At 41.6% G+C, this 114,496-nt stretch overlaps 2 protein-coding genes across 2 annotated transcripts; one reads left to right on the forward strand and one right to left on the reverse strand.

Moving 5' to 3' along the window:
• Positions 1–9,735: 9,735 nt before the first annotated feature.
• Positions 9,736–71,846, reverse strand: KIF3C (kinesin family member 3C). The gene is made up of 8 exons (XM_069072011.1): positions 70,307–71,846; positions 38,544–38,645; positions 36,390–36,512; positions 34,394–34,512; positions 33,700–33,816; positions 13,925–14,033; positions 12,505–12,677; positions 9,736–12,316 (listed from the first exon to the last, which is right to left on the reverse strand). Exons 1-8 carry the CDS (start codon positions 71,816–71,818, stop codon positions 12,223–12,225), a joined length of 2,349 nt encoding a protein of 782 aa, XP_068928112.1. The 5' UTR covers positions 71,819–71,846; the 3' UTR covers positions 9,736–12,222.
• Positions 71,847–80,891: 9,045 nt separating this feature from the next.
• LOC138149252 (small nuclear ribonucleoprotein G) lies at positions 80,892–81,337 on the forward strand. The gene has a single exon (XM_069072281.1). The coding sequence runs from the start codon at positions 80,958–80,960 to the stop codon at positions 81,186–81,188; it is 231 nt and encodes a 76-aa protein (XP_068928382.1). The 5' UTR covers positions 80,892–80,957; the 3' UTR covers positions 81,189–81,337.
• Positions 81,338–114,496: the final 33,159 nt, after the last annotated feature.

Here is a 114,496-nt window from a genome sequence, read left to right on the forward strand (position 1 = left end):
GATAGATAGATAGATAGATAGATAGATAGATAGATAGATAGATAGATTGATTGATTTAGGAGTCATTTGCATAGAGACAATAGTGTAATCTTTGGGAGTTGATGAGGGAGAGAATATAGAGAAAAATGAGAAGGTGGCACAGGATAGTCTTAGTCAACGCCCACATTCAGTGGTTAGGAGAAGGGTGATAATTCTGCAAAGGAGAATGAGAAAGAATGCTCAGAGGGGCAGGAGGACAACCAGAAAAGAGTACTGTCATAGAGCAGAATATCCAGGATGGAAGGGTGTTCAACAGTGTCAAAAGCTACAGAGAGGATGAATAAAATGGGGGGGGGGGGGTATGGCAGGGAGCCATTGGATTTATTAAGACATTGTTAGTAACCTTGCAAAAAGCAATTGCAGTCATGTGGATTCTGGATTCAGAACCCAGATTGCAAGGGCTTACGAAGTGAAAAGGGAGGGAGAGAATGGAGCAGTGAGTGAAAATAGACATTTCTCAGAATTTTTTTTCTCTAAAAGGGAGAAGAGCTATAAGATGATAACTTGAGAGAATAACAGGTTCAAAATTTTTTAAGAACACAAGAGACCTGGGCATGTATGTAGTTGGTGGGGAAAGGGAAAATGGATAAAAAAAATGCTGAACAAGAGAGACAGAGAAGGAATGATACATGGGATAAGCTCCTGGAGGAGAGAAGCACAAGTGGACAGGTTGCCCTAGGCAAGGAGAAGGGACATCTCTTCCACAGAGACTGGAAAAAGAAAGAGAGAATGAGAAATGATGAAGAGGGATTTTGAGATATAGAATATGGGAGATGAGCCCACAGTATATGGCCTCTATTTTCTAAGAAAAATAGGTGATGATTTCCTCCACAAAGAGGGAAGGGAATTTGAGGAGAAAGTTTAGAATAGCCACTGTGGAGAATATAATAAGAGTACCACAGGAGGGAAGGAAAAGAGGATTGCTGTCCAATGGTGAGAGCCCAGGTAAGATTTTTTTTTTTACCAGACCAGTGATTTCAACTGAACTCCCCATGGGGAAACTCACCCTACCAAAGCATATCTGTGTCTGCTCTACAACTCTTAGAATTAGTGAGTCACCTGGTGATCTTGTCCTGAGAATTTAAATCACTTACTCAGGGTCACATAGACAGTATATAGCAGAGAAAGGTTTTGAACACTTCTTTTTTTCTCAGAGGCCAGAAATTATGGCATGCTGCCTCTTGAGCAGCTGAAATTAGATGACAAATTTACAGTGAACTCAGTCATGTAGTTGCCTGACTTTCTATAGCAGCCTGTGAGTAGGAGTGGAGAAGGAGAATGGTGGGGGTAACCCAAGGATGGGGTTTGTCAAGGCACGCCCAGGGGCAAGAGATTCAAGGAAAACTGATAATATATGTGTTGAATGGTTAACAATAAGATCAAAACTATCAAATGAGGGAAATAAAGCCAGAAATGGGGTAATGGATTCAAGGAGAGGAAAAGAGGGAGGAAAAAGGGGAGGAACTGGAGGTCATATCAAGGACAAAGAATTGGTTTAGTAGGAGTGAGGCAGAAGGAAAGATTGAAGAGTAGGAGGTTGTTTTGTTCTGTGTCTGCATGCGTGTGTGTTTAATGCTGATCTGGGAATTAGGCTGGGAGCAGGCCTGATGTATTCAATCTAAAAGCTTTTAGAAACCCCCAGAAGAGAGAATAATTTCTTTAGGGCTTTATTAAAATTCTAAAATTGAGATAATGCAGAAGGGATGAAGGAAGAGACAATTACTCAATCAGGCAGCAACCTTCTTTGTGAGTGATGCTGTACTAAAAACTCTACAAAATTTAGATTTAAAATGTATAATCTTTGACCTCTAAGCAGGCACAATCTAAAATTAGGGGCCTTCTAGCCCTTAGATATGTACCCTGGAATACATTTGCTGTATCCTAGTCTCATAGAGCTAGAGTAAAAGGACCCTGGAGGTAATTGAGTCCAACCCCTTCATTTTTCAGGTTAAAGGATCATAGATTCAAAGCTGGAAGAGATGTTAGAAGACCTCTGGTCCACCACTACCCCCCATTTTACAAATGAGGAAACTGAGACCCAGGAAAACTGAGTAATTTATTTGCCCAAGGTCACCAATTAAAAATAGCAGAGCAAGGATTCAAATGCAGATCTTCTGACTCTGTGCTCAGAGTTCCTTCCACTATATCTCAGTCTCCACATCTCTAGTCCTACAGTGAATCTGGGTGGGGCTAGTGGATGATCTCTATGATCCCTTCTAACTAATACATTATGTGCCCATATGATTCTAACTTGTGACAAATCTGTACAGATGACTGAAAGATGAGGATTAATCCTTATCCCCAGCTAGGATTCCTTTGTCCATAAAATGGTGATAATAATATTTATATTATCTTCTACCTCCCAGGGTTGTTGCAAAGAAAGTACTCTGTAGATAACGAGCATTTATATAAATGTGGGTAATTATTACCATCATTTTGATACTTATGGGAAAAAGGCTGTCTGTGTGTGTGTATCGGTCTGTCCTTGATTTTTTTGGATAACTGTTTCAATTCCTCAGCTTATATTGCTATTTCCACCTGTCCCTGCCCCTCCCTTGTTCTCACTTCCCACCCTAACTCCCATATTGTCTAAAGCATCTTAACAGTCTAGGCCAAGTACCTCTTTCCTCCTGTAGCTGTGAGTGGAGCCAGTTCTCTCTGGGAGTCAGAAATGGGTCTCAGGGGGCTCCCACTGCTGAGAAAAGTTGAAGAGAGAAAGTGCTTTGAGCAATGAGCTGCTCCTCTCTAGTACAATGTAGTTCCCCACCCCTTTGTTCCTGAAGGGCTTTATTTCTCCCCTAGGAATTGTTTAGTGTTCCTACTGTCTATTATCTCCCTGCTCCTTTCATTAGTATAGGAAGCTCCTGGCAAAGATCTCTGCCTCCACCAATGTGGATCAGTAGACCAGCAGATTGGCACTTACTCTGCAATATGTAGTCTTTGAATAGCGATTGGGACACAGATTAAATAATTTGCCCAGAGTCATACATACCAAAGTTAAGGTTCAACCTAGGTCTTCCTGGTTGGAAACTAGCTCTCCATCCTCACTCCACACTGGCTTTCTTCTATTATCTCTACTAGGACCCATTCAGATTTTTTAAAAATAAAATTTTATTTGGGGGGCGTGGGGTAATGAAGCAACTATTGGTTTCAAAATGAGGCAGCACCTCCCTCTCAGGGAACAAAGATATGGGGCCACTTTTGCAAGCAAACGGGTCTTTCAGTCAGAGCTATAGCTTTCATCCAGCAGAGTCCCACTTCCACCTAGTAAGGACTCCTGTCTCCCACACTTCAAGTCACAGACTTTCTCTGACCTGAGCTGCTGCATTGTCCCACTGTCCCCAGGTCACAGTCCCCATAGTGTCATCACTGTAATGCTCCACTCTCAGGGCCAGCCTCCCCCTTGCTATACTTCACAATCTCCAGAGAGGTGAAGGCTAGACTCTCTGTCCCCTGCCCTCATTCAACTATATCTGCAATCATTTTCTCTGCATCACTGCTATCACCCTACTACTCCAACTAAATTTGCCTAGGTAAGATAGTTCATTGTTTTCACCTTATTTCAGCTGGAGTGTGCTGGAGCCAGCTCAAATCACCTTGCAAGAGCCAGTTGTTAAATTTTCACTATGAGTGTTTACATCTCAGAAATCTACACAAACTACAAATCAGAGATTAACTTATTGTTTTGCTGATTTCTGGACTTAAGAAAATGTTAACAATACAGATTAAATTTACAGAGACAGCTAATACAGATTAAATTTAAATTGTGTTGAGTACAGTTTTTTTTGGGGGGGGGGAGGTAGGAACCAGTTGTTAAACATTTACCAGTTCACCCCTGCCTCTAAGTTTAATTCTAGTACACCAATGGATCCCTGAGCTCACCAGTGTGGTTACTCCATGCACTTGTTCAGATCACAATCTGGCCACACCTTTTTGTCCACTGTGATTCTCCTCCAAGGCCTTTCATAAATCATTTGTAGACATTGAACCATTGCATGAGATGCATCCCTAAAGTTTTGTTAATACCACTCTATTATCCCTGACTTCCTACATGAAAGAAAGGAAGGAAGGAAGAAAGAGAGAAGTAAGGGAGGAAAGAAAGAGGGAGGGAAGGAATAAAGGAAGGGAGAAGAAGAAGGGTTTAAAGAAGTAAATGAGGAAGAAAAGAAAGAAGAAAAAGAGAAAAAGAAAAAGAGGAAATGGAGGGAAGAAGGAAGAAAAAAAAAACATTTGTTAAGTGCTTATATTATATGCCATATTTAGAGCTGGGAGGGACCTTAGAGGCCATCTAGTCCAAGACCCTCATTTTATAAATGAGGAAATTGAGTCTTTTGAGAAGTTAGGTGACTTGCCCAAGTTCCCAAAGATAAGAAATGAGTGAGGTCTTTTATATGATTTCCCATCCACACATTGTCATTGTAGAGAATGTTCTGCAGCCCTCCCACACCCACATGGGCCTTTTCACAGTCATCTGAGTCATTTGTAATTTTGATTCTTTAGAGATCTTGGGGTTCCACTATTCTCAGTCATTTAGCACTGCCAGGATTATATTGATGTTACATAAATGCATTGTGGTGGCAGGGAGTAGTTTGGAGTCATTAAAAGAACTATTCAATTTTCTAAATACGATTTAGCTTACTCTCCTCCCCCTATTCAATTCTGAACTCACCTCTCTGTCCAATTGTAGTGCCTGTCCAAGATCTTTGTACTGATGGACTAATCCATGTGTGTGTGTGTGTGTGTGTGTGTGCGCGCACGCGCGCACACACACACACACACAGGAGCAGATCTGTATTCTCCATCCACTGGCCTTTTACTTCATGGATTTTTAGTCCCATGTCTAAAGTATGAAAACATCAGGGGGTGAAAATACATTTCTAAAACCTAAATCACTCCTTATTATGTATGCAAAACTTCTAGAATCTCCTGGGTAAATAAATCTGTTTCAAGAGCAAGCTTTGAAGTTTGAAAATAAAAGCAAAAAAAGCTATTGATCAATGCAGAGAGGAATCTTTGAAGTGGCTGGACAGCTCCTCAGCATTTCATAGTGAATGGTAGCAGGGGATGAGAATTTACTCTGATTCCCACAGCCCCAGTGAACAGGAGAGTGAGACATGAGCACTCTCATTGCAAAGCCAACTATGCCTTCTCAGTGTGTCTCTCCATGACTTTCTCTCTTTCTACTTGTGTCTATGCTTGTGCATTTTTCTATGCAGTATCTGTCCATTTCAGCTGTATGTCACTGGATCTATCTCCCTCTCCTTATCCATATGTGAATATGCATGTATGTATATGTGTGCCTGGGAGCAGCTAAATGATTCAGTAGATAGACTCCAGGACATCCCTGGAGTCAGGAGGTCTGTAATTCAAATATGACCTCAGACACTTACTAGCTGTGGGACCCTGGGCAAGTCACTTAACCCTGTTTGCCTCCATTTCCTTGTCTGTAAAATGAGCTGGAGAAGGAAATGTCAAACTACTCCAGTATCTTTGCCAAGAAAATCCAAATGGGGTCATGAAGAATCAGACACAACTAAAATGTCTACCTAATTGACCAAAATATGTATATATAAATACACACATACATACATGCACACACACACCCTCTTTCCCCTTCTCTGTCTTCCTTTTCATCCCTTATTCTTCCTGTCTCTTTCCTAACTATAGACTTGAATATGTAGACTTGAAATACACTTTATAGTCAGTCAACAAATATTATAATTGTTGTATTTATTGAATGGAGCTGTTTGTCCTCTCTCCTTACTTTAAACCATGACTAAAATATTTAATATTTCTCTCCCTCCTCCATTCCCTCACTCTACTCTATATGTATGTGAGTATATGCACATTCCCTTCCCCTTCTTTCTTTTTATCTCTCATTCTCCTTCTCTTAATTAGTCATAGACTGAAGTGTATTTATTGAATGAAGTTGTTTTCTTTCTCTGCTTTTAATTTAAATGATGAATAAAATATTTTACAGATATCTCTGGAAAACAAAAGCAAAAAATGCCACATCTCTTTTCAGATCTGTGCCTTCCAATTGATTCTCTGGGCTTCATCCCTCCAGCTGAAGTCAGTGACTTGCAATAGAAAAAGAGGTTCTTTATCCCTTCTCTAAAGAGTAAGCTCCATGAGGGCAAGAATCCTGTCTTTATAGATGAACTGCACAAACAAGGCAAATATTTTTAAATGAAATTATCTTTAATCCCATCCATCTCAGTGTTATCACTGCTCTAAGAAGGGGATACCTCATAAACTTGGCATCTTTGTAAAGAGAGTATGTGGAAACCCCAAAATAAAGCACTCTTTGGAGAGTGCTGAATATCGTATCAAATAGGAAGAATTCATAACTGAATGAAGAAGGAAGTGCTTAAAAGATGGCAGACTCAGCAAAGTCAGACTCCCCCCTAGTTTTCTGCATGAACATAAGAAGTTCTGCTGACCTCAGGCGGTCTCTTCTTTGATAGCGAGCATTACTGCCCTCTGAATGCACATCACTCCCTTTCTCAATAAAGTCCAGGGGCTCCCTTTTGCCTGTAGGATCAAATATAAATTCCTCTGTTTGGTTTTTAAAGTTACCTAAGCCACAAATGGCTAGCACCTGAGAGATGAGGATAGAACACAGTGGATGGAACACTGCACCTGGAAGATCTGAGTTCAAAGCTAACCTCAGCCATTTACTAGATGTGTGACCTTGGGGAAGTCATTGAACTCTGCCTCAGTTTCCTCATCTTTAAAAGGAAAATAACAATACTTTTCAGGGTTGTTGTGAGGAGAAAATGAACTAACACTTGTAAAGTGCTATGTGAATGCTAGTAATAATGATAATCATCTTTTGAATCCAACAATGGCACACTATGGTATAGTGGAAAGATCACTGGCATTGGAATCAGAGGATCTGGGTTCAACTCTTGCTTCTGTTCCCATTACCTATGTGACCTTGGAGAAATTCTGCAGCCTCTAATTTCTTTGGCAACCAAAAAAGCAGGCTGAACTAAATAGCCTCTGAGATCCCCTCCAGCTATAGTCTTTATGGACATTCTAGACCCAACAGTTTTTAGAAATAGAAGGAAGTGACAGTGCAGAGCTCAGGATCCTGGCTGAGGCTAAATCTGGAAATAGGAAACGGCTTTGTAAGCTAAGTGAACGCAGGTAAGGGGATTAGCTATAGTGTCTTTCACAAAGTAGGTGATTAATCAGTTTGCTGAACTCTTCATTGAATTCTCAGTGTCTTTGTACACAATCCCTGCTGCCATAACGTCACAGGAATTCACCAATATCATCTACCCTATGAATGGAAGGGAAAATTTGTTATAATTGGCTTTCTAGCTTGGGGGTGTCAACCTTGGATTTTTTTTTCTTTACTTTGCCACTAGGTTAGTAATGAAGTTGGGAGAAATCACTTTCCTTTTAACACCTTGGTTTCTCCTCACATGGGAAATAATGCCCTTTGTTAATGAGACAAAGGAAAATTGTGAGCAAAAAGGATCTAGAAAGAGCATGTGGAAAAACTAGTGCCCTTGGTGCCCGGTGTTACAATGTAGACATCTGGGGCCTTCTGACCTATGTCTTGCCGCTAGATTCTGGAGGAGGGAGTGAGGTTGATGACTGAGCAACTCTGCCTCACTTAAATCCAATTCACTTGCAGGTCAAGACATCACTCTCCTGATGTCATTGGCTCTCTTTGAGAACAAAAGACAAACAACAACCATTTGGGACAAAAGAGGATGGATTCAAGGGATAGACAGAAGTAGAACTCCCGGTTCAAATAGACTAATGTTTGAGGAGAGAATGAGGACAGCAGTAAGATGTGCAAGGAGAGCAGAGGGGGCAGTGATGGGAAGATGAGAGTAATGGAGGATCTGGGCTGAATTGTTGTTTGTCCTTCATTTTTTGAAGCAGACCAATGACATCATGTCTTGTGTTACACATGAATTTGATTTAAGTGAGGCTGAGTTGCTAGAAAACAGGATTGGGATTGGATAGAATGAGTCTTTAGCATCTCCTTCCAAAGCTGTTTCAAGAGCACAGCCTCATTCTTTCAGATCAGTTTCAGCAATCCTCCTGGATCTTGGAGCTAAGATCAGGCCAACTCCTCCAGGAAAACAAACAGTTGCCCAAATGCCTGGTTTAAATAAAGCTACCTATAATATAAAGCTATAAAGCTACCTTCAATAGCATCCTCCCCCCGCCCCACTTTCATACCTATCCCACTTCCAAAGCTACACTTCAAGTGGAAAGTCTCCAACCTTTATTACGAGGACCTACTTTTCATTTGCCTTTTGATTCTTACTTACTTTGGACTGTCGTGTGAAAGACGGACTTAACTTGTTATCCTTGGCCCAGACATAGGGGTAGGGAACCTAAGGCCTTCTAAGTCCTTGGGTGCGGTCTTTTGACTGAGTCCAAGTTTTACAGAACAAATACTTTTATTAATGGAATTTGTTCTGTGAAGTTTGGAGTCAATCAAAGGGCAGCACTTGAGGACCTAGAGGGCCACACATGACCTCAAAATCAAAGGTTCCCCACCCCTGGGCCCCAGAGGGTAGAACTGGGGAGCTCCAAGAAGGAGTTGCCAAGTAGATTTTCACTTGACATGAGAAGAAACTCTTTGTTGACAGTTATCCAAAGTGAATCGGGCTGCATTAGGAAAGAGTAGATTTCCTGAAATGCTAAAGTAGACTTTAGACAAAAGCTGAATGACCACTTGGGATCTTGTTGAGAGGATTCTTGTTCAGGTATCAGTGTGACTGTATAATCTAGTATAATCATAGGTCTAGAGGAGGAAAGAACCCAAGAGGACATCTAATCTAGCCCATTCATTTTATAAATGAGGCCTAGAAAGATTTACTGACTTGCTGAGGGTCATACAAGCAGTAAGTGGCAGTGGTAGGATTTGAACCCAGATCCTTTGACACCATCCACAGTTAGTGTTCTTCCATTCCCTCAGATTCTGTGTATCAATGGTCTAGTCCATGAGTTTTTAATATGGGGTCTGTGACCTTGCCTTTTAGAAAATCTTATTTCAGTATAGGTTTCCTTTTCAATTCTGTATTTTATCTTAGGAATTTAAAAACATTCTGAGAAGGGTCCATGGGCTCTACCAGACTGCCAAAGGCACCCATAACACAAAAAAGGTTAAGATCCTCTAATCTAGTCCCTAACTGAGCCCTGACAAAAAATTTCCTGCTTGGAGCTGAAGAGGAGATGGTGTTTACAGCTAGGTGCCTTGGTTGACCCAACCCTTCACCCACAAGTGGGGGAAACCATGGAAAGGGAGGACATGGCAGAAGTCTGGTGGCAACACTAGACTGGGGACCTCTCATTTCAGGTTCTGAGAGCTCCCCATAGATATGGCTCTCTTGGTGTGGCCCCTCTGCCCCGATCTAGAGCATCAACACCTACAGCTAAGGCAGTGTTCCAGACCACAGAGAACCTGGCAACAAGATTTTCACAAAGGGTTGGACCCTGCAGTCCAGTGCCTTTTTGGTCTTTTCCCACCTAAGATTCCATGGTCAAACAGGGAGTGTTTGACCTTACTGGCACTGAACCAGACTTGTATTTCCAAATTACTATATGGAAAGGGAAGAGAATGGAGAGGGGAAGAGAATGGAGAGGGGAAGGAAAGAAGAAAGGAAAAGAGGGAGAAAATAAAAGAAACAAAGCAAGAGAGAAGACAAGCAGCAGCCTCAGTAATGATACTCATTCCTTTATTGTTGATTTTGTTCATCTGAATAGGGTTAGGGCTGACGGCTTGCTGGCAGCACCCAATGGCAGGTGCACATTCAACAGAGAGGCCTCCTTCCTAAGCCAGGGGAGACAGAGTTAATATTTATATATATATTTATAATACGTCCTGTATATTCATATGTATAGAGTGACAAGAGGGCCATCATACAGTTAACGCTGGAGTTCTAAATAAATACCATAGCAACAGGCACAGAAGTTTGGTCCTAATCAAGGCCTGTACTTTGTTAATCCAATGTCTGATTCATTAGAAGGAAAAGAGAGAGACTGAGACCTTGCCACCCCCATCAGCCCTGAACCCCAGGATATTTTACACTGAGAGTGAAGAGTCCCCTTAGTGAGGTAAACACATATGTCCACACACACACACACATACATAGGTGACAGGCAGATGGGAAGCTCCTCTCATGACCTCAGGTCCAGAATCTCAGACCTGGGGGGTGGGAAAGTCAGGGATTGTGCTATAAGACTGAGGGACCAAATGATCAGATAGTGAACAAAGGCAATTGAAGAAAGAGGGTCCCCACCCTTGAGCAAATGTGAAAAGATGACAATAGCTCTGTTTCTTCTACCTTCAAAGGCTTGAGCAAGAGAGGGGGCTTTCCTGGCTTTTATTCCCAGACTAGGAAGTGTAGTCAGGAAGATAGGCCCTTACCTCCCATAACACCTGGGAAGCTTCCAGCCAACTGCCATCTCAGCCCAAGTCAAACCTTCCTGCTTAGTCTTCTGATTCAAGTCCTTTTCTGCTCCATCCAATATGTAACTATTTCCCTTGAAAAAGAGGGATGTGGTGACCAGAAGCAAGCTAGGTACAAGGTCCATAAGAGCTGAGTCCCTTAAGGATGTTTGAAGGGAAAATACCTCAAGAGCCAAAGAAGAAAGACAAAGTTCAGAGATAAAAGAACAGGAACTGTGGATTAGTATATTTCTCTGGGGGTTGGGAAGCAGGGCTATGTGAGGGAACAATGTCACCCCTGAACATACCAAATGCAATTTGGTATGGTGAGCCTCGGGTTTCCTCCAATAGATGAGGATCCCCATTCTGTTGGTGGTGTGACCAAGAGAATCTGAAAGTTTTTATGAAAAGAGGTCACATGAAATTAGATTAGAATAGAGGCAGATTTAAGGAAATCCCTAAACTAGTGATTCCCAACCTTTTGGAGATCATGACATTCTAAACATTTATTTGATTTCATGATTTCTGCCCCTCCTCCTCAAGTGTGTATTTTAAAAAAAATTAAAGTCAATTAAAATTAAAAGTTGGTTTTTGTTGCTATTTTCTTTAGAATTCTGTACATCTTCTGACATGAGACATCGTTCACCAATATAACAAAATTTGAGAATTACTACCATAGGGGCTAATTCACATAATAACTGCAAAGGGTTTGGTTCATTTTCAAGAAGGCAATATTCCCAAGAGCTTGGATTCAGAAACGATAAGTAGTATTAAGTGAAGCTATTAAGAGAGTGAGCCTGGGTCCTCTATTCCTGTGCTGAAAAATGGAGGGAAGCACCAGGTATGAAGAGCTGATTTTTTTTTCAAAGTCAGGTTGGTGCAAATCCCTCCTGCAGCTTAGAGCTTGGGTCCCCTCAGCAGCTGTGGCAAGACACCACATCTTAGACATGGAGAACCATTGCTCCTTTCCCCCAAATGCCTTTAACTGGAGCTTGTAAATAGCAGCAACTGACATCCCCAGCCCTGGTCCTAGAATCCAAGTAAAGGATTGAGAGAGTGAAGGAAACAGTTTGTAGAGAGCCAGGAGTCTGCATCAAAACTGAAGGTTGTGACCTGATGCAATGAGGTTATTTGAGTCCGTGGAAGTGTCCTAGAGAAAAGCTGACAGAGGCTGCTTGGGTCCCAGACAATTCAAGCTTTAGCCCTTGCAGCTCAGCAGCACCTCAGGACTCCCTGGTTAGGCCTTCTGGAACCACCATTGCTGGGAAGCTCCTTTTTCTCTCTGGACAGCCAAGATTTTCCACCATCAGAAGTTGCCCGGTGGTGTCTTTAAGTGCCACAGGGGATGAGAAGGAGATGGAAATCATGGAATGGGATGTGTAGTGAAGAACACTTTTTCTCAGGCACCGGCCACCTTCCCTTCAAGAGACAGCTGATATGGGCACTGGCCAGAGGCCCATCTGAGGGGTACTGGCAAGAGGGAAGCTGCCCAGTGACTGCTGCCAGCCCCAGAGGCCTCAGTGAAGGTCATTTCCCCCATACCAGCTGAGCTCCATGAATAAATAACATTAAATAAATAAGGGAGGCTAACAATTGAAGGCAGGGGGACAGTCTGCTAGATTCTCACCCCCTCACACACACACACACATACACACACACACACACATGCACGCCCACAAAGCCGCAGATGAGATGATTCGAGGCTGGCTGCCCATATCCCCAGAGTCTGTGGGGCCAGGCAGCATGGTCCTTGGAGGCTGTCACTCATGGGCCAGCATTGTAGAGGGACGCAGAGAATTGGAGGCCAGTGGGACATGCGAGGTGGAAGAGGCCAGCAGCTGAGGACTCTGGCACCTGGTGGGAAGAGTGGGTGGGAAGGTGGAAAAAGAACACAAGAAACATGTCAGGTAGGTCTAAGCCTATCCCTAATTCTCTTTTACTTTACTCCCCATCAATGTGTCCCCTGTAGCTCCCAATAGGCCACTGGGTCCTCCTAGTCCCTAGATCAAATTCATCCCCCACTGGCCTTTGGGTATACTGACCAGGACCTGGACTTTCGAACTTTAGAGGTGGAAGGTCTTTCAAGGAAGCTGTCCAGACGCATAAGCCTCTCCATGTGCAGTGCCCGGGGATCTTGTTCTTGGTCGTGAGAGAATTCAACCTCAAAGACAGCTGGAGGGGACACATCCAGTTCCAGGAATAGGATGTTCTCTGCCTGTCCCCAGGAAAGTAAAACCAGATATAGGTACAGATGTGCCTAGCACCATGTACCTTCCCTGCCCATAGCTAATATTGACTGATGATGGTGGCAATGAACAAATCTGGGACAAGGCACTTGTGTCACCTCAGCAAGGTCTGAATATTATATTCCCCTGAGTCTAAAACCAGGCCCTGCATTGTCAGACATAGCCAATGAATTGATCTATTTTCCTTAGCTGTACCTTTTTGTTGTGAGAGAGGGTTCCAGGGAGCTAGGAAGGAGTCACTGGGAAGTGATTTGCATATGAGGCAAAAAATGTTAATAAAATATGTGTTGAATTTTATTTTTTTGATATCCTGGGCTGGAAATGCAAGGACCATAAACAGGCTGGATCTTCCTCTGATTGGCACATGAGCTTTGACCTGCTCTGTTTCTGACCTAGGCTGATTTGCCCCTCCTTAGGCAACCTGATGGCCCACCTGCTCCTAAGGGCTCACCCTATTGATGCCAGACTGGACCCCCAACCGAATTAGCCCATTGCAGCTCAGATCTCCCAAGTCCAAGAGATCTACCAGCTTCAACCTCCCAGGAAGCAGGAATTATAGGCATATGCCACCGTGCCCAGCTATTTATTGAATTTTTTTATGTATACATCTATATGCTCCTGCTCAGCTGAAGCCTAAAGCTTTCATGGTCATTTATGTAGCATATCATAAAATAAATTCCTCTGCGCCATGAAAGGTAGAATTTCCTAGCATGAAAATATGTACAAGAGGAACCATTGCATAGTTCATAGAAAGCCAGCCTCAGAGTCAGGAAGTCCTGGGTTCTAATCCTACCTCTGACACACACTACCTCCATGACTGTGGGCAAATTTTATAGTGTCTCAGTGCTCCTGTCAACTCACTAAGACCCTAGGGTGTTTTTAAAAAAAATTAACATCTATGAGAACTGGGCTTGATAAATATCTCTCTCCCTAAAATTGAAATAGCTCTGGATTTGGAATCTTAGGACCTGGGTTCAAATCCTAGCTCTGCTACTTGTATAATCTTGGGTCAATCATTTCCATTCTTTGGGCTTCCACTAAAATGAGGGAGCTGGGCTAGATGAACTCTAAGGTCCCCACCTGCTCAGAATCCTCTGTGTTGTATCCTGCCCCTAGTCCTTGCCCTAGTGATGAGTAGGATAAAGTAGTCAGTGATGACTGAGATTCATACCTTCCTGGAAATCTTCCCATTCCCCTCTATTTCCTAAGCTCTTACCCTGTATCTGGGGTGGGACCCCATTGCCATGGCAACCCGGGCATATTGGCTGATGGGTCTCTTGTAGCCCACCGCTGAGGTTGGTCGCTTCTTCATTTGGCTGTTATTGCTGTAAGAGAGAGATGGTATCAGGATGAGTTTCCTGTGTGCACAAAGGAATGGTGACATCATGAGGCATTAAGTGGTCATTAATGTGCCCAGCAGACTTCCAGCCCTGCAGGCTCGGTTATTTCCTCTTTCTCATTTTGCTGCTGTCTGTCCATTCAAACTAACCTGAACTGGCCCAGACAGTTTCATATGTACCATCTGTTCCCAATTTTTCAAAAGGGGGAACGAGGATAGCGTAGGTGACTGAAATTCAATATCATTGGGCCAAGAGATTTACAGAATTATGTAATCTAGAGTTATGAGAGACTTATTTCAGAGGCTAATTCATCCAACTCCCATCTCAAAATTATACCCCTTGCAATGTACCAGACAAGGGGTCATCTAGACTTTGTCTGAAGATGTCCAGTAAGTAAAACTCCACTTTTTGAGGCAGTCCATTCCACCTATGGACTGCTCTCATTGTTAGGAGTTTTTTCCTGACATCAAGTTTACATTTATATCTTTATAAATGCCCCTAGTTCTACTTTCTGGTGCCAAACAGACAAGTCTGAAACCTCTTACTCACGACAATTTTTCAAATATTTTAAGACACTTAACATATCTCCTGAGTTTTCTTCTCTTTAAACAGTTCCAGATCCTTCCCCCTCTTCCTCCTACCGACTTTCAACAAGATAACTAATAGATAATAGTATTGGTAAATTTGTCTTTTTGGTAGAGGAGAAAGAGCACAGGACTTGGATCTAGGTGGATGTGGGTTTGAAGCCCAGGGAGGGGTCTCACTGCTGTCAGTCAATCAACAAGCATTTATTGATAATCACCTACTAGGTAGGTTCCAAGTATTCTGCTAAGGGTTAGAGTTACAGATACAAAAAGGTGATAGTTACTAGCCTGCCAGAGCTGACACCCTAATTTCTTAAATTATCACAAAGTTCATATTGCTAACTATAAATGAAGAGAGATCTGACGAATCCTTTGCCACTGAAAACAGAACTTCCAACTTCCATGCCCCATAATCTTTTGACAGGAAGCTGGCTTCAATTCAATTCAAAGAGTATTTAAGGGCCTACTATGTGCAAAGTGGGTAGGTAGGTGGCACAATGTATAGAGTGCCAGGCCTGGGTAGTCAAGAAGACACCTCTTTCTGAGTTTAAATCTGGCCTGAAACACTTACTAGCTGTGTGACCTTGGGCAAGTCACTTTAATTCTATTTGTCTCCGTTCCTTCATCTATCAAATAAGCTGGAGAAGAAATGGCAAACTACTCCAGTATCTTTGCCAAGAAAACCCCGGATGGGGTCACAAAAGGTCAGACAAAACTGAAAAAATGACTAAACAACAACTATGTAAAAAAGAACAGTGGTCACACATAAGTACATATGGTCCCTTCCCTCAAGGAACTTACAGATTTATTGGGAAGAAACAGATGAAATAGTTAAATAGTAATATTTAGTAATAATAATAATAATAGTATTTATATAATACTTTTAGGTTTGCAAAGCACTTTACAAATATCTCATTTGGCCTCACAATGACCCTGGGAGGTAAATGCTATTATTATCTGCATTGTACAGATAAACAAACTAGGGTTAACAGAAGTAAATTGCCTGGGGTCATGCAACTAGTAAGTGTCTGGGTCCAGATTTGAAAGGTCTTCCTAAACTCCAGGTCTAGCTCTCCAGCCACTGTGCCACCTTGCTGCCTATTATAGCAAGGGCATCAGATTTGGAGTCAAACAACCTTGATTCTACTACCCAGTACTTTTGTGAACTTGGCCAAGACCATTCAGGTCTCTGGTTTCCTTTTCTGCCAAACAAGGTGGTTAGACTAGATGGCTTACTATCTATGTGGCCTTAGGATTGCCATTTAACCTTCATTAGCTTTACTTTCCTCTTCTGAAAAATGAGAGATTTGGAGTAAATGGACTCTATGATCTAGCTCTGTGATAGTGACTCTAAAGTCTGACATTGCCCTAAATCTTATGACCTTTGTTTACCTGTAAAAGATGAAACCAGTTAGCAATGAAATAGTCAAAAGGTTGGCATCTAGAAGAAGATCCAAAAGCAATGGTCCTAGATTATTCACCCACTGGCTATGTAGTCCTTAAGTAACTTGAATAGGCAGCCCAGGAAGGCATTAACAATGCTTCTATTTCTGTAGTGGGAAAGTAATGGAAAATTATGCAACTACCAACCAGCCAATTGTGTGCTAGGAGCTCTGGTCTCCACCAATAGGGTGGCTCCCACTTAGGTAGCTCCCATTGATCTCTTGGCATTGACCAAGATAGGTCATGGAGTACAGACTTGGGTAATGGATGACTTTGGCTTCTCTCTCTGAAGGATTTGGGGCAGTGACAGGAAGAGTGAATAGCGGAAGCAACTGGGGAAAGTATTTTTGCTTCTTTGGCTGGCACAGAGGGGAAAAATGCAGTCGGTTGCCATCTTGAAGTTAAAGGGCACTTTCACTTGAAGTGAAAGGAATGAAACTGGAAGTAAAAGAGCTTTCTGAGTCCTGCTTTAATCCAACAAGCAATTATTAAATGCCTACTCTCTAGAAGCCCTGTGCTGGTACTCAAGTATGTGAAGGCTCTTCCTTTGATTTCATCAGTGTAGAAAGCATCTGGTGTTGGCCCATCAATAACTTTAATCTAAGGGAGGCACTGGAAATTCAGAAAGGTTAAATGACTTGCTTTTAGCCACACAGCTTATGGAATATTTGAGAAAGAATTTGAATCCAGGTCTTTCTGACTCCAAGCCCAAACTTCTACCTACCATTCTACTTTACTGGAGAACTGTTGTTTGTCTTTCATTCTCGAAGAGGACCATGACATCATGGAGGTGATGCCTTGACATGCAAGTAAATTGGATACAAATGAAGGAAGGCTGTGCAACGTCACCAGCCTCATTCCTCCTCTGGAGCCATTTGGGTCTAGTGGCCAGATGTAGATCAGGACAACTGGACATGGCCCATGATGCAGCAGAGGACCTTAACCTTTTCAAGCTAAGGTCTCTAACAGGGCTTGTTAACCCCAATAGAGGTTAACCCATTCAGTTATTAAGGAAGTTATTAAGGCAATACCCATTCAGTGATTAAAGAAGGTCTCCACTTTTTTTTTTACTCTTTTTAGTCAAAAAAACAAACAAAACAAAACAAACAAAAAAAAAAATATAATCAATTGGAAGACCCTCAGGGTTTCTGGCCAAAACAGAAACAACTGCTATCTACATTCATTCTGAGGAAAACTGGATAGAAAGACAAAGAATACAAAACAATCCCTCAAGGCATGGGGAGAGCACACATCCGTTTCCTTTGATGGAGGGGAGTAAATTTTCACTGCCGCCTTAGTTCTCCGAAAGGGGCAATGTTGGAGGAGAAAAAGGGATTGAAACACAAAGGAAGAAGGGAAGAAGCAAAAGAAAAAAGGGCAGAAATATGGAGAAGGAAAAGGAAGAAACCATAAAGGAGTCAGGTGAAAGCATAATCAGACTCCATTCTGCTGCTACCTCTTTGGTGCAGCCTTTCTTGATTCCCCACTCTCCTTCCCCCACTCCACCCTCTTCCCATCTGAAAGTTTTCTCCTCCCTCAAATTTTCCTAGAGCACTTTGTCTGGATCTCTTCCTCTGCCCCCAGCATTTCCTACCTGGTATCATATTTATGAAAGAGAGAGCTCTCAGACTTTGACTGATTATATCTACATATAAAAGCTTCAGAATGTAACTGGGCAAGTTGGAGAGACAAAAAGCCTGGCTCACTGCCTTTAATCTTTTCCCAGCCCTCTCACCTACATGCAAGAGGGAAAAGAGTTTGGAGCTAAAAACACCAAGACAAAAAACAAACAAACAAACAAAAACCCCAAACCACCAATTAGTGGACTTGATGTGTGGGGGGAAATGTCCTGTTGAGGACACAGAAGCCTTCAGGCCAAGAATCTGAAAGAGAACAGATAAACAACGCCTAAAGGGAAAATACTGATAAAGGCTTATTTTCTAGGGTAGTTGCTGGCGAAGGCAGCAGCTTTTCTGAAATAGCTATATAAAATGCTTCTAGCTTGTAACTAAAAGCACAGCAGAACTCACTTTTCTCATGAAGATGAGATAGTACTATAGCTAAGGATTTCAGCAGAAGCCAGAAAACAGAAGCCATAAGCAGAGACAAGTCCTGATATCACATGGCTAGTAGGCAGGAGCCAGCACCTCCAGCAGAGACCATTAGGGAACAAGTCCAGCAGGAGCAGCATGCAGGCATTATTAGTAGACATCAAAGGTCCTACGACATGGGCAAGGGCTGTCCCTCCATACATATGTGCCCTAGCCACTTGTGTTCCCTCTATGTCCATCTCTCTAAGTGTTCTTTCTTCCTGGCCAAACATATGCTCTGTGTGTGTGTGTGTGTGTGTGTGTGTGTGTGTGTGTGTGTCCCTCCACTCAGATTTCTAGCCATGTATTTCCCATGTGTTTACCTCTCTACTTGTGTGTTTTGTGTGTCCATCCTTTCTACTGCTGGTTTGTGTATCTGTGGAAGTGGGTGTCTGAGCTTTGAAGAAAACGTTACATTTATATTTTTCTACTATACCATTTCATTAAATACCTTTGCTTTGAACTAACTGTGCTGTCTGGTTGATGATTAAAGATAAACACATCAATGGGGGCTAATAAGCCCTGGTTTTAGTGGATCTATAAACCCACAGGGAATATTGAATCTAAGGTAGCCTTCTTTGGGGGACCCAAGCTAAGAGTTGGGGGGGATGCCTCAGGCACTACATTTATCTTTGTACATTTCACACTTCCCACTAGAATGGAAACTCCTCAAGGGAAGGATCTGTGCCATTTTTAAACTTTGTACATCTAGTAAAATGCATAATGCTTTATATATAAGAGGTGCTTGATAAATGTTTGTTGAGAGAAAAATTACTCATTTGCATGCATCATTTTCTAAATGTTGTATGGTAGCGTCATGGTGGTCTTTGAGTCAGAAGACCTGGGTTCAATTTCTGACTCTGTTACTTACAAGTCATATAGACTTCAGCAAATAAATCCCTTATCTTCCGTGTGCCTCAGGGTTTTTTTTTCATGTAAAATGGGGAAATTCTACCCTCATCATGTATCCACACAGAGCTGTTGTGAGGATCAAATGAGACAATGTATGTGAAAGTTTTATAAACTATAAAGTGATACATAGCTACTATTTATGTTTTATTTATGGTGAAGGAGAAAAACCATTAAACATCAGTAATAAGATCTATAGCCAAAGCTGGAGCCTGAGTCATCTGGTGTGCTAACTACCTGTGTGACTTCAAGTTAGATTATGACCTCTCTGAGCTTTCCTCATCTGAAAAATGGGGATGATGATGTCTGCCCTACATAACTCATGGGGCTTTTCTGATGAGAGAATATAACAAAAGAAATGATAATGTTCTGAAAAGAATAAGATAATAGTAGGTCACATTTATATGAGACAGCTAGGTGGCATGGTGGGTAGCATGTTGGCCCTGGAGTCAGGAAGACGTGAATTCAAATCCAGCCTCAGACACTTACTAGCTGTGTGACCCTGGGCAAGTCACTTGACCCTGTTTGCCTCAGTTTCCTCATCTGTAAAATGAGCTGGAGAAGGAAATGGCAAAACCACTCCTGTATCTTTGCCAAGAAAGCCTCAAATGGGGTCATGAAGAGTTGGACAGGAGTGAAATGATTCAACAACAACAACACATTTATAGTGTTTTAGGGTTTGCAAAGTGCTTTACATATATTATTTCATTCCATCCTCCTAACAGCCTTGTGAGGTGGTCACTAATTATTATCTCCAGGTTACAGACAAGGAGAATGAGGTTGACTTGCCCAGGGTCACAAAGCCATTGTCAGAATGTCTGAGGCAGAATTCAAACTCAGGTCTTCCTGACTCCAAGCCCAACTAGCTAAAAAAAAAATACAATACAAATGCCAAGTATTATTGTTCACATTATAAATAACACAGGTGGTAAATGATAAAAATGTCTGACTGCTGGAGCTCTCCTTAGAAAATGAATCACAATTAGCAGCTGACTGGTATAATGTATTGGGTTAAACTAAAGATTACTAGAAAAAGAGGTCAGTGTGGTCTTTGAGAGGTCAGGGAGACCCCAAGGGTTAGGACCAGGCAGTAGACCCATCCTATTTAAGTTTCAAGGCAATTAAGGACAATGTAGAGAGCCCCTGAGAGCTGCCAGGCAGGATGACTGTGTGAATGTCAACTCCAGGGCATGCAAACTGACACAAGGCTCTTGGCAGCAGGGGGTTGGGGGGGGCAGGGAATGTGTTATGTTTTTTCTGTCTCATGACATCATCCGATTGGGTAAGCAGTGGTGCAGGTCAAGTGTCTGCTGGCAGAATGAGCCAATGAAAGACGCCACATATATTCTGGGAGAGTACAGAGAAGTCTGCCTTGCAAAGAGTACACAAAACCTCTGTGCTGGCTGATCTCTTCTACCTGAGCTCTGTTCTCTGCGGTCATTCTCTAAGCAAGAAGTATGACTTATGGCTGATTGCCCAGAACTGAGGTCATCTTTCCTATAGAGGCTAAATTGCTCTGGCTACATCCACATCTTCAGGGAATCCCAAATGACCGTCTCTTGCTGGCTGTGTGGTATAATGGTTAGAGTGCTGGAGCTGGAGTCTGGAAGACCTATGTTCAAATTCTGTTTCTTACCCTTAGCAATTCTGTGATTTACACAAGTCACTTTACCTAGACAAGCCTCAGTTTCCTTACTTGTAAAATAAGAGAGTTGGAAGAGGTGTCTAAGGTACTTTCTAGCTCTAAATCTATGATTCTCTAATCTTTATTAACACTTAAATGCTTCATCTTATGCTTCATCTCAATGTTGAAGGCTGTCATCTCACCATTGCTACCTCTTCCTTTCACCTGTCCCTGGATGTTTACCATCCAAACTATCATTCAGCTCACAGCACTGTGTCACTTTTCTCTTAATTCAGAGGTGTCAAACACAAGGTCTAGGGCTGCATGTGGCCTGCAATACTACAGAGTGTGACTCAGAACCAGATTAAAATTAGGTTCCTATCCAATTTTAATGTGTTAATTTAAATATATATGTATATACACATATGTATGTACACGTATGTATGTATATGTCATGTTCTAAGTCAATGTGTGGCCCACAGGGATCCTTATATAGTGGCCCTAGTCTCTATTTGAAACTACTAACCTTATGCTAGCCCCTATTTTACAAATAAAAAAACTGTGACCTAATGAAGGTTAAAGTGACTTGCCCAAAGTTGCACAAGAAAGAAGGAAGGGCAGAGATTTGAACCCAGCTCATCTGACTCTTTCAGAGGACCAGGACTCTTTCCATTGTATCAAATCATGGCTAGAGATGGTTTTAAATGGAGTTCTTCTCCAGGTCTTTCACTTGTACCCAGCACTGCAAATTCAGATTTCTTCCTGGTTTGCCCTTGCTCATTTTTGTTACTTCTAACATTCATTAAGTATCTTCTATGTGCCAAGCACCATTACTCAATTTGTTCCATCCATCCAAATGTCTAACCCAGTGGCAAGACAAGACATTTGCATACCTCAGGCAAGGTTTAAAAACTACACACAGACTTTGAGCATTCACACCCCTCTCACCCAGATCTTCAGTGACTCCCTATACCCTTCCAAATAAAATACAAATTCCTTATCCATGGCATTTAAAGCCCTACACAACCCAGATCCAATTTGCCTTTCCATCACTATTTTGCATTATTAGCTCCATCCACAATGGACTTTTAGCTCTTCCTTCATCTTATCCTATGCTTTTTACACAGGTCACTACCATTCATAGAACACACTCCTTCCCCATCTCTGTCTGTTAAAAGTTTTTTCTTCATGATCATCCTCTATAGTTACATACTTTCCCTGATTCACCCCCAATCCCCCAACCATGACTGGAAGTGACCTCTCTCACATCTTTTTCATTTTGTTGGTCTCTTGGTCCTATTACACTGTCTTGTATAATATTTTTTTGAGAACATGTCCATGGAATCAGAAGCTCGTCAAAAGCAGGCAATGTTGTTTTTCACCTTTGTATCCCAGCACCTGCCTTGCACATGATAGCTCCTCAATCAGTCTATGATCCTAGGTTTGCTGAATGAATAGCACATTCACTGTAATATATGCAACTTGACTTCTCACAAAATAAACACCTGCATATGGAAAACAGAATTTCTGACATTAAAAATGTGCATTTATTTTTAAAAAAGTAATATTAAAACTATCCCTTGCTATAGTCTATCCCTATTGTACCTTAAGATTCCATGTTTCTTTGCCTTGACTCCAGGCTAAACACTATGATTCTTTCCCCTTCTCCATCTCATTTTCTTGCTTCCTCACGCCAAGATCTTAAAAATCTGTGAAGACATCTACGGACAGTCCTTAGGTATGAAGAGTTTTGGGATTCAAGATGGCAAGGAACTTGGGTGGTACCATGTCTGGGTCAAGAGTAGGGAAGACTTGAGTTCAAATTTGGCTACAGATGTGTACTAGAGGTGTGATCCTAGGCAAGTCACTTAACCTCTGTCTGCCTCAGTTACCTCAACTATAAAATGGGCATAATTTTATATAACCCTCCCACGGATGTGGGGATCAAATGTGATAATATCTGTAAAGTGTTTAGCATAGTGCCTGCTACACAGTAGCTATTTGATAAATGCTTGTTTCCTTCCTTGTGGCTATTCCAGGGCATGGAAGAATCCTTGGTGGCCATATACTTTTGCATCTGCAATGAAACCATCTGTACTTTCTGTTCAAATTCTTTTCCAAGTGCATTTTTCAGAGACAAGGGGTATATTCTCTTTAACATCTCCAAGGCAGTTCGCTCAGAAGTCACTTTGGAGGGTAGAAGTCGTTGTGGTACGGATGGGTCCATGTGAGGAGATCTGCAAAACCCCAAAAGGGCCAGCGATAGTGCAAGGGCTAGGGGCCATGTATGCAGCTGATGTCATACAGTGTTAAAGAAACTGTCAAATGTGTAACAGCTAGAAGATGTCGTATCATCATGATTTTAAAGGAAAATCCATCAAGAGAAATTGTCCAAATAAAATGTCACATGAACCAAAATATTTCTAGGATTATAGAGCTAGATGGGACCTTAGAAGTCACCTAGCTCAGAAAGAAGTGTCAAACACATAGCCTGGGGCTGCATGTGGCCCACAATGCCCCCAAATACAGCCCACACCAGACTAAAAGGTAGTTCCTAGCTGATGTTAATGTGTTAATGTATTAATAATAATAATAAAAGAAAAATACATGTGCCTGTATAGTTCTCTAAGTCAGTCTGTGGCCCACAGGCATCCTTATGTATATTGAGCAGATCCAGTCTCTTTTTTTTTTTAATTGATCCAGTTTCTCCCACCCCTTCTTTTACAAATGAGAAAACTGAAATTTAAGGAGGTTTTAGCCTTGCCCAAAGTCACACAAGAAAGAAGAGCAGAGATTCAAACCCAGCTCATCTGACTCTTTCAGAAGGCCAGGACTCTTTATATTATCTCAACTCATGGCTATAGACGGTTTTAAATGGAATTCCTGAGCAGCTTTATAATAAGATCATTTGCAGTACAGAAAACTGAGGCAGACAGAGGTTAAGTAACTTTCTCAGAGTCACATATGTAGTAAGTATTTGAGTACAGATTTGAACTTAGTTCTTCCTGACTTAAGGCTCACTGCTCTAATCACCATTCTAGCTGCCTTGGAATCAGGGTTAGCTAAATGGTGAAACTTATGGACTCCTTCTCAGTAGAATATTTTGAAATGTTTGAAATAAAATGCATAAGGTCACAAAGGAGACCAACTGAAATAGAGTTATCAAAACTGTTAGACCCTAGATTAAGAATCCCTGGTTGATGATGGCAAGATGGGGTAAGGGGAGCAAGACTGGAGGGCTGGCTGGTCAGGAAAAGCTTACAATGGTAAGCCCTGACATAATGTTAGAACGGGCACTTTGAAGGGAAGGAGCTATGGTGCAGTAGATGGCGTGCCAGGGCCGGAGTCAGGAAGACTCATCTTCCTGAATTCAAAACTAGCCCCAACCACTAGTTGTGTGATCCTGGTCAAGTCACTTAACCCTGTTTGTCTCACCTTCCTCATCTGTAAAACAAGTTGGAGAAAGGAATGACAAAACTATTGCAGTATCTCTGCCAAGGAAATCCCAAATGGAGACATGAAGAGTCAGACGTGACTGAAAAGCAACTCAACGACAAGAAGGAGAACTCCCTGGAGAAGCAGCTACCATCAGCACATCTCAGGTTTACTGTGTTTGAGAAATAGAGTTAAAAGATGGCATGGGGAAGACGTTTATAAACAAAGGTAGGAGGGCAATTCTAGAAAACAAACAGTACTGGGCAAGTCAATTAACTCCTTTTGGCTTCAGTTTCCTCATGTGTGAAATGCTACCTCATAGGTTTGTTGTGCTGATTAAATGACATAACACATATAAAGTTCTTTACAACCAAGTTGTGAGGGGGCAGCTAGGTGGCACAATGGATAGAACACTGGCCCTGGAGTAGGGAGGACATGAATTCAAATCCAGCCGCAGACAATTACTAGCTGTGTAACCCTGTACAAGTCACTTAACCTCAACTGTTTCCCCAAAACACAAACAAACAAAAAAAACATCCCAGTTGTAAGAGGCAAGAAGAGGTAGTGGATATATAAAGTGCTGGGCTTGGGATCAAGAGGACCTGAGATCAAGTCCTGCTTCAGACACTTAACTAGCTGTGTGTGACTGTGGGCAAGTCTCTGAGTCTCACACCTTCCAGAATACCCAAATTGCTTCCCAAGAAAAAATTATCCCACTCCATTTTTATATTTTTCTGTTAGAGAAAGGAGAAATGTGTCTTTTGCATTTGATCATATGATGATATTGCTGACCGTCAGGTTACAAAAGAGCCTTGTTGCCTTTCAATGCAGACTTTATTTACATGCAATATTCCACAGTCCTATAGCAGCTATTATTATATTAATAGGAACATAAAGCTCTTAGGTTTGAAGAGGTAGTGTGATACGGGGGCACAAAGATATAAAACTTGGACTTAATAGAACTGGGTTTGAGCCCTGACTCTGCTACTTGTATGCAAGCTGCTAAATCTCTCTCAGACTTGGTTGTCTCATCTGTAAAATGGGACTAATAATACTTGCATTAGCTACCTCACAGGGTTATTTTGAGAACCAAGTGCAAATGAAACCATTTCCTCACTGAGAACACCCTATTTAAACAAAGGCACATATTTCCAAACACTTTTTTTTTTCACCTTTACATAACCTGAACTGTTCTTGTTGGCATGAGTGTTAACACAGTTAACACGGTGGCCCAATACAAACTGAAATCTCCAACATTTGCACTAACAACAGGCAATAATTCTGTGGCTTGAAGCCCTTCTGAGGATAGAAAAAAATTTTTTTAGTTGTTAGAGTTGCTAGATTTGGAAACCCAGAAAGACCTCGGTTTTAGATACTTTTTCCTGCACTTACTAATTGTCAACCTCTACCTCAGTTAACTTTTTCTAACTATCACTCTCTCTGAATCTCAGTTTCTTCATCTGTAAAATGGGGATAATAAAAGCACCTACCTCAGGGATATCGTCAAGGACAAATGGGATAATCTATGTACTATAGCCAAAAGAACACCAGCTCTGGAGTCAGAGGCCCCAGGTTCAAATTTAGCCTCTAAAGATTATGACCTTTGTGACCTTGGGTCAGTCCCTTATTTTCTTTGGCCCTCAGTCTCCTCAGTTGTAAAATGAAGGACATAGACTAGGTAGCCTTTAGGATCCCTATCTCTTCTAGATCTCTGATTCTACGTAATGCCCTTTGCTATATATGTGTCAGCTATTGATGGTTACCCAAAATTATGTCAGCAAAGAACAAATTGTAGCAGGTTCTATTAGGGCCAGACCATGAGTCCGACATCTCAGCACTGGACTAACTGAGTTGGGGAAGAGTTGTTATCCAGGTATGGTCCAAACCCAATTAAAATGGAGCTCCCATCTGATTTTAAAGTGTTGATATATTAATAAAAAAGAAACATGTAAACAGGTGTGATTTTCTAAGTCAGTATGTGGCCATCACTGGGAGAAGAATTTTTTTCAGGGACAGCAACTGATTAACTAACAACGTGTTAAAAGTTCTACTGCTGCAGGGGATAATTGTAATCTGCATGGGAGATGAAGGACAATCACCATGGTAAGAATCATAGATTCCTGATGTATTTTAGAAGCCAAAAGGCCCCTTGCTTTTTATCTGGTTCAGCCAACTTCATTAAATACTTGTGAATTACTTAAGCGATGAAAAAAAAATAGTAGGAAAGATTAATGCTTCCCTCCTTAAGGTGGCATGTAATTCATAATAACGTCAGGCTGGAAGGGGCCTTACAGATAATTTAGCCTGACTCTTTTATTTTATAGATAAGGAAACTGAGGCCAAGAAATGTAGCATGAATTTTCCATAATCAGACAGCTAGTTAGAATTCAAGTCTTCTGACTCCTAGTTCATGGCTTTTCCAACTATATAATTATTTTGCTTGTATTTATTCTAAAGTCTTGGTAAAGTCAACTGTTTCTCAATATTCCCTTTTTTAAGGTGATTTTTTTTTCTCCATAGGTTTTTGACACAAAATTTGCCACCTCCCATATTAGGTACTTCCTGAGCCCCCTATTTCTTACCATTCCTTCCTTCTTGGATTTGCTTATGCTTTCCCTATCAAATGACCTTGTATTTACTGCATAGAGAGAGAAACAACTAGTATAGGAAATAGAGAGCAGGCCCCAAAAGGTCTGCCTCTGACACAGGGATGAGGAACCTGCAGCCTCCAGGCCATATGTAGCCCTCTAGGTCCTCAAACTTCATTGTATTTAGTCAAAGGATGGCACTTGAGGACCTAGAGGGCCACATATGGCCTTGAGACCTCAGGTTCCCCACCCCTGCTCTGACATGTATTGTCTATATGATCCTGGGAATATCCCTTCATTCTCAGGACCCCAAGACAAATTTCAAGACCATAAGTAACAAATCTGTCTCAGCAGTGGTAGTTTTTCTTCAGAACTCCTTATACCAATGAAATCACATGCCCACCTCTTCCTCTCCCCAACCCCCCAAAGCATATGTAATGTAATGTTCTTCAAGGCCAAAACTGTTTAATTCTGGTCTGTGCCTAGCATAGTGTCTGGCATGTGACAGACAGTTAATAAATGCTTATTGACTGAGTGTTTAATTATTGAGCACATGTTGAATTTCTCCAGTAAAACTGAAACTCATTAAGAACAGGGACATTTTATTTTATCTCTAAAGCCTTGCAACACAGTAGGTATTCACTAAATATTTTTTAATTGCCTTAAAGTCAAATGTAATAAAGAGAAGTATTTCTTTCCCCTATTGATTCATTCTATTTATTGTGATATCTTTTACCCCAACACTTTTATCTTGAATAGTTTCTGTTCATAGACATATTGTTAAACATTAATCTGTAACCACACTAAACCAGGTATGCCTAAGGACACACCAAATATAATGCAAGGTTATTGAAAGGGACAGATTCCAAAATTAGTAAAATGGCTGTTGGAGGACAGAATTTTTCTAGGGTCAAGAACTCAAATCAGCCCTTGCTAGGGGGGCGGTTGCCAAGAGAGATCACTAAACAGACCTGGAGAGTAAATGTTAGCAGAGCCTTTAACTTAAGTCAGATGCTGGAAGCTTAGGAGTGGCTTCTTTAAGATATGGAAAAACCCCAAACAAACAACAGAGGTAATGTAAGGTAGAGAGGGCTCCTAGGATTGGTCAGGGAGATGCCTAGGGGTTTCTGGCTCCCAGCAGGAATATGCTGCACATCTGGAGAAAAGGTGATACTACTTAAGGAGAGCTGAAATCTCTGGCTAATTAGCTCTTCTAAGCAGGCTGGGGGAGATGGCATCCTACACTTGAGAGAAAGAGTCAGCATCCTCAAAGTCTCAACAGGCAAGAAGGACTGGTTGTGTCTAATCTATTGTCCTCTAGCTTGGCTCTTTTTCCCAGTCAAACTCCTAGATAGGGTGTTTGTTCTCCCAGTTTATAGTTCCTCTCCTCCACTTGCCTCTCAATCCCTTGTGATCTGACTTCTGACCTTGGCCCTAGTTGAAACTGCTTTCTCCAAGGTAACCAGCAGGCTCTTCACTGCCAGTTCCAATGACCTTTTCTCAGTCCTCATTCTATCCAACCTCTGGGTAGCTCTTTTCTCCCCCTCCACTAAGTTTCTTCCAACAATCCATGTTTTGGTTTTTACATCAAGATCATTTCTGGATAGATCGATCCCCTCCTCCCACCCTCCATACCGAAAACGCCCTTGTAACAAAGACTGTTGTTGTCTGTCCTTCATTCTTGAAAAGATGACATCAGGAGGGTGATGTCTTGACTTGCAAGTGAATTGGATTTAAGTGAGGCAGGACTGTGCAAAGTCATTGGTCTCACTCCTCCAGAGTCATCAGAGTCCAATGGCAAGACATAAATCAGGATGACTGGCAATGGAACCAAATGCAGTGGGAGACCTTGGCCCTTTTAAGCTAAGGTCTCTCCCGGGTCTCAGTCTGTCTGAGGCAACAGTCATTCAGTGATTAAAGGCTAGGGAAGAAAGAACAATTATGCAAAACCAAATAATTTGGTGCCTGAATTTGTATGGAAAATTCTATACCAACAGCCCCTCACTCTCTCCTGATATTGTCAGCCACTCCATCTCCTTGAATGTTCTTTCCTCCTTTGGCTTATGTGGTACTTCTCTCTCTTGGTTCTCCTCCTGCTTCTCTGGCTGACTGTTCCCTGTCTCCTTTGCTGATTAATCCATCAATCAACAAGCATTTATCACGTGCCTCCAATGACATCCTTTTCTCGCCCCCACTTTGTGGGCATTACCCAAGTCTCTGTCTTGAGTCTTCTTCTCTTCCTTGGTGATCTCATTAGTTCCCATGGGGTTTAGCTGTCATCTCTTTGCAAATGACTCCCAACTCTATATGCAATTCTAATATTTTTTTGAACTTTAGTCCTGCATTATTACCAACTGTCTGCTGGGCATCTCCACTTGTATGTCCCATAAACATCTCACACTCAACATATACAAAACAGAATCCATTAAATTTTCCCCAAATCCAATTCTCCTCCAAACTTCTCTCTTTATATTAATGGTACCACCATGCTTCTAGTCAACCAGGTTCTTAACCTTTGAATAATGCCCTCCTTCTCCTTCTTCTTCAACATCCATATCTAATCAGTTGCCAAATTTAGAATCTACCTCTGAATCACCTCTTGAATCTGTCTTCTTTTCTCCATTTGCATAGGCTCTAGGCCAGGCTTTTATTCCTTCTCAACTGGACTAGATTTCTTGCTTTCTGTCCTTTCTCTAGTCCTTCCTCCACAAACCGATATTTCAAAAACACAGATCTGACCACTTCACTCCCCCAATCAAAACTCTTCATTGATTCTCTGTTACATCAAGGATAAAATCGATCAAGAATAAAATCCATCATCCATAGTCTTCCATTAAATTTAACCACTACCTAGCTCCTTCCCACTCACCTTTCCAATCCTACTGCACATTATTTCCTTTCACACTCTATTCCAGTTAAATTAGTCTCCTAGCTATTCCCTATACATGATATTCAATCTCCTGATTCAGGATAATTCTAAAAGACTCATGATAGAAAATGCTATCTACATCCAGAGAAAGAACTGATGGAGTCTGAATGCAGAGCAAAGCAGACTATTTTCACTCTCTTTGTTTTTCTTTTTCCCATTTTTTCCCCTTTTGTTCTTTTTTTTTTCTTGCACAACAGGACTAATGTGGAAATGTGTTTTACATGATTGCACATATATAACCTATATCAGACTGCTTGCTTTCTTGGGAAAGGGGATGAGGAAGGAGAGAAAGAAAGGGAAAAATATGGAGCTTATAATCTTACAAAAAATGAATACTGAGAATTGTCCTTGCATGTAATTGGAAAAAATAAAATACTATATACATGATATGCAACTTCCCATCTCTGTGCTCCCACCCTGGAACACAATCCCTCTTCATGTTGACCTTTTGGAATTCCTAACTTTCTTCAAGACCTAGCTCAGGTGTCGTCTCCTATGTGAGGCCTTTCCTTGATTCCTCCTAGTCACTAACAGTCTCTCCTAGAGAACTGCTTTATATTATTTTTGTATACACTTAGCATTTTCTTATCTGCATATACATATGTGTGTATACTGGCAAACTATAAGCTTCTTGAGGGCAAGAACTACTTCATTTTTATCTTTGTATTCCCAGAACCTATCACATATCACATTATATATATAAGAAAATGGGTATTAAATAAATTTAGTAGTCATAAAGGTAAAGCCCTATACTTGAATTCAAGAGGTAAGGTCTCAGGAAGTGTCCTACTCTGTCCTGGTCAGACCCCATCTGGAATTTTGTATTTAGTTCTAGGTTTAGTGCTAGGTACTACCTTTTAGGAAAAACATTGATGAGCTCAGAACCATGGGAAGAGGAAGGTGAACAGAATGGCAACAAGACCTTATGGCATGAGATCAGTTGAAGAAAATGAGAAGAGACAACTTAGGGAGAATATACTAGTTATCTTCAGGTATGCAAAAACACAGGGAAGAGGGATCAGATTTGTTCTGTTGACTCCAGATGACAGACAGAACCAGGAGTAATGTCTGGAAGTTACAGAGAGGCAGTCTGGTATAATTAAAACTATTCATAAATGGAAGAGGCATTTTAGAAGGTACTCTCCCTTCCCATCTCCCAGAGGTCCTAGACAGCAACTGGATAACCATTTGTTAGAGAAGTCAGAAAGGGGATTCCAATTGAGGTATGGGTTGGACTAAATGATCTTGGAGTTTCCTTGCAACTCTGAGATTCTCCAAGCTGCTGGACCTAAACAAAGTTGGAGCTGACTAACACGTTTATTTGAGGGACTTATGGGAAGTTAAGTAGAATCCCAGAATGCCACAACTGCCTCACTTTTCGGTTGAACAAACTGAGGTCCAGAGAAATGAAATTAAGTCTTTGTGACCTTTGTTAGTGGCAGAACCAAGGAGACCCAAGTCTCCTGACACTTCTTCTAGGAGGACTCTTTCCATTGCCATGAAATGTCTTTTTAAAACTAAGGATAATAATAATAATAATAATAACTCATTTATATAGTGCTTTGAGGTTTGCAGAGCTCTTTGGATACATAATCTCATCTGAGGTAAGAATAAAAGGCAGGCAGCAGTATGGTGCATAGGGAAGCAGTGCTGAATTTGGAATCAGAAGCCCTGGGTTTGAATCTCACCTGAGCAAGTAGTTTAACATCTCTGTGCCTCCCTTTCATCAATAATACAATGAGAAAGTTGGACTAGATGCTGAGGTACTTCCCAAATCTAAATCTATGATCCCATGAACAAATGAGAAAAAGTACTAGGAATGGTAACATTTAAGACATTATAAGTAAAGAGACCCAATTATATCCTAGGGAATCTTTCATTTTTTTCAAAAACTGTTCTAAAAGTCCTAATTATTTTAATATGTTTGGGTTTTCAGTTTATTTTTTAAATTAATAATCTTGTCTTTAATAAAGCTGGTTGTAAATCTGGGAACCAGATGATGTCTAGGGGGGTCTCCTCCACCTTCTCACTAATGATTCTTAACTATCACATCAATCTCAAGAAAAGCACCCACTTGCTGTAGCTCCTGTGAGCAAGGCATCCTACCACCACCTGGTGGCAGCAGACCTAAATGTCAGGGAATTAACTCCCTTGGAAACTGAAGTTACAAAAACAAATGATGACACTTCGGGGCAGCCTCTCTCACTCTCATCAAGGTCAGGGTCACCACAGATTGCGTAAATAAAGGGTGTGACTATTCTCAACCTAAAGCATGGAAAAAGGAGCTCCCTGACAATGCCTCTCACTATCTTCCTATTCCCCTTGCAAGGACTGTGATGTCAGATCTAGAGATGTTCAAAGATATAAAGCTCAGAGCAACCTCAGAGGCCACCTAGTTCAATTCTTTTTTTTTTTCTCCAAACATATGAGCCACAGAGGACCAGAGAAGTTAAGTGATTTGCCCAAAGTCATCCAGCTGGTACACAGCAGAGCTGGGAGTCAAACCCACATTCTCCAAGTCCAAAGCTTTCTTTCCTCAGTAACTCATTGGTGATTATACTTCCCTAGCAAAGTGATGACAAAGCATTTGTGTATCTTGGGTAAGTGTTGAAGATTTTCCTCCCCACCCCCTCCCTTGGAGTCCACTAGAGGCTTTGAGCTTTAACCATAACATGTGTGAATTCACATCACAGGCTGCTAAGAATGGCATTTTCTGGCATTAAAAATATGTGAATTTGTAAAAAAAAAAAAAAAAAAAAAAAAAAACAAGGCAGAAAGGGACTGAGATCTGTCAGTGGAAAACATACTCACACCAATGAAAACAGGGTTGCTTGAAATACTGAAGAACTACCATAGCAAAAAAGTATGGCCTAGTGGAAAGAATGTGGGATTTGGTGTCCAGAGGCATGGATTCCAATCCTAGACATACCTGTGTAACTTGGGGCAAGTTGCTGGCCATCTCTGGGCCTCTATAAAATGAAGGAGTTGGATTTGAAGGCCTTTAATGTTCCTTCCAGGTATAACCACATGATCTTAAATAACATTTAAAAGCATCCCAGAGGGAAGTAAGAGACTGGGTATGGAACATTCAATTGATAAGTTATATAATTTTGCTGAACATATTTTTAGAAATCTTTTTTTTTATTCATTGTCATGAGGGGTAGCTTTCGGAGCAGAGGGAGGTGAGAGCTATGTTAGAAAATAAGAGGTAATATAAAAACAAAAAATAAGAATACAATTTTTAAAAATGTGTCCTTCATTATGTCCTCTGCATGTTGCACTCTAGGTGACCGCCTACATTGCCTACCCATAGACCTGGTTCTTTCTCTTTCAGCAGAGCTTTAAATGTGACTGAGCAGTTCCTTGGCATTATAACAGGACTGGGTGTGGTCTTCTGTCTAGCACAAATAGGGAGGTGTGTTCTACATAAGTACCAGCAGAGGGAGCTCTACACCCAAGTCACAGGAATACAGAGTCTATACCTGAAGGATGATGAGAGGTATGATGGTCAAATCTCTCCTCTACTTTAAGCTGTACCAAAGAAAGGACCTACTAGAAGGGCTGGTATTTTCACCTCATCACAGGCCACCCTCCTTCCCCAATAGTATTTCTGGTTTTCTAAGACACCTCATCTTTTTGGAACTCATAGGATCATAGATATACAGAACTGGAAGGGAAAAAAAAAACTTAGAGGCTATCAAATCCCCTCATTTTACATTTGAGGAAGCTGAGGCACAGGGAGGTTAAAGGACTCACTCAATTTCACAAAGCTAGTAAGTGTCAGAAGCAGGATCTGAACCTGGGTCTTCCAGGGCCCTATCTATTATACCATACTGCCCACCAACTCTTCCCTTAAGATATTTACTCTGCTCATAGAGATTCTCTACATCAGAACTTGAAAAAAAAATCAGGCATCTACTCAGAATTCAGGCCACAGACAGCTCTATGTCTCCCTTTAGTCTTCCATCGTGACCATGGACCTCTTGACCCTGCCTAGGAGATGGGCCTCCAGAGCCCCACCTCTGCTCCCCGGGTAAGAATCTACTTACACTCCGGCTGGCACCAGTGGCTGGAACTTCCACTGCTCTTCCTCACAGTCCAGGTAAAGACGATTCATGATCTTATTCTTCTCCTCAGGAGGGATGAAGTTTTCAATGATCAGGTATCTGCAATGGGAATGGGAGGCAGGAGGGACAAGAGAAAAAGTGAGCGTGGCATAGGTGATAAGAGTATGGATTGGAGAATGCATAATATACACACATACACAAAAGCCAAAGAGGAGAGGTTTGTGGGGGGAAACAGGGAAAGCTGGCATTAATTAAAAAAAAAAAACCAGTGGCATTCAACATCTCTGGAGCCAAGGAACAAGGTCTAGCAGTTGAAATTGGAAAGCTAACGCATATTAGGGTGTCTGACAAACAGGAGGAAGAAATCCTCCAAGTGCTGACTTTCCAACTTCAGGCCTATCTGACTTCTCTCCTGTCCTTAGGGAGGACATCTTCTCCTCAATGCCGGACCAAGCCCTGACTCTCCAGCCTTGGTCTTACAGAAGATGGTACCGAAGTGTAGCAGCGGTGGTCAGAAGAACCCCGGCTCAGGGCTACTGCTACATGTGGGAATGTTCAGCATTGCAGGCTAGCAAGGGGGCCTGGTAAGCACGGCCTGAGTGCAGAGGAGCAGGCAACGGGAGAGGCCTACAGAATTTCCGAGTGGGCAGAAGTGACAAGCTGGACGAGCCCTTACTTGAGCTTGAGTTCCCGGGTCTGTTCATTCTGCGCTTCCTCCAGGTCTTGCCGCACGCGGATGTACTCATCATGCTGGTCCTGGATCTCTGCCTTCACTGCCTGCAGCTTCGCGTAGAGCTGGACAAGAGACAGACCGCGTCGTCAGTCAGCCCTGCCTAGCATGGCAGAGGCTGGAAACAAGAGCCTCCACCTCGCACTTGCCCCAGCAAAGATTTTCTCGGGCCCTGGGGAACCACTGCTTTCCTTGAAAGGGAAGGAAGGATCAGCGCCTGGATCTGAGACTTTCTTATTGCAAATAAAGCTCATCCCTTCCTCCCACCAAAAATGCCACTACCATCCCACTCTCCCATGGCTATGATCAGAGAGAAAGAGGAGCCCATAGGGTTATTTTGAAGCTAGCTGGTATCCCCACTCGACCAGGGTTTCCAGGGACAGGTTATGGGTATGAGGTCCTGTCTGCTGTAGTGAAGGAAGCCTAGAAGGGAAAATCATAGAAATCTTAGGTTTACAGGTGGAAGAGACCTCAGAAGTTATGAAGTCTAACCCCTTCCTTTTACATTTGGAGAAACAGGCCCAGGGAGCCTAAGTGACTAGTTCAGTATTACACAGAGGTGGGATGTGAACCTAGGGACTCTGATTTTAGAGCTGGTACTTTCTCCACTTTACCACATTGGGAGGAGGCAGAGAGAGGGTGGCTTATAGTGAGTAGGTAATTAGCCACATTTCCCTCTTTCCCATCAGCAACAGAATGGAGGACATTCAAAGAGTGTGGGTTCCTGGTAACTACCACAGCGGCAGACCTTTGTTCAGGACCCAGTCAAATTGCTACGGCCCTGGGAACTTCCAGAAGGCACATTTGCCCAGTGGCTGGACTCCAGCCTGACATGCTGGCCAGGCCCTAACAGAAGCTCTACACCCAATCACAGGCCTTTCCAGATCCCAAACTGTTAGAGTACTCGCTATCTTGCTGACAGTGAGTGAACTTTCCATCATCCTGGATATTCTCTAATTCTCCCTTTTCCAGTTTCTGTAATCTGGCCCCACCCTGGGTCTGCTGTCTCTCTTTAAGGTTCACTCCCCCACTCTGGGAGTAGTCTGACAACAGACAACACCCAAGCAATTACCTGGGAATGACGCAGTAAAGAAGGGAATTCATCTTTATTTAGGATTTTGACAGTATTGGCATGCTATGGTTCACAGGGTCACAAAGAGTCAGATATGACTGAACAACAATAAGACTTTGAGGATAGTCCCAGCCAGAGGTTAGAAGTGAAAACACTTTTCAATCTCAGGGGAGCATTGCCTATTTATATAGACTAGTATGCTTCACTCTCCTGGACCCCAATAACTTAATTAGAAGTATAGAGGATAAACAGAACAGGTATGTACACTCACACAAAACAATGGAGGGGAGGCCTTTAGACTCTCTAAGTTCCAGCCAAACTACCTTTGTATAGGCTGGGATGGGGAACCTGTGGCGTGGAGGCCATATGTGGCCCTCTAGGTCCTCAAGCGCAGCCCTTTTACTGATTCCAAATTTCACAGAAATTCCTAGGGAATTTGGCTTTAGAATCAGCCAAAGGGCTGCACTTGAGGGCCTAGAGGGCCACTTGTGGCCTCCAGGCCATAGGTTTCCCACCCCTGATATAGGCTGTCCCTTATGCCTGGCAGGTACTTCCTCCTTTCTTCCTCCTCTCAGAATCTCTTTGTTGTTGTTCAGTGGTTTTCAGTTAAGTGTAAGATTCTTTGTGACTCCATTTGGGGTTTTCTTGGCAAAGATATTGGAGTGGTTTGCCATTTCCTTCTCTAGCTCATTTTACAGATGAGGAAACTGAGGCAAACAGGATTAAGTGACTTGCCCAGGGTCACATAGCCAGTAAGTGTCTGAAGCCAAATTTAAACTCAGCTCTTTCTGACATCCAAGCCCAGCGTCCCTACCTACTGCACTACCTGGCTGCCCCAGCCCCCTTACTAACTCACTTTGTGACTCTCACCTTCTTGAGTTTTTTTGTTTTGACTTCCACCTCTTGTTGTAGAGAGGTATAGGTTCCCCGGAGCTCCATGGTCTCTTCATCCCTCAACAACATCTCCTGCTGCATTTCCCGCTCTCTGCGTTTCTAGGACAAGGCAGTGCAGAGGATACTTAGCATACCAAGTACATGAAGAGAAGGAGGGAGGCTATCTAAGGAGTCGTTCTGGCTTTGACTCAAGTAGGTCCCCTTGTGGTTTAGATTAGATAATGGAATAAAAGGAGATGCTCACATGTCAATCCACAGTTAACAAAAGGAGATTTACTTAGCCATAGCAAGAAAAGGATATTCAATAAGGATAGGCATTAAGGACACCTCAAGTTAAGTGAGCTGAGGGAAGCTCCCCTTCCTCTGATGCATATGTCAGCTAAGTATCAGAGGACCCTGTATGGATGTTTTGTACTCAGGCATGCAGGAAGTGATGTTAACAGTCTGAACCCACCATAGATGTGAAGATGGTCTCAGTACCTTTCCAGGAAAACGTGCATGGGAGGAGGGGCTCAGGTATTGCTTCAACCACAAGAGCCAGCTCGATTTCCAGATTCGTAGGAAATCAGCTCCTTGAGAGAGGGTATTATTTCACTTCATAAATGTTTTTTGATGGATTGACTGACATAGGACCTCATGAGCGACAATGAGCTCAAATGTCTCCTTGCACAGGATGCCTCTTCTGATCCCACTTCCTGATGTCCTTCCCTACTGACATGATGTTGTATTTAATTATCTGTGTACATCGTGTTCTCCCTACTCCTCCAAACTACTGGGGACAGTGACTATTGTGCTTTCATTCATGTATCTCTAAGACCTAGCACAGCACTAAGTACATTTTAAAAATAAATGGGATCTGTGATTTCACTGGTCTGGGGCACTTCCTTTTACCAATGAAGATCTGTGCCTGCTCTGCCACTTATATGTAGTCTTGGTGAGCTGCCTGGGGCACTTCATGGAGAAGTGACAGCCGGGATGTGTCAGAAGATTTGAACTCGGGGCTTTCAGATTTAAGGGCCAGCTCCCTGTCTACTATGTCACTTTGTTTACCACCTAGAATACAGTAGATGCTTAATAAATTCTTGTTTAAAAAAATGCATGAATGAAAGAAAACGTGCAAGGTCCTGAGCTCAGGTGACAGCATCTATTTCTCAGCTCCTTCCTATCCTCTGGAATTCCTCATGGACCTGATGATGTTCCCATTCATCCTCACCCCAAATGTGACCTCTTCCCTCCTCAGCTTCCCCTACTGGGACAAGGTCATTTGTTATCACAATTATTGAGCCCTTTTTCACATATCTCTGCTGGGATTCCAGCCTCCACATGGATCTGCAGGAATGGAGTGTATCCTGGGTAAAACACAGGCACGACCTCAGTGTCATTTTTCCTACTCTATGCATAAGGTTAACTAGTTAACTAAACGTATTTCCACTTTTATGATTTAGGGATGGGTCATCTAGTCTGGATTGTTCTTGACCTTCCAAAGCTGATGTCATGGAAAGCAACTATCCTGCCTTCCCACAATCCACTGCTGTCAGAGACAGACTGTTGGACTGGAAGGACTCAATCTGGCTCGGCATGGCATTTCTTATGCTCTCATGACCATCATGCCTTCCAGCCAAGGGAGAGAGCAAAGGGGGCAGGGTTCTATATGCTTGCACGGTTCCACTGGAGATAATTTTATACTTCGGAGGGAAGACTGATTTAATGTCCTGGGATTTTAGATTCAGAGTTGGAAAGAGCCTTACAGGTTGTCTAATCCAACCCCCTCATTTTACAGATGACAAACTAAGGTAGCACAGGAGAAAGAAGTGAGATTTGAAGGAAGGAAAAAACAAACATTTATTAAGCACCTACAATGTGCCAGGCACTGCGGTAAGCTCTTTACAAGTATTATCACGTCTGATCCTCACAACAACTCTGGGACTCCATATTACAATGTTAAGTGACTTGCCCAAGGGTTATATAGCTAAGAAGTGCTTGTGGCTGAATTTGAATTCACATCTTTCTGACTCCAGGTCCAGAGCTCCATCCACTAGACCACGTAGCTGTCTGGTCACTTGAACCTAGGTTCTCTTATTCTAAAACTTTCGGCCACAGCACATTGGTCCAGAAGGATAGCATCCTTACCTGCTCAGCAATTTCCTGCCTTTTTAGCTCCAACATTTTCTGTTGCTCATTGGTATGATCCATAATATTTCGGCCTCCAATCAGTAGCTTGCTCTCCATTGCCTAGGAGGGAGAGAGAGAGAGAAGGAAGTGAATAAGAGTCCAAAAGATCTTGGCAAAGAAGCTGATGGTGTCTTGTTTCCTCTACCGCATGGCCCCTGCAACACTGATACCAAACCCTGTCCTAGGCCTTGTGCCACTGAGCCCTCAGTGGGATCCAGCATCTGTCTCCTCCCTCATCTCTTCCTGGACTCTTCTGCTTCACACAGAAGTTCTCCTTGTTCCCAGTACCCTCCCAGAGGGTGAGGCTGAGAGGGGACCCCTGGGGGAAGGCAGGGCACCTGACATGTACACCTCCAATTGTACAGGAAAAGTAGGGCACTTGGCCAATGCACCTCTACCATGGAGGGCAAATGGATGGAGGTAGAATGGGAAGGAGGGAAAGAGGGGAGTGCTGCCAATAATGTTCTGTTCTGAAGCTGATGGTACTAGCAGGAGTTAGGGAAAATAACTTCCAGTCTTTATTCCATTAGGAGACCAACACTCAGGCCTCTTGGCTCCCTTTGTGGCTCAAAGGAGCTGATTAATGTACTTTGCAAACCTTTATGCACTATATAAATTCAATTATTATTATCATCATCCAGCTCCTAACTAGTTAGCTTAATGATTAGAAGTGGCAGAACTTTCTTGGCTTAGGAAAGAACTAAGAGCTTTTATCTTCCAGTGTATGATGTGGGAGGAAAGAGAAGAGCAGATCTGAAAGGCAAAGACCCTGTGTTCACAGGTCATAGATTCGGAGTTAGAAGAGACCTTAATTCATCTGGTCCAGATGAGGACACTGAAACACAGAGAAAGGAAGTGACAGGACCAAAGCCCAGTGATGAGCTCCTGACTGTCCCATTTTCTAACAACACTATGTTATTCGGTCATTTTGGTCATGTCTAACTCTTTGTGACCCCTTCAAGGGTTTTCTTGGCAAAGATACTAGAGTGTTTTGGATTTCTTTCTCCAGCTCACTTTCTAGATGAAGAAACTAAGACAAACAGGGTTAAGTGACTTGTGCAGAGCCACACAGCTAGTAAGTGTCTGAGACTGGATTTAAATTGAGACCTGGGAAAGAGCTTAGCTCAAAAAAACTGAGTCCTCCCACTGCATCCACGGTCATCTCCAGTCATCCTGATCTATATCTGGCCACTGGACCCAGATGGCTCCAGAGGAGAGGATGAGGCTGGTGACTTTGCACAGTCCTTAAATCCAATTCACTTGCAAACTATGATATCTCCTTCCTGATGTCATGGTCCTCTTTGAGAATGAAGAACAAACAACAATATGGAAACATGTTTTACATGATTGTGCATCTATAACCTATATCAAATTGCTTATAATCTTAGGGAGGGGAGAGGGAAGGAAGGGAGGGAAAAAAAACTTGGAACTCAAAATTTTATAAAAAATGAATGTAAAAAATAGCTCCTACATATAACAGGAAAAAATGCTATTTTTTAAAAAAAGTTACAATTGCCACCTCCACTTTCCTTTCCTCTCACTCACAGCTCAACCCTCCTGAAGGCATTTGACCTCATCAATTAATTGAAACCACATTCTCCATAGTTAGCAAAGATCTCTTAATGACCAAATCTGATAGTCTTTTCTTACTACTAATCTTTCTCAACTTCTCTGCTATGTTTGGTACTAGTGACCATTTTGTCCTCCTAGATACCTTCTTCCCTCTGGGTTTTCATAATCCTCCTTCTCTTGATTTGCTTCCTACCTGTATGACCACTCCTTGTCAGTCTCCTTTGCTGGCTCATAAACCTCATCATGCCTCTTAACTGTGGGTGTTCCCAAAATTCTATTCTAGGCCCTTTTCTCTTCTTCCTCTATTCTCATTCTCTCTCTCATTCTCTCTCTCTCTTTCTCTCTCTCTCTCTCTCTCTCTCTCTCTCTCTCTCTCTCTCTCTCTCTCTCTCTCTCTCTCTCATTCTCTCTGTCTCTCTCTCCAACCACATTAGTACCCACAGGTTTAATTCTCATCTCTGTGCAGGTTACACCAACAACTACATTTCCAGCCCCAACATCTCCCCCATTTCAAACTGGATATACTACAGACTGAATTTCTTATCTTTCCCCCTAAATCCTTCCCTCTTCTAAATATTTCTGTTGTTGTCAAAGGCATACCCATCCTTTCATTTCCTCTGTTCATAATCACAGCATTGTCCTTGATTCATCATTTTCTCACTCTCACCCCACTTATCTAATCAGCTGCTAAATCTTGTTATTTCTACCTTCACAATATCTATTATATCTGACCCCTTCTTTCCATTCATCCTCTCATCACTTGCTTAGATTATTAAAACAACATTCTAATTGGTTCTCCAGCCTCATGCCTCTCACCACCCAGCCTATCCTATACACTGTTACCCATCTAACTTCCTTAAGTAAAGATCTGAACAAGTGATTCCCCTATTCAACCAGCTCCAATAGCTTCCTATTGCTTCTGAAATAAAATATAAACTACCTCTCACTTTTAAAGCCAGTGCAATATGGCCCCAGCCTCACTGGATATTATTCTCCCCAACCTGGCCTTCTATTTGTTCCTCACTCACTATACTCCATTGCCTGTCTCCATGCCTTACCACTGACCATCCTGCATGCCAAGAACACACTCCATTCTTACCTCTTCCTTTAAGATGCAACTCAAGCACACTTTCTGAAGAAAGCTCTGACTGATCTCATCAACTGCCAGTAACTTCCCTCCCAGAATACCTTTTATTTAACTTGTATCATAAACATATATGTACTCACACATACATTTATTAACTTTATGCTTATGCTGCATGTGGGTTAAGTGACTTGCTCAAGATCACATGGCTAGTAAGTGTTAAGTGTCTGAGGCCGGATTTGAACTTGGGTTCTCCTGACTCCAGGGCCAGTGCTGTATTCACTGTGCCACCTAGCTGCCCAGCCCGTGTTTTATATATACTTGTCTCTCCCATTGGAATGTGAGCTCATCATGAGGAGGGATATCTGTATCTCCAGGACCTAGCACAGGCTTATTAATAGATGCTTATTGACCGATACCTTGGATGATGGTGTAGGATATAGGATATAAGTTAAAATATCAAATTTAAGATATTGTGTTCATTCTTTCTCTAGTAGCAGAAAACTGGAAACTAAAGGACTGTCCACATATTGGGCTAAACAAATTATGGCATATGAATATATGTGATTGTTATTACAACAAAGAAAAGAAAAAACAAATAGTTTTAGAAAAAACTGGGAAGGTCTATATGAACTGATATAGAGTGAATCACACAGACCTAGGAGAACAATTTATACATTAGCAACATTATATAAATTTTTTTGAAAGACTTGAGAAATCTGACAAATACAATGATTCCAGATGAATGAAGATGAAATGTATCCACCTCCTGACAAATGTGGTGGACTTAAAATACAGAATAAGATATAATTTTTGGACATAGCTAATGCAGGAATTTGCTTGACTATGCATACTTGTTACCAGGGTTTTTTTGTCTTTTTTTTTTTTGTTCAGTGTGGGTTTAAGGTGGGAGAGAAAGAAAATAAATGTTTAATTTTTAAAAATTTAAAAAGACATTGTGCTCCCTTAAGTTGTATAATTGTTTTATTTTTCAGTGTCTCTCCCCATCTTATAAAAAGGAAAATGATGCCAGGTATTTTCATTACTAAGGCAGCTAGTGATGCAGTAGATAGAATGTTGAGCTGGGAGTCAGGAAGACCTGAGTTCAAATCCTGCCTTAGAAATTTACTGAAAATGTAACCCTGACCAAGTCACTTAACTTTTTTTTTTTTTGCTTTAGTTTCTTTAACTGTCAAATGGGGATAATAATAGTGCCTACATCCCAAGGTTGTTGGGAGGCTCAAATGAGATAATATTTGTAAAAGCACTTAGCACAGTGCCTGGAACATAGTAGGTGCTACATAAATGCTAGCTATTATTGCTGTTCTTGTCACTGTTGAGTGAAATTTACTGAGCAGAAGAGCCAGGTCACATAAACCAGAAAAATGGAGGACTAGACATGTTCTCCAGTCCTAATTCTCAAAAACAGCTAAATAAAACAAACAAAAATCCTTCAAAGAGGTATTGTGTGTCATAGGAAGAGCAATTATAGTTGAATACAAAAGGAGAAGCAAAGCAAAAAGTCCAATAAGGTAACAGCTTCAGAATTAATAGTGGAGAACACTAATCTGAACTCACTCAATGCCCCTCCCCTACCAGTATCCACTGGCAGAAAACATAAACTAACCCATGGATCTGTGCTTTGGTACCCACTCAGGGATTCTCTTCTTTTTGTAGAGATTCTGCCAGGATGCACCTCATCCCTGACTTTTTCCCATCATCCATTGCAACAAGTAGCAGATAGCAACTATGCTCAGCCACATACAGAGAAGGGAGAGGAGTAAGAGGAGGGAGAAAAGGGTTTCTTTTTAACTAGGGTAGTCTCTAGGTTAGAGACCCACAAGACTTAAGAAACTCTGCCCAGACTGCCCATCCTACCCTCCCCCAGCTCTGTGAAAAGTGACAGATGCTGAATCAGCCCAGCTAGACAGTTAAAGAGTGATGTGAAGCAGGAAGTTGGGTTTTTTGTTTGTTTGTTTTTGGCAGGAGTGGAGGGGAGTGAGAGGGGGTGGAAGGGGGGGGAGGCAGGGCAATGGGGTTAAGTGACTTGCCCAAGGTCACATAGCTGGTAAGTGTTAAGTGACTGAGGCCTGATTTGAACTCAGGTCCTCCTGATTTCAGGTCTGGTGCTCTATTCACTGCACCACCTAGCTACCCCGAAGCAGGAAGTCAATGTGAGTAGCTGTAACAGCCCTAAAAGAAAGGGGACTGGAATCCAGCAAAGGCCAGGATTGTATTACTGAAGCTACTTGGGGCAGGGACCAAAGTTGGTGAAAAGTAAATTCCCCAACATTGTAGGAGGCTTCACTGACCCTCCCTATTCTTAGCCATAAGGAAAGAGAAGGAGTCAGACAGTGACAGAAGACTATAGGAGAAAAATGCTAAAATCACCACAAATTTCAAGATGAAGAAAATTTAATTAAAAATCTAGGGAACAAGTAAGTAAGTCAATAGAAAGGATATTTAAATTAGAAAAGAGAATGAGTATTAAAGGATCTAAAAGATTATATGCTTCTCCAAAAAGGAAATTGAATCAATATTTAATAAAAACAGCAACCTGTGAAATCCCAAGAGAGTATGGAACCACAACAGGATTCTCCAGAAAGGTTCAAAGGAGAATTGAGATTCTTGAGAGAAGATATTAGAAAGAATAAATATAAGAATGTATTTTCTGAAGAGCAGAAATAATTAGCAGAATAGAAAACTTAAATTCATACTGGTGAGTTTCTCTACAGGAGCCAAAGAGAGAACAACATGAATATAATGAAGTAAAGAAAAGAAAAGGAACATAATGTTTAAAAGAGTACATCATCTCTTTACAAGCAAAAGCCATTGATCTTCAAGATAGGATGAGTAAAGAAAAACCTAAGGATTATAGGTCTCCCAGCATTTTTAATTTTAAAAAACTGAACACCATAATGCAGGAAATAATTCTGAATATAGAATAAATAGCATAAATTGAAAGGATCCACAGATCTTCAGGAAAAAAAAAACATAACAACCTATATTTCAAACTCCAAAAAAATTGTGGTTAAACTTAACCATTCCAGTGAAAAACAACAAATTTTGCAGTGAATTATTAAGCTAAATGCTTTTGAAAGGATATAGTAAAAAAGAATAAAGGTGCCAGCCAGAGTTGATATTCTGGCAGGGAAATTCCCACACTACAGGGTGGGAAATAAAAAATAAAGGATATGATCACAATACTTAAAAAATAAAACCCATTGGTTATGCCCAGAGAGACAGTGTGATAGAGTACAGAGGTGTCAAGTTTAGAATAGATTAAAAAATAATTGGAAAATATTTTTTTAAAAAAGTAAAAATACAATACAACATAAATTATGTTAACTTGTGGTTTTCTAAGTCAATGGGCATCCTGCAACAATCCATTTCTATTTAAGTTTAACACCACTGATAATGGATGGAAAACTGTAACCAGGATCAGGATGACTTAGATTCAAATCCTGCTTCTGATACATACTGGCTGTGTGACCATGGGCAAGTCATTTAATTAATTTCCTCATCAGGAGTTCTCTATACCAAAAAAAATCACAAATCTAGTTTTGTTTTGTTTTTTTAATCCACTGGGAAGGAAGCAATATTTTTTTTCAATAAGGGGAAATTGAATTTGATTGATATTATCTGATAAACTTCTTTAAAAAGGGTAAATACATGTGGGGGGTAATCAATAGAAATAACTCATTTTGATTTCTAAAAAGCCTCTGGCAAACTCTAAATGAAAGGTTAATGTAAGATTTTAAATTATAACATAGCTGGATTAGGAGTGAGAGGATTCTGTCATGGATTAGAAAGTATATTTCTCTGTGGATAATAATTGGTAAGGTCATCCAGGGATGGATAGGAGAACTGGTCTCAAAGTTTTTATAAATTATCTGGAAAAGAGACCATGGAAATATTCATATTCAAAAATTATTCTAATCTCTTCCAGAGAGGAAAATGAAGGATTTCACAAGATTCTACAAGTAAACAAAATGTGACAGATGAGCTACAATCGTAGTCTGTTTTAGGTAAAGTGATCAGAAGACAATAAATCAAACTATATGTAAAATGATGGGTGTTTAAGTTATTTACTCTCTAGGAATTACAAACCAATACCTACCTTACAGAGTTGTTGTGAGGATCAAATGTAACAACACAAATGCAGATGTCCCAAAGCTAGGAGCTATTAAATAATACATAGTCAGGAGCCAAAGAGATCTTGACAGGCTAAAGCACTGGGCTGAATTTAATAAGATGAAATTCAGTAGCAATAAGCAAAGTTTATGTTTGGATTCAGAAATTCAACTTCACAAGTATAGATAGGATGGGGATGTCATGGTTAGATAGTAGCAGTTGGTCTAAAAAAAGATCTGCGTTTTTCAAAGAGAACAAAGAAAAGGAAAAGGATCCATATGTACAAAAATATTGATAGTTCTTTTTGCGGTGGCAAAGAATTAGAAATTGAGGGGATGCTCATCAATTGAGGAATGGCAGAACAAGCTGTGGTATATGATTGTGATAGAATACTACTGTGCTGTGAGAAATGATGAAGGGGGTGGCTTCAGGAAAACCTAGGAGGATTTACATGAGCTGATACAAAGTGAAATAAGCAGTACACAGTAACAGTAATACTGTAACTATGATCAACTGTGAAAGATTTAGCTATTCTTAGCTATCAATATGATGATCCACAACAAGTCCAAAGGATTTATAAGGAAAAATGTCATCCACATGCAGGGAGAAAATTGATAAACTCTGAGTGCAGATCAAAGCATATTTTCTTTCTTCCTTCCTTCCTTTCTCCCTTCCTCTTCTTTCTTTTTCTTTCTTTCCTCCCTCCCTTCCTTCTTTCACAACATGGCTAATGTGAAAATGTTTTACATGATTTCATGTGTATAATGGTATCATACTGATTTCCTTCTCAGTGGTTGGGGGAGTAATGGAGAGAGGGAGAGAATTTAGAACTGAAAATAAATTTCTAGAAGTAAAATACAATAAAATAACTATGGAGGTTTAGTGGAACATGAGTTTAGTATGAGCTACAATGTGATGTGACAGTCAGGTGAGGTAATGTGGTCTTGGACTCAATTGAGAGGCATGGTTTCCAGGAATAAGGAAGTCATAGTTCCTTTGTACTCTGCCTTGATCAGAACATATGTGGGGTATTAGTTCTAGTAACCACTGATAACTTGACCTGGAGAAGATAAAACTCAGGAGAGTCATAATAGTTATGTTCAAGAATTTGAAGAGCTATCAGATAGAAACATGAGATTGGATCTGTTTGACTTTAGAGGGAAGAACCAGGAACAAGTAAAAACTGCAAAGAATCCATCTAATTTAGGCTAGATGTTAGGACTGACTTCCTAACAATTAGAGAATCCCAAAGTGAGATGGTTGGTCTAGAGAGGCGCTAGGTCTTTTCTCCTGGAAGGCTGGATGACCATTTGTTGGGTATGTTATTGGAGGGTTTCCTTTTTGAATGTAGGTCAGACTAGATGGTTGTTTAGGTTCCTTCTAGCTATAAAATTCTACAATTCTAGAATCAATAGTTTTGAAATGCCAGTTATTATTGTTATTTTTAAAAATTTCTCAATCGTTCCCTAAAGATTCTACATCTGAAGCCAATAAACCCTACACATGTTGAAGGGTTTTTAGAAATAGTAAAAACTCATATTTCTATAGTACATGAAGTTTAACAAAACTCTTTCCTCACAACAACCCATAGGGGGTGTAGGTCATATGGTCATGTTTTCCAAATAAGAAAATAGAGGCTCCAAAAGGTTAAGTGATTTGTCCATAGTCACCCAACATAAAGTGTTGGAAATGGACCTTGAACCCTTAAGGAGGCATTGTGGCATAATGGATGCAAAAGTTGTCTTGGAGTCAGGAAGACCTGGATTCATATTTCTCTTCAGATACTTACCAGTTCTCTGTCTCTGGGTGAGTCACTTAACCTCTCTCAGCCTCAGTTTCCTCATCAAGAAAATGGGAACAGTAATAGAACCTTCCTCACAGGCTTGTTGTGAAAATCAAACAAAATAGCACAAATAGGACTTTATTTAAGTCCTTTTGCAACCCTAAAGCAGGACATAAATGTTAACTATTTTTATTTAGCTCACCTATCTCTTTTATTTGCTATAGTAATCCCAGCACAAAATCTTTTTCCAGTTGACCTTTATCAACTTTCTTATATCCATCCCTTCACCTCTTTATTTCATCACTGTTGTACAAGTCCTCATTACTAATAACATATTAACAATAGCTCACATTTATATAACATTTTACTCATAATAGGCATGTGAGACAGGTAATGGAAGTAGAATGATCCCCATTCTATTGATGGGGAAAACAGGTTCTCAAAGGTTGAATTTGCCCATTGTCATACAATGGACTGGAATCTGATCCCATCCATTCTGGTCTTCTCCAGTAGATTGTCCCCATTATCATCTTCTCTCTGTTTAATTTTCAGTGTCTTATTATCTAGTTGACTCTTGTTTGCGGCCTACAAATACACTCAAGTCTCCTTCATCATTAAAGAACAAAAACAAAAACATAAACCTTCCTGGGATCCTACCATCCCCACTAGCTTATTATTTTGTATCTTTCCTCCCCTTTTTAGCTAAGTTCTGTGAAAAAGGTTCCTGTACATGGTTCCTTCACTTCCTCTACCCTCACCTTCTTATAAACTCTCTGCAATCTGGCTTCCAGCTTCATCACTCAACTGAAACTAACCTCTCTAAAGCTGCCAATAATTTCTTAATTTCTAAATCTAATGGCCTGCTCTCAGTTCTCTTGATGCTTTACATCTCTGTTAACACATAACACTGTTGACCACTCCTACATCCTCTCTCTTCTCTGGGCTTTGCTCACTCTTGGTTCTTCTCCTTTCTGCTTAACTGTTTCTTCTCTGTGGCTCTTCAGCCCCATTATGCCTGCTAACCATGGGTGTCCCCCATGTCTCTGTCCTTGGCTCTCTTTTCCTCCTACACTCTCACTTAGTGATCTCATCAGTTCCCATGTGTCTGATTGCCATCTCTATGCTAATTATTCCCAGATCTACAAATTTCACCCTAATCTCTCTCCTGAGCTCCAACTCCTATTGGTCATTTTACAATGGATGTTTGGTCAAGAAGCATCTCAAAGTCAACATGTGTGAAACAGAACTAATTATCTTTTCCCCAAAACCTATCCCTCTTTTGAATTTCTCTTTACTATTGAGATCACCACTATCCTCATTATCCAAGATCACAACTTCAGTGCCATCCTTGACTCCTCATTTTCAGTTGTCCCACATATCCAATCTGTTACCCAATCTTATCTTCTCTATCTCCACATTTTTTCATTATGTCTCCTTCTCTCCACTCACATGGCCCTCATCCCCTCTGGACTGGACCACTGCAATAGCTTCCTATTCACCTCCCTGCCTCAAGTCTTTATTTACTCCAATATATTTCCTACAAAGTCACCAAAATGTTTTTTCCTAAAGGATGAGTTTCCCCAAGTCATTCCCCCTCCTTGATAAACTCCAGTGACTCCTTATTTCTAGGATCAAATATAAAATCCTCTAATATTTACTAGTTCTGTGATAGTGAGCAAATCATTTAACCTCCCTGAGAGATGGTTTTCTCATATGTCAAATGGAGATAATAGTTCACAGACTTGTTGTGAGGTTCAAATGATATAATAACAGTTCATATACTTCTAAAGAGCTTTAAGTTTTACAAAGGGCACATATTATCACATTTGACCCTTACCACATATGTGTAAAGTACTTTTCAACCTTAAATATGCTCCATAAATGTCAGCTGTTATTATTAAAACAGAAAAGAGCAATTAAAATTATAAAAGTGGCAGCATGGAGCACTGACCATAAATGATAGACCTCTTTGATCTAGAAAGGAAGGGTCAAAAGGGGATCAATATGTCAAGGACATCTGTAATGCTATCAGTGTGGAAACTAGAAGGGACTGAAGTCTACAGAGCCATGCATGGCATGAGCATGATAAAAATGGGTATTCTCATCAAATCTTTTAACATGAAAACTGGAGAAGTTCCCCCAAAGTTTTAAAGAAGGAACTGTAGGACAAACAAAAAGAAACACTTTCTTTGGCGGGTAGCACATTTATGGGATTTGTTAGTCAAAGAGATAGTACCGAGTTCAGTAATAATATAAATGTATTCACTAAAGAAAATAAATGTTTAAAGAAATTCACCCTCAAGCTACTAAGGGAAGTTTGGGATGCTGAGGAGAAGGGACAGGGTACATACCTAATCTTCTAAAACAATATCTTGAGTATAATCCTGGAGATATTTTGGGACTTACTAACTGGGGATCAGCCTAGCTAAGCACAAAGAGACTCATTATCAGGAGGTTGGTCACTCAGTGACTAATTCTTTGGCCAGGGTAACATCAAGGATAATATATAATCCCTTACACAGACAATCATTTTGTGCCCCCACAAGACAGAGTACTGGCTGGAAGATGAAAATGACCCAGTATAACATTTCTTATGACTTTCCTCCCTAGCACAAAACTACTTTGCATTGTTAATCACTAATATGTGCAAATGACTTGACTTCCTCGTCCTCTTCAAAGGCTTATATCCTTAGACCACGGCACATGCAGTAGAAAGAGAAGATGGTGGTCAACAGGCCATCTGTTCTGACCATGCCTCCAGCTTGGGAGTGGGAGTAGGAGTGTATTAGAGGAGAGTATTGTTCAGAGAGAGAGAGAGAGAGCTGGAAATCTTAAGTGCCGAGCTGCCTGGAAAAAGATATCCACTGCCTTCATTTCTTTAAGTCAATGCTCCCTTTGTCTACTGGCAAAAGAGGACAGGTGGGAGGAGGCTGTGGATATGACCCCGTTCTAAAGGACTCCAGCATGATTAAAAAGTTAGCAAGGAGCTGCTGGGTCTGGACAGAAAGAGATGGTGAAGCTTGGGGGAGCTCAACATCTGCCTCTCAAGAAGACAAGAGATAACTAAGAGTTCGGTGTTGATGTCCCCCCCAACCCTTGACCTTCTGCTTCTCAAATAATTATGTAGTCATTGAAATAATTTCCCAGCTTAGCCAGAGCCCAGAGTCATGACACTGGCAACTTCCCCTGAAGCAAAAAAAAAAAAAAAGTGACAGAGTAGCTAGGTTTGCTTTGGGGATGATGGCATCTTTGGACAAATCATTAATATTCTTAACATACCCATCTACTACTCTAAACATTGGTTTCAAACCTTCAGAATTAGAATCGTTGGTAGGTACAGATGAAAACCCTAAATTTAGGATTCTTACAGAATCTGAGATTGATTCACACCTTGTAGCTCTAGCTACAGGGGATTAGCATGCTAATTAGTTTGCCTAATCAACTATGCCAGCAACCAAGGTACTCAGCAAAAACCAACATATTTATCAACGTGCTGAATTAAAAGAGGGCCACATCTCCACCAGAATGAATTTAATTCTGTACAAATAACATGGATTTGGAGAGAAGGAAGTGGTATGGAGGGAAGAAGGGAAGAAGGACAGAGGGGGAGAGTAAAGAAAGGAGAAAGGGAGAAAAGGAGAAGGGGTGAAGGAAAGGGTGAAGAGAGAGAGAAAGGAGAGAGAGTAGGAGAAAGATGGGGTGGAGAAAGGGAATTAGGGAGAGAAAAGGGAGACAGATTAAAGAAGGGAGAAGAGAGAAAATGGAAGAGAAAGGGAGAGAAGTGAAGAGATAAGCGGAAGAGGGAGAAAGAAAAAAGTACTCATAAGCAGTATGGCATAGTAGGTAAAGTGAATAGGAATCAGGGATACTGGAATTCAAGCTCCACTTCTGACTCATCTTACCTGTGTGACCAGGAATAGGTCACTTAACCTTTCGGTGCCCTGAGGCACTGCATTAGGTGATGGGGATACAAAGAGAAATAAAACAGTCCCTGCCCTCAAAGAGTTTACATTTTTCATGGGAGATAATATGTACATATATAAGTATATACTGAACACATCTAAAAAAAATACAGTGTTTTGAGGAAGGAAGGTACTAACAGTGGGGGAGTGTGGGTGGGGAGGAGGGGAAGGGATCAAGAAAGGTTTCATGGACAAGATGGTACCTGAATGAAATCTCAAGGAAAGAAGGATCCTCTGAGGCTGAGGTGAGAAGGTTGGGCCTTTGGGGCCACCAAAGCGAAGGCATGAAAATGGGAGATGGAAGAGAACTGCAAGGAGGCTAGTTGGGCTGAATTAGGTAGAACTAGAAGGGGACTGATCTATAACAGCACTGAAAAGACAGCATGAGGCCAGGTGGTGGATGGCTTTAAATGCCAAAGGAAAGAATTTGTATTTTATCCTGGAGGCAATTGGCAATTCTCTAATACTGAGCAGAGGAGATGCTGACCTTCACAGTACAGGGAGTTTCCAAATGGAAAGTTCTCTGACAATTAACTCTTGGGTCTGGCAAAAACAAACAAAGGAAAAAAAAACAATTAGAAGGATTCTGGGGAAGATCTAAAAATCTAAAGGAGACAGGGTACCCCTGAGGATTATTGGGTAACTCTCATGATGATTCCTAGAGTGATACAAGTTTAAAGGCCTCAACTAGAGAGTAGTCTGAACCAAGAAACAAAGATTTGGTAAGATAACATAGAGAGGGGTGGCTAGGTGGTGCAGTGAGTTAAAGCACAGGCCCTGGAGTCAGGAGGACCCGAGTTCGGTTCTGGCCTTAGACACTTAACACACACACACAAAAAAAACTACCTGTGTAACCTTAGGCAAGTTACTTAACCCCAATTGCCTTCCAAAAAAAAAGGCAAAAAAAAAAGATCACATACAGAGAAAATCGCTCAAAATCCTGCCTCAGATGCTAACTACCTGTGGGACCTTGAATAATTCACATAACCTCAATTCAGTTTTATCTGTAAAATGAGAGGGTTGGATTAGACAGTCTACAAGATCCATTCCAGCTCAGACCTACAATCCCATGATTGGACTGGAACTCAAGGGGCCTGGATTCAACTTTGTGACAAAATACCTAGATCTGGAGTAAAAAGGGGTTGTGGAGCTTAATTCTCCCCATGCCTCAGTTTCCTCATCTGTAAAGCAAGATGATATAAATCTCTAAGATCCCATTTTCAACTCTAAAAGTCTGATTCCATAATAGCTAATGGGATACAGGAACCAAGAGGGCAGGTGTGGGGGTAGTTGTTTTTCAGCCTTAAAGTCCTTAAACTCCAACCCCAGGATCTTATGGAAAGGAAAGTATGATAGTTTGACACTCTTCACTTGTTAAAGACAAAGCAAAACAACAAATAACAAACAGGTACTGAATCCAAAAGCCTTATAAAGTCTAGTCCATTTCAAGCCTTGGTTCCTTCTATTTGGAATCTTAGCTACTCACAATACCCCAGGGTGAAAGGCAGCCTGGCAGAGAGGTTAGAGTGACAGCCCCTGTGTAACTTTATGGCCATGGGCAGATCACTGAACCTTTCTGGGCTTCAGTTTCTTCATCTGTAAAATGGGGTTAGCAGTACCTACTTCACAGTAGGTTATGAGGAGTAAATGAGATAACACATGCAAGGTGATCTGCGAAATTTAAAATGCCAAATAAATGTCAGTTATTATTATTTCTCCCTCCATAGCTTTTCAGAGACTTGGGATTCGAGGGGTAGGAAGGAAAAGAAAGAAAGAGATACACCGGGAAAAACAATGAACTTGGCCCCTGGGGAACATAAGTCAGGATCAGATTTAGCCTTTTCTCTCAGAAGGCTCAGGTTAAAAGCACAGCAGGGATCACTCTCTATTCCATGAGACAAAAATGTCTCTCACCAGTGAAGAAATATTGTCAGGGTGAAGAGACCATGAGACTGAGAGTCAGGTGATCTGGGCCTCAGTCCCAGTTTTGACATACTTGGAGCTGCCAGAAGACTCAATATCTCACCCCACCTTGATTTCCTCCAAATCAAAATGGGAAGAAAGACTCTCCTTTCTTCCTGCTGGTAGAGATGTGAGAGCCTAGTGGATAATGATTTGTAAACCTTACCTTCTTGCCTCATACTTTAGGCCTTTCTTTTATCAAAAGGTTTCCCTAGTGCCAGAATCAGAGACATTAGCCAGAAGGACCACAGAAGGGTTTGAGCCAGAAGGGTCCTCAGAGATGATCTAGTCCAATTCCCTCATTTTACAGAGGAGGAAAGTGAGGTCCAGAAAGGTAAATGACTTGTCCAAAGTCACATGGCTAGTTAGTGGCAGAGCTGAGCCTCAGCTCTCCTGACTTCCAGTCTATTGCTTTTTCCACTATACCATACTGTTTTCCCACTATTTCTAGCCTCCTTTTTGAGGTGTCTGTGCTGCTTCTAAATTGAATTATAGTCACATTGAAAAATTTCTTTGAGGCAATCAAGGTTAAGTGACTTGCCCAGGCTCATAGAGTCAGTAAGTGTCTGAGGTCAGATTTGAACTCAGATCCTCCTGACTCTAGACAGTCATATTAAATTTTAACCCTCAAATGATCTTAAACCATTTAGTCCTTGATTTTACAGATGAAGATTTAGAAAGATTAAGTGACTTGTCAACCTTCCTCTTAATACCAATTCTTGGAGGAACACTCTTATTTATACTTCTTCATCCACAGAACTGTTTGTTTGCCCATACTTTTTGTTTCTTGTCTTGAAATAATTTCCTCTGCTATAACTTCCTAGCAACTTTTTTTCTTAACATTATAACTTAGGAAATTTAATGAAATTCTAAATAAACAATACCCACTGGCCCATTCCCTTGGCCACATGAACCCAATATATTGAATAAGTACATGTTTGAATGGGGAAGGGGGGTACCTGGGATGAGATCACAGACTGGGATTTTGCATCATCCTTTCCTAGCTTCAGATGGGCAGAAATGAGCTAAGTATCTCAGGAGAGGAGAACTCCCAGTGAGGCCTATTAGTCAAGCACATCCTACACAGTCCTGTCTCTGGTTCCCTTGCCATATAAGCTGTGAAGGGGGAGAGGCTGTAGACTGTTATCTGGAGCAGAAGAGAGCAGAAACATCTTTACTGAGCAACTCATGCTGCTCTGCTGAGAACAAAGAGGATGGACCCCCCACCCCCACCCCAACTCCAGTGAGAGAGAACAAAATGGACAACAGTGGGTGAAAATTGATTCTCTGGGTGAATAGATACATCCAGTGAATGCTCAGGGATTCAGATTCTGCTGGAAATCAAAGAGTCTAATTACACTGATTGGAAAAAATCCAGGATGCTTTTGGAGTGTTCTAGCCCAGAGATTGTCCTCTCCTAGCTCCATCATTAGAGAGACATACTTCTCTCTGCTAAACCAAGGGCTATGGAACTATAAAGAGGGACTATTTCTTCCTCTGATCTATGATTTTCCAACCTGGTTCTGCCACCCCTAAACCCTATTAGCTCCAGACATAGGCATGTGAAGCTTGCCAGGCCTGGCTGGCTAGACCACAGACTAACCTATTCATGGCTATCTTCCAGAACCCTTCCATCCCTGTACTCAGAGTACAATAAGTGCCTTATCATCGCCAATTCATCTATTATTGGAATAGCCAGGAGCCGGAAATAACTAAAAGCAATATGATAATGCACTTATTGCATCAAGAGAATCACATGAAGGATTAAAAAGGAACTATGCTGCTAGACAAAAGGTTGATCAGGCCAATCTGCCATATGGCCTTGGATAAGTCCCTTTCGCTTTCTGAGATTCAGTATCCTCAAAATAGCTCATATTTATACAGTTCTTTAAGGTTTCCAAAACATTTTACAGATAATCTCATTTGAAACTCCCAACAATTCTGAAAGGTGAATACTTTTATTATGCCTATTTCACATATGAGGCAATTAAGGCCAAGAGAGGTTAAGTGATTTGTCCTGGGAGGTGGATACTCTTTATCATTTTACAGTTGAAGAAACTGAGGCTGAGATAGGTTAAATGACTTAAATGCCTAGAGTCATATAGCAAGTGAGTATCTAGGGTAGGATCTGACTCCATGTTGTCCTGACCCCAAGTCTAACACCCTACCAATGGCTCCAGCTAGTAGTCTAATCCTCGTCTGTAATATGGGAGGTTTGGACAAGATGGTGATGGTGGTAGTGGTGATGGCAGTAACAATATTAGCAGTTCACATTTATATAATTTCCTTTAAGGTTCACAAAGCACTTTTCATCTATTATCTCATTTGATTCTCACAACAGTTCTGGGAGGTTCATGCCATTTTCACCCCCATTTTACAGATGAGGAACTTGATAGTGAATCCCTGAGTAGATTGTTGTATAATTAACTGTTCAAATATAATCAATCAATTAGTAAGCATTCATTAAGCACCTGATGTGGGCCAAGTACTTTGCTAAGTGCTGGGAATACAAAAGAGATAAAAGACAGTCCCTACCCTCAAGGAGCTTACAGTCTAATGGGGGAAACAACATGCAAACAAATATGTACAAACTACATACAGGATAAACAGGAAATGATTAACAGAAGGAAGAAGCTGGACTTAAGGGGTTGGAAAAGGCTTCCAGTAAAAGAAGGAATTTTAGCTGAGACTTAAAGAAAGCCAGGAAGGTCAGGAGACATAGGTATGGGGCACTTGGAAACTGGGCCTTGATGACTGTATCTGTCAGTTTGTGTTCTTGTTGACCTGAAGATACTCTGCCAATCAATATGCTTGTATATGTTAGTTGCCTGGAGTTGAGTGTTATGTAAGAAAAGGCATCCTTGGGAAGCAAGGATAGATACTACTCAGTCTATAGGACAGGAAAGTACTTAAACAAGAAGAGGAAAGAAAGGCTTTTAACCCAGCATGTCTGGAGATAAGAAGACAACTAGTAGAAGGAATGAGGATATAAGTTCTACTAGTAGACTATGAAGGCAGCTAGGTAGCACAGTACATAGACTCACCTTCCTGAGTTCAAATCTGATCTCAGACATTTACTAGCTGTGTCACCCTGTGCAAGTCACTTAACCCTGTTTGCTTCAGTTTTTTCATCTGTAAAATTAGCTAGATAAGAAAATGACAAACCATTCCAGTGTCTCTGCCAAGAAAATGCCAAATGGCATCATGAAGAATCAGACACAATTGAAAAAATGACTCAACAACAAAAGAAGAATATAAAATTCTTTAAAGGTAGGAACCATATCACTTTTGTCATTATATCCTCAGTGCTTAGCAGACTGCCTGACATGGATCAGGCCCTTAATAAATGCTTGTTTTATTGGATTGGGTTGTGTTGGGCTGGGTTGGGTTGGATTCAATTGGATGGGTGAACTCTCAAGGAAGTAAGAAATAAGACACTGACAGAGCCTTCTATGAAAGCTGGAGCCAGAAAAGAGAGAGAAGCTTAGGAGAACCAGACCTGGGATGCCATGCCATCTGAAATGAGTCTGTCAATTAGTAGAACCAGAGAAAAGAAGCTTGTTTATCTCAATAATTAGGAGGACTTAGGGAGAGTATGACCTTAGGCTGAGCACAGAAGTAGAGGAACTAATAAGAGAAATAAAATAAAGAATGTTAGGATCCTCCTAACAATGGAACTGGGAGGTTTTGTTGTGTTTGGAGTCAGAGGACCTGAGTTCAAATCCAAGCTCTGTCACTTACTATCTGGGCCTCAAGGGTTCCTCATCTATAAAATGAGATGGTTGGTGAGCAGTTCTCTAACTTTTTAGTCTGAGAACTTTTTAAACTATTAAAAATTATTGAGGATCTTACAGAGCTTTTGTTTATGTGGGTTATATATACTGGTATTTACTATACTGATAAAATTAATTTTGTTTCTTTACAGTAATATTTATTTATTCATATAAAATATCAATAATAAATTCATTACATTAACATAAATAACATATTTTATGGAAAATTACCATATTTTCCAAAACAAAAAAAATTTGTGAGAAGAGTGGCATTATCTTATGTACTTTTAGAAATTTCTTTAATGTTTGGCTTAATAGAAAATGGCTAGATTCTCATAACTGCTACATTCAATCTGCTGTGATATGTTGTTTGGTTGAAAGATATGAAGAGAATCTAGTCTCACACAGATAAGTAGTTAGAAAAGGGGGGTTCACTTTGGCAAATAACATCTTAATATTATTATGAAAATAGTTTTCAGCTTCAAGGGTCCACAAACCACTCTTTGAGAACAGCTGGTCTTAATGATCTCTAAGGTCCCTCCATAACATTTTTGTTCCTAAAAGCCTGACTTCTTAAAATCTTTGTATACTTCCTTCCTCTCCGTTCTGAATCCCATTGTTCCTAGTTTCTGTTCCCCTGAAGTAATATTCGTTGGTATAGAAGTTCCTGTGTTAGGGGCGGCCAGGTAGCACAGCGAGTAAGAGCACCGGCTCCAGTGTTGAGAAGACCTAGAGATCGAATCCCGGGCTCAGACACTTAGCACCCACCCAGAAACACCTGGCCGTGCAACCTTGAGCAAGTTACTTAACCCCAATTGCTTTAAAAAAAAAAAAAAAGAAGTTCCTGTCTTAGTATATAATTTACTATGGGGACATTTACTCTCCCCATTTTGTAGATTCCAAAACTAAAACTCCAAGAAGGCTAAGTGACTTGCCCACTGCCCTGCAGTTAGTAGGTAGTACAGCCAGGACTCAAACCCAAGTCAAACACTTGTAAATCTAATACTCCTTTCACTGTGCAAGGCTACATCTTATGAATAATGAATTGTACAAGTTTACTGGAAATGGTTTGGCTGGTATTTGTCCACAAACCACACATTTTAAATTGTAAGAAGTTTCCTTTCCTTCTAGCACTCCAGGATATCAGTCATCAATAAGTATTTAAGTGCCTACTATCTTCCAGGCATTGTGCTAAGCACTGGGGATATAAAGACAAAAGCAAAACAGTCCTCATCTCAAGGACATTACATTTTAATGGAAGAGGCAATGTGGGCACTCTGTAGAGGTACAGCACCCTTCTGAAGTTGCGTTCCTAATTCCCAAATTGGTAGACTAGGTGCCCAGAGAGTGGCTTGGTCTACCCTAGGTTCTACTAGCTCTACCCTAGGTTCCAGGGTAACTTGCAGGTGTTGAGGTTTCTAGCATTGATGCTCTTGAGCCCCCACGTGGCTACTTCCCAATGACAATCAAACACTAGCTTCAGTTAGCTTTTAGATAATGTATTTACTTAGATGGTATAGTAAGAACAGTTGGAACAAAACGTTCCAAACCTGGGGCATGCTCTTGCCCCACATATTTCCTGGGGAAAAGGGCTTCAACTTGAAGTACAAAGATAATGAATCACACACATAGGGAACACATGTTCCCAAAGAACACCTAGCATTGTGAGTTCTTTTCTTCCTTTGTGAAGTCCTCATGAACTTCCCCTTAGATATAACTAGTTTGTTTTTTTTTAAAGCAATCAGGGTTAAGTAACTTGCTCAAGGTTACACAACCAGTTATTTCTGGGTGTGGTGCTAAGTATATGAGCCCGGATTTGATTCCAGGTCATCCTGACACTGGAGCCAGTGCTCTTACTCGCTGAGCCACCTGGCTGCCCCTAAGCAGTTGAGGTTAAGTAACTTGCTCAAGGTTACACAGCCAGGGAAATAACTAGTTTTTGTGCCTTTCTAGAGTCTACAGTCACCATTCTTTCCACAAGGTGCCACACCCCTTGAAACTGCTTCCCCCATAGGTAGCTAGCACTCTGGATCTATATTTATCAATGTTTGCCTTCAATATATCTTTCTCTGCTCCAAGATGGGTATATTTTCTGCTTCTGTCCATTCTCTCTAACAACATGGTCAATGGATTGAAGAGAGTAGAAGGAAAGACAAACTCTCTCCTACTCCTCCCCCTACCAAGGTTGCTTCCCTTTCAGAGTGGAATCAAAGTGGAATCTTCAGCTCCCAAAATGAAGTCTTTAACTTCTGGGGGGGGGGGGCCTTGGATTCAGGAACTACTAAAATTCTTCTGCTATTTAAAACTTCCAGAGATGTGGATAACTTGTTGTGTTAGCCTCACTTGACCCAATTAAAGGAGATCACTCCTCAGGTTATAAACAATCATATTTACCGATTATGTCCATTAACTGATTCCATAACTCAAAGAGGTATTCCAACCTGATAAAGGTATCAGGATATAGAGCATCTTGTTAATGGACATGGGAGGTGAAAAGCTATCTTTTATATACACGGTAACCTTGGAAAAGGGGAGGCACTAGCAGCTATACATTACCCATGCCCATCATGATACCATTGACTTCAATTTTATATTGGTATCTCTAGCATTTAGCATGATGCCTGGTACTTAGTAGGTGTTTAATAAATGTTTCTTGATTGACTGATCTCACAACTTTCACTTTCTATTATAAGTAGAAGCGTTTGTTTCTTCAAAGTTCTATCTTTACACCATACCATAGATGCTAGTGGTTTCCCCTCCAAGGCTATTTTATATTTGGTTTCTATATGTCATATATTTGCCCTTATATGTATAGGTTGCCTCTCCCATTATAATAGAAGCTTCTTGAGAACAAGGACTCTTTCATTTTTGTCTCTTTCCCCAGGATTGGCCCACAGAATTTATAGAACCATAGACTTGGAGAGAGAAGGGATCTTTGAGGCCATCAGGTCCTATCCCCCCATTTTACAGATGAGAAAATTCAGGGAAACAGAGGTTATATGACTTGCCCAGGGTCAAACAGCTAAGAAGTGTCTGTGGCAGGATTTGAACCCAGGTGTTCATGGGTCCCAGGCCAACATGTGAACCACTGCACCATACTGTTACTCTAGGAGGTGTTTATTAAATGCTTATTAATTGATTGATCCTCCTTACTAAGGGTTCATAAACTTAGTTGAGGGAAAACTATGTTTTTCACTGACCTTTAGCCAAAATTTAACATTTCCTTCAGTTATTTAAACCATTCACCAGACTGTTAAAGGGGTCCCTAACACAAGAAAAGGCTAACAATCCCTGCCCTGGATTGTTTTAGTTGGCTCTCATTTTGTCTTTTGGGGGTTATAAAAGGAGAGCTGCAGACAGAATGCTGGATTCCAGGGTTCACAGAAAGGAGAGGAAAAGCTTAATCTATTTTGGTTTCCAAAACATTCAACTTTATTTTTTTCTTTTTGCCCTTTAAGCTAACCCAGCACAATGGATCAATGTCTTCAGGGAACAATACCATATGTAATTACCCCTAATCTTTTTCCCCTAGTTGTAAAAGATAGAATTAAGCCCATCATCCAAGTAAATTGTGGCTTACTGTTCCCCTTTAATTATTATCCAGAGCTGGAAAAGACCTCTAGACCATCCAGACCAAACCCCCTTATTTTGAAAAGGAGGCAACAGAGACCCAGGGAAGGAAAATGACCCTTCCAAGATGATAAAGGTTAAGTGGCTGAACTCACATTCTAAAGAGGAATCAGCTCTCTTGACTCCAGAGACAATGCTTCTTCCCCTACATTCTAATGATTTCCAGTCTTGTGGTAACTTCTCAGAGACCCCGCAAAGAGCCCCATCAATAGATTTCAGGGATGGGTGGGAGTGTCTGGGAACTTGAATGGGGAAAAATTATATATTTATTTTCACTAACCTTTAACTGAAATTTAGCATTTCCTTTAGTTATATATTAAAAGTTATTTTGAGAAGGAATCCAATGGTTTTACCATACCACTAAAGGATCTATGGCACAAACAAGGTAAAGCACCCTGGTTCTATTTGGAGAAGTTCTGTGTCAGCTGTTCATTTGAAGGCTGTGTTATTCACACTCTCTTCAAGGTCACTAACATTCACTTTTACAACTCCCACAAATGAGTGACCAAATGTCTCTGGTTAAATTTTTTTTCACCTTTAGCACCTAAAACAGTGCTTCTACCCACAATTTGTTGTTTTTCAGTCATGTCTGACTCCTTATGACACCATCTGGGGTTTTCTTGCAAAGATACTGGAGCGGTTTGCCATTTCCTTCTCTAGCTCATTTTACAGATAAGGAAACTGAGGAAAACAGGGTTAAGTGACTTGCCCAGGGACACACAGCTAGGAAGTGTTTACGGTTAGATTTAAACTCATGTCTTCCTGATTCCAGGCCTAGTACTCTATCAATGAACTTCCTATCTGCTTCTAACCAGTACTGTAGATTTGAACTGAATAGGCAATGAAAGATTTTGAACAGGGAAGTGGCAGAATAAAAACAGCATTTTGGAAAGATTAGTCTGATGCCTTCTTGTAGGATGAATGGACTGGAGGAAGCCAAACTTGGAGGTTAAGAATTCAGGCAGAAGGAGGCTTTTAGATGGCACAGTAGATAGAGTGTTAGACATGGAGTCAGGAAGGCCTGAGTTCCAATCCTGGTTCAGACACTTACTATGTGACTTTGGGAAAGTCATTTAACCCCTTTTGCCTCAGTTTCCTCATCTGTAAAATGAGCTAGAGAAGGATACAGCAAACTACTCCAGTGTCTCTGCCAAGAAAACCCCAAATAGGGCCATGGAGAGTCAGACACGACTGAAAATGACTGAATAAAAATAATAACAAAAATCTGTCATGAACAGCAACCTTCCCCCAAAACCAGCAAGGGCCATTCAGCGACCTGGACTAGGTGAGGTCCTAGACTAGGGTGGTAGCAGTGGGAACAGAAAGAGAGTTAGGAAACAAGAGATAGGAACCTGGTGATTAATTCATAGGTGGAGAAGGAGGGAGGCATTACAGATGACTCAGTCATTTTAAGTCTGGATGACGAAGGGAAAACTGATATCGCCAATAGACACAGGAAAATAAGGAGAGGAGGGGTTTGGAGTGAGTTGGGCTTTTTGGGTTCTTTTTTGTCGTCGTTGTTGTTGGGGGAGATGATGAGTTCAACTTGAAACATAAGAGTTGCAGGTAACAGTAATAATAATAGTGATGATGATGATGATGATGATGATTATAGCTAACATTTCCATTGTGTTTTCTATGTTCCAGACACTGTGCTAAGTACTTTACAATCATTACCTAATTCAATCCTCACTACAACCCTGGGAGGTAGATGCTATAATTATCCCCATTTTACAGGTGAGTAAACTGAGGCAAACAGAGCTTAATTAACTTGCCCAAGGTCACACAGCTACTAAGTATCTAAGGCCACATTTGAACTCAGGTCTTCTTGAATCCAGGCACAGCGTTCTAGGTGGTTCACTGAACCACCTAGAAACTCAAGTAGGAATTAGAAATCAGAGTATTGTTGATTTAGTGCTAGAAGAGATGTATAGAGTTACAGGCCATCTAGTTCAACTTCTTTATTTCACAAGGAAATTGAGGCACAGAGCTGTTACATAACTCATCAAAGGTTACCCCAGATAATAAGAAACAGGGCCAGGAATTGAACCAAGTCTCTCTAACTCCAAATCCAGTACTATTTCCACTGTACCACACTCCTCCACTGCCAGGAGAGAGGTCAGGACTGAAGCTACAAAATTTGGAACTGTTCCATCTAAAGGATGAGAATGTAAAGAGAGATTAAAGATAGAGACTAAGGACTGAAACTTAGAAGAGCCATTAATAGGGACAGAGACAGGTCAGTATCATCTGCCACCCTGCTCTTTTTGAAGCTCTCCTAAGGTTCTGAGGCATTGCTTTCCTCTTATTTTCCCTTTTGTTTCCTAGGTTACTTCAAGATTTATCTTCATCTCCTCCCACTTCTGATGGTGGTGGGAGGCCTGAGGCTCTATGCAGGATTCTCTACTCTTTTCCCAACCTGAGCCCTTGGGGATCCAATCCCACCTGTGATTTCTGCCTCCTGTGCCTTTGTCTCATCCCTCCATTAAGGCCTATGTATCTTCAGCCTTCTCCTCTCACAAAACATGGCCTTTTCCTGTCTCTAACTGAGCAGCGAGGCCCAATCGAGCTACAAACATTCTCTTATCCTTGCTGCACTTTCTTTCAATCAACAATTTGGGCTCTCACCAATGGTGTGCACTGGTTATGTTTAACAACTGGCTCTCCAAAAAAATCTACACAAGACATACTTGTAAATTTAATCTGCACTATTAACATTTTATCCATCACTTTCTTAAGTCTAGACAACCAGCAAATCAATAAAATGAGCTCCTCTGCTGATTTCTGAGGTTTAAATACTCATACAGAAAATTTAACAATCCTCCAGCATACCCCTACCTCTAACATAAGGTTGCAAGGAAAAAATTCTTATATTCTACATTAGCCTCTCAATCCACCCTAGTTATAGCACCAGGAACTCTCAAAAAATACTTCTTGGTAATGATTAAAGCTAATGAAAAGCTATGCATCCAGGGTTACTGATGGATACAAAAACACAAAACCATGTCACCATGAGCACTATGGAGAACACAGAGACCAAGAGAATCTGGCAAGACCAAGCCTGTCCCAGGCCTCCAGGCAGAGTAAGGGTAAATGAGAGAGCCTGCTGGCAGGTCCATGGATCCAGATCTGGAAGGGTCACCAGAGGTCATCTAGTCTCATTTGATGGATAAGGAAACTGAGTCCCAGAGATATAAAGTGACTTGGCCAAAGTCTCACATGAGAAGTAAATGTCAGAGGTGGGATTTGAATTTGGAACCTCTTTGCCCCCTGCCCCCAAGACATTCTGTGATGAAATGGGAATGAGGAAGAGAAAAGAGGGAGGGGAACAAAAGGATAAACCTCAGGGTAGAGAGTGGTCTCAGCTAATTCTGAGAAGGAAACCCAAGCCCTAGGTCTCCCATATCTTCCTAAGCCTTCCTTGAGGCCTGTGGCAATGACTCAGAACTCTGAGAAACACATAGGTATTGCAGAGCCTAGGGCACTGAGACAGGGAATGGGGTGACACCTGATAGGCCAAAGCCATAATTCTGGGGATCCTTGGAGGCCTGGGGGGCAAGATGGTGAAGATACTACTACTAATAATAATACCTTCCACTCAAGAGATGCTTTTAACTTTCTTCAAAGTGCAATCACATTTATCATCTTATCTGATCCTTATAATACCCCTGGGAAGTGGGTAGGGCTGGTATTTTGGAAATTTTCCTTTTTATTATGATGACAATGATGATGAACTTCACAGACATCAACAAACAGGAGCATATCTCTATACAAAGGAGAAAAGAAAGAAGACTGCATGTGAAGTCATCCAACTCCACAACCTCTAGCTTGTTTGTTCTAGTATTTCAGAGTTAACAGGGTATCTCCAACACTAAGATCATTATTCCTCTGTCCTCATTCTCTTGTTCACATCCCTCCCTCCCCACAACCCCAGCTCTCTGCAGATCTCTCCAAGTCATACAATTGGTTTTGCAATACCGCAAAATGGCCTTCCAAGTCTTCTAATGTGATTCCTTCATCATAGAGATGGTGAAAGTAAGATTCAGAGTGGCTAAGTGATTTGCTCCAAGGTCACACAGGCACTTAGGGCAGCTGGGTGGATAGAATGGGGAAGATTCATCTTCCTGAGTTCAAATCTGGCCTCAGACGCTTACTGGCTGTGTGACCCTGGGAAAGTCACAAAACTGTTTGCCTCAGTTTCCTCATCTGTAAAATGAGCTGGAGAAGGAAATGGTGAACCACTCCAGTATCTCTGCCAATAAAACCCCAAATAGGATCAGGAAGAATCAGACATGACTGAAATGACTCAAAAACAGCACACAGGTAGAAAGTGGTAGAGAAATGGGATCTATTAATGCTAATTCTAGTTCTCATTTGACTAGGTCTCATAGTTCGCTAGTGACAGAGCTATGCCAAGGCCTCCCAACTCTTAGTTCTGTGTAGTTGGGAAGGGGTGACAAGAGGTGGAAAAGGTTGTGAACCATAGACAATGCATAGAATTATTCTCATCCTGAAACTTCCTGGGCTCCTCCATCTTTGCTGTAGACCTAAGAGTCCTGGATATAATAATGATGTCACCTCCATCCCTGAGGAGCCATGTCAGAGTTCTTCTCTCCATTAAGCAGACAATTACCTGAAGCATGGAGAAGAGAAGGTTCTTCTTGTAAGCTACCCAGTGAATCAATAGAATGGATGGGAAGAAAACTTACCCCACAATGTAGAAACAGTCCTAGATGAGGCAACAGGAGCTCTATAGCTATGGGGTCATAACATAGAGCTAGAAGGGAACGTGGAGACCATCTCATCCAACCCTTCCATTTTATAGATGAGGAAACTGAGACCCAGATAAATGAAGTCACTTGTCCAAGGTCAGAGGTAGAGTCACTGTTAGGTTTTGAACGCAGGTCTTCTAACTTGATTTAGGGATATCCCCCCACCCCACCCTCACCCCCTGGTACCCTGTGCTTCACATGGGATTTTTTTTTTGAGGGAGGAAGGCAAGGTAATTGGGGTTAAGTGACTTGCCCAAGGTCACATAGCTAGTTAAATGTCAAGTGTCTGAGGCTAGATTTGAACTCAGGTCCTCCTGACTCCAGGGCCAGTGTTCTATTCACTGGGCTACCTAGCTGCCCCTATATAGGATCTTTTTTTTTTTATCTTTTATTTTCAGTTTCTTATTTTCTTCCTCCTTCCTGCCCTTCCCCCACCACTGAAAAGTCAAATAGGATATCCATTACACATGTAAAGTCAATGTCATGTGAGCTTGATCAATTCACCTTAATCTCTTTAAATTTTTAGTTTTTTCACCTCTAAAATGAAGAGATTGGGTCCCTAAGGCCCCTTCCAGTTCTGAGATTCCAGGAATCAGGGTTTTAACTTCCTACCCTTTTCCCCATACCCCACTCTATCCCAAATTGCCCAGCTTTCTACGACCCTATATGGAAAGGGTCTAGTCATTTATTAACAATGGAAATGGTACATAACCATGATTCCTGCACCATGAACAAAGGACTGTGCTAAGTTCTGGGGATACAAAGACTTCCTTTGCAAGGCTGGAAGGAAAGGGCAGAGGTCTACAAAGTAGAGATGAATGTTGCTTGTACACAGGCCCAACTTGTCCTCAGCTCTTGATGCATCTCTGCTTTTGAGCCCAGCTGTCTCAGTCCTTGTACCCTCCCTAGAACGGCCTACCTGTTCTGAATCTCTTGCCTTTCTTTGATAGTGAGAGGTATACTGTACCCTGAGCAGGATTCTCCAGGGCCATTGCTCATAACAACCTAGTAGGTAGCTAGTAACTGTTCTTTGTATAAATACAAACACAACAAAATAAAAATTAAACATTAAAAAAATACACAAACAAACACATCTTTCTTCTCCACCAATCACTGACAAGGTACCTTGTCTGAAGTTCCAAAGTGTGCCAAGATGTGTATCCCAGTGCCATATTTGGCTTTATTTCATTTCACTTTATCCGATTTTATTTTCAACTGTGTAAGACCAGAAGCCCACAGTGAAGGAACATGTCTCCATAAATTTCAAAAGAAGTAATTGGAACCCTTCTTATATACCCTTCCTTCTGCCTTGAAGGGCAGAGTACTAGAACAGTGAATGAGGATTAAGGAGACCTACATTCTAATCCCAGCTCTGTTACAAACCAGCTGGACAATACCAGGCAAATCAACTCTCTCTCAGCTTCCCTCACTTTCCTCACTTGTAAAATGAAGAAATTAGATTAGATGATGTCTAAGGTTCCTTCTGGTTGGGAAACTCTGGTTCAACAGTTTTATTTATAATAACAAAAAAGAAAACAAATAAAGAAAACTAGAGAAAAGCCAACCAAATTGTGATAAAAGCTGAAAATGGAAGATTAATACCCCTTAGGGAATTATAAAATATAAAGGCTATTAGGAGGAACAAGAGGATGTATACAAAGCACAACAGCCCAAAGAAAGCAAGATGGGAACAACAATGTACGTCTATGACTCTGCAAATAACAATAGCCACAGTGGCAAAATCTGGAAAAATACAGAAACATATTTCAGAGGGGGGACACAGATACAAAAGGGCACCCTGGTTATTATTTGCAAAAGTGACTATACACATTTTAATGCATTTATGTTCAATTAGTTTAAATTTTATGTTTGTTTAAAATGGTCATTCTAAATATCTGAAGAGTAAATTGAATTTGTCACTCACTGGACTACATCTGGATCAGAATAAAGTAGAATCCAAATCTTATTGCAATAATAATGATGATGATGATGGTTCTAGGAATCCACCAGACCTAGACCCCCAAGAAGTACAATCCCATTCCACCATCAGAGAGGGTTTCAAGGGACCTATTCATGTCTGATGTTTACTACTATGGAACTGATAGTAGTGAAAAACTTCAGATCTGGGAACACAGAGTCAGAGAATCTGAGAGCTGCAGAGGACTTCAGAGACCATCTAGCCCAAACCAAACCTGAACAAACCTTGCCACTTATAACACACAGGGTGAGTGGTCATTCAGCCCTTGCTCTAAGACCTCCAGCGAGCAGAATATCACTACCTCCAGAGGGAACCCATTTCATGTTTGTCAGGAAGTTCTGTCTGACATCAAACTTAAAAATCTGTCTCTGCAACTTCCACCCATTGTTCCTGGGGATGCCTTCTAATAAGAACACATTTAATACCTCTTCCATATGATAAGCTTTCAAATATGTGAATATAGTGTTTCCTTAAGTCTTCTCTTCCACAGGCTAAACATCCCCCCAAATCCTTGGAGGGATCTTCACAAAGCCCTTCACCATTCTGGTTCCCTCTTCTGGACATTCTTCTATCCAGCCTAAAATATGGTACTCAGCAGAGCCACAACTAAGGTAAGCGCAGCCAGCCAGGGCCTTGCCTCATGATGATTACTTTAGAGGGTACATACAGTATTGGCTGTACTTTAGCAACAAAGCTAACCAGTTAGCAGGAATAATTTAATTTAAATAATTTAATAGTTTAAGTTAGTCACTATCAGTTAGGGATCAATTTCCCTCCCCACTTTCTTGCCCCCTCTTCCCCTCCCCATTTTCTTGCCCCCTCTTCCCCTCCCAAGTAAGTATGTGGTGTTAACAGCAGCCCTGGGAACCAGAACCAAATGCAAAACTCCAGATGTGTCTGACCAGGGCAGGATCTGTTCTGTTCAACATTCCAAGTCCCCCTTATTCTCACAGTCCTAGGAAGCCTCCCAATTAGAGGTCGATATGAAAGACCCAGGTTCAAATCTGATCTCAGATACATAATGGCTGGCTATATCACCACGAGCAAATAACATAACTTCCCAGTGTTCCAAGCACCTCTCTTGACCACAAATTATGGGGGCCGGGAGGTGGTAATCTGAGCTGATAAAGGAAGTTCCTCACCAGGAGTTTGCTACCCTTAAGACAATTCAGGGACCAGACAGTCATCATGATGCCTCCTAAAAACAAATGCACTTAAGGCCTCTGGATTCCTAAGATGGCCCTCAGCCACCGGAATCAAAGGTAATAGCCACACCAAGTGGTACCTACAACAACAAAAATAAGAGCTAGTATTTATTACAGTGCTTTAAGATTTTCCAAGAATTTTTAAAATATTATCTCATTTGATCTTCACCACAACCCTGAAATATAGGTGATATTATTTTCCCCATTTTACAGATAAGGAAACTGAGGCTGAGAGATTAAATGATTTGCCCCGATCCACACTGCTAATAGGTGGCAAAGGCAGGGTTTGAATTGAGATAATTCTGACTTCAAGGCCAATGCACTATCCCCTCCAGAAATGAGCTGCCCAATTCTTAGTGATCCACTCTGTAGCATTTCCCAACAGAAGCACGTCACCATCTCCCCTTCTCCTCTTTTACTCTTCTCTTCTTCCTCTCATTCCCCCATTGCCTTTATTTACTGACCCTGTCTGGGGTCTGCAGTGGCTGTTGCCTAGTGCTGGTGCCATTCATTGCTGACCCTGCTTGTGTGACCTTACAGCTCACACACCCTGCTGAGAACTGCTCACTTGGCTGACATCCTGATCCATGACCTCCCTAGGGCACAGGGATCAGGGCTTACAGGGCTTGGAACCAGATATTCATGGCTAGATTTAGGATTCAGGCAGCCAGTTTGTTTCTCAGGCCATCATTACCTGAAAGTCTTCTTTTACCCTCCTCCCACTGACACAGACCACTGTACCCTGGAGTTGCAGTCCAGAGTGCACAGGTCCATAGTGGGACTTCCCTATTATCAGAGCATTCAGGAATTCCTCTTTCCTCCTGGAAATTTACTCCTCAGAAAGAAAAGGGTATCAGGTCCAGAGCTGTACAGAAAGGAAGAAAGGCACTGCAGGTGATTTAGGAGAGAGAAGTCAGGGTCCCTTTGAGGTCAAAGATCTTGTCTAGCTTTTCAAAGTGTCTGACTTCAGGGACAGTTAGTTCATGCAGTGGATAGAGCATAGGCCCTGGAGTCAGGAGGACCTGAGTTCAAATCCAGCTTCAGACACTTGACACTTAACCAGCTGTATGAACCCGAGCAAATCATGTAACCCCTATTGCCTTGCAAAAATAAATAAATAAAAAGGTATATATATTTTTAAAAAAGTATCTGACTTCATGGGCAGTAGAGTCAGATTAACCCTTGGGGGTAACCATGCATTAGCTTATGGGCCTGTAAGGAAACATCTGTATATTAATGTAGCATCTGCCAAGTAAGCAGAACATGGGAGGGAGGGAGGGAGAGAGGGAGGAGAAAGAAGTGAGGGGTTTCCAACCTATTCTACTGATAAGCACTATCCTTTGGTCCCAAAGGATGTGAGCATTCCTCCATAAGTAATTTTTACCTGTTTTCCATAAGTGGATGTCACTGAATGATGATAAAAGAACTGGGAATTGGAAGCTTTAGGTCCTAGACCCAGTCACTAACTAGCTACATCATCTTGGGCAAGTCATTTTAGGTCCCTGGAACTCAGTTTCTCCATCTGTAAAATGAGAGGGTTGGACCAGATCAAGAGTTCTTAAATAGATAGATATTGGATAGATTTCAGAGGGTCTGTAAGCTTTACTGGGGGAAAAATACATCTTTATTTTCACTAACTTCTAACTGAAATTTAGTATTTCCTTCAATTATGAATATAGGCAACAAACATTTTTCTTCAAAGGGTGTCCATAGGTGTTACCAGACTGAAAGGTGTCCAATACCCAAGAATGGTGAAGAACCCCTGGAATAGTTTATCTCTAAGGCCCCTTTCAGTTCTAGGATTAGAAGGTTCAGTGAGCCTGAGCTCATAGGAGAACCTAAGGGTGCCCCTCACCCACTACTTACCTTGTATTTGGTGGCCAGGAGCTCTGTGGCTTGCTGTTCCCGCCTCAGGTCTTCAATCATCTTTTCCTTCTCCTCCAACAATTTCTGCTTCTCCTCACTGACCAGGCTGTGGTCATCTTGTATAGCTGCCTTTTCCTCCTCCAGCCGTTCCTTCTGTTCCTGCAGATAGTTCTCCATGTTCTTCTCCAGAGGGACCTCGGGAGTAGGCTGGGGTGGTCGGTTGTTATTATTGTTATCATCTTCCTCTTCAGCAACCCAGGCCTCAGTTATGGAACCCTCCGGGTACCCCTCAATGGCCACTGACTTCTTCCTGCGGCTGCTTCTCCGGCGCTTACCCAGCAGCCCCCGTTTCTCTAGCTGAGCCTTCAGGCGGGCAATCTCCTCCTGGAACTCCCGTAGGAGTGTGTCCTTGGGATCTTCGTTCACCCGAGGCTTGTTCTTAATATTCTTGGCCCTGTTGGCAAAGCGAAGGGTGGACAGGCTCTCATCGTAGCTGTGTGAGGCTGGGCCCAGGGTGGCCACCATGATGGTCTTGGCATTGCCCCCCAGAGAGTCCTGAAGCAGCCGGGTCAGCTTGGAGTCCCGGTAGGGGATGTGGGTGCTCCTGCCATCCACCAGAGCTGAAATCACATTACCCAGAGCAGAAAGGGAGAGATTGATTTTTGATGCTTCTTTGGGCCTTTCTCCAGTGCCACCCCCTCCCCCTGAAGGCTGGGTAGCTGCTCCTCCAGATGTGTTGGTGCCTGCTTTGCCCTGCCGCTCACTGCCAGCCAGGTCTACCAAATTGAGCTTGCCCACCCGGATGTGTTCTTGGCCATCGGAACCCCGCTCACTGCACTCCACTGTGATGACAAATATGGCATGGGAACGGGAGCTGACCTCGTTCATGTGGGTACTGCCCACAGCCCTGGCCTGGTTGCCCAGATTCATCACATGCTCTATTTCTTTGACATTCTTGGTGACAAAGGAAGAGAGATCCTTGATGTAGACCCCAGTCTCTGGGTTCTCTTTCAGCTCCAACCTCTTGCCCGGCTCCTTGGAGAGCAGGTCCCGGATCTCCTCCTGGTAGATCTCCAGGTAAGAGGCCCGCACCAGGTACTGCTGGTTCTGGGAACGGGAGATGTGAGTGAAGATGTGCTCAAAGGCGCTGGGGATGACCCCTCGCTGCTCCGGCTCAGCCCAGGTGCCCTGCATGGTATAGGTCTTGCCGGTGCCGGTCTGGCCATAGGCAAGAACAGTGCCATTGAAGCCCTGCAACACCGAGTCTATGAGTGGGCGCACCGTCTCATCGTACAGGTCAGCCTGCTTAGAGCTGGCATCATATACAGCGTCAAAGGTAAAAGTCTTGGGCAGCTCCCCTGGGGCAGCCCGAGGGTTCCTGAGGGTCACCTGGCCCAGCTTCACGTCCATCTCCAGAATCTGCTCATGGCCAGCAGCCTCTTCTTTCCTACTCAGGGGGCGGCACCGGGCCACCACCTTCAGGGCCTCGCTGGGCTTGGCTTTATTGGCCATTCTGCAGCTCACAGTACTACTCCCTTTTCCCCCACCCCAGGTCCCTATCCCACCCCCACCCCCACTCAAGCAGCCTGGGTTGTCTTCCTGCCCTTAAGTCTGGATCCACTGGGTTGTGCCGGCCCAGTGGGGCTGCTCCTCAACGTGCATGCAGCTTCCTGAGGTGAGGGAGGGATGCTAGCTGGGGTGGTGGCTGCCGCTCCCGCCCGCCTGGCCGTCGGCTGCTGCAGTCCTGGCCTCCCAAGCTCTCTGCTCCTCTTCGCTTGCACCACCCCGGGCTGGGGACAAGGATTAGGCAGAATGACCAGGCAGTGGCAGGAGCAGGAGCAGCAGCAGCGACAGGGGCAGCATCGCCTGCCAGGAGGCAGCCCCCGGAGCCCGGCCCATGCTGGGGAGAAGGGACCCTGGGCTGTAAACAGCAACAATGAGATAAAGAAAGAGGAAAATAGGATGGGGGTGGGCAGCGGGGATCTGGTCTCCTCCTGCTGCTGCTGCTCTCCAATATTCTATGGCAGTGGACTGGGAGAGCCGGGGATCCTGGACAGCTGGGGTCCTGGGTCCTTCATGGCCCTTCTGTGTGCAGAGACGCTCACCTACAGTTCTCTCCCCAGGGTGGAGGATCATTCATTGCAGCGCTGCTGCTGCTGCTGCTGCCGCCCCTGCCGCTGCCGCCGCCGCCAACGTAGAATGAGAGAGAAAAACAGACAGGGATGGGGCGGAGCAGCGGCAGCCGGGGGAGTGATGCTGCCGCCACTGCCGCTGCCGTAGCTCTCCCACTCGCTTGGGGTGGGGTAAGGGGATGGGGGGAGGGGGAGCAGAGACAGGCTGGGACTGGCTAGGAGAGAAATAAATGGTCAAGCATTTCCTCCCGGCGCCACTGCTGGCCCCCTGCTCCTCCAAATAAACAACGGGCACCTCTCATTGCAGAAATCCTGCCCGCCCGGTGGCTTCTATCATTTCCACGCCAGAGCCTGACACCACCCACCCTCACCCCAGCAGGGCTGGGCTCAGGGCATGCTGGGAGTTGTAGTCCTGCCTTTGTTGACCGAATTCGGGCAGGTTAGGGGTCCTAGTTCCAGTCCTGGATGCCCCGCTGGGGAGGCTGAAGAGCCCCGGATTTCCAAGGTTCAGTCTCCAGTGAGACTAGAGGCTTTAAAACCATGGAGGTTAATCCAATGAGTCTGTCCCATCCTTTCCTGCCTCCTGAGGGCTTCAGCTCACCCATTTAGCCCCTCCCTGCCCAGCATCTTCAATTATCAAGAAAGGTGGAAATGTGGAAAGGGCTTTGGGTTAGAAATCAGGACACCTGGAGTTCAGTTTTTTCTGCTATTAATTTGCTGTGTGACCTGGGCTGTGGCTTTTAACCTCTCAAGGCCTCGTTTTTCTTATGTGTGAAATAAGGGCTGATTTAGATCAGGGGTTTCTAATCGGGGGTCTAGACTTAATTTATAAAAAAAAAATATTTTGATGAATGTATATTCATAAAATTGGTTTTCTTTGTAATTCCATGTATTTTATTTTATACATTTAAAAACATTCTGAGGAATCTATAGGCTTAATCAGCCTGCTAAAAAAGACCATGATATAAAAAAATGGTCAAGAACTTCTGGGCTAGATTTCTAAAGATCCTTCTGGGTCTAAAATTCTATACTATTTTATACCTCTCCACTGTTTCTTCACCACTGCCTACATGTTCAGGTCTCCCCTGGCTAGGAGAAAACTATGCTGGTCTCAATGGTTTAGGAGTCAGAGGACCCAGATTCAAATCCTGCCTCTGATGCTTACTGCCCTAGTGACCCTTGTGAAAATTACCTCATCTCTGTAAACCTCAGTTTCCTCAACTGTTAAAATGAGGGAGTTAAATTAGATGACCTATGAGGCATCTTCTGGTTCTAACTTGAAGATCCTTTGACCCAGCTGGTTCCTCAAAAGTTATATAATGGAAAGAGCATTAGAACTAGAGTCAAAAGATCTGGATTCAAACTTTAGTAGTTATGGGACTCCCAGCATCCCCAGGTAAGTCATAATCTTTGTGAACTTTTATTGCCGCATCTGCAAAATGGGCCAATACTATTCACTTGCCTACCTCACAGGATTTTTGTGAGAGAAGTACTTTGTGAAGTTATAAAACCCTATATAAATATGGTCCACTTAGCTTTTCTTCTCTCTCATTTTCCTTTCACTGTGAAATTCGTTGCCAAGGTGATCCATGGTTACTCCCTCCATTTCCTCACTAGGTCCCTGCAGTTGGACTTCCCTTCTTATCACCAGGGTCTGTCTTATAGGCAGAAAGAACAGGTAACCTATATGGTGAGACTTGAAAGGAGCAAGGAAGGGATCCTCTGCCCTCCAAAAGATTCTCCCACCTGTGACTGAAATTCTACCATAAGAGATACATTCTTTCAGGTCTAAAAGACTTTTCCATGGTCAAGACTGTCTTATTAAAATGCAAATACTATAAAAATGATAACCCTCTTCTATTCTTTGAGGTTGTTCACTCTTTATCATTCCTATCCTATTCTTTGGGGAGCCATTTTGGGTTTTCTTGGCAGAGATATTGGAGCAGTTTACCATTTCCTTCTCCAACTCATTTACAGATGAGGAAACTGAGGCAAACAGGGTAAAGTGACTTGCCGTTGACAATAAATCATTCCACAAGCACTTATTAAGCAACTACTATATGCCAAGTGCTGTGCTAGGGGATGAGGATACAAAGGCAAAACCAAATCATCCCCAACCCTTAAGAAGCCAACCTTCTATTGGAGGTTCCACAACGCATATACATATGAGTAGATAGAAAGGGTATAAAGTGTAAATATAAGGTGATTTAGGAGGGGTATAAAGAAATAGAAACTCAAATGGGAGGAAAACAGAAAAGGCCTCAGGAAGAAGTGGGAAATTTGAGAAGGATTTTGAAGGAGACTGTATCTTAAGAGGCAGACATGAGGAGGGAGTGCAGTTCAGGGATAGAGTACATGTGTGCAAAAGTCAGGAGATGGAATGTCAGTTCTGTGAAGGAGCAAATAGGTCGATTTGGCTGTGTAGGAGAGTGCATGATAAAGAGTAATGTGTAAGAAGTCTGGAAAGGCAAGCTGGAATTAGATTGTGAAGGGCATTAAATACCAAACAGAGAAGTTTGGATTTTATCCTAGTTGACAGCAAGGAGTCACTAGTTCTTCCTTGGCAGGGGAGTTACAATCACTAGACCTATGCTTTAGGAATATCAGTTTGGCCAGTGTGGTATATAGAAAGGTGATAGGTTGGAAGGAACAAGATATAAGATAGACTCCAAGGAGATCGCTGGAGTCAGAAGGAAAGTAGGAAATATTGGGATCCAGGAGCCCATCAAAGACAAATATGCCTGCTTCATAATTTTACCACATGAATACCCTGCCCCTCTCTGGGCTGACTCATTTTTGGCAAAAGCCAATGGTTTTGCTCTGCTTTCATACTTCCTTACCTCTCTGTGGCAGTCAGCACTATTGATGCAACCCCTTTGCTTCTGAATATATCTCTTCACCTTATTTTATTTCCTCTTGTTTCTTACTTGTGTTTTCATGGTAGATAAAGATAACATGGCACTAATTTTCATTCTCAGATACCCTCTTTTTATTCTCTCTCTTCTTGGGCTGGGACTGGCTCATTCATATGACCCTCACTCCCCACCCCCGAACTTGTATCCACTCTAGCAGGTTGGGGTAGTTCCCTAGAAGGGGCGCCCATGTGGCTACAACTCATTCCCAGAATACTAGAGATAAACCTAGTGCAGAGGAAATACATCTCCAAATGCACAACTGTCTCTCTTGAGCCCCCACTGGTGTGCTTTCCATGCATAGAAAGTAATCACAAAGACACTATTAATTTTTTTTTGCTTAAGTTGTTTATTCATTTTTTCTCAATCTAGCCTTGACAAAAGCTATATAGGAAACCAAAAAGGTTAAGGGGGTAGCTAGGAAATGCTACTGTACCTGGAATTAAAAAGTATGCTCAAGGGAGGCATTTGGATTTGTAAAAATACAGATACAAGCTAGGTAGCACAGTGGACAGAATGCAGTGCCTGGAGTCAGTAAGACCTGAGTTTAAATCTGGCCTCAGATATTCACTATCTTTGTGACCCTGAGTATGACACTTAACTGCTCTTTACCTCAGTTTCCTCAATTGTAAAATGGGGACAATAATAGCATCTACCTCTTATGGTAGTTGTGAGGATCAAATGAGTTAATATTTGTAAAGCACTTAGCATAATGCCTGACACATAGTAAGCACTTAATGCTTATTGCCTTTCTTTATAAGATAAGAAGTCGCATATCATTTTTGTTTCTTTGATAGTTGTTCAGTCATTCAGTCTTATCCATGACTCACCTCAGGGACCATAGCACACAAGGTCTTTCTATTCTCTACTACCTCTCAAAGTCTGTCCAAGTTCAAGTTTGTTGTTTCCATGGCACTATCTATCTCGTCCTCTGCCATCCCCTTTTCTTTTTGCCTTCAATTTTTCCCAACATCAGAGTCTTTTCCAATGAGTCCTATCTTCTCATTACATGGACAAGTTATTTAAACTTCAGTGTCAGTATTTGACCCTACAGTGAATAGTCTGAATTAGTTTCTTTAAATGTTGACTGATTAGATCTCCTTGCTGTCCAAGGGACTCTCAGAAGTCTTCTCCAGTACCATAATTTGAAAGTGTCAGTTCTTTCTTTTATAACCCAATTCTTTATAGTCCAATTCTCACAGACATATGTTGCTATTGGAAAAACCATAGCTTTGACTATATGGACCTTTGTCAGCAAGGTGATGTCTTCGCTTTTTGGTATGCTGTCCAGATTTGTCATATCTTTCCTTCTAAGGAGCAACTGTCTTAATTTCACGGCTGTAGTCACTGTCTATAGTGATCTTTGAGCCCAAGAATATAAAATCTGAAATTGTTTCCATTTCTTCTCCCTCTGTTAGCCAGGAAGTCTTGGGACCAGTTAGCAAGATCTTAGTTATTGCTTTTTTTTTTAATGTTAAGCTTCAAGCCAGTTTTTACACTTTCTTCTTTCACCCACATCAAGAAGCTTATTAGCTCTTCTTTACTTTCTGCCATCAGAGTGGTATTGTCTGCATATGTGAGATTGTTGATATTTCTTCAGGCAACTTTAATTCTGGCTTTTGATTCATCCAGGATAGAATTTCTCATGATGTACTGTGCATATAAGGTAAATAAACAAGGCTTGTTTCCTATTTCATTCCTTGGGAAGGATCTTAGAACAGCTCTGTACTTTATTGGACCTGGCAGAATGGCTGATGCCCTACTAGATAAGAATCTGGCTGAGCTACATTTTAAATAGTAGTGATATTCTCCACTGCCTTGAGGGTTAGAGCATTTCCAGTGACCTAGACCTTCCAGGAAGAATCCTGAGTATAGAAGAATCCTGAAATCCTAAGTATACACTACTCACAAGTAAGAAATCCCTTCTGAGATTGCATACAGGGCTGCTTGTTACCATTTTGGGAGATCATAGGGCCACAAAGTTTGTTTTTTATTCATGAACAATCCTGAAAAATATCCCCCAAACATGCATTAGTAACATTCGGCTTTTTAAAACCCAAGTAGCTAGGTGGTACAGTGGATAGAATACTATGCCTAGAGTCAGGAAGACCTGAGTTCAAATATAGCCTTAGAGCTAACTAGTTGTCTAAACTGGGGCAAATGACCTAAATTTTATTTGTCTTAGTTTCCTCATCTATTAAATAAGGATAATAATATCAACTACTATCCAAGATGATTGCATGGCTCAAATGAGATAATAATTATAAAGAGCCTATTAGTGCCTAGCACATAGTAAGTGTTATATAAATGTTAGCCATTAATATCAATATTGTTGTTGTTCATCCTTCATTCTCAAAGAGGACCAATGAGATCAGCAGGGTGATGTCTTGACTTGCAAAGTGAATTGGATTTAAGTGAAGCAGAGCCAGGCAAAGTCATCAGCCTCACTCTCTCCTCCAGAGTCATCAGAATCCAGTGGCAAGACATAGGGCTAGATAACTGGTGATGGCCCTGGATGCAGTAGGAGACCTTGGCCTTTTTAAGCTATGGTCTTTCCCAGGTCTCAGGTTGTCTGAGGCAATGCCCATTCAGTAATGAAAGTTTAGGTAAGAATTGGGACAAAAAATGGCCTAGTTTAGTAGAAAGGGGTATGGGAGAAAATATAGGAGAGAGCAGATTGGAGAAGGGGATATCCTGTGGGACTGCTATTTTGGGGCGGTGGGTAGGGGAAAAATGGGGAGAAAATTTGTAACTCAAAATCTGACGGAAATGAATGATGTAAATCAGAAGTTAATAAAGCATTTGAAAAATGGCCTAGTTTGCCTTCACAAAAGAATCAATCTTGGGAGGGGAAGACCCTCAGAGTTTCTGGCCAGAACAGAACCAATTGCTATTTACCCTCCATTATTAATATTATTATTAAGCAGAACATACAAACTGACATGGTAGGATGAACACTTTGGTTTGTAAACATATCATTGCTTATGAAAACAACGATCAGTTTTTAAAATGCAAGCAACACCTTGCTGCAAGCTAAAAAGGCATAAGTTTATAAGACAGAGTTAGAAAAACATTTATAAAATCATCAAAAACCAATCTTTTGTACTTGCCAAGGCTTTTCAAAGGTGCCTTTTTGCCTATTATGCCAGGCACACAAGCAAAACATTTCTTCACAGCATCCCTTCAAGTGATATAAAGAGAAGGTTTTATGTACCACATCAAGGCCAAAGACTGCAAAACGCAGAAAACAGGGCAAGTCCCTTGTTGTGCCACCAGAAGGCAGAGCACAGAGTGAATACAAGATGCAACAGCATCCCAGTGGTGGATATCAGTCAAGTGGGCTTAAATACACATTTCAGCCTCTTCATTGGTCCCATAAGAAAGAATACTCTCAAGTGAGGCAATGTTCTATGAGGCATAAAATGCTGCAAAAAGGATAAACCGTTTCCAAGGCACCCATAACAAAAAAGTACCCAGGGGCAAGGAAAGAATCTCTATAGTAAAAGAAGCAGCAAAGCCTTTGATTCTTGTGCCCTAGCTTAATAATGATGTCTTAGTTCCTTTAGTCAGTGTGCTCTATTAACATTTAATCATGAATCATTTGCTACCTGAAAAGCCAAAAGCACTCATAGCTATAACATGATATTTACTCAGAAGAAAGCAATAGCAAGAATTATCAAAACATAACAATCTATCCATAAACCTAGGCCACATTCTCCCACCAATTCATAATGTCCTTGGATGGGTGGAAGGAGAATAAGCACAAAATTATAGAAACCTAGCAATGTGGCACATGACTAGGGAAACTCACGTGCTCAGGGCATCTCAGGATGCTGGAATGCAGATCTACATGTCTACAATCTCTTTACGGGTCAAGCTGCACCATACATCACCTGTTTCTCTTTCTGAACCTCTTTGCTCTCCTGATAGACAAAGCTGCTTTGTTGCTACTCTTGGGCCACTGAAGCAGCTCTAAGTCCCTATAGCTAATGGTAGCCTTAAACTTGAGATTTTCAGAGCTCCCCAAATGTTCTTCCTTGATTAGATGCTGAAACACTGTGACATTCTTTCAGTGAAAAGCAGTTTCCTATAATCCCTGGATAGCCTTGCTCTCTCTTGCCTTTGAGAGTTTTTTGTCTCTAAAGACATAGAAGGCACTCAAGGTCAATGTAGGCAAATATTCTAGGGGTTTCCCTATTCTCAAGCTGTAGATGATGCTAAAGAGAAAGTCAGCCTTTCCTCAGCAGCTTTTCACACAGTATAGTATGCTGCTTTTTTATTTTTGCCTGTCAGCTCCCAGCAGCAAAGCTTTTCTCCAATCAGATAAGCTCCCTGCATCACTTGTAAAACCTGTCTGCATTTGGTATTGGCTATGCTTGGCTCCTACAGTATCCCAGCTCCTCTGACTTTTGTACTCTCAGCTTTTCTTCTCTCCTCCTCAGCTCCTTCAGCTTCTGTGTTTTGTCTTTTGTAAGTAGCTTCTCTCACTGGCTTGAGCTCAGCTAGTTTCTCAAGTGGCTTCTGCTGCCCCAAATCAGGGCCTCCTCATGTGTAGTAACCCACCTCTAATTTAGGTTGACTTTGGACTATGTCCAAAGAGATACAAAACTTTATATACCCCTTGACCCAGCAATGCCATTACTATGTCTATATCTAAAAGATATCAAAGAGAATGGAAAAGGATCTGTATCAACCAAAAAAAAATTATATCAGCTCTTTTTGTGGAGGCAAAGAATTGGAAATGGAGGGAGTGTCCCATCAATTGGGGAATGGTTGAATAAGCTGTGATATATGATTGTGATGGTATACTGTTGTCCTGTAAGAAATGACAAAGGATAGTTTCAGAAAAACCTGAGAAGATTTGTATAAGCTGATGCAAAATGAAGTGAACAGAAATATGGAACATTATACACAGGAACAGCCATATTTTAATGATAATCAATTGTGAAAAACTTAGTTACTCCTATCAGTACAATGATCCACAACTATTCCAAATGGCTTATGATGAAAAAGGCTATCCATATCCAGAGAGAGCATTGATGAACTCCTGAGTGCAGATTGAAGCATTTTTTACTTTATTTTTTGTTGCTATTTTTGCAACATAGCTAATATAGAAATATATTTTGCATGACTTCACATGTATAATGGGTATCCTATTACTTGCCTTCCCAATGAGTGGGGGAGAAGGTAGAAGGAGGGAAAGAATTTGGAACTCTATTTTTTTCTTCCAGAATTTATTTATTTTTATTTATAAATAAATAAATTTATTTATTTTTAGTTTTCAACATTCATTTCCACAAGATTTTGAGTTACAAATTTCCTCCCCATCTCTCCCTTACCCCCCCACCTCAAGATGGCAAGCATACTGAATACCCCTTCCCCCAATCTGCTCTCTCTTATATCCCCACATCTCTCCTTCACCCCTTTGCCCCTTACTTTCTTGTAGGGCAAGGTGGATTTCTATACCCCATTGCCTGTATATCTTATTTCTTGGTTGCATGTAAAAACAGTTTTTTAACATTTGTTTTTAAAATTTTGAGGAACTCGGAGTGTGAGCGAAACCGAGGATTGCACCGGGAGGAGGCGAAGGGCTGCAACTGAAACAAAATGAGCAAAGCGCACCCGCCCGAGCTAAAAAAATTTATGGACAAGAAGCTATCATTGAAATTAAATGGTGGGAGGCATGTCCAAGGAATATTGCGGGGGTTTGATCCATTTATGAATCTTGTGATTGATGAATGTGTAGAGATGGCACCAGGTGGGCAACAGAACAATATTGGAATGGTGGTAATCAGAGGAAACAGTATCATCATGTTAGAAGCCTTGGAACGAGTATAAGGAATGAAGCACCATTGATGCCCTGGATCTACACTTCTTTACATTCTCAAGAGCCTCTTCTTTTTTCTTTTGATACACAAAATTAGTCGTTGTATATTCTTTGTTTAGCTTTTTGAAAATAAAGTTTTTGTAAGATGTTAAAAAAAAAACTTTGAGGAACTCTAAATTTTTTAAGGAAAACAGGTAAAGAACCCACCCCACCTATGTTTTGCCTCTTGTTATTTTGACTGTTTCTCATAGCAACATCCTTTTCTGTCCCTCTTAATAAAAAGAATGTCTGGGGGTGGCTAGGTGGTGCAGTGAATAGAGCACTGGCCCTGGAGTCAGGAGGACCTGAGTTCAAATCTGACCTTAGACACTTAACATTTACTAGCCGTGTGACCTTGGGCAAGTCACTTAACCCCAAATTGCCCTGCCCTTCTCCCTCCTACACTCCCCCCCCAAAAACCCCAAAACAAACAAACAAATAAAAAGAATGTCCACATAAAAAAGGGGAGGAGCACTTTTCAAATACATTTACTGAGATATCTTCAGAGGAACAAGAATAACAAAACTCCCTTCCATAAATCCGAGAAGACCTGAATTAAAATTCCACCTTAGATATTAGCTGTATAATTGTGGGAGAGTCACTTCAACTGCTCTGCCTGTTTCTTTATTAATCGAATGAGTAAGCTGGACTCAATGGTCTCTGAGATCCCTTCTGGCTCTCATTTTATGATTCTGTATCTCTTTTTCTTCTCCTGGAGTCCTCATGTTATTTTCTCCTGGATGTAAGCATCTCTGCTCATCAGATTATTCAGCTGCACTCTCTGGCCTGCTTTTCTTCACAGCTCTATTCCTGACAGCCAGAGTGATTCTCTTGAATCCATAGCTGACTCTGTTCTCTGCTGGGAGAGGTCATACTCTTCAACAAATTATCTCAACTCCCTGCTGGGTATGATGATTCCTACTGGTCCCTTTTTTTTTTTTTTTTGTTCAGTCATGTCTGACTCTTTATGACCTCATTTGGAGTTTTCTTGGTAAGGATACTGGAGTGGTTTGCTATTTCCTTCTCCAGCTCATTTTGTAGATGAGGAAACTGAGGCAGACAGATTAAGTGACTAGACCAGGGTCACACAGCTAGTAAGTGTCTGAAGCCAGATTTGAACTTAGGTCTTCCTGACTCCAAGCTCAGTACTCTATCCACTGTGTCATCTAATAGCTTCACTATTACTTGACCTAGTCAAAAGAATCCCCAGAAGGGATCAAGTTGGTCCAGGTCTATTTCACAGAGAGGCCAAAGTGGCCCTGGGAATTTGGGCTCCCCCTAGATTCACTGTAAAGTACCTGTGATGAGTTTATCTTTAGATAATAGCATTAGCCCCAACAATGATAATGGCCTGCATTTATATGTCACTTTAAGATGGCTCTTTGCTTCTTCAAGTGATGAGTGATTTTATCTATTCAGGTACTTCAGTGACCAAAGCAGATCCCAACTGGTTCATGTTCTTCATGAGCTATCGTGGTCCCCCAACTTCACAAGCTGGTGCCTAGTGCTTAGTCTATGAGTCTCTCTGCACTCACCGAGGTTGGTCTTCAGGTGACAGAAGCACAGCCTTACATGGAACCTATGCTAAAAGTGCTTCAAGCTTAGTGGTTGCTGCCAGAACTTTGCTTCTTTGGTTTGGCCTTTTAAAAATGCACAGTCAAATCATAAATTTATAAGACTGGTGATGAAGCATGCCTTCAGCCTCCTGGCAGAGATGATGACCTAGAGGTCCAGAAGGAGATGTACATTCTCAGAAATGACCTCTGATTTGTTTTGCTTCACTATTCTTATATATTAAAAAGAGTCATTCGGGGTAGGGGAGAGGGATGAGTTAAAGATTGGGGATAAAGAATGAAAAACTCAATAATAATACATTTTAAGATGTACAGGAGAAAACCAAAAGAAATTTAGAAGGCGAGGAAAATAGGGAAATTTTTTTACTGCTATATTAAATTAAATACATACTTTCTTTTTTTTGCTTTTTTGGAAGGCAGGGCAATAAGGGTTAAGTGAGTTGCCCAAGGTCACACAGCTTGTTTTTGTGTTAAGTGTCTGAGGCCGGATTTGAACTCAGGTCCTCCTGACTCCAGGGCCGGTGCTCTACTCACTGCACCACCTAGCCTCCTCAAATATATACTTTTAAGAACCATATATAACCAAAGTTTACGGGCACATACATCATAAACTTTTCTGTGGTCCTTTGTATATTAAAATGTTTATTTGTGAATGATAGATAAGTCAATAACAAAAAATGAAATATATATTCATTTTTTTAAAGAAGGCATGGTCTTTCCATGTTTCTCTAAGATCATTGGGCTCATCATTTCTTATAGCACAGTAGTATTCCATCACAATCATACATCACAAGGCTATAAACATTTTAGGACATTAATTAATTAATTTTTAAAAAATAAAGAAGGCAAAGTTACCTGTAGACCACAAAAAAACATTAAGAATTTGGTTTTAGTAGAGGTTAAAGAGAGAACCCAGAGATCCAATCTAGAAGAAAAATGAGCACATTTGGTTATTAAAGTTTATTAACACTTCTACTTTCAATTCAAATCATTGGGAAAAAAAGCTCAAAATACTTGTATCTTCTGCTTTAATTTGCGTTCTTAGCAAGCAATTATGCATCTTGTATTTCTCAACAGGAAACCAAGATCAGTCAATATTTTTCTCCAGGAAATACATCTGATAGAAGCAGAAAGCATGACTTTCACATTTGGCCTCGGAACTGTATAAAATAAAAAAAAGTATAAATAGCTTTGCTGGGAAGGAAATTGGGGGATAAAGTCCTGTATCTCTTGATATATAAGTGTATACCGGATCCTAGCTCACAAAGGTCTAGAGCGTGAAGAGACATTAGAGGTTAGCTAATCCAGGGGTGGGGAACCTGTGGCCTCAAGGCTACATGTGGCCCTCTAGGTCCTCAAGTGTGGCTCTTTAACTGAATTCAAACTTCATACAACAAATTCAGGATTCCGTCAAAGGGCTGCACTTGAGGACCTAAAGGGCCATGTGTGGCCCCAGGGCCACGGTTTCCCCACCCCTGATCTAGTCCAGTCCTATCTTTATACATATCAGAAAACTGAGGCCTACATAGGTGAAATGACTTCCAAGATCACAAGGGGAAGAATAGTAGACATGGGGTTTGAAGTGTAGTCCCATGAATTAATTACTTTGTAGAGTACTGGACCTGGAGTCAGGAAGACTTGACTTCAAATCCAACCTCAGATGCTTCCTGACTGACCCTGGGCAAGTCACTTAAATTCTGTTTGCCTCAGCTTCCTCACCTGCTTTCCAGGAGGGTTATCAGGATCAAATGGGATCACTGTAAAGTGCTTGGCAAGTTGTGAGCACCACATAAATATTGACATGATGATAATGATGATGTCATTCCCCCATTGAAGGGTGAGTTCCTTGAGATCAGGGATGGTACTTTTGCCTTTTTTTTTTGGTAACCTTTGCTCTTAGCAAGATGCCAAACACACAATAAGTACTTAAATGTTTGCTGACTGACTGGCTCATTGATAGTGGTTTTTTTTTCCTTTTTGGAGGGGGGAAGGCAGGGCACATAGGGTTAAATGACTTGCCCAAGGTCACACGGCTAGTAAGTGTTAAGTGTCTAAGGCCGGATTTGAACTCAGGTTGTCCTGACTCCAGAGCCAGTGCTCTATCCACTGTGCCACCTAGCCACCCGAATAGTGCTAGTTTTAGAATCAAGAACTGGGCCCAAATCCTGTTTCTCATACTTACTAGTAGTGTGACCCTGGGCAAGTCAACTAACCTTACTGAGTCTCAACTTCCTCATAAGTAAAATGTAAATAGTACCTGTAGTACCTACTTTCATAGGGTTGTTGTGAGGAATGAAAGAAAATGCCCTTATCAAGCTTCTACTATGTGTCACACAGGAAACGAGATGATGTGTGAGAAGTGCTATATTAATGTCAGTTACTATTATGTTCCTCTATTACAGGCACTTGGTAAATTCAGAATTTGGGGCATCCTCTAATACTGTGCAGACACATTTAGAGTAAGTCTTATACAAGACATATAGACTCCCTGCACATTTGCTATATCAGCGTTTCTAGGTATAAGTACTTTTTTTTAAAATACTTTTTATACTTCACTTTATATTTTATCCAGAAAGCACTGTGCAAACTTTAAAACTGCTATGTAAGTGCGAATTATTACTATGTAAAAATGGCTTGTACTGGAATAGCACTTAAGAGTTCTTGAGAGCTTCACGTTCATCAACTTATTTGATTCTCATAATAACCTCACAAAGTAGGTACTGTAGGTATTATTACCCCCATTTTACAAATGAGGGAACTGAGTCTCTAAAGATTAAGTAACTTGCTCAAATTATTTGCTACTAAATAGAGTTGTTGGGGTGGCTAGGTGGCACAGTGAATAGAACACTGGCCCTGGAGTCAGGAGGACCTGAGTTCAAATCCAACATCAGACACTTACCATTTACCACTTGTGTGACCTTGGGCAAGTCACTTAACCCCAATTACCCTGCCTTTCCCCCTCCAAAAAAAAATTTAGCATTGTTTAGACATATATTTCACACAAGCTGGCAAGAGCCAATTGTTAATTTGGGGGGGGGAGGGTTAAATTCTACCAGACTTACAATGAATAAATAATGGCAATACTATACAAACTATATGAAAAATAGGACTATATATGAATATATGAAAAATCTTATTCACCTCCAGAGAAAAAATAGGTAGAGTCTGAGTGCAAATGGAAGCATAATTTTTTTCACTTTATTTCTCTCGCTTTTTTTGTGATGTGGCTAATATGGAAATATTTTTGCCTGATTTCAGTGATATATTTGATATCACATTTCTTGCTTTCTCAATGGGTGGGGGAAGGGGTGCAGGGCAATTGTTAAATTTTCAATGTGAATATTTATTCCTCAAAATCAACAAATACCAGCCAGAGCTTTATTTATTGCTTTCTTGATTTTCTAGACTTAGTAATGATACAGGAAATGTTAATACTACAGATTAAGCTCAAAAGTATGTTATGAGTCCTTTTTGTTTTTGAGAGCTGGTTGTTAACATTTTACCAGCACATCCCTGACTTAAACCCACATCTGCTAGCTTTAATATTCACTCTGTTACTCTATGCTGCCTGTAGTGGGGAGTATGACTAAACTGTAAACTAAGGTTTGAACTTACCTATCTTCCCTAACTGGTAGGCCCAGCCTCTAAAAAACTGCTACCCTCTGCCCTCATCAAGGATCAGTAGCAGCTCCTGGGTCCAGATGGTCACCGCCCCTCTTTGGAGAGAAAACCCTTCATATCTCTTTCAAAGAAGGAAAAAGTATGAAAAGTCAGGGATACATGCACAGAGTAGCCAGCACTAGGTTGGCATCTAAGGAGGCAGTGGGAATAAACCTGGGTCCTTCTACTTGAGTTTGAATCAAGTGGGAATCAAAGCAGCTTAGACTAAAGGCCTCTTTTTCCTAGAAATGAGGAGGAAAGCAAAGTTCAGCTTAAATGCCACCTCCTCTTGCAGTAGAGATCTCATTGGAGAGTGTGCCCCTGCCAGGTGGAGGATGGGACAAGGGTGTTGGTTCCTAGCTAAAGAGCCTGCAAAACAACCTGATAGACTATGTTATCAGAGGACTGGCCACTGGGACAGGAGGAGTCACCTAATCATAGGGAGACTTTAAGGGGAAAGACATCTTCAGGTTTTTTCATCTTCTTTGAAATAGCTCTCCCATATTTTTTTAGCTTCATTTCAAAAATCTGTTTTCTTTTACGACATGACTAATATGGAAATATGTTTTGCATGACTCTACATGTATAACCTATATCAAATTGCTTGCCTTCTCAATAAGGGGGATGGGGAAAGAAGAAGGGAGGAAGAGAATTTGGAACTCAAATTTTTTTAAATCATATGTTAAAATTGTTTTTAGATGTAATTGGGGAAAAAATAAAATATTAAATAAATATTTTAAAAAAATTTTAAAGAAATAACTCTCCTTGACTTCCTGTGATGGGGTAGACTGAAGATTTCTTCTTTTAGCATATGTACTGCTTAAGCCAATTAGGTGGCACAGTGGATAGAACACTTGGCTTGGAGTCAGCAAGGGCAGCTAAGCGGTGCAGTGGATAGAGTATTGGGTCTTAAGTCAAGAAGATTCATCTTCCTGAGTTCAAATTCAGCTTCAGACTCTCATTAGCTGTGTGACCCTTGGCAAGTCACTTAACCCTGTTTGCCTCAGTTTCCTCATCTGTAAAATGAACTGGAGAAGGAAATGGCAAACCACTCCAGTATCTTTGCCAAGAAAATCTCAAAAGGGGTCAAGAAGAGGCAGACTCCACTAAAATAACTCAACAGCAATAACTGATTAGGCAAACCTAGGCTTGTACTGTACTTTGCACTGTACTTTTGCCCCTTGAGTACTTTGTGTCTCTTTCCCTGAACATAAGTGATTGAATAGCAATTCTGAGACGGAAGTTTCCAGACTTGGAAGTTCAACAAGTTGGAATCCCCTTGTTCCCTCAGCTGGTTCTGGATACACTTTGCAAAGTGTTCCTTGAAGCTACTATGATGCTTTGTGGAGAAGATGGGACGTGAGTGTCCTGGCTTGCCAGAAGCTGTGGGCTTTGGGGGAATTGTTTGTTTGGTACAAAGCTGAGGTGAAAGGTGAGATGGTTATTTAGCAGTCTCAAAAAGTCTTTCATGGTTTAACTTTTTAAGTACCAACCCCCTAGGAGAGTGCCATAGGAGTTATCAAGGAGGAAGAGAAAAAGCTTTTTGTGTCGTGCCTGCTATGTGCCAGGTGCTTTTACAAATATTATCTCATTGCATCCTCACAACAAGTCTTCGAGGCAGGGGCTATTATTATCCCCATTTTATGGTTGTGGAAACTGAGGCAAACGGAGGCTAAGTGACTTGCTCAGGATCATGTAACTAGTAAATGTTCCGAGGGTTTGAACTCAGGAAGATCTTCCCAACTCCTGGCCCAGCCCTGTCACCAGTTGCCTCAATAGTCACTATATCATGTTTTAAGACTTTCTCCTAGCATGCCTATAAGTGTTTTAAGTGTTTTAAGAATTTCTTTTGTGGGTGAGGAAATAAATAGGTGCTCCACACCTGATCTACTTTTGCACTGAGCACCATTCTACTTGTTATAGCTTGATAATCCATTTTAGGGAGATCCTAGGTGTCAATCTGTTCCTGGATTTAAGCAATTTACCCAATTTGCCCCCAAGGTCTGGGGTTGTTGCTGTTTGTTATTGTTCTTCCTTCGTTTTATTTTTTTTTTTTCCAGAGGGCAGAGAAGTCATAAGGATGATGTCTTTGACTTTCTTGTGAATTGGATTTAAATGAGGCAGAGGTGAACAAAGTCAGCCTTACTCTCTCTTCCAGAATCATTAAAGTTCAGTGGCAAGATAAAAGTCAGGATGCCTGGAGATGGCCCCGGATGCAGTGGATGACCTTGGCATCTTCAGTGTCTGGTCAAGCTCTAGGCATTCCACAGAGCCTGCCTCAGCCACCTTCATGACTTCTGGAACAAATTGTTTTCATCCACCCATTTCACAAGGGGGAGTCATTGCATGTTTGGGGTAGACACCCCTAACTCAATGATGAGTTTGAGGGTTGTTGGTGACCCTCACCCCAGCTTAACCCATCTGCTGAGAAGGGGTTACAAAGGTATGGCTGCTGCTCATGCTACAGCTTCGAGCACAGGTGAGAGTTGGGTGATGGGGGACACCAAAGTTGGATGATCAGGCCTGCAAAGGGCTCACACCAGAGGTGCTGGTACCCCCCCCACACACCCCATACACCTTGACTTAAAGAGTCAGAGAATGAGAGAAGAGCCTGCCCCCTTCCTTGAGAGGACAGGCTCCTCCAGCACTGTACCTGATCTACATAAGCCCGGAGCTTGAGCCCCATCGGGAGAGAGGACACTGCAGTCCAATTGGGCCACTGGCTCCTGTTACACTCACTCCTCTGTTTGGCATTTAGATCCCTTTCCAACCTGGCTTCAGCCTACTTTTCCAGCCTTATCATCCATTGCTCTCCTTCGTGTGCTCTTTGGTCCAGCCAAACTGGTCTTCTGTTTCTCACAAACGACTCGCTGTTTCTTGTCTCTATGGCTTTGCACTGGCTGTTCCCCATGCCTAGAATGATAATGGTAGTTAATATTTATATAGTGCTTTTAGATCTGTAGAGAGCATTACTCTTGGTTTCTCCTTGGATCCTCACAATGACCCCGTGGAATGAGGCTTGGAGCATGCCCGGATCACCTAACATGGAGGCATTCTCCTATATCCTGCATTCTCCTACCATGTGGACGAGAGTTGTTTCCTTTGATTGGGTGAAGAACAGGCTATGTGTTTAAAACTGTCAGATTGGGACAGTCTCTTTCCTGCTCTCTCTTTTCTGTTGTGTCTGAAGGATGAAGACCACCATTCATTCACAGCTCAGGCCCTGTGAATTTGAATCTGGATGGGGTAATATCCTACCCCCCTCATTTTACTCCAGCTCCGAGAAACGACCCTGAAGTGTTACTGTTTCTGTTCTGTTTTGTCAGACTCTCTCAGTTTCAGGTGATCCCTCAATGTCAGTGATCCCCACCAGACCCATGAGTTTGAGCCATGATAAGCTTGGAGCCAGGATTCCAAACCAGCCAACTTGGCAGAGAAGCCTCTAGAATCCAGGATGCTTTCAACTTGAGCTTGAGGAGGGTTTTGGATTCAGAATTTAGGATCGTGCTGTATAAGAACTGAGCTAAACTATGAACTTAATCCCTTTCTCCCCAGACACTGAGGTGATATGAGGTAGAGGAGTATGCCTCCCACAAGTTAGGGAAGAATGTTTATAAATTTGCTGTTATACCTTTTGAAGTAAACATTGTTTTGCAAAAGCTAATATGACTGTTATTGGTTAAATGGAACTGGGGTTCAGGGGACGCTCCCTACACCTGAGGGACTACCATCATTTGAGACTGGAATCAGGCTAGATACTCCCCAATCACCCTTAAGGGTCCCAGAGAAGCTTTGGGGAGGGTGAAATATGATATAACCAGCCTTTAGGAAATGAGAGGCCAGGGTGGGCAGTGTTAAACTTTTAAGGTAGATGCTATTATTATCCCTATTTTACAGATGGGGAAATGAAAGGTCAGAGAGAATATGAGTTGCCCAGAGTCACATAGCTACTAAGTGTCTTAGGAAGGATTTGATCTCAAGTTTTCCTAGTTCCAAGGCCAGCTGTCTACCTACTGTACCGCCTAGTTACTTGGAATATATTCCCTCTTCCCCTCAAATTCTTAGATTCTTTCCAAATTTAGCTCACGATGTCTCTTTTTACATCAAGATTTTCCTGATCCCCACAGCTACTAGTGCTTCACTAAATCCCACATACACAAAATCCCCACTGAGGATACAAATAGAAAAATTAAGGTAATCTCTGCTTTTAAGGTGACAACGACAATATATAAAAGAGGTTTTAGTAACAGGGTAGATGGAAAGATCAGAAGCCCCAGTGGTAGGGTGGATGGTAAGGACCAGACAGGAATGTTCTGGAGCCAGATTGTACTGCCTCCCAACAGGGATTATTAAATTTTCAAGTGGAAAACCATAAAATGCTACAAATCAGAGCTTGATTTATTGCTTTGTAGATGTCTAGATACAAGAAAGTGATGGAGAAAAAAAGATTATGCCAATTAAATTTAAAAGTATCTCATGGGTACATTTTTTTTGGAAAGCCAGTTGTTAAACTTTTACCAGCACATCCCTGGACCCAGCCATCCTTTGTCTACATCAATAAATCAAATGACAGGGCTAGATTCTTCAGATCATAGAGAGAGGGCAGAGGGTACCTGGTGGTTCTCCATTTCACCTGAATGAATAGGGCTGGTGACTAATCTCATTCAAACTCTGTGAGTAGTCAAGTAACCCATGAGTTCTGGGATAGCCTGGGGTCAGGGAGAAAGGTTCTGGGTGGGTGGGCAAAAGGGAAGAGCAGGCCTAATAGTGGTGGGTCTGGATATGCACACACGTTGTCTCCACTTATATAGAGAATATAAGCTTCTTTAGGACAGGAACTGCTTTGTTTTTGCTTTTGTTTTTTTACCTGTGGATCCCCTGTACCCTTCACAGTGCCTGGCACAGTATTTAAACACACTAAAAGCTTTTTGATTAATTAAAATGCCCCTTCACAGGACTTTGCCTTTCATCTTTTTACTGTAAAAGCCTGACGTGCACAGAGGGATCCTAAGTCAGTTTTCTCTATTAGTGAAAGCCGGAGGAGGAAGACGTGTCAGAGTGCTGATATATGGAACAGGTGGAGCCAGGAGCTCCTACACCATTTTCAGATGCAGAGAAACCGATCAGCTCAATGGAATTTGTTCATGTTGCAATATCAGTTTCTGTCAGGAGAGGGAGATGTAACGCTATCTTAGAATTGCTAAGGTAGCTAAGCAGGGCTAGAAAACTGTCTAACTCTGGTGTCTTCTGGATTGTGGCCCAGAAAAAATTTGTAAGTGCTCCACCCCTCCCCCCCCCTTCTCTTAGCTTTGATATGCCTTTAACAAAGCTATACATTTTGGGTACAAGACAATTTGAGGCAACAAGTAAAAAGTAAAATATGTGTGTGTGGCTACCTACTGCTGTATATGTTTATACACACATACATATGTGTGCACACATATAACACACATATGTATGCATGTGTCCATGTACCCATAAATCTATACGCATGCTTTACAGAGTTGTGAGATCAGATAAAATTATATATACATATACACACATATATGTATTTCTATACACATTATTGTGCTAGAGCCTGCTTGTACAGGAGCCAAATGTTAAAGTTTCAGTGTGAGCATTTATACCTCAGAAAAAGGCAAATACTCTAAATCAGGGCTTAATCTATTGTTTTGTTAATTATTTAAAGTTAAGAAAGTGATGGAGAAAATGTTAATAATGCAGGTTAAACTTAAAAGTATGTCACGTGTACATTTTTTCCAGAGATCCAGTTGTTAAATATTTACTAGTACCTTTCATGTGTATATACACATACACAGACATAGAAATAGAAATAGACACAGACATATATAGATATAGATACAGATACAGATATATAGAGACTGGATTTGTAACTTCATCAGTACTCATTGGTTCTCCTAGTGAGGAACTTCCTCTTTCAGTGCTGATAACTTCAGTTGTTCAGTCCTCTCTGACTCTTCAGTTGAGTTTGACTCTTCGTGACCCCATTGGGGTTTTCCTGGCAGAGATACTGGAGTGATTTGCCATTTCCTTCTCCAGCTCATTTTACAAATGAGGAAACAGAGTCAAACAGGGTAAGTAACTTGCCCAGGATTTGAACTCAGGAAGATGAGACTTTCTGACTCCAGATGGGGCACTCTATCAATCAGTGCCTTCTCTGCAATTTATGGTCTTAGACAGCTGCCTGGGGGCCCCAACAAGTTTAAGTAGCAGGATCATTTAACGAGTATGTATCAGTATTAGAACCTGAACCCAAGTCTGCCTGACTGTGAAGGCAGCTCTATAACTTTTATATCACAGATACCTTACGTAGAGCATAAATTTTAAAAATCAGTGTTATTCAATTCAGCAAGCATTTGCTAAGTGCTTTCTATGTGACAAAAACCAAAACACAAAGAGATTCATGCCCTCAAAGAGCATATATTCTACTGGGGAAATAAACCATATTCAGAGATTAAATAAAGGCAAAATACATACAAAGTATATATATATTTTTTAGTGATAAGACACTAACAACTAGTCTTGAGGTGTCACCTGAGACAAGACTAAACAGAGTAAGGGATTTTAGAAGATGGAGATGAAGGGGGGAGCAGGCTAGGCATGGGATAGAGTGTATGCAAAGGCATGAACATAGAAGATGGAGTGTCATGCAGTGAAAAGTAAATAGGCTCACCTGGTATGCATTGGGGGAGTAGTATAAAATGAGTCTAGGAAGATGGTCTGGACTTTTTTGAGGGATACCATGTTCCACTTTTTGTATCCTCAGAGATCAGTGATTTTGTATAGAATAGGTCCTTAATAAATGTTCTTTTCCTCCCTTCCTTCCTTCCTTCCTTCCTTCCTTCCTTCCTTCCTTCCTTCCTTCCTTCCTTCCTTCCTTCCTTCCTTCCTTCCTTCCTTCCTTCTCTTCTCTTCTCTCCTGGTACAGGAGATGTATCTCTTATCTCAAAGCTAAACCCTGGATCAAAGCTTTTAACCTTTGACCCCTCTTGCCTCCTCTGGCTGCCTTAATTACCTTTCCTCTCTTTAACATCTTTAAGCTAGCATTCTCCACTGGCTTCTTACCCCTTTGTCTTTGATATGTTCAAGTTAACCGTCACTTTCCTCTGTTTTCTGCCCCCTCCACCTATTCTTATTAACTATTTTATTTGCTATTTTTATTTACATTTTACTTTTTTATTTGCTGTTTTCTTTTGTGTTTATTAAAAACTGCCATCATAAACAAAATCTATACCAAAAAATTCTGACTTTTTGTGGAATTGCATAACAGTATTCATGGAGAAGTTATCCTCTGGGACCCCCTCTTCCTCTGCCACACCCACATCCTCACCCTCTACCCCAACCTCGGCCTCTTCCTGCAGAGGTAAGCTGTCTGGGAGGATGTTGGACTGAATGTCATTTCCTCATGTACTCACTGTTTCCAGTTGTGCTGGCTCTCTGCTCTTCAGAGTCATTTTCACAGCTTTAAGATGTGTTTGCATACTGACAACCACACCTGTGATTGATTCATGCACTTGTGTTCCATTCTTCAATTCAGTAGTTACAATTTCATGACACCAAAGTGTTGTATGCACCTACTGCCACCTTCGGGTCCTCGGATCATAAATTCAAAGATGGAAAAGACCTTAAAGTTCATCTAGTCCAATCTCCTCAGTGAGGAAACTGAGGCCCAGAGAGGTTAAAACTGAGGCCCAGAGAGGTTAAGTGACTTACCTAAGGTCACTCAAGCACTGAGTGGCAGAGCTGGAATTTGAACCCATGTTCTCTGGACTCCAAATCCAGCAATTGTTTGACTGTGCCACACTACTTTCCTTATTCTTCTCACATTCTCACCACCCCTTTCTCCTCAACCTTGTACAATGTGGTATCTTTCCCAACTGCTCTTCTGGGACCCTTCCAGTTGCCAAATTTAGTCATCTTCTCTAAGTTCAGCATAGTCATATCTTTCACTTCTACCCTATTTTCTGTTCTATACAGGGTGATTCACTATGCCCTGAACATTTCTTTTACTTTTATACCTCCAGGTCTTTGCTTACACCATTTCCTTTCATTTCAAATGCTCTCCTGCCTTCTTTCTGCTCATACAAATCCCTATGTCCCATTCTATTCCTTCCATGTATCCAGTGCTGTGTGTGACAGAGAAGGGACTTAATAAATGTTTTTTAATTGATTGATTCCTAGATCAATCCAACAGGCAATGCTCACTGCTTCTTTTAATGTAACCCACTGTCGGTTAACATTATTTTGACAATTTATTGTGGGCCCCTTTGTGATACTGATGTAATATTGTCTTGAATTGCTTTTTAGCTTTTCCTGTGTCTATAGCTTATCCTACTAATGAGACAATTTAATTTAATTCAAAGAACATTTATGAAGTATCTACTATGCATGGGATACAAAAAGAAAAATAAAATAAACCTCTAGGGCAGCTAGGTGGCACAGTGAATAGAGCAGAGGCTCTGGAGTCAGGAGGACCTGAGTTCAAATCCGACCTTGGACACTTAACACAAAAACTAGCCATATGACCTTGGGCAAGTCACTTAATCCCAATTGCCCTCCAAAAAGCTAAATAAATAAACCTCCAGGAGCTTATATTCTACTGGATGAATACAGTATATATCTAGATGAGTGCAGTACCTGGGGATATTGCCCAGCTCATATGTGAATCCCCCAAACAAGGTTACTCCAGTCTTAAGTTACTCTGCAGGCTTACAGCTGCTCAAAACTATAGCTGATGAGACTCAACCAATGTTTTTTACCTTTAGTAAGCAGCCAGATGACGCAGTTCAAAGCAAAATCATTTAATGACATTAAATACTAAGAAAATTAGCAATAAAACATTTCCCTTCTCCCCTCCCCCAAATGGAACCCACTTTGCCACATAGCTACACATTATCAGTGGGGAAGAGTAGGGGAAATGTGTTGAGGGGCACCCACATAGGGGAAACATGTCCAGGGCAATGAGGTAGAAGAGCACCTCATGGCTCTGAAATCACTGAAATCACAGGGCAGTTGCTGCCTTCTGGTGATGCCATAACACTACTCCCTTTGGCCCTTCTCTCTACTGCTCTCTGATGTTATATCATTTCTTTCAGTCATTTTTTAGTTGTGTCCAACTCTTCATGACTCCAGTTGGGGTTTTCTTGGTAGAGATACTGGAGTGGTTTGCCATTTCCTTCTCCAGCTCATTTTACAAATGAGGAAACTGAGGCAAACAGGGTTAAGTGACTTGCCCAGGGTCACACAGCAGTAAGTATCTGAGACCAGATTTGAACTCAGGAGGTTGTCTTCCATTTAGCTGCCACCTGTATAATTTCTACCAGACACAAATTGCTGGTGCCTTTAATTTTTGCTAGTTTTTTGTGACTGCTGTTTAGCATTATTCTGCCTACTTCATTGACACTGTTTGCTGTTACGAGGTATGGCTGCATTAGGCACATACTGTGTGTCCTCTGTGTCCTCTGTACTTCCAGCTTCTGGCTTCAGCTGAAATCCTGAAATGGGATGCTATCCTTTATTTATTGGAGGATGAATAGGTTGTGTATCTCTCTCTATCTCTCCATCTCTATCTCTCTGTCTCTCTGTATCCCTGCCTCTCTGTCTCTCTATCTCTCTCTGTCTCTCCATTTCTACCTGTCTGTCCCTGTCTCTCTTTAACCCTGCCTCTCTGTCTCTCTATCGATCTCTGAATCTGCGCCTGTGTCTCTGTCTCTGTCTGTCTCTCTGTCTCTGTCTGTTTCTCTTTGTCTCTGTCTCTCTGTCTCACTTCTTATGGCTGTAGCTCTTTTAGAAAGAGGGTGGCCTTCTAGACAGCGCTAGCTTTAGGGTCAAGCTGAGCTGAGTTCAAGTCGGCCCTTCATTATGTTGTAGCAGTGAGACTCTAACCAGGTTGCCTCACTTTTTCACATCCCAGGAAACTCTCTGAGCTGCAGAACAGTCATAGAAATGCATTGGCAAGGGGTGTTTCCTCATCTGCAGCTCCCTCTGGACAAAAAAGAAAAAGACAAAAACCCAGCATACCCAGGCAGTGGAAGAAAAAGAATGTTTCTTCCACACTTCCTTCCATAAGAATTCCATCTGTTCCCTTAAGCCTTGATTGGCTGAAACAGGCATTTTTTCTTCAGAATTAGATTCTTCACTCCAAGCACCAAGCTCTTTGGAATACAGAATAGTCCCAGCTAGCTAACGCTTAATTCTGTTTTTTGAATGATATTCCAGGGTCATTGAGGCCTGCATCTCCATTGTTGTTGTTTGGTCGTTTCAGTCATATCCAACTCTTTGTGACCCCATCTGGGGGTTTTCTTGGCAAATATACTGGAGCAGTATGCCATTGCCTTCTCCAGCTCATTTTACAGATAAGGTAACTGAGGCAAATGGGATTCAGTAATTTGCTCAGGGTCACGCAGCTAGTAAGTGTCTGAAGCCAGATTTGAACTCATGACAATGAGTCTTTCTGTTTCCAAGCCCAGTACTCTACTAACTATACCACTTGCCTGCCACTTCAAGCTTCTTACAGTTAGAGACTGCAACTTATATGTATTCATGCTAACCCAGAGTGTAGGTCATATGTTAGGTACTGAAAAAAAAAGTTCCTAGTTTTGTGAAATAGTGTATATTGTGTTCCCTTGTTAAGAATGCTGTCGCGGTAAGAGCATCAGGAGACCTGGAATCAGTTCCGGCATCAGATACGTGGCACTCACACAAAAATAACTGGCCCTGTAACCTTGAGCAAGTTATTTAACCCCGATTGCTTAAAAAAAAAAAAGAATACTGTCATGGCTGGTTAGTCCTCATATAGGGCACTATGTAGGAGAAGTAGTAAGATATATTGAGTCTCTCAAAAGTCTTAGGGCAGCTTTAAGCTATTAAAAACTTATGATCTTGGGGTGGCCAGGTGGCTCAGTGAGTAAGAGCACCGGCCCCAGAGTTGGGATGACCTGGGATCGAATCTGGGCTAAGATACTTACCACCACACCCAGAAATAACTGGCCATGTAACCTTGAGCAAGTTACTTAACCCCAATTGCTTAAAAAAAAAAAAAACTTATGACCTTTAACTAGCCGTGTAACTTTAAGCAAGTCACTTAACCCCAACTGCCCTCCAAAAAGCAAAAAAGAAAGAAAGAAAAAAGGGGCAGCTAGGTGGCACAGTGAATAGAGTACCGGCCCTGGAGTCAGGAGTTCAAATCTAGCCTCAGACACTTAACACAAAACTAGCCCTATGACCTTTGGGCAAGTCATTTAACCCCAATTGCCCTACTTTCCTCCCTCCAAAAAGCAAAAAAATAAACAAAAAAAAACTTGTGACCCAAGACTTTTGGAATACCTTGTACATGAGCATTAAATGTGAACTCAGAAGACCTCAGCATGCACCCCAACTCTGACCTTTTAAGCAATGTGAACCTGGGCACCCATTGTTTGGTGGGGAAAAGATTGGATTTGGAATAGGAAGACCTGAGTTCAAATCCCAGTATGCCAACTGATTGTGTGACCTTAGACAAATTCCTGTCTCCGTTTCCTCATCTGTAAAATGAAAGGATTTGAATCAATGATTTCTAAGTTTCCCACTGGCTCCAAATCTTATGACCCTAAATCACCTCACTCCTCTGAACCTCAGTGTCATCATCTGTAAGATGGAGATGATAATGCTTGCACACTCCCCCCACCCAGCAGTAGTAAATTACAAAGCACTCTGTGCCTGTACAAGTGCTAATTACTAACACCTATTTGGTTCTTTTGTTCATATTTGGATCTCAATAAAAGCTGGCTTATTAACCACAGCAATCCAAAAAGCAAGCCAAGCCAACTTCTTTGAAGACAGGCTGCAAGGCAGAACGGAGCACCCAGTTAGTCAATAATCCTAAAAGAAAACTCAGACTTTACTACCAGGAGTTTACAATACAAAGGGGGGGGTGGGGAGGGGCACACTAGTAAGGAAAAGCATAGAGGAAGGATGGCAAAGAGAAGCCTGAATTGTCTATAATGCTCTTCCTCCTCACTTACCCCTCTTGGAGTCTAATTCTTTAAGATCCAGTTCAAATTCAAGTTCAAGGCCTAAGTAGAGGCCTTTTCAAACCCCACTCCACCATCTTGTGCTTCATTCCGCTACTTCCATCCCTGCCCCTGAAATTATTTTGGGGTTTTTTTATTTACTTATCTGAAGACTTTTATTCCCTCCCAACCAAATAGAATTTAAGTTTCTTGAAGGCAGGGACTATTTCAGTTCTGTCTTTGTTTCCCCAGTGCCTGACAAAGTTAGGCAGAGCGAGGCAGAGCTCTGGACCTGGAGACAGAAGGACTTATCTTCCTGAGTTCAAATATGACCCCAGACACTTAGCTGTGTGACCCTGGGAAAGTCACTTAAGTTTGTTTGCCTCAGTTTCCCCATTTGTCTCTATGGACAGCATCTTCCCCAGAAGTGGAATCAGACTCGGGGACAACTAACATCCAAAAGGGCTAGAGGACATGGATCTAGAGAGCAAATCTCATGGAAAATGGAGGTGGGGAATAATCAAGGGGATTGCAGGGTGTAGAAATGAGCTAGAGAAGGAAATGACAAACCACTCCAGTATCTTTGCCAAGAAACCCCAAATGGGGTCATAAAGAGTCAGACAAAACTGCAAAATGACTGAACAACAATAATGCCTTGCATATAGAATCGATACCTGCATCAAAATGCACACAAGGCCAAACTGAGAAGTATGGAATGATGGACATGAGCCAGGTGGGATCTGTCATAGCAGTTCCAATTTATTGATCAGAGGGTGGGGTTTATATAATGAATGTAAAGCAATTATCTCTTAGGTTCCCATGAGAAAATGTTAAATGTCCTTGTTCATTTACGCACATCTATATGTTTTAATGTCCTTGTTCCCTTGCACGCATCTATGTCTGGGTCACTGTTCAGTCATCACGTCCTAAACTCCTTCAAGTCAGGAAGAGATGGTGAGCCAATCTTAAGACATAATTTAGCCTTTACGGGGAGCTGGCTTGGGAGAAATCCTGGACCAGAGTCTTCCCATGTATGGACTGGGTCAGAGACTGGCCTCTGACATACAGTAGGAACTTAATAAATGCTGGTTGAATTAAATTGTTGTGGAATTGAAAGGGAAGGCAACAATGACCAAGTGGAAAGACCCTTTCTGCCCTGAAGTAGCTGAGTGGCCTTAGGCAGATCACTTAACCTTTCTGATTCTCAGTTGTATCATCTGCAAAAAGGAGACAATAATAGTTGTTCTGGTTGCCTCAAAATCAAATGAGATACTGTGCTCAAAAGCCCTTTGAAAAAACTTAAGAGCTATATAAAGTCAAAGTATTATTAGGAGAAAAGAACTGAGACGGGAGGGAGAGAGAGCCAAGCAACTGGCTCTGTAGTGATGCAGTTCTAGCTCTGGTAGCCCAGCAGGGGTCATGTGGCACAGAATTGAGTGCCCAAGAACCCCAAGGCAAAGTTCAGGTTGAATGGTCACTACAGGGGCCAAATATGCCTTCCTGAGAAGGAAGTATAGATCTTTCCTCATTCCCTATTTGGATGTCAGCACCCTGGGAAAAAAAGTTACTTCAGGAAAACCTGAGTTCAAATCCAACTTCAAGGACTTACTAGCTATGTGGCCCTGGATAAGTCACTTGATTGCAGCCTGCCTCAGTTTCCTCATCTGTAAAATGGGGATAATAATAGCACCTACCTCCCAGGTTGTTGTCAGGATCAAATGACACAATACTTGTAAAGTGTTTGACACAGTGCTTTGGCACATAGTAGGTGCTATATAAATATTCGTTGTTGCTATTTTCCCTGAGCTAATTACAGCTCTGAGAACCAGAGCCAAAGGAGGAGGGAGCAGGGCTGGACTAGCATCACTCAAGGCAAGCAGCCCTCCCTCTGCTGAGTTGCCTCCTGGACTAGTCTAGTTCTGAATGCCACCCATCCAGTGCAGTGAGGACAAGCTGCCAGCTCTGACTCATACTCCTACCCCAGTATGTTCCCAGGAGCCTGAGTCTCTTCTTAGGCTGGGCTGGGGGAGCAGGCACAAAAGGCTAAAGTGAGTAACTTCATAACACAGGAAATAGACTTACTCCCATAGACATGGCTCATCTGTGCCCACGAGAAGGCCAGATGAATCTCCCTTATGTACAGGTCTGTTTATAACCCAACGCTGTAATGGTTCCTTCTTATCTACTCCAAAATCCTGACCCTAGCATTGAAAACTTCCTGCAATCTGACACTCCCCTTCCTTTCCTAGGTCTGTCTCTTTCACTTCTCTCCTGTGATATGATATGATATGCCCCAGGCAAACCGAACTCCTCTCTATGGATCAAACAAAACCCCTCTCTATGGATCTATATCCACTTAAAACCACAGCTTATGAGCCCCCACAAATTTTCTTGTGCCTCACTCATAAATATCTATTCCTGCAGGGATAAAAAGGATAGAAGAATTGCCCCAAGGTATAAGTTTTCCTGTGTCCCTGACTGTACAGTCTACTACTACACCCTGCAATCCCCTTGATTATTTCCCACCTCATTTTCCATGAGATTTGCTCTCTAGGTCCATGTCTTCTAGCCCTTTTGGATGTTAGTTGCCCCCGAGTCTGATTCCACTTCTGGGGAAGATGCTGTCCATAGACACAACACACTCTTGGGTAGTGGTCTCAATACGCAATAAATTCCTGTAGATTATAAACACTTAATGTCCCCATGTTCTGCTACAGAATCTCTCTTCCCTTTCTCCCTAGGAAGTACTCTTCTGTGGGCCCCCTTCTACCATTAAATTGACATTTTCTCCTTTCTTTCCATCTCAGATTTTCCTTTACTACCTTACCCATTTTCTTATAGATTCTCTTCTTGCGAGACCACAGGAGTTATTTTCCCCTTCATTAAGTATCATTGGCACACATAGATTTTCCTCTACTCCTCCCCCCACTTTAAAAAAAAATAATGTATACTCCTATTCAGCAGTTTAATTCCACTGGGGGAAAAAAAATTAATTCACTGTTGGGAGGAGTATGCAAGGCAATGTTTAACAATTGGCTCTCTGGAAAAAAATGTACACAAGACATACTTTTAAGTTTTAATAAACATTACTAACACCTTCTTAAGTCTAGACAAGCAACAAAGCAATCCATCTAGCCTTGATTTGTAACATTTTCAAATTCCAAATCTATTGTTCTCACTTCTGTGGAGACTCACTACTGTGAACTCAAATTTTTCTAGACTGCTAATTACTTTCACTGCATAGAGGATAAATTTGGTCTGGAGTATTTGTTTCTTTCTAACTTCTCTTAAGAGTCTCATTTCTCTAGTGAACCGTTCTGGAGCATCCTATTGTGGCTCCATGCTCTCTTGGGAATCCACATGGTGCTGTATTTTCATTATGAGTGGATTCAATTTCCTTTGTTTTGCAATATTGCTCAACAGAATTGAGTTCTGTTGCCCCATTGCCATGGAAGGGAGGGGTAAGGGCAGGCTGGTGTTCTGGCTAAGACTGAGGAATCAACAAGGGAATAGCTGAATAGATTTTAGAGCATAAGCCTGTGGGTCCCATTGTGTAGACTTGGGCTGTTGGACATGAAGAGGGACTGAGTTTTAGGGATAGTAGGGATCACAGATTCACCTTAATTAATTAGGTTGTTACCTTGTTAGGGTTCTTGGTATCTTACCTAGTGGAGACCACTATAATTACTTGACCTCTTTGTGCATAATTACTACTTTGGAGAATTTTGAAAAATATTGAGGATCAGAAAAAACACCTAGTCCTTCATCTTATAGGCTAGGTGACCTCTGGTCTCTTTCTGTCTCAGTACTCTGCATATTTCTGGTTGGTTGGTTTGGGCCTAGCCCTATGATTTTAGAGAGGTAGGGAATTCTTATTATGGAAATGGCTTTCACTGATTCAGGTCAGTAGCAGAAGAATCTACTTATCGTCCCACAGCTTATAGTTTTAGAGAAAAGAACCCAAGTCTCCCTGATTCCAAGGCTGACTTTCTATTCACTCTTCCACACTGCCTTTTTCTATGTACTTTGCCCATGGTAGATAATAAATATTGAAGTGAAATGAATTGGATGGAAGGCTCCTTTGCTGAATTCTCACCCTGTTCTCATGGTCAGCACCCTGAGAAGAAGCGCCAGCACTCCTAGCTCAGTGGGATATAACCAGTTACAGCAGGGCACTGCCTGCTCAAGATCCATATTCTGCCTGGCTTGGAAACTCAACCAGATCAGAGCTTTCAAACAGAGCTCCAGTTGTCTGAAACATAAAAGGCAAGCAGTATCCAGTGACTCTGACTAGGGGAATGTCCCAGGCCTCTCCTTTCTTTCTTTCTTTTTTTTTCTGGAGAAAAAAAAAACATAAGGAAGGCAAGTCTTGCTAAAACTATTAATCAGCTTTATGAGTAATACCACCACAGGGTACTTACCAGCTGTTTGGATGGGTTAGACACACCTTGGCTTAGCTCTTTGTTTTTACCTTAATGTCGATCAGGCTTCTTGCTCTGGTGCCTACAGAGAGAATTATATATAAGTGACCTGATTTTTAGCTGGTAAAACATTTCTTGTGAGCCAAAACCTGAGTTATTAAGCAGGCATCTGGAAGATCATCCAGTCTAACAAGCTGAGGAAATGATAGGGATGATCTGAAAACAGACTTGAAATGGCATATTATAGGTAATTGTCTTGAGGCAACCATCCATTCATTTAATAAACATTTTTTTTGCTTTTTTACTTTTGGAGGGGGAAAAGTAGGGCAACTGGGGTTAAGTGACTTGCCCAAGGTCACACGGCTAGTGAGTGTTAAGTGTCTGAGGCTGGATTTGAACTCAGGTCCTCCTGACTCCAGAGCCAGTGCTCCATTCACTGGACCTCCTGCCATCCCTTAAAAAACATTTATTAAGCACATATTATGTACCAGGCACTGTGCTAAGAATACAAAAAGAGGCAAAAGACAGTCCCTGCCTTCAAGCAGTTTACAATCTAATAGATTATAACCACTTTTGACAAATGAGAAATTAGAGATCCTAAAGCTAGGGGACAAATGTGACCATGACTAAACTATAGGCATACCTTATTAAAAAAAAACAGGATGGCAAAATGGAGCAGGGTAGGAGTGTGTATAATAATAATTATAATTTAATTAACAATAACAATATCTAGCATTTAAATAGTGCTTTAAGGTTTGCAAATAACTTTACAAATATTATCTCATTGGACCCTCACAATGCCCCTGAGAAGTAGGTACTATTATTATCTCCATTTTTTAGAGATGAGAAAACTGAAGCAATAGGGGTGAAGTGACTTGTTCAGGCTCATACAGCTAATATGTGTCTGAGGTTGGATATGAACTCAGATCTTCCTCACTCCAAGCCCAGTGCTCTATCCTCAAATATAAAATGGGGATAATAATAACACCTACCTCTTAAGATTGTTGTGAATATTAAATGTGCTATTTATTTATTTTTTGCTTTTTGGAGGGGGAAAGGCAGGGCAATTGGGGTTGAGTGACTTGCCCAAGCATTTGAACCCAGGTCCTCCTGACTCCAGGGCTTGTGCCCTATTCATTTTGCCACCTAGCTGCCTCAAATGTGCTATTTATAAAATACTTAGTGCAGTGCTGGCTATTCAGTAGGTGCTATATAAATGCTTATTTCCTTTCCCTTCTACCACTTTACTGCCTCATTAAAGAAAGTATACTTGTGTGAATAAATCCAGGAACTAAAGGGGGGAAATGTGATGGAGAAGTAATTTTTGCAATTTGAATATACCATATACCAGCTGGACAGAAAGAGGAAGGAGATTAGGAGTTTATGAAACAGATCGCAAGTCTGATACAGAGCCACTATATTATATATAGTAATAATGGGAGAATTTGATTATCCAGATACCTTCTGGAGAGCTTTCCTTGCCAAAAGCAAAGTGGTTGATAACCTTTCTTAAATTACTTTATCTTATTTTTAAATAAAGATTTGCCTTACTGTCCTCCCATCTTTTCTCCTTCCACCTCCTACCTCCAAAAGCAAAACAAAAACCTCTTTTACAAACACGTATAGTCAATCAAAACAAATTCCCCCATTGGCCATGTCCAAAAAAATGTCTCAGTTTGTACTCTGGGTACTTCACCACCTCTCCATCAGGAGGTAAGCCAGCTAATAACTTCTTAACTTGTCTTAGTTATAAGTTTATCCTTCAAAAGATGAAGTAACCAATGAATGAAGGGAAATTCTATTATGGATATAATTTCATTAACAGGGAGTAAATAGTTGTTGGGGTGAAAATGATGAGAACCATGGAAGGATGTGGCCACACCATCTTGGAGTTCATAATGTTGTTGCTGTTCAGTCATTTCTGTTGTGTCTGACTCTTCGTGCCCCCATTTGGGGATGCTTGCTATTTCCTTCTCCAGCTGATTTTATAGATGAAGAAACTGAGGTAAACAGGATTAGGTGACTTGTCCAGGGTCACATAGCTAGTAAGTATCATAGTCCAAATTTGAATTCAGGAAGATAAATCTCCCTGACTCCAAGTCTGGTACTCTATCTGCTGTACCACCTAGCTGCCCTAAAGTTTGTAATAGATGAGAGGAAATATGGTTATGGTCTACAAGTACCCAAGATTTTGAAAAAAGCAGAGTTCATCTGGCTTGAGATGAACTATCTTTGGGTCGTGAAAGAACTGGAGAACACGATCACTGTCAGTGATATCCTAAAGATTATGGGAAAACAGAAGAGGTACTGCAATATCGGAAAAGGACAAATGTCCCAATTTTCAAAAAAAGAGGAAGAGAATAGAGTCTATGAACTCTAGGCCAGTGGGCTTGATTCCAATTTCTGGGGAAATTCTAGAAAATATCATTAAAGAAATGATGGGTGACCATCTGAAAAAAAGGAAACAGATTATATAGCTTCAACAAGAAAAAGACAACCAGACTAATTTCGTTTCCTGAGCTGACTAGATTACTAAACTAAGAGATGAGGGGAACACTGGGGATATAGTTTACCTAGATTTTAGCAGAACATTTGACAAATTATCTCTGGTTATTTTTGTGGAGAAGATAGAGAGATAAGGAGCAGAGGATAACACAATCAGATGGATTAGGAACTGGTTGGAAGACCAGACTCAAAAAATAGTTGTTAATGGTTCAGTGTCAACTTGGCCCTGTGTTCTTTATTTTTTATTTTCTTATCTCTTTCTTTCTTTCTTTCTTTCTTTCTTTCTTTCTTTCTTTCTTTCTTTCTTTCTTTCTTTCTTTCTTTCTTTCTTTCTTTCTTTCTTTCTTTCCTTTCTTCCTTCCTTCCTTCCTTCCTTCCTTCCTTCCTTCCTTCCTTTCTTTCTTTCTTTCATTCTTTCTTCATTTATTCGTTCATTCGTTCATTTGTTCATTTATTCACTTATTCATTTATTCATTCATTTATCTATTTATTTATTTATTTATTTGCGGGAAGCAATTGGAGTTGTGACTTGCCTAGAGTCACACAGCTAGTAAGTGTCTGAGACCAGGTTTGAACTCTGGCCCTCCTGACTCCAGGACCAGTGCTCCATCCACTGTGCCCCATGCCCTCTGTTCTTTAACATTTTTATCAGTGACTTGAATACAGACATCCAATTTGCAGATGACACAATGTTGGGAGAGAGAGAAAATAAGAAAGGATCTTGACATGCTAGAATACAGGGCTGAATATAATGAGATGCAATTCAGGAAGAATAAATGCAAACTTCATAATAACCTGGAGACATATAAACTGATGCTGAGCAAGAAGAGCAGAACGAGGAGAAATCTGTACACAATCACAGACAATGTATGTTTGATTACTAACTGCAATAGACTGGGCTCCTCTCAGCAATGTAAGGTTATAAGACAACTCCAAAAGACTTGTGAACAAAAGAGATATCCACATCCAGAGAAAGAGATGTGGAGTCTGCATGCAGATTGAAACAAAGTACCTGCTCTGTTTCTTTTTCTTGTTGTGTTTTGTTTACTCTTTCTCACTGATCATCCCATCAGTTATAATCCTACTTTACAACCTGACTAATGATTAATGTGAAGATATTTGTAGATCCTATATTTGATTGCATGCCTCCATGATAGGGGCGGGGGGGGGGGGGGGGGAGAAGGAGTGGGAGAAAATTTGAAACTCAAGGGACCGTGGAACTGAATGTTGTAAACTAAAAGTAAGTAAACAAATTAATTTTTTAAAAAAGAATAAATTCAAAGTCTTGCATTTGGGGCCAAAAAATGCCAAACATTTGAAAGTATAAGATGGGAGAGACAAGGATAGGTGGAATTTGTTTTGAAAAAGATGTGCACGCTCTAGTGAACTGCAAGCTGTAATGAGTCAGTACTGTGATGGGGAAGAAAAAAAAAGTTAATTTGGTTTTGGGCTGCAATAAAAGGTGCAGAGCTTCCAGCAGTGGGGGAGGGTGGTCCTCCTGTGTATGGTCCTTATCAGACTTCATCTAGAGCATTGTGTTCAGTTCTGGGCACCAGTGTTTTAGAAGGACATTGATAAGCTGGACAGTTTCCAGCTGAGGGCAGCCAGGATGGTAAGGAACCTGAAGCTTATAAGGAACCACAGAAGGAACTGGGCATGTTTAGCTTGGAGAGGATAAGACTCAGGAGGGATATGACAGCCTCCTTCAAATATTTAAAAGACCATTGTATGAAGGAGGGATTAGAATGAGTCTGACTCCAGAGGACAAAACTTGGAGGAACAGTGGGGAGAAGCTGCAAAGGCAAATTTAGACCCCTGTGTCGGGAAAAACTTCCCAGTGATTACAGAAGTTCAGAAATGTGTTTGCTTAAGAGTTGCCGAATTCACTCTCCTGGGAGGTCTTCAGGGAGGTTGGACAGCCCTTTGTCGGGTATGTTTTCTGTTTTTGAGGCAATCAGGGTTGAGTGACTTACCCAGGAGCACACAAGTAGTAAGTATCTGAGGTTAAATTTGAACTCAGGTCCTCCTGACTTCAGGGCCTGTGCTCTGTCCACTTTGCCACCTAGCTGCCCTGTCAGGTATGTTTTCATGGGAATTCCTTTGGTATATTGGTTGAGCTAGCTAGATGCCTACTGAGGTCTCTTCCAACTCATATTCTGTGTTTCTGTGATTGTTATTTGTCCTTCATTCTCTAAGAGGACCATGACATCAGGGAAGTGGTACCATGACATGCAAGTGAATTGGATTTAAGTGAAGTAGGGCTGTGCAAAGTCACCAGCCTCATTTCCTCTTCTGGAGCCATCTAGGTTCAGTGGCAAGATATAGATCAGGAAGACTGGAAATGGCCCTGATGCAGTGGGAGACCTTGGCCTTTTAAGGCTAAAGTCTTTCCCAGATCTCAGTTTGACTGAGACAACACCCATTCAGTGATTAAGGCTAGATAAGAAATGAGGCAAAGAATGACTTCTACTACCAGTCAAAAAAAAAGAAAGAAAGAAAAATCAATCTGGAAGGAGAAGACCCTCAGGGTTTCTGGTCAAAACAGAAACAACTGCTATTTAAATTTACTCTGAACTATGTATCTACTATTTCAGAGCTGACTGAAAGATATGAAGACTATAAGATCTCATTGTGCTTATTGCTTGTTGATTATGAAGAGGTTTTAAAATAAAGCACAATTGGATAAAGGACAAAATACCAACTTCTGAGTATTTTTATAGCAAAGTGCCTCCAACCCATACATCAAGACTCCTTGGGAGATATTACAACAGAAATAATCCTTCTCAATTACCCTATGAGAATAAGTCTCAACCTAAACATAAAACAGGGAGATCTATGTTTGTCAATGATATTCTCCACTCTGAGGTGGGAGATTGCAGAGTTCAAGCAGAAGAGAAATTCCCTGTGGGTGGGGAGGTCCTCCAAATGCTCTTTTTTGAGGATGACATTGTGCTGCTTCCATCAAACCCTATAATTCCGTAGTGTCTTCTAGAAGAGAAATATGACTATTCAAAGGAGTTTGACATGTCCATCCACACAGGAAAGACCAAATGGATGAAGTATATCTGTTGATCAGATTTCAACATTCATTTGGTTGAACATTCTATAGAGCAGGAGTTCTTAACTATTTTGTGTGTCGTGGAGAACTTTGGGAGTCTGGTAAAAACTATGGGCTCCTTCTCAGAAAAATGTTTTAAAATGTGTAAGACAAAATGTAGCAAAATAGGATTGCAAAAAACACTAATTACATCAAAATGAAGATGCAGTGTTTTCCAATCTAATTTCACGAACCTCCTGAAATCTATTTATAGATCCCAAAGGACACCAGGTTAAAAATCCACTGATTAGAATTTATCCAATACTATGTCTATCTGGTTTAGACAATACAGATGAACAGTGAGTTGTGCCCAGAATGAATAGGAGGATAGTAAGATGGATTGTTTTCTAGAAAGCTGCAGAGCTCTTTTATTGACCCAAAGCTTCCCATGAAAAGAAAGCCCCATTTCTTCATTATCAATATTTTACCATTTTGTATGTAATACCACTGCTTCTGAAGAACTAAAAACAAGTTTACAGAGAGAATTGGAGTGGTAAATGTTGGGTGTGAACAGGCTACAACATACGATCAATGAAAAACTCTAAAGAACAAGAATAAAAGATGTCATCAAAGAACTGTATGAAAGAAAAAGATCATGTGACAAGAGCAAGTTACAGTGCTCTTGTTGTTATTGTTTAGTCAGTTAAGTCGTGTCTAACTCCCTGTGACCCCATTTGGGGTTTTCTTGGAAAAGGTACTGGAGTGGTTTGCCATTTCCTTCTTCTACTCATTTGACAAATGAGGAAATTGAGGCAAACAAGCTTAAGTGATTTGCCTAGGGTCACACAGCTAGTAAATGTCTGAGGCCAGATTTGAACTCAGGTCCTCCTGATTCCAGGGCTGACACTCTATACCCTGCACAAACCTAGCTGCCCCCACAGTGTTCTACTAGTAGCTTACGATGAAGGAAAAATCAGGAAAGACCTCTCTCATATTGATTGAACTTTGGGGAGGACACAGTCTGGAATCAAGTCACAACAGAATGGGCAGGCATGAATGGATTGCAATCTGTGTCATTGGAAGGAAGTGAATCAATGAGATCACAGATCATTAGAATATTTGAGTATGGAAATGGTATTTTCATAGATGGCATATATACATTTCTCTTAATATAAGTATATGTGTATGTGTGTGTACATATAGACAGGTGTGCATATATAGATATAAGGGAGGAGACAGGGCCTGGAGATGGCATTTCACTGGTACAAGGAACTCCCTTTACCAATACATGAAAGTGCCCTCTCTGAAACTTACAGTCTTAGACAGTTGCATACAGACATGTCCTGTGTGATAGTAATGGAATATAAAGATTCCCCTGTATTGGCTTGGTTTTCAAATTGATTGTGTTAAAACCCAGAGCTTGTTAATCCCACCTGTGGGATGTACTTGTTGATGTAAAAAGAGAGTCCTGAACTGGGAGGAGCTGGTGACGTAGATTTTGAGAGACAAGAGAGAGGCAGAAGAACTTTTTGGAAGCAGCACCCTCGTGGAGGCAGAGAGAGACTGAGAGGATTGCTGAGGGCCACTTTGAATTGCCCTGGACTTTTGAGACCTGCCCCCAGAGCTGCCAAGGACTGAGGAGACATGGCTGTTTTGCTGGTACTTTGTCTGTCTGTTTTGATGTTGTTTTGCCAAATTTGTCCACTGGTGAAAGACAGTCCTGTTGAAGAAGTCCTGGAACCTGGCTGTTGGCTAAGAGCTCCTGAGACTGTCTTGCAGACAGAGAGTGAATACTGTCCACTGGTGAAGGACAGTGCTGTTGTTGCAGGGGTGGGAACCTTTCTGTTGGTTCAGAGCTCCTGAGACTGTCCTGCAGACAGAGAGTGAATACTGTCCACTGGTGAAGGACAGTGCTGTTGTTGCAGGGGTCTGGGAACCTTTCTGTTGGTTCAGAAGCCCTGAAGAAAGATTTTCTTGTTGTATGTTTACAGAAATCCTGGGAGAGGGTTTTGCTAATGTTTTCACGGGTTCTAGGACTGTTCTGCAGACAGAGGATGAATTAATGAAGAGACTGGCAATGTATCTTGTGGCCCTGCTAAGCCTTGTCTCCCCAGGAACTAAGATTGCTGAGAACTTGCCTCCTGTAAAGATGAAGAAAAGACCTCCATTTGGATATTAAGTGCTGTGCTTAAACTTGATGTAACTCTGGGGTAGATTCAATTGTGATCCAGGGGTGGGGAACTTTTGACCTTTTTGTGTTCTAAGGTTGAACAAATGAATGTACTTTACTTAGATTGGAAACTAATCTCCATTTGAGAAGAGGGGCTTTGTGGTGAACTAAATGAAGGTACAGCCTAGGGGTGGAGTAGTATTTAGAACAGGGACTTTGTAATTGATTGAATGAATGGAAGGTCTTGGGGTGGGGTAGTACTTGGAGATTATTTAATCACACTTAGTAAATGCTGTATATTTGAATGATGTCATGTTTTGACCTTCTCTGTTCTTTTTTTTTTTTTTTATTAAAGCAATCAGGGTTAAGTAACTTGCTCAATGTTACACGGCCAGTTATTTCTGAGTGTGGTGCTGAGTATCTGAGCCCGGATTTGATCCAGGTCATCCCAACACTGGAGCCAGTGCTCTTACTCTCTGAGCCACCTGGCCGCCCCTAAGCAATTGGGGTTAAGTAACTTGCTCAAGGTTACACGGCCAGGTGTTTCTGGGTGGGTGCTAAGTGTCTGAGCCCGGGATTCGATCTCCAGGTGTTCTCAACACTGGAACCAGTGCTCTTACTCGCTGTGCTACCTGGCCACCCCCTTCTCTGTTCTTAATTTGTCACTGAATAAAATGGAGAGCACCTATGCTGGTATTTTGAACCTTGGGAAGTTGCCTTTCCTTGGCATTATATTACATCCTGTTGGCAACAGAGGAATAGGCATCATCTAATGTCACCTTAACAAGCCCCTTTAGAACCTATATCAACTCTCAAGTGGTAGTGAGAAGGTCCTTTTCCCCCTAGAAACTGTGATTTCATTGGTAAAGGTAACTCCCAAAGCAAAAATTTCTTCTACCAATGCAAACTGGCAGTTGTTCTATGGCTTATTGTCCTAGAATAAAGCTGTCTGTGGCACTGAAAGATTTGAAATGATTTGTCCACCTTTATTCATCCAATGTGAACAATGGCACTACCACAACTCAAACACCTCACACCCCTTGAAAGTATTGAAAAGAGGAGAAAAAATGGTTGCTAAAGTCAACAAAGGCTTTACTATTTAAACCCCTCAAAAGAATGGTAAAAGTATATTAGAAAACAATTTAACTGTAACCCATGTTTTGAAAGGGTTTGGGTTTTCTCCCTAGCAATTTCCTGAATCTTTTAAGTACAAGAAAAGAGAGGAAATGTAGGTCCAGGAATTGAATCACTTGGCACATAAAGACAATCATCTATACTCATTCTATGTTCCACTGCAGAGCAGAAGAGGGAGAGAAACAGAGACAGAGAGAGAGAGACAAAGACAGAGAGAGACTGAGAGACTCTATGGAAACCAAGGTAGACCAAGAAGAAGCATTGGCTATGAGGTTTGCCAGGTAGATGCTCTGGGATCACTAGGCTATCAGGAAGAGTGGGTGATGCCTGCCCCTTGACCACATAAACTTTGGTGACTATCCTGCTGATAGTCAGACTCCAGACTTCAAGCTGTCCTGGTGACTAGCCAGGAGGTGAATGGCATCCCCACAAGGCTTAAGACATGCAACAAAGTATCCCAGCATCTACTATAGATAATTGATAACTATCTATTCCCATTATCTTGGAAGTCCAAGGAGTTAATCTTTAAGGGAATGCATCTTCAACTTCCCTGTATAGGTCATCAGGGACTGAGGTGTTCTGGTCCAAACACAGTTGCTGTACTGTCACTCATCATCAAAACAAATAATTGGGGGGTGGAGTCAAAATGATGAAGTACAACCAGGACCTCTGAGCAGCTCTGGCTTCCACCTTCCCCAATCAATGTAAAAAGGGAACTCTGGACAAACTTTGGAGCTGCAGAACCCACAAAATGACACAGAGAAGCCAACCTCCCACTGAGGACAGCCCTGGAGGCCGGCAGGAATCGGCCAGTGCAGCACTCTGGGAACCGAGCCCAGCCCCATGCCAAGGCTTTAGCCCCAGGGTGGGCCTGACCAGCCTCTGGCTTGGAGGGACTCCAAATTAGCAGCAGCTGTGGCCGTTTCCAGATTTATCAACACATAGATGCAAAGGACAAAGTGAGAGGTCAGTGCAGTCTGGATTTTGGGACCCAGTAAGTGGGAGTGCGTGGCTTTTGCCCCCAGGGCGAGAAGCCGCTGAGACACCGGCACAGCCAGCCAGTTCCTGGCCTGCAGTGTAAGGGGACCAAGCGACCAGTCTGAGGGGTAATCACTCTTGCTTTAATCTACTTGGATCTGGATAGCAGTCTAGGGTGGAGGTCCTGGGGTGTGTGTTCAGCTTGCCAGAGCATGTGGAGACCACAGCGAGGGCACCCATCTAATACCTCTGGCAGCTGAGAAAACTCCAGCATTTGGGATGAAAGCTCCCATCTGGTGGCAGAGTCCTACTGTGGCAAAAAGCCCAGGGGTCAAGTGACTGAGGGAACAACATGACCAGGCAAAGGAAACAAAGCAGAGAGAAGATTCCAACATTAGACTCCTATTTTGGGGACAAAAGGAACAAAGCATGGAACAGGAGGAAGACAGTGAAGTTAGAACTCCTGCACCAAAAGCTTCAAAGGAAAATACGAGTTGGTTACAGGCCATAGAAGACCTTAAGAAGCAAATAAGAGAAGTGGAGGAAAAACTGGGAAGAGAAATGAGAACAATGCAAGAAAATTGCAAAATGAGAGTCAACAGCCTGACTGAGGAAAATCATACCTTAAAAAATAGACTAACTCAAATGGCAAAAGAGGCTCAAAAAGGCAAAGAGCCCTGTAACCTTGAGCAAATTACTTAACCCCAATTGCTTAGGGGCAGCCAGGTGGCGCAGTGAGTAAGAGCACTGGCCCCAGAGTCAGGATGACCGGGGATCAAATCTGGGCTCTGATACTTAGCACCACACCCAGAAATAACTGGCCATGTAACCTTGAGCAAGTTACTTAACACCAATTGCTTTAAAAAAAAAAAAGGCAATGAAGAGAAGAATGCCTTAAAAAACTGAATTTGCCAGATGGAAAAAGAATCTCAAAAGCTCACTGAGGAGAATCATTGCTTCAGAGTTAGATTGGAGCAAATGGAAGCTAATGACTTTATGAGAAATCAAAATGCTGTTAAACAGATCCAAACAAATAAAAGAATAGAAGGCAATGTGAAATATCTCATGGGGAAAAACCACTGACCTGGAAAATAGATCCAGGAGAGATAATTTAAAAATTATTGGACTACCTGAAAGCCATGATCAAAGTAAGAACCTAGAAATCATCATCCAGGAAGTTCTCAAGGAAAACTGCCCTGATGTTTTAGAACCAGAGGGCAAAATAGAGGTTGAAAGAATCCACCGATCACCTCCTGAAAAAGATCCCCCCCAAAAAAACTCCTAGGAATATTGTAGCCAGGTTCTGGAATTCCCAGATTAAGGAGAGAATATTACAAGCAGCCAGGAAGAAACAATTTGAATATTGTGGAAACACAATCAGGATAACCCAGGATCTGGCAGCTTCTACACTGAGGGATCTAAGGGCTTGGAATGTGATATTCTGGAGGTCAAAGGAGCTGGGATTAAAACCAAGAGTCACCTACCCAGCAAAACTGAGTACCATGTTTCAGGGGAAAATATGGTCATTCGGTGGAATAGAGGACTTTCAAGCATTCTTGATGAAAAAGCCAGAGTTGAATAGAAAATTTGACATTCAGATACAAGAGGCAAGAGAAGCATGAGAAGGTAAAGAGGGAAAAGAAATCATAAGGAACTTATCAAAGTTGAACTATTAACATTCCTATATGGAAAAACAATAGTTGTAACTGACAAAACTTTTCTCAGTAGTTTAAGGGAATAGAAATATATATATATATATATATATATATATATATATATATATATATATA

The sequence above is a fragment of the Petaurus breviceps genome, unplaced genomic scaffold (assembly GCF_028583685.1).
Source record: "Petaurus breviceps papuanus isolate PSGF00001 unplaced genomic scaffold, PetGlider_PUasm1.0 90845, whole genome shotgun sequence".
In the NCBI taxonomy this organism is placed as follows: domain Eukaryota; kingdom Metazoa; phylum Chordata; class Mammalia; order Diprotodontia; family Petauridae; genus Petaurus; species Petaurus breviceps.

Excerpts from the sequence above, each read along its gene's own strand:
- LOC138149252 (XM_069072281.1), top strand. The coding sequence starts at position 80,958 with ATGAGCAAAGCGCACCCGCCCGAGCTAAAAAAATTTATGGACAAGAAG.
- KIF3C (XM_069072011.1), bottom strand. The coding sequence starts at position 71,818 with ATGGCCAATAAAGCCAAGCCCAGCGAGGCCCTGAAGGTGGTGGCCCGG. Across the intron at positions 33,817-34,393 it reads ACCCGGGAACTCAAGCTCAA|ATACCTGATCATTGAAAACT; the intron begins GTAAGGGCTCGT and ends TTCCCATTGCAG. Across the intron at positions 14,034-33,699 it reads CCACTGGTGCCAGCCGGAGT|CAATAACAGCCAAATGAAGA; the intron begins GTAAGTAGATTC and ends TCTCTCTTACAG.